Source organism: Chenopodium quinoa, unplaced genomic scaffold (assembly GCF_001683475.1).
Source record: "Chenopodium quinoa cultivar QQ74 unplaced genomic scaffold, ASM168347v1, whole genome shotgun sequence".
NCBI classification, from domain to species: domain Eukaryota; kingdom Viridiplantae; phylum Streptophyta; class Magnoliopsida; order Caryophyllales; family Amaranthaceae; genus Chenopodium; species Chenopodium quinoa.
This window is the reverse complement of record NW_018744813.1, coordinates 2,492,039-2,636,217: the sequence shown is the minus strand read 5'-3', so window position 1 is coordinate 2,636,217 and position 144,179 is coordinate 2,492,039. Positions and strand designations below refer to the sequence as shown.

General features: G+C 35.3%; 5 protein-coding genes across 6 annotated transcripts; 1 reads left to right on the top strand and 4 right to left on the bottom strand.

The window, feature by feature from the left end:
• Positions 1 to 12,361: 12,361 nt before the first annotated feature.
• On the bottom strand, positions 12,362 to 14,444 carry LOC110704053. The gene is made up of 4 exons (XM_021881840.1): positions 13,771 to 14,444; positions 13,216 to 13,653; positions 12,766 to 12,783; positions 12,362 to 12,365 (listed from the first exon to the last, which is right to left on the bottom strand). Exons 1-4 carry the CDS (start codon positions 14,442 to 14,444, stop codon positions 12,362 to 12,364), a joined length of 1,134 nt encoding a protein of 377 aa, XP_021737532.1.
• An 8,642-nt stretch (positions 14,445 to 23,086) lies between these two features.
• On the top strand, positions 23,087 to 25,337 carry LOC110704025. Of its 2 annotated transcripts, none has more exons than XR_002507849.1 (4): positions 23,087 to 23,715; positions 24,710 to 24,779; positions 24,867 to 24,965; positions 25,069 to 25,337. XR_002507849.1 is itself a non-coding variant. In XM_021881818.1 (4 exons), the coding sequence occupies exons 1-4, from the start codon at positions 24,555 to 24,557 to the stop codon at positions 25,159 to 25,161; spliced, it is 339 nt and encodes a 112-aa protein (XP_021737510.1). In that variant the 5' UTR covers positions 24,502 to 24,554; the 3' UTR covers positions 25,162 to 25,337. The 2 variants fall into 2 exon arrangements, 1 of the variants encoding a protein (XP_021737510.1); XM_021881818.1 differs by lacking the exon at positions 23,087 to 23,715 and adding an exon at positions 24,502 to 24,631.
• Positions 25,338 to 39,459: 14,122 nt separating this feature from the next.
• LOC110704052 (DExH-box ATP-dependent RNA helicase DExH7, chloroplastic-like) lies at positions 39,460 to 80,165 on the bottom strand. The gene is given in 34 exon segments (XM_021881839.1): positions 39,460 to 40,082; positions 40,861 to 40,954; positions 42,437 to 42,559; positions 43,692 to 43,784; positions 44,332 to 44,544; positions 48,889 to 48,975; positions 49,593 to 49,662; positions 51,981 to 52,051; positions 52,485 to 52,625; positions 52,720 to 52,818; positions 53,902 to 53,948; positions 53,951 to 53,984; positions 55,077 to 55,133; positions 55,313 to 55,402; positions 55,504 to 55,644; positions 55,758 to 55,862; positions 56,678 to 56,824; positions 56,944 to 57,045; positions 57,136 to 57,288; positions 61,214 to 61,259; positions 61,261 to 61,383; positions 61,475 to 61,557; positions 63,230 to 63,295; positions 64,415 to 64,472; positions 69,113 to 69,213; positions 70,040 to 70,126; positions 70,272 to 70,394; positions 70,549 to 70,628; positions 71,403 to 71,579; positions 71,657 to 71,753; positions 79,141 to 79,304; positions 79,399 to 79,409; positions 79,723 to 79,751; positions 79,854 to 80,165. Coding segments are annotated over 33 exon segments (3,405 nt in total). The 3' UTR covers positions 39,460 to 40,082; positions 40,861 to 40,879.
• Positions 80,166 to 102,088: 21,923 nt separating this feature from the next.
• LOC110704051 (B3 domain-containing protein At1g16640-like) lies at positions 102,089 to 102,615 on the bottom strand. The gene is made up of 2 exons (XM_021881838.1): positions 102,553 to 102,615; positions 102,089 to 102,454 (listed from the first exon to the last, which is right to left on the bottom strand). The coding sequence occupies exons 1-2, from the start codon at positions 102,613 to 102,615 to the stop codon at positions 102,089 to 102,091; spliced, it is 429 nt and encodes a 142-aa protein (XP_021737530.1).
• Positions 102,616 to 130,624: 28,009 nt separating this feature from the next.
• LOC110704050 lies at positions 130,625 to 131,451 on the bottom strand. Its single transcript, XM_021881837.1, has 2 exons — positions 131,111 to 131,451; positions 130,625 to 130,988 (listed from the first exon to the last, which is right to left on the bottom strand). Exons 1-2 carry the CDS (start codon positions 131,449 to 131,451, stop codon positions 130,625 to 130,627), a joined length of 705 nt encoding a protein of 234 aa, XP_021737529.1.
• Positions 131,452 to 144,179: the final 12,728 nt, after the last annotated feature.

Below are 144,179 nucleotides of genomic sequence, written 5' to 3'. Positions count from 1 at the left end.
AGGGTCGAATCCACAAAGAAACGGATCTTTCTATTCCTAATTAACTAAAATAATCTAGATTATGAAGTAACTAATATTTATATTTGAATAAGAAACTAAACTACTAAGATTGAGAATAGGGAGAAAACAATATATAAAAGGATCTAGGGCATAGGTTCACCAATAAATAATACTCCAGGGTAAAACATAATAATCAATCATTGACATTGCATAAATAACATGATTTAACAGGCTCTCGCAATTTAATAGGCTCTCGCAATTTATTAACCAACATAGATTTAACAGGCTCTCGCAATTTACTAGATCTAAGTTCCTATTGAAAATAGCCTTTAATATCAAATTAACATCTTCTCGATTCATTAATTCAATATTGCTATACTTTTACAAGCCGCAATTGTAAAGCGTTAAAACAATTCAATAAGAAATTATCATGCAATACCAATAATCAATAATAGTCAATCATTAATGCATCAATTAACCAGATTGTAAAGGGCTTTCGCTACGTATTGCAATCACAGAATTAATCTACCAGTATTATATCTCACCTCTCGAATCTTGACTTAACCATTTATAAATTAACCTACCTATTAAAACTATACCTAAACATCAACTCTCATCTCTCGAATCTCGAATCAATGTTGTCAAACTCATGCATAAAAGATAGGCCTAATCTAGTCACAGAGCATTAAATCAATCAATAGGAAATTAATCTAGCATTAATAAAGAACAACAATAAATTACCTCTTCATATTATTTATGGATCCCCTTAAACCCTAGAATTAAAACTACTCACACATATTAAAAACTAAAATAATCAAAACAATAAAGTAAATCATGATTAAAGGAATAAAATAAACAACTAAGATTAAGAGAAGAGAAATCGTTACCAAAATAAAGCTGGAATTAAGAGTAGAATTAAGAACAAAGGTTTAAGAGAAAGAAATCTAAGAGAACAATTAGGAGAGTAAAGAAAGAGTAAAAGAAAAAGAGAAGGAAAGAGATAGATCCTAAAATCGTATTATGGAGGAGTATTTATACTCCGTACAAATCCTAAACTAAAACAAACTAAAACGACGCTAATCTTCAACTAATAAATAAACGCGCCCGATCGGGCGAGGCACTGCCCGATCGGGCTCGCCTTTTTTTCTCATAATAATAATCTCGCGCCCGGCCGGGCGTGTCACCGGGCGCCAGCCTAAGCTTCCCCCGCCTGGCCGGGCGCGCCTCTGGGCGCCAGCCTCTTTGGCCGGGCAGCTCATTTAGGCCACTATTTGGTCTACGATTGGGCTCCAATTCTTCGGGCCAATCTGGGTTTCCTCTTCCGGTCTTAAATACTCGGTCCAAATGCCCCGGTATCACCTATACCGAGCCCTTAATCACCGGTTCGATAGCTCTAACCGGCCCTGGGCTATAGAATCTGGTCGTGCTTCTCCAATGTTCGTGATTGCTCCAAAATATCTCGAGAAAATACTCCAAAAGTGTAAATCCCTGCAAAAGTCAACCAAATCTACGAAAACACTAGAAAACACCAATTAGTAATAAAAGTTGCTCTAAAGAGCAAAAAACACTACTAATTATGACCAAGGGACGGGGGTAAAATACTATATAAAATAGACACATCAAGACTCTGGTTGACTGGAGCTCCGCCTCCGACGATAAAGTTAGTTACTTGAATAGGAGTAAAAAGGTGCGGAAATTTAGGTGGGTATCTGCTCAGATTCCAAGCTTGAGATGTCTGTATCAAAGAGTAATTATGTAATAAATGGTAAAACGTGCCTCCAAAATGAGGAAATATCCCTATTTATAGGGTCCTAGAGAATTATGCCCCTAATTAGGTCATCGAGCCCTAATCATTGGTGGGTTGCGCCGCATTATGGCTTTCTCGAGATTTGGGCCATGAAGGCCTCCTTTTTCCATTTCTTTGGAATGCCACGTGTCAAACAGGGGTTGGTCCATTTTGGACTAACCCTAGGCTGACACGTGTAACTTTCTTATTGGACCACGTGGCAGGGTAAAATTACCCCAAACAGAAACGGTGTGCACGGTTTGAGACTATCCTTGGTTGATTCTAGGATAGAGTATGCTAAGGTAGTCATTTAGAACTTTTGAGAACTTGAAATCGAACCCTATTGTTTTTGAAAATTTGCAATGGCTCCCCTTTAATGAATTTGAAGCTAATAGTGAGTTTTTTCTACAACCATGTGAGGTTTCATTGTTTTCAAGCCTTCTACAATTACTTGCATGAGCGGCATGAATCCTTTACTATTGCGGACCTAATCTTGAATCTTGACTCATAATTCTCAAACACGAGACCAAACCATCGAGGGAAGACAAAGGCATCTTTTCGGGGTGATAATTTTTCTTTTCTAGGATAATCTTCTCTCTTTTTAGTTCTTGGGTTTACATTTGCCTACTTGCTAATAATTTAAGCCTTTTCCCTTCATTTCAAGCCACATCTTTAGAACTTTGAGCCTTTTGTTTCATTTTTGTTCCATTTTTTGTTTTTGTGAAGCAAATGATCATGCTATTAGAGATTGTGGTATATGAGTTTGGATATTGGTTCTTATTTGTAAGCAAGCTTGTGTTTTGTATATCTTGTGAATAATGGCAAGTGAATAATTGAAAAGGTCGTCCATAGTTATAAAAGGCAAGGAAATTCAAATGCAAAGTTGAAACAGTCGTCCATAGTTAAATGAGGAAAGGACAATGAATATAGTAAAAATGAAAAAATTAAAAAAATGCGAAAAAGCAAAGCAAATTCAAAAAGCTTTGGCAAAAAATTGAAGTAGTGAAAAATGAAAAAGTTCAAAAACATTTTGATGTAAGTGACTTTCTCCCTATTTTAAGCATTAAGGACAATGCATTGTTCAAGCCTGGGGGGAAGCGTTTTTACGCTTTTTGTACATATGTTTGTTATTCTTAGCTTTGAATAAGCTTGGGGGTGATGTGTTTTTGTTTGGTGTTTATTTGGTTTTGGTTTTGAGATTTTGCTAATTTTTGCTTCACGATTTAGGTATACCACAAAATTCTAAATTTTAAACCTGCCCTCACCCTTTTGCCCTTACGTTACAACCTTTGGGAAAGCCCTTTTGACCTTGAGTTGAGTCACATATCGGGGGAGGGCATTATGAGTTAAAGTCTCAAATCTATTTGTTTTTTTCCAGTTCCTTCGAGGAACTATACAAACGCTCACTAAAAAGTAGATTTGAATCTAATTAGGAGAATGTGCTAAAATGTTTTGAGATAAAAGTGAATCGCGTTTCATTAGGTCTCTATGCTTAGCATATCCTATGTTTTAATCAACATTAGATATCTTAGAACGTGCACTCCCTTACTTGTTTAGTAAAACTTGCATTCATTTGTGCTTGTACATTTGCAAAAACAATCCACTCATGAACATTTGTTTTGTTTCCTTTTCTATTTGTTTCTTTTTCATGCTTTCCCTTGTTTGTTTGGTTAGTGAGAGTTATAGGTCAATCTCTTAGGAAACCCTAACAAGAGCATTACTCGTCCTCTAGGGCGATCTAGGGGTTTAAATGGTTTATCAATTGTTGCTAAAATTGACCATGATTCCTACAAAAGTGAGCTAGTGTATATTCTTGTCTCTTCTATTTTTCTTCTCTTTGTTTGAATAAGCTCATCATTTCTCCCTTGGTTTTGTTTTGCTAGAGGACGAGTAAAATATAAGCTTGGGGGTATTTGATGGGTGTCATAAATGGCACCTATTTGATGAGCATTAAGGTTGTTTTTACCTTCTTTCGCTTTCCTTCTTAATAAAAGTTCAATGCCAATGACATTCCTAATTTCAAGCCAATTGACAATCCTTACTTTAACCTAAGGGCTTTTTAAACAATCATGGACATTAAGGGAACTGATAGGAGAGTCTTTTGATGAATAAAAGTTATACTGCATGTGCACGATGTCTGTTATTAAAATAGACTTAGAAAATACAAGTCGAATCCCACAGGGAGACAGGTTCTATTAGTTTTGCCCAATTATTATAAAATATTTCAATAAACGAAGAGTGGTTTGATGATTAATTAACTAAATTATGACAATAATAAAAATTAGGTTGCTCTTAGATAAATTAAAGTCTAGGGCATACGTTCAGTCCACCATGCTTATACCAATCCAAGAAATGCAAATAATCCATTAATAAACAAACTAGGTAGAATAATTAAAGCACTTGTTAATCCTTCGGTCGGGAAACACATACGAATTAACATATGTAGTTTGATCGCTAACATAATCAAATTCGCCAACTGTAATTAAACCTCTAAAAATATGATCTTTCAATTCTAATTTTTATTAGCTAAATAATCAACTCATGATATTGGCCAATTACATGAATCAAACAATAAAGCACATATCAATTGGAATTATTCAAGCCCTAATCCCTAAATTTATAAATAATTAAGCACAATTAATCAAGGTATAAACATGGCTTCCCTCATTTAGCCCTAGAAAACGACTACTTACTCATAATTGAAATAAACAATAAAAAGGAGATAAATAAACTAAAATTCATAATTAAAAAATAAAGAACGAAAGATTGAATAAAATACCTCAATGATTGAATTAATTGAGAATAATAAACTAGGGTTCAAGAATGGAGTGAAAACTAGGAAACGTTTAATCTAGAAAATAAAGCATAAGAGGAAAAATAAAATCCTCTCCACTATTTATATTTTTGCCTCAACCTAAATAAAATAAATAAATAAATACATAAGCTATAATTCTATTGGATGATAATTGATGACGTGGCACGATACTCGACTTGATGACGTCAAACGACCAAGAAACGCTGGAGCAGCAACGAGCTATAGCTCGTTCATCGAGTGAGCTCTCGCTCACTAATGTCATGAAAGATAGCAAGGTCAAGCTATAGCTCTCTAATGAGCGAGCTATCGCTCCCTCGTCGAATGTAGCTACTGCCTTGGCGAGCTACAGCTTGCATAGGAGTTTGCATATGGCAGTGATGAGCTAATATGCGAGCTAGCTGGCGAGCGATAGCTCGCAGCTTCCTTGTTTTGCGGCCTTACTAAGCTAGTACTTGAGCAAGGCTCGAGCTTAGCTCGATACAAGAATGCTTAGCAACTCGAATTGTCGATGCACCAAAGGCCTAAAACGATCTCGAACTTGCAATAGGGACTGCGAAACAACTCCGATTTGCTTCAAGGAATCTACATACATGTATAAGCACAAATTTAATGATGAGTGTCATTTATGGCACTCATTTGGCTACTTTTAGGATGAATTTCATGCTATTTTATAGCTATTTTCTTTAGTTTTCCTTAGTTTTGTTCTTTATTTCTTTAGTTTGTGCTTTCCTTAGTTAGTTTTCTTTCTTTGTGCATTTCTTTGTTTATTTGGTCTTTTTCCCTTTTATTTGCTTGTTTTCATGTATTTTCAAGTTATGATTGTGTTCCAAGGATTCTCGAGCTTTCCTCTCATATTTCTCATCATTTTGGATGCCTCTTGCTTGTCATTTGGAGCTCAAGTTTGAAGGAATGCAAAGAGCAAGTTCATGAGATCGTTGCATGCATGCGGTGGGGGCATCATCTTTTGCATGAACCCACCACAAGAGCCATTTCAAGACGGATGCACCACCCTATGGTGCGGGCGCACCACCCCTTGGTGCGGGCGCACCACCTTGTGCCCCTATTTTTGTACCCATTTTCTCACAACCGCGCCCTTCTGGGGTTCTTTTGGACGATCTAACTAACTCTTCCTTTGTAATTCTTCCTTTATATAGTTTTTCCTTCTATTTTTAGAAGGAAGAGGATGATTAGAACAGAATTAGAATTAGTTTTAGATCAAATTAGAGAGATATTTAGAGAGAGAAACTCTAGGTTTTAGTGAGAAAATTTCATGGTGGATTGTTGATGATTGAAGATTTCTCCATTTCCTTTGAGCTTTGATCAAGTTTGTAAGGATTCCTTTTCTTTAATTCAATCATTAGTTTGATCTTTAGTTTGATTTCAATTGTTTTGTTGAATGTTCAAGTTTGATTGAAGTTTGATTGATTTGTGATTTGGTTTTAGTTTGTTTAATTTGATCATGATGAATTTGTTGTTTAGCTTTGTTTTGATCTTGATTTCTATGGAATGTGAGTAGTTTGATTTCTAGGGTAATGGTGAAGCATATATGAGTAATGGATTGATGTTAATTTGGGGAAATTGATGGAGTTGATGATGAAATTAAATTGGTTAATTGATTATGTGCATGTGTGTGTTTGATTTAGGCTTGATCACCCTAGTTATTCACACTAGATTGCATTGTAGGTTAACATTGATACAGACCATTGATTTGAGGCTTGCATTTAACAATTGAGGTGTCTTGTGACGTTCCTAGCTAGAGTTTATCGTAGTTGACGCTAGTTAGACCTCTAGAAAAATAGCTTGATATGCTCTTTTGGTTGCATGATTGGTTTTCCCTCGCATCACTCGACTTAGTCAACTCTTTCCCAATTAGCGGAATCCGTTACAAGTATATGTGGATCCCGAGCCCTAGTTTTTATTACATTTGTCCCAACCTAGCTTGTTTAGTTGTTTAGCATTCACATCCTTACCACACCTTTCCGGAATAGCTTGACTTGACAATATAAGATCGCCCTCCATTCCTTAGTGGTTCGACCCTCGACTTACCATTATACTTGTATAAGGGTGTGTCCAGAGATTACAAATTTTGTTTGGCCTAGGGTAGGGTTAGTTTCAACGACCTAGTCCGACCCATGTCAGTTAATGAATCATCGGCCTCAAATCAACATCCCTCCATCTAACGACTATTCGACAAATGTTGAATTCTTTATAGAGCGTCCAAATAGCTATGAGAACTACCTAAAACATTAAGAAAACACAAACGGAGCATAATATAGCACGATAGTGATAACCTATGCATAATTGACTCTAAACTAACGACTATGAGACTAAGAAGTAACTAAAAAAAAATGAAAAATGCCCAACTATCCTATACAAATATGATTTATCAAATTCCCCCAAGCTAAATCGTTGCTTGTCCCTAAGCAACACTAGAATCAAGATGGAGAAACAAGATAAAAAGACTTCCAGAGAACCAGAATAAGACTGACTCGACTTCTCGAACAAACAGTCAAACCAAAGTTAGCGAAACTGAAATCTGGCTCGGATACATAGAGAACCAAGTAGCATTCATAGTCCTGCAATTAACTCTCCAATCTAGAGGCCACAAACAGTCTCTTTCCAAGTTAGTCTCCGCCGATTTCCTATAGATATGTTGAAGTTGAGCACAAGAGGTGCTCTACCAGCTTAGGTCATAACAAATACTCAATCTGTACCATGTCGACTTGAAATGCAACAAATACTCTTTAACTTTAACACAAAACTCAGTTCACTCAATCATAACTTATGCACGAAGATCAAAATATCTTTATGAGGGTTGTAATGGGGCTAGGGTGAGAGGTAGGATAAACATTTTGGGAAATGTGAGAGTTGAGCTAGCTGGGAAAGTGGTAATAATAGTATATGATAACAACACAGCCAAATGCATGTCAAAGATAACCTTGCTTAGCATCTAACCTCTCCATACACCATAAAAACCAAAACAAAAATCACTATACACCAAAGTAATTTGATTTCCTCTTCTTTCCTTCTTTCTTTATAGATTTTTTTTTCTTTTTCATTCCTTCATTCTCTCTTTTTTTTTTCTTTTTCTTTTATTTCTTTTTTTTATACCCCATTTATCCTACTTTTTCTCTTCCTTTTTTTTCATTTTCATATTTTTTTTTAGCAACCTTGAGCTTCCATTCAAAATCTCCTTTATTTCACCACAAAGCATATATTTAGCCAAATAAAAACCACAAATCACAACATAGACCACTTCCCCAAGCTAAGATTGGAAATAGTAACCAATTGAGGCCAAAGGCTTGTAATATGGCTAATTCAATGAAGGGTAAAGCTCAACATGGGTAACAATTAAGGAGCAAATGTACAAAAGTAACATCTGGAGGCTCAAATAAGAAAAAGAAGACCTTTATCATTTCAATCACGCACTCATCACAACCAAATTACTACGAGTCTCAAGGCAAAATCAAGATCAAAATTGCACCAGGAACTATCACACACACAAAAAATATAGACTGTTATAAATGTGTCTGTCAATCAATCAGGTTCAAAAAAACTCACATTGGCTTGGGGTCTACAAAAATATCGACTAGCTAGACTCAAAAAGAGCAAAACATCTTTCCACAAACCAATTAGTCGCAGGCTACATTGCTACGTTGTTATCAATGTATAAAGAAGACCGACCGAATTTCAAAATCATAACTATGATGAGAAGAAGCTCAAGAGAGTCAAATCTAATCCGCACACGATTCGAAGTCAAACAAATGAAAAATAGGCACAAGAATGTATTATTCAAAAACAGAACTAAACTAAGAAAGCAATACATTTTTTTTCGTTGCCCGTAAACACCCACTCCTAATGAATGGTACAAACCGTACAACAATCCTAGTAAAGAAAATAAAACTACACTATGAAAGCAATTAAAGATAGACATCCCTCCCCCAAGCTAAATGAAACACAATGTCCTCTCTTTGAAAAATGCATAAAGACAAAAGGAAAGGGAAGAAAATTGCTCACTGATCAGGAGCTGGACCGGGAGCAGCATCACCGGTATTAGGAAGAGGTTCCTCTTGTGCAGTAGTGGTGGCAACTTTAGCAGGTTTGTCTCCTCTAACTGAGCAACGCAGGCTCTTGACCTCCTTACGAAGATTGACTACATGACCCTTGATGATGTTGAATTTCTTAGATGTCTCTTCTCGAAAGGAGGTGAAAGAATTCAAAATATCTTATAATTCCTCCTCTATAGTCAATGAAACATCAGTAGTGTCTTGAGAGGAAGATCATGTCTCTCTAGGCTCGACATTAGTAACATGTGGTGGTGCTTGGGTTCCGGTCATCTGTGGTAGAGGTTAGGAACCTGACTGACTAGCATCTGCATGGTTTGGAGCAAATAACCATGAATCATCACAATTTAAATGAGCCTCGACACGTGGGAGGTAAAAGTAGCGCGTTTTCCGTTGTCCTTTCAAATCCCCCTTTAAGCACCAAACATAACGAGTGCCACTCCCCCTTCTCTCCAACTCAATCCATTCAAAACGTTTCATTGCATCAATATCTAATGACTTATGTTTTGAAACTGGAGTCTTACCCCTAGTAGATAGTCCCAAGAACTTGGAATTACAAGTAATAAACCCCCCACAGTGGATTTCACTAGACTCATCACGAACATTGATAAAAGAGCAAATCAAGAAAATCCCATAATCTATATGACCGTGTTGTTCCAGATCATCACTCATTAAGAACCATAGGTGCCGGAGGTCACTAGTGCATACTTGAGTCATGCCTATCTTAGGATAGAAGGCACCCTTAATCAACCAGTGAAGCATTCTCATGGTTGGATTAATAATTGACGATGACTTGCAATGACTACCTCGCCAATCTCCCGTATCAGTAATTTCAGACCAAATTCATCAGCATAAAATAGATCCTCCTCCTTGATGAGACCATCAAGAAAAGTGTCGAAATTGTCCGGATGAATCACTCTTTTTTGTTTCCAACCAAAGACCTCGTTTAACCTATCAACTGACATTTGGTGTTTCTCTCCATCAAGCTGAAATATTATATGCAATTTATGTTGGGGTTTGGTGAGTCCCACTCACCGCGGAAAAAAAAAACCCGAGCCAAGGATCTCGCTCGCAATAAATAATATCACAAATGCATAAATAAACATAAAAGGGAAAAATAGGAAATTTACCTTTGGCGAATGCTTCGCCCCACAAAATGGGCTCTTACTTGAGAAACTTAGCCCCAAAATTACGAGAGCCTCTAATGGAGATCCACCCGCAAAAACAACTACCAACTTTTAGGTCCGTTACGTCAAGGTTAGCGAGGTCCGACCAAAACCCGAGTATTATGTGAGTTTAAGAGTTTTTGCTAATGCAATTCTCTATTGAACTCCTACTCAAGCACTCTTCCCAAAAACCTAAGATGGGTATTTATAGGAAAGAGGGAGAGTGGGAATATTTATCCCATCAATGTGGGAGGATGAAATTCCACAATTTATTCTAAAGCTAAATTAAAATAAATAAGCAAACTAATAATAAATCTACAAGTGTCACTATTACATGAAAAGGGGAAGTGATGACCACTTGGAGAGTAGGGGACCATACTTGCTCCCAAATCCATATTCTCCTTGTGCCACTTGTCCCTCACCCACTTGCTTATGATTTTAGGCCCTAATACCCGTGCCTTAGGCCCAGCTGTAGCCCTACCGAAGCCCAACCCAACACTTGGAGTTGCGGGCTGCTGCTATGGCTAGCAAGCCATGCACTCCAAGTGCGGGCTGCTGCTAGCAGCTGCTGGCTTGGTGTGCTTGCGGCTGCTAGCACGTACCAGCCAGCCACCCTTGGCTCGGCATGGTACGGTGCGCATGCTAGCCACCTGTGCTAGCATATTATGCCCCTAGCATTTGGATGCTCGGGGAATTCCGATGCTAGGGGTATTTTGGGAATATTATCGATTTATTATTATTTTGCGCGTCTCGTCATTTACTATTTTTTACTCAACTTCCGACGCTCGGTCTCGACGCTCTAAGCTTGAATTTTCGACGTCTAAATATTTAATACTCAGGCGACTCATTAATTTCTTCCGAATTAATTCGTCGAGTTGGTTTATTAATTGCTTGGGTATGACCCGAAGGGTTCAGTCTAGATTAAGTTGTAATATTAATTATACATTAATATTACTGATTGGAAGCGGCCTCCACCTAGGCATTCCGATCACTTGACCTTACTGAATATATTAGCTTCCTAATAATTCTGAACCCACTATCAGAATAATACATTTGTTCGAAGGACACCATTCCTTTCAATTTAGGACAAGTTTTCAAACACCCATGGACTTAAAGAGAAGCCAAAAATTCATATGTCTAGACTTTATAGGTGTACTCCTCAAAGTTTTGGAATTTCTCCCATGAACAAGAGGATAAGGCCCATATAATGCTCCCATATAAACCTAACTTTCCAGCACCTTTCTTTGAATAAATTAGTGTAGGGTTTACGAGACGGGTAAGGATATTGTTAAATAGGCACTTATGTGCGGGGTCAGGGAAAGAGGGTTGGCTTTCATATTGAGGTCAGAGAATAGGAGGGGGAATTATAGTTGGGGAGGCTGATGGTTAAGGGGCTTTGGACAGGGGTTTGTTCTTGGAGATTGGCTTGCTTTGTGGTATTGTTTTAGTGGCGTTTCGTTTGGGATTAGTCCTCCTAGCTGCAGTCATGACTAAATAATAATCACATGAACTACTGCACAGCCTTCAACAATTCACCAATTAGAAACACAAACCAGAAAATCACAGATTAATATTCAAATCAAGTTTAACAATGTGCAACAAGAATCGTCCAAAAATCAATCAATAATCAATAATCAATAATCCAGAGTAACAACCCAAGCTAAGGTATGTGTCCAAACAAATCACAATTCACAAATAAGTTCAAAGATAGAGAAGAAAATTGATCACAAAACCATTATGAACTTGTCGATTAGGCCCAAATCTGATGTCATCCCCTATATAAATGCTAAATAAAAAGTCCAAGACTCCAATTTGCTCCAATGTGAATGAAATCAAAAACCCCTATTTCAATTGAAAAAGTTAGGGTTTGCACAAGAGGTGTGATTTGGGGAAAATAGGTGAATTGGTGGTATTAGGGTGGTTATAGGGTGGCTAAAAGTGGTCGTCGGCGGCCAGAGGTGACTCGCCGGCGGTGGTTGTGAGGTTCGGAGGTGTGGGCTGCTAGGATAATGATGGAGCGGTAGGAAAGAGTCGTGGGTTTTGAGAAGTAGGGGAGTGAAATTGTGATAGACTTAGAACATGTGTGCTGTTAATGGGTTGTAAAAGAGGAGCTATAGCTCACTCGTCAAGGAGCTCTCGCTCGGGCATCCCGTGGGGTGTAGTAGCAACGAGCTATAGCTCGTTCATTGAGCGAGCTATCGCTCAGAATGCCGATTGCTCTCGATCAATGCGAGCTAATTCGCGAGCTATCGCTGCTTCGCGCTACAGGTACAACGTCAACTTCATAGGGTTGTAACTTCTGATTTGTAAGTCATATATAAGCGTGAGACCTACCATTGGAAAACTCTTCAAGTCTAGTTTTCAACCCAACTTGAATCATATCAATCCGACCTTTATAACTTAATTTATGGCTGAAAGAGTGGATGAAGGTCTATTTTAACAATTTATTTATTTGCATGCTGGGTTGTTTTTGCACGAAAAATCAGCTTCTGACCTTTGTCACTAAACCTTTGTACTTAACATCCTTAAATCACCTGAAATCATTCAATAAAATTTTGAACACCACTCTAAAAATCATTAGCATCGTTAGTTCAAGATATCAGTGGAATTATTAAAAATCGAATTCAAGTGAATTCAAAAATAGAAAAAAAGAACTACGAAAACAACTAAACTAAGCAAAATATCGGGTTGCCTCTCGATAAGCGCTCATTTAGAGTCATGAGCTCGACTTCTTACCTCAAATTCAAGCATCATTATGTGGGTCAGAGAGATAAATCGTCTCCAATCCACCAATGAAAGCACGTTCGGTATAGAGTTTCAAACGTTGTCTTTTCACCTTAAATTTGGAACCATTTTCACTAGCAGCTTCGATAGCTCCATGATCTTTAACCTCAATAATGGTGAAAGGTCCGGATCACCTAGACTTAAGCTTACCTGGGAAGAGTCGAAGTCCTGAATTGTAAAGCAGAACTTTATCAATAACATTTAACTCACGTTTTTGAATCATCTTGTCATGAAACTTTTTCTTTTGCTTCTTATACAACCTGTGGTTCTCATAAGCTTCCAGTCGAAGCTCATCTAACTCATTCAATTGAAGAAGTCTTGCTTCACCGGCCTTTTCTAAGTCTAAATTGATCTCCTTGACAGCCCATTGTTAAAGGTATTCCATTTCGACCGGTAAATGACATGTCTTGCCATACACCAACCAATACGGAGTTGTCCCTAACGGAGTCTTGTAGGCCGTTGCAATGCCCACAATGTATCGTCCAACTTCAATGACCAATCTTTGCGGGACTTGTTGACAACCTTTTCAAGGATTCTCTTGATTTGTCGATTGGATAACTCAACTTGGCCACTCGTTTGAGGATGATTGGCCAAACCAACCTTGTGGGAAACCCCATGTTTCTTGAGAAGAGCCTTAAAAGTTCGTTGATGGAAAGAGAACCACCATCACTAATAACAACTCTTGGGAATCTGAAACGCGGGAAGATGATCTTCTTAAATAACTTCATAACGACCTTTGAATCGTTATTTGGTGACGCAATAGCTTCGACCAACTTAGTGACATAATCGACGGCAACCAAAATGTACCAATTCCCACCAGAGGAAGAGAATGGTACCATAAAATCAAGTCCCCATACATCAAAAGGCTCAACCTCAAAAATTCCATTTTGTGGCATCTCTTGCCTCTTCGATATATTCCCTGTTCTATGACACTCATCACATGCATTGCAAAATATACGAGTGTCCTTGCAAAATGATGGCCAACAGAAACCACATTGAAGTACTCGATAAGCAGTCGCAGTAGAACCAAGATGTCCACTGGAAGGTAGATTATGGAAATGATAAAGGATACCATGAGTATTTCAATCTGCTACACATCTTTGAAACATCCCATCAGCACACTTATGATAGAAAAATGGATCATCCCAAAAATACCGCGTAGTATCATGGTAAAACTTCTTGCGTTGTTGGTAAGTCAAATCAGTGGGATGTGAGCCACCTACACAAAAATTAGCATAGTTAGAATACCATGGAGATATAGAAGAAACGGAGAATAAATGATCATCAGGGAAAGAGTCATTTATAGAGATATTTGAAGTAGACTGCAATCTTAATCGAGAGAGGTGGTCTGCACCAACGTTCTCTACGCCCTTTTTATCTCGAATCTCTGAATCGAACTCTTGGAGGAGCAAGATCCATCGAATTATCCTCGATTTAGCCTCTTTCTTTGCGAAGAGATACTTCAGAGCGGCATGGTTAGTGTGGATGATCACCTTCGAACCAATGAGGTAAGTTCGAAACTTGTCAAGAGCATACACAATAGCTAGGAACTCTTTCTTTGTGGTGGCATAATTCATCTGAGCCTCATCCAAGATTTTACTAGCATAGTAAATGGCATGCAAAACCTTATTCTTTCGTTGTCCAAGCACAGCTCCCACATCATAGTCACTCACATCACACATGATCTCGAATGGAAAATCCCAATCTAGAGGTTGTATGATTGGAGAAGTTATCAATGCCTCCTTAATCTTGTTTAAAGACTCCATACAAGCATCAGTAAACTCAAATGTGGCATCCTTAAGAAATAATTGAGTGAGGGGTTTCGCCATTTTCGAAAAATCTTTTATAAATAGGCGATAAACCGTGCATGACTAAGAAAACTTCTCACTCCCTTGACATTTACGGGAGGCGGATGTTTCTCAATCACCTCAATTTTTGCTTTGTCAACTTGGATGCCACGATCAGAAATAAGATGACCAAGTACCACTCCTTCATTGGCCATGAAGTGGCACTTTTCCCAATTCAAGACCAAATTGACGTCAGTACAACGTTTAAGAACCTTAGAAAGATATGCAAGCACATATCAAAGTTAGAACCATAAACACTGAATTTAAGATGGGGTAGATGATGCCCGCGTCAAGAAGTTTCATTACCTCTTTCTTCACCACCTCTTGCATATTAGGATTCAATCGACGGTGTGGTTAGATGCAAGGGCGATGATTCTCTCCCAAATTGATTCTATGCATACAAAAATTAGGACTTATCCCTATAAGATCATCGTGAAAGGAATGGTGTCCTTCGAACAAGTGTATTATTCTGATAGCGGGTTCAGAATTATTAGAAAGCTAATATATTCAGTAAGGTCAAGTGATCGGAATGCCTAGGTGGAGGCCGCTTCCGATCAGTAATATTAATATAATTAATATTACAGCTTAATCTTGACTTAACCCTTCGGGTCACACCCAAGCAAAATATACGAACCGACTCAACGAATTAATTCGGAAGAAATTAATTCGTCGCCCGAGTGTTAAATATTTAGACGTCGGTAATTCGAGCTTGAAGCGTCGAAACCGATCGTCGGAAGTCGAGTCAGAAATAATAAAAAGACGAGACGCGCAAAATAATAATAAATCGACCATAGTCCCAAAATACCCCTAGTATCGGAAAGCCCCGAGCATCCGAATGCTAGGGGCAAAAATGTCCAAGCATAGGTGGCTAGAAAGCGCACCAAGTCGAGCCTGGCATGGTTGGCTAGGTGTGTGCTAGCGCACCGTGCTAGTAGCCACGCACAGCAGCAGCTAGCAGCCGCGTGCATGTGGTGCGTGCAGCAGCTAGCTGCCACAAGCTAGGCGTGCTAATAGCGCACGCACTAGCAGCCACGCACAGCAGCAGCCCGCATCTTGGTGCGGGGCTGGGCTTGGGTTGGGCTCGTGGCTGGGCCATAGGGTCGGTCACTATGGGGAAGATTGAGGAATATGGGAGCAAGTGGGTAAGGACATGTGGCACAAGGAGAGTATTGAGTGGGGAGCAAGTATGGTCCCCTACTCTCCATGTGGTCCTCACCAACCCATTTCACATGGTAATGCCACTTTTAGATTTATTATTAGTTTGCAATTTTAATTTAATTTAGCTTTAAATTAATTTGTGGAATTACATGATCCCACATTGATGGGATAGAAATTCCCGCTCATACTTTCCTATATAAATACCAACCTTGGGATTTGGAGTAAAGTGCTTGAGTGGGAGTTAGAAAGAGCATTCCATATTTTGGAAAAACTCTTAAACTCCATTAACACTTGGGTTCTGGTCGGACCTTGCTAACTCCGAGGTAGCGGACCTAAAAAGTCGTGTTCGTCCTTTGTGGGTGGATACCGTTGGAGGCACGGCATTTGCGGTGCTCAAAGCTTTCAAGTAAGAGCCCGTTTTGAGAGGGCGAAGCTCGCTTCAAGGGTATGATTTGTTCTTCCTTTTCTTTTGTTTATTTATTTATGCTTTATGGTTTTATTAATTACGAGTGGTTCCTTGGGTCGGGGTTGTTTCCGCGGTGAGTCGGACTCACCAAACCCCAACAGCGGTATCGGAGCCCCGCTCGTTTATTTTTATAATCATATATTTCAAGGTTTATTTTGGCTTATTTTTCTGGTTTAAGTTGCTAATTAGATTAGTAGCTCGGTTTTATTTATTTAAATCCCGTTTTTAATGTCGAATTTTGCCCAGAACCAAGATGTTCGCCCTAAAATAGTGAATTTTGGGTGGAAAAGGTATTTTGGAAAGGTTTTAACCATTTGGGGCTGTGATTTTAGCCAAATTCTGACCAGAAATGCCTTTTTCGAGGGATTTTTCGTTTTTAACGAAAAAATTTAAGTCTTTTCTAACCTTGAAATTAATGGCATAACTTGTTGATTATGTGGTTGATTATTTGCATTATTTTCTACATTTTTAAGTCCCCTTAAAGCACACTTACTTGGTAGTACTTGATACTTAAAGGTTGATTTATTTTCACATAATTGCAAACTAATTGCTTTTTAGTGTCAAAATTTTTGTTTTGAGGCTTCCTAAGTGTTACAGATTCAATCTTTATTTGTGATAAGTGATTGAAACTTTAAAAACCACTAAATTCCATGTTATTTTGTGTTAAACTTTGTTGTTTTAATTATTTAGAGTTGATTAGAAACATAAAGTTTCAATTTTTGTGATAGAAATTTGGTTATCTTCATGTTGGAAGATATAATTTTCAAGAATTCACAAAATTTAGATGTTGGAATTTTCATTTGAACATTAAAGTTCATATTTTTTCAACTTCCCCTTACTTTGTCAAATTCTCAACTTAAATTTAAATTGATTAAATTAAAAGTGAGAAATTTCCTCAACTTTGTTATTGCACCAAGCTAAACCAATTTAATTAAGAATGGTTCTTGGAATTATTTTGGTTATTTGCACTTTGAAATTTTATTAAGTTAGACTTGTTTAAAATTTTTATTTTTTGCTCATTAAGTTAGTTCTAAAATTAATTTATAATTAATTAATTATGTCTCGCGAAATGGGATCAAATCCCGAGGCCATGGCACGCAAAACGAGGCAAAGAACCACCCTAGGCTAGCCGGGCTGCATAGCAGCCCGCATGTGGCTGCCAAGGTGGCTACCCCGCCTTGCGTGCAGCCACACGGGCGGCAGCAGCACACGGCCGCAGCAACCACGCACCAGCAGCCATGGTTGTGCGTGCGTGCGTGCAGCAGTGGCAGCAGCCCATGGCTGCTTGCCGCGAGCCGTGTGCGGAGTTTTTTGTGTGTGCATATGCTTGGTGCGGTGAGGTGAATATCCGTAGTATGCTTGGTTTGCATGAGCCGCGATTATTCTAGTTTCCTTGGCAAAACACTTAAAGCGAAAGCCACTTGAAATGCGGTTGGCTTAATATTGCTTATTTTTCCGTTTTATTTATTTTAATTAATTTTGTTTATTTTAATTAAAATTTTGGGAGGCTAGGCTTCGGTTTTGAGCGGCATTGGCAAAATTTTATTTTGACAAGTTTGGGTGCTACCGACTTAATTAATTAGATTAATTAAGGGAAATGCGGAATTTAGTGGGAGCTTCAATTATTAATGACGTCAATTACATAATCGATTAAACAACTTTGACTAGTTTTAATTAGGCGTGTTAATCGGATTAACCACCTAGATTAGTTACTAGTGCGCGCGTTGTTTAAATGCATTTTACTTGTTTGATATTGTAAATTGCATGGGCTATTCACAAATAGTGAATAGATGAATGGCATATATATTCTCTCTCACAGGTTTTATGAAATGACAACTAGTGGGACCCGATTAGGATAGAAAATACGGACTATGTGCCGTTATGTATTTTTGTAAATCTAAATACGGTCTACGCACCGTTAAGTATTTTTGTACCTTAATATTAAGATTATTCCTAGTCGTAGACACTAGTATTTGCATAGTTTGGTTAAATCTTGAAGACGGCGTATCTTGTAAGACAAAGCCTTGAATTGCAAATGAAGACCTTTTGAAGATTTGAAGAATTCAAGGGGTCATGCTAGTTGCCAATATGCATCTATAAATTCGCTTTATATTTTATGCTTATATACATGTGAATTATTCGTTAGATGCATATTTAGGTTTTCTTTATGTTGCGATGATTAGTTAAGTTCACTTAAATCAACCAACATAGAAATCCTAGGTCCCTAATAATATTGAGTCAAACTTGCCTTTCCAAAACAACACTTACCAACCGAACGAGGGTGATGGTAGGCTATGCCAAAGCGAGGTGCCATCACCTCTCCAAGGCTCATAAGGCACACCGGGTGTGCACGTTGGTTTTGGTTTAACTCATTGGTATGAGTGAGGAGTCCTCACATACCGTGGCAAAAGAGATACATCGTCAAAGATGCATTATATGTGACGATTGTCTAACCAAGAGTGGCTTAGAGCCATTAGCAAGGCAATGCTTACCCTAGAAGATTGAGTGTTAAGACAAGCCAAAGCATTCTTAACCACTCTTTGTTTCTTCGGATCTTGGAATCGCCTTATTTTCACAAAATAGGGACAATTTTACGTGTAAATAAGACGTTAAATAAGTATTGAAAATTTGCGTGAAAAAAATCAATCTTATTTAAGTAATTTTGAATGGTTTTTCATTAAAATTCTTTCAATTGTAGAATCATGTCTTCAACCTCAAACAACCAGTTTTCATTACGCTCAATTCTCGATAAGGAGAAGTTGAGTGGTACAAATTTCCTTGATTGGCAAAGGAATTTGTGCATCGTTCTTATGCAAGAACACAAAAAGAGTATGTCCTTGATGAGGAAATGCCCGAGGCTCCCAATGAGGAGGTAACTCAAGCAGCCCTTAACCGATGGCAAGTAGCCGATCGGGATGTCAAGTGAGTAATGCTAGCCACTATGTCTCCTGAACTTCAGAAAACCTTCTTCGAGAAGGAATCGACCTATGAGATTATTTCTGAGTTAAATAATATGTTTCAAGAACAGGCTCGAACTGAAAGGTTTGAAACCCACAGGCAGATCCTTGAGACTAAGCTCAAGAAAGGAGAGCCAGTCAGCCCACATGTGCTCAAAATGATCGGATTATTTGAGAACATGGGAAGGTTTGATGCGGGGTATTCAACTGAAATGGCTATTGACATCATTCTCCATTCCCTTCACAAAGTCTATGACCAGTTCAAGATGAACTACAACAAGCATAGCATGGAGAAAACCCTCACCGAGCTTCATGGGATGTTGAAGCAAGCTGAGTAGACGCTCAAGGATGAGGGAAGGCATGATATGCTAATGATTAAGAAGGGCAAGCCATTCAAAAGGGCGGGCAAAAAGAAGAAGGGCTTCAAGGGGAAAGGAAAGAAGAACTTTCCGCCTAAGCCGAAAGCTACCAAAGACAACAAGGAGAAAAAGGTAGCATCTTCTAAGTCTGATTCTGAATGCTTCTATTGTAAGAAGAAGGGACATTGGAAGAGAGACTGCCTCAAATTCAAGGAAGATAAGAAGAACGGAACCGTTGCTTCTACATCAGGTATTTACGTTATAGACTTTAACTTCACTAGCTCGGCTTCATGGGTATTAGATACCGGCTGTGGCTCACACCTTTGTTCCGATTCACAAGCACTAAGAAACACTAGGAGGCTAGCGAAGGGAGAGATCGAGCTTCGGGTAGGAAATGAAGCAAGGATTGGTGCTATATCCGTAGGATCTCTTAGTTTGTCTTTGCCCACGGGGCTAGTTTTGGAACTTGACAATGTTTATTGTGTTCCCAACATTACCAAAAACATCATTTCAATTTCGGCATTAGACGTCAAAGGTTTTGAATTTCGAGTTAAGGACCAATCATGTTCATTTTATCTCGATAATGTTTTATATGGTACGGCACATTCAGAAAATGGTCTTTATGTGTTATCTCTAGACAAAGAATTTATAACGTTAATAATCCTGCAAAGAAAGCTAAGACTACACCGTCTAGTCAAACTTACTTGTGGCGTTGTCGTCTTGGCCACATTAACATCAAACGCATCAAGAAGCTTCTTCAAGAAGGTATTTTGACTCATTTGATTTAGAATCCTTTGAGAATTGCGAAGGATGTTTATTAGGCAAGATGATAAAGCAACCATTCTCCAAGTTGGGAGAAAGGGTCGGTGACTTGTTGGGAGTAATACACACCGATGTATGTGGGCCAATGAGTACACCCGCAAGGAGTGGTTATCGGTATTTCATAACCTTCACGGATGACTATAGTAGATATGGTTATGTCTATCTAATGTCGCACAAATCTGAATCGTTGGATAAATTCAAGGAATTTTAGAGCGAAGTTGAAAACCAACTCGGCAAGAAAATCAAAGCGCTTCGATCGGATCGAGGTGGCGAATATTTGAGCCAAGAATTCGATGACCATATGAAAGAACATGGAATACTTTCAGAGTTGACACCTCCGGGAACTCCTCAATGGAATGGAGTATCTGAAAGGAGGAGTCGAACCCTGTTAGACATGGTCCGATCGACTATGGGTCTTAGTGAATTCCAATCTCTTTCTGGGGACATGCACTTTTACCTGCGGCACTTACACTGAATCGTGCTCCGTCAAAGGCAGTGGAAAAGACTCCATATGAATTATGGACAAATAAACCTCCAAGGTTGTCTTTTCTCAAGATTTAGGGATGCGAAGCATATGTCAAGAAACTCATTTCTGACAAACTTTATCCGAAATCTGACAAGGTTTACTTTGTGGGTTATCCAAAAGAAACCAAAGGGTATTACTTCTACAACAAATCCGAGAACAAAGTGTTTGTTGCTCGTGATGGTGTCTTTTTGGAGAAGGAGCATCTCTCCAAAATGACAAGTGGGAGGAAAATCGAACTCGCCGAAGTTCGAGAGGACGAGCAACAAGGACAAGTTGACAATCAAAGTGCTCACGAAGCATCTGTTGACATTGGTCAAAGTCAAAATATGCAAAGTCAAACCGACAATGCAAATGCTCAGTCCATCACCCTACGTAGGTCAACTCGGCCAAGATCTCAACCTGAGAGATATCTCGGTGTTGTATTAACCGAAGAACAAGACATCCTAGTAGTGGATGGAGATGAGCCGGCAACCTACAAGCAAGCTATGACGAGCCTCGACTCTACAAAATGGAAAGAGGCCATGAAATCCGAAATGGACTCCATATTTGAAAATCAAGTATGGGACTTGGTTGATTTACCCGTAGGTTACACACCTATCGGATGTAAATGGATTTTTAAGATGAAAACCGACAAAGATGGAAATGTATTCATTTACAAAGAATGGCTGGTATCAAAAGGTTACAGGCAAATTCACGGCATTGATTATGATGAAACCTTTTCTCCAGTAGCTATGCTTAAGTCCGTTCGAATTCTTCTAGCGATTGCTGCATATTACAATTATGAAATATGGCAGATGGACGTCAAAACCGCCTTCCTCAATGGAATTTTGGAAGAAACTGTGTACATGACACAGCCTAAAGGTTTTGTCGACCAGAACAATCCTAAGAAGGTATGCAAGCTTAAGAAGTCCAGTTATGGATTAAAGCAAGCAAGCAGAATTTGGAATCTGCGATTTGATGAAGCCATCAGTAAGTTTGGTTTTATCAAGAATCCAGATGAGTCTTGTGTTTACAAGAAGGTCAGTGGGAGTGACATCGCCTTCCTAGTCTTATATGTCGATGACACTTTTCTCATTGGAAATAGCATTCCGTTGTTAGAGTCTGTAAAGGCTTGGCTCGGGAAATGTTTTTCAATGAAAGACTTGGGAGAGGCTCAGTACATACTAGGCATCAAGATCTATAGGGATAGATCAAAGAGGATGATAGGAATGAGTCAAAGTACTTACATCGATAAGGTACTAGCTCGATTCCAAATGAAAGGAGCCAAGAGAGGGCACCTACCCATGTCACATGGCATAACCTTAAGCAAGAAGCAGTGTCCAAAGACACCTGATGAGCGAGAAAGGATGAGTCGTATTCCATATGCTTTGTTTATTGGATTGATCATGTTTGCCATGATATGTACTAGGCCGGACGTATCGTATGCCTTGAGTGCTAGGAGCCGATACCAATCAGACCCAGGAGAGGCGCATTGGACTGCGGCCGAGAATATTCTGAAGTACCTGAAAAGGAACAAGGATAAATTCCTGGTCTATGGCGGTAAAGATGAATTGGTTGTTGACGGATATACCGACGCAAGCTTCCAGACAAACAGAGACGACTCCAAGTCACAATCCGGATACATATTCTATCTCAATGGAGGAGCGTTTAGTTGGAAGAGTGCAAAGCAAAGCACAACCGCTGATTCTACAACTGAAGCCGAGTACTTGGCAGCGTATGAGGCAGCCAATGAGGCAGTTTGGATTCGCAAGTTCATTGATGAACTTGGTGTTGTACCCTCCATCAAGGGTCCAATAGACCTCCATTGTGACAACAATGGAGCTATTGCTCAGGCTAGAGAGCCACGAGAACATCAGAAGGTCAAACATGTCAAGAGGCGATTTCACATGATTCGAGAATGGAAGACAGAGGGTGAAATCAGAATTTGCAAAGTGGAAAAGATGACAATGTAGCTGATCCACTTACTAATACTAGTAGAAAAAGGCTCATTTGCGTCGCCATATTTGCGTCACTCATTCTAAAGAACGAAGCAAATGTGTATTTTTACCATCCTTTAAAGTTATTTGCGTCTCTTGTTATTAAAGAAGCGACGCAAAAGTCAAGTGTATGTTAGCTTTCTATCATTTGCGTCGCTTTTATTTATAGAAGCGACGCATATAATAAACATATTTGCGTCACTCATTTATTGTTAAGTGACGCAAATAAGGTTGTGAATAAATTGCGTCACTCTTTTAATAAATGAGCGACGCAAATAACAAATTTTCAGCATTTCAGATTTTGCTATTTGCGTCGCATTTTTATTATAAAGTGACGCAAATAACTCTGATGCATTTTAGGTTGTTCATTCTGCGCTTTTTTACCTTAGCTTTTCACGCCTACCTTTCACTAATTCACTAAACAAAAAGAAAAAACACCCATAATCGCAAATTCGCAATCAAGTTCAACACCCACAATCGCAATCAAATTCGCCCAAAAAACACCCAGCAAATTCGCCCAAAAAACACCCACAAATTCGCCTAAAAAACTGCAATTCCTCAGCAAATTCAACATCCAAAATCGCAATCAAGTTCAACACCCATAATCGGCAGCAAATCCGAGCAATTTCGAGCGAAAATTTAGACCAAAAACCCTAATTAATTCGAACCCTTAAACCCCAGAAAAATTGATTATTTTCGACCAAAAATCCCCCATTTCGAGCAAAAAATGTATTCAATTCCATACGAATTCGAACCCTAGAAACCCCAAAAAATTCAATTAAAAATCTTGCTGAAAAAATTCGAGCAATATCTGAAATTTTCGAGTGGAAAAATCGCTTAATTTTGCCCCCAAAAACCCGAGGAAGTTCAAGCAAATTACAACAATGTTGAATTTTTGAATTTTCGAGTGGAAAAATCGCTTAATTTTCGCCCCCAAAAATCGATTTCGGCTCGACATTGTTGAATTTTTGAAGTCAATTTCACCTATGGTAAGATTGCCTCTATTTATGTTCAATCTTTTAATGGTAGATACAATGTAGCATTTAACTTGAACAATGACTTAGTTTAATTTCAGGTTTAGTGTTAGTTCACTAATTAGAAATTATATGGCAGATTTAATTGAATTTTTACAATTTCAGTCATTGAATTTTCATTGAGGCTCATCTCAATTCTACTGGTTTAATATATTCACCTGCATGTTTTCAGCTAGTACATTTAGTTTGTAGATTTTTACAGTTGCTGTTTTGCAATATACTACTGGTTGCTTGTTTGCATCTTTGAACAGTCTGTAGAATAGCATAGTACTAATATAGTAATATTCCTCCTTGTGGAAGCTGAATCACTACAAGATGCATCCGCAATTGTACTGTCACAGCATGCCTGCAGAGACATGAATGCTACAGAATGGAAATTCTAATGTTCTTGACAGTGTCCTTAGGACGCTGCAACTTGTTATGATAAAATGTAAGGGAGTTCTAACACACACCACTTTTGATTTCCCAATCACAATTGCAAATATCACCGACAGTAGTTAATGTGTATAAAAAGTAGTGCTTTTCATGTGCTGATAGTTAAGCTCTAAGTTTCATAAATCACAGTAATAATAGTATATTAATAGTATGTGCTTGTTGTTAGTACTATGATGCTCATTGTTTTTCCGTTGCAATTGATTTTATCTATGCCTTTCTATATTCTTGGGTTTTAATTACATAAATTATTATGTACCCCAAGTGTGTTCAAGAATAAAAGAAATGTATGTTAAATCGCAAGTTTAGCAATACATAAAAATGCTTTGTGGGAAAAAAGAAGGGTTCTTTTGGTCTTATGCATGGCTAAGCGTGAAGTCATCATCTTTGATTCTTTGAGGTGGAAGCGAAATTTAGCAATTAAGTTTGCAATGACAAAGTAAGTCTAGTTTGTTATTAATGTCATGATTTTATGTGTGTAAGGGTAATATATATATTATTTATTTCAAATGTGTAGTGCTTTTCGAAGTTTTAAGGCATTAAGTGGACAATCTAGGGGAAGTAAATTGACATGGCATTTGGGACAGGTTACCTTAATTTCTTACCCTAACTTTTAGTTTCCTAATAATTGAAGTATAGCAATTTAATTCAACTTACAAATATATTACATGTAGTGTCCTCAACAATTGGGTGGACGTGAGTGTGGCTACTACGTCATGCGTTATATGTACGAAATACTTGAACATCACCATAGCAGTGAAGATCTTATTCAGGTATGAGTTGTCAAATATTTCATTTTTGTTTGATAAATACAATTTGATGTTAGATACAATCTTGAATTAAAACTTTCCTCTTGTATATTTGTTGTGTTGATAGGATTTTTCAAGAACTACACCGTACACCGAGGAGGAGATAAATGAGATCCGAGATATTTGGGCAGAGTATTTTATATGTAATGTTGAACTTTAGATTTACCACTTAGCGCATGTTTGACTCTTGTTTTGGATTATAGGCTTGAAAAGTAATTAGGTTAGTTGGTGTTGGGATGATGAGTATAATGTCTATGATATTGAGATGTAAATTAATGGACAGGTTGTTAATATAATGCCGTCATTCCCAATTTTATGGGTAGGCCATATTACAAAGGAGACTCTGCCGAAATTTACATTTGCATTTCAATAATATTGCATTTTAATTTCAGTTATATTAGCGTTAGCATATTACTTTATACCACTACTAAGGAAAACAGGTACTACAAACATATACAAGGCAATTATTATATTATAATTAAAAAAAAAAAATTCACCTCATTTGCGTCACTCATTAAACAAACAAGTGACGCAAATACAACAGTTTTGTATTATCTACTCAGTCATTTGCGTCACTCCTATATAAAAAAGTGACGCAAATAACAAAAAATAAGTTTATCAGAAGAGTCATTTACGTCGCTCTTTTATAAAGGAGTGACGCAAAGAACAAAAAAGAAGTTTATCAGAAAAGTTATTTGCGTCACTCTTTTATAAAGAAGTGACGCAAATAACAAAAAATAAGTTTATCTGAAAAAGTTATTTGCGTCGCTCCTTTATAAAGGAGTGACGCAAATAATAAAAAATAAGTTTATCAGAACAGTCATTTGCGTCGCTTGTTTATAAAGGAGCGACGCAAATGACAAAAAATAAGTTTATCAGAAAAGTTATTTGTGTCGCTTGTTTATAAAGGAGCGACGCAAATGACAAAAAATAAGTTTATCAGAAAAGTCATTTGTGTCGCTTGTTGATAAAGAAGCGACGCAAATGACTCTTATTTGCGTCGCGCCTAGAAGCGACGGAAATGACTTAAAAGTCATTTGCGTCGCGAGCAGTTGCATCGCTCATAGAAGCGACGCAAATACACTATAAATGAGCGACACAAATGAGCCTTTTTCTACTAGTGTAAACCCTTGTCTCAAGTGAAGCACAACAAACACATTGAGGCAATGGGAATCAAGCATGTCGCGAACTGGCTTTGATTTCCATATTATAGTGTTTTAATTAAATTTTGGACAATGTTAATGTAAAGCACTATGATGAACCATTCAGTTTTTGGAGTAATTAAAATTTTTCATGCAATTTAATTCACTCCGTCTCTATTTAATTGTGGTTTAGAATTAAATAATGAGTCCTTCGATTTTAATAAATATTCAAAATAGAGTATCAAGTCAATGGCTTGGATAAAGAAACACCTATTAAGTGAACATTGAATATTTTAATCAAAAATTATCCCTAATCAAGGTCATATTTTTTGTGGACGATTAATGATCATTAGAGATTAGTGTGTAGTATGATTTAAAGCACCGTTTCTTGTGCTATGAGGATATAAATCATTTGCACAGGTATTGGTTTAGAACCATACTGGATCAACCTATGAGAATACTTTAAGAGATTTAAAATCGTCATAAGTATTTATCTTATTATTACTATCGGAACTCTTTTCCTAGACCATGAGTAGTGGGAGGTCTCTTGTTTGAGTACTAGTCCGCTTTGGTATCCGCCAAACGTCTTCCGTAACCGGGGATTATAACGACAGATATCGGGCGGCTAGGTCCTCTTAGTAAGAGAAGCTACATTACAAGACTAGAAATGTCTCCCTACTAACAATAGGGAACATTTCTTGTTGTTTACAAGGCATCTCGAAGACCGAGACTATGAAAATGCATGGTCGTGCTCAGATGGATTTTAGAAATCACCTACTTATTGACAGTCAAACTCGGATTTCGAGAAACACTTCTGGACGTAACAGAGATGACGAGCAATCTTACTTTGTAGTTCATGAAGAGACATGAAGAGACATAGGAAAGGGGTTATACACTAAATGCACACTTGTCAGGAAGGACAAGTGGGATATTGAAAGGAATGGTGTCTTTCGAACAAGTGTATTATTCTGATAGCGGGTTCAGAATTATTAGAAAGCTAATATATTCAGTAAGGTCAAGTGATCGGAATGCCTGGGTGGAAGCCGCTTCCGATCAGTAATATTAATATAATTAATATTACAGCTTAATCTTGACTGAACCCTTCGGGTCACACCCAAGCAAAATATACGAACCGACTCGACGAATTAATTAGGAAGACGAGTGTTAAATATTTAGACGTCGGTAATTCGAGCTTGGAGCGTCGAAACCGATCGTCGGAAGTCGAGTCGAAAATAATAAAAAGACGAGACGCGCAAAATAATAATAAATCGACCATATTCCCAAAATACCCCTAGCATCGGAATGCCCCAAGCATCCGAATGCTAGGGGCAAAAATGTCCAAGCATAGGTGGCTAGCAAGCGCACCAAGCCAATCCTAGCATGGTTGGCTAAGTGTGTGCTAGCGCACCGTGCTAGCAGCCACGCACAGCAGCAGCTAGCAATCGCGTGCACGTGGTGCGTGCAGCAGCTAGCTGCCACAAGCTAGGCGTGCTAGCAGTGCACGCACTAGTAGCCATGCACAGGAGCAAGCCCGCACCAAGTGCGTGGCTTGCGCGCACAGCAGCTGCCCGCATCTTGATGCGGGGCTGGGCTCGTGGCTGGGCCATAGGGCCGGTCACTATGGGGAAGCTTGAGGAATATGGGAGCAAGTGGGTAAGGACATGTGGCACAAGGAGAGTATTGAGTGGGGAGCAAGTATGGTCCCCTACTCTCCATGTGGTCCTTACCAACCCATTTCACATGGTAATGCCACTTGTAGATTTATTATTAGTTTGCAATTTTAATTTAATTTAGCTTTAATTTAATTTGTGGAATTACATGATCCCACATTGATGGGATAGAAATTCCCACTCATACTTTCCTCTATAAATACCAACCTTGGGATTTGGAGTAAAGTGCTTGAGTGAGAGTTAGAAAGAGCATTCCATATTTTGGAAAAACTCTTAAACTCCATTAACACTTGGGTTTTGGTCGGACCTTGCTAACTCCAAGGTAGCGGACCTAAAAAGTCGTGTTCGTCCTTTGTGGGTGGATACCGTTAAAGGCACGACATTTGCGGTGCTCAAGGCTTTCAAGTAAGAGCCCGTTTTGAGAGGGCGAAGCTCGCTTCAATGGTAAGATTCGTTCTTCCTTTTCTTGTGTTTATTTATTTATGCTTTATGGTTTTATTAATTACGAGTGGTTCCTTGGGTCGGGGTTGTTTCCGCGGTGATTCGGACTCACCAAACCCCAACACATCGATGCTTTACCCTATTTCCTTTTTATGCATGCGAAGCACAGTCAAAAGCTTAGAAACTTTAATATCATCGAGTCTAGCACTAACAATTACAGGGAATTCCTCATTATCATCAAGAAATGCATATTTAAGATGAGAAGGCAAAGGTTTTAACTCTACATTCTTTACTTGTGACTCAGAAGTAGAACAAATAGTTTCCATTACCTCAAACCCCTCAGTGTTAGGGGCATCAAAGTCACGAATCAAGGAGTCAATCTCTGCATCTCCTTCTCCTTTAGAAACCTCCAGGGTACGAACAGCTTCGAATATATCATTAGCTAACTCACGAGGTGTATCATCTCTCACAAGCTCATCAAGCATATCAATCCTGCAACAAGTATTCTCAAGCATAGGCGACTTCATCACATTGGTTGGATTAAAAGTCATTGTATCATCACCAACAGAAAAAGTAACAGACCTAGACTTGACATCAATAACAGTACGTTCAGTACACAAGAAAGGTCTGCCTAAAATGATCGGGATATTTCTATCCTCCTCCATATCCAGAACTACAAAGTTAACAGGAATGAAAAATTTCCCAACCCAAACGGGGACATCCTCCAAAACACCTAAAGGGTATTTTATAGAACGATCCGCCATTTGCAAGGTGATTTGTGTGCATTTTAAAGCTCCCATATTCAACCTGTTACAAACAGAGAGAGGCATAACAGACACACTAGCACCTAAGTCACATAAACCTTTATCAATGAATTATGCACCTACATGACATGGGATGGAAAAACTACCAGGGTCCTTAAGCTTAGGTGGGGATTTATTTTGCAATATAGCACTACACTCTACAGTTAGAGTAACTGTTTCTACACCACCGAAGTCTTTCTTCTTAGTAATAATTTCCTTTAAAAACTTTGCATACATCGGTACTTGAGATACTAAATAAGTAAAAGGAACGATTACCTCAAGGTTCTTGACCAAATTCAAGAACTTACCAAATTGTTGATCTATCTTGGTCTTTTGCATTCGATGTGGGAATGGCAGCTTTGGTTCGATGGATGGAGGCTCGGAACCTTTCTTTTTCTCTTTCTCAGCATCACTTGTTTTAGCCTTCCCATCCTTCGAGGTGGGAACATCATCCAAGGCCTTCTCTACAACCTCACTCTTCTCCTCTCAAGATTGGCATCGTTAATAGGAATTTGGGGCCCTTCATAGCTAACACCACTACGAGTAGTGACAGCATTGGCGGTCTCCTTGGGGACAGGTTGTCCCGGTAAGTGGCCAGTTTGCCTTTGGATATTGGTACCTGCGACTTGTGCAAGTGTTTTGTTTCATGGATGTCATCATTCTCATAAGGTCAGACATAGTCAGCTCTTGAGTGCTAGCATTTCCATGAGTAGGTTGTTGAGGTGGTCTATTGAAACCCGGAGCAACATGATGACAGGCTCCTTGTTGATTGAGTGGAGGCCTTGCAACATATTATTAAGGCTGAGGACACTATTGCTGAGGTGGAGGATTTTGAACATTATTACTTTTATATGAAAAGTAAGGATGATTCCTCCAACCTGGATTAAATGTGTAAGAATATGGGTCATTTGGTTGCCTTTGTTGAAAGGCATTCACCTGCTCCATCAGATTGGTATCTTGAGAATTCTGAGCACATTGATATCCAAAGTGACCCTGTATACCGCACAATTCACAAAAAAAAATTTAGTTTGTAGAGGTTGAGAAGACATAGCATTAACAGATACAAGAGAGGAGTACTAAGTAGCCTGTAACGCATCAATCTTTGCAGTTAATTGAGCCATCATAGAAGTCAAGATTGAATAGGCTTCAACTTCCATCTTCCCTTTCTTTGCTCGCGTTCTTGGAGAAGAGAAATGATTGGCTGCAAGATTTGCAAGAAAATCATACCCTTCCTGTATCGTCTTGTCAAGGGAACACACCACATGCGGCAGAGTCAACAATACATTTAGTCTCGGGTTCTAGTCCGTTATAGAAAATATGTACAACATTCCACTTCTCAAAATTGTGATGCGGGCATGATCGTTGAAGATCTAAGAATCTATCCCATGCTTCACTAAGAGATTCCCCCGACTCTTAAGAAAATGATGATATTTGATGTCGAATCTTTTCAGTTTTTTCAGGAGGGAAATACTCTTTGAGGAATGCTTGAGAAATTTTTCTCCACTCCGTCTCCTTGACGGTATTCAACCATTTTTGAGCTCTATCTCGAAGGGAAAATATGAACAACATCACTCTAAATTAATCTTGAGTGACCCCTTTGTGATGAACAGTGGAGCACAATTGTTGAAATCGTTGCAAGTGATTAATTGGCTCGTCATTAAGATGGCCGCTAAACTGATTTTGTTGGACCATACTGAGCAATGCGGGTTTAATTTCAAAGTTCTCTGCAGTGATTTCTGGCATTTTAAGACCCGTTGGAATGCCATCTTGGGATGGTACCCCGTAAGAATTAAGAGACCTATTATCAGTCATCTCTTTGTGTGTGTCAGATTGTGTTGTAGAGCTCTACTGCGTAGTCATCTCTTTGTTTTTTTGATTTTCCTAAGAGTCTTGTCCAAGTCCAAATTTGTAGGGATCAAATCACCTGTTTGTTTTGATCTGGCAATAAACAAAAAGAAAAGAAAGCAACGAGAATGTCCTAATTGAAACTAGAAGTTCCAATGCGACATTGGAAACATTTCAAACAATCAAACTAAAACTAATAGAATCTAGCCGTCTCCCCGGCAACGGTTCCAAAAACTTGATGAATAAAAGTTATACCGCAAGGGCACGGTGTCTGTTGTTAGCATAGACTTAGCAAATACGGGTCGAATCCCACAGGGAGGCAGGTTCTATTAGTTTTTGCCCAATTATTATAAACTATTTCAATAAACGAAGAGTGGTTTGATAATTAATTAACTATTTTATGACAATAATAAAAATAAGGTTGCTCTCAGATAAATTATAGTCTAGGGCATACGTTCAGTCTACCATGCTTATACCAATCCAAGAAATGCAAATAATCCATTAATAAACAAACTAGGTCAAATAATTAAAGCACTTGTTAATACTACGGTCAGGAATTAACGCTTACAAATTAACATATGTAGTTCGGTCGCTAACGTAATCAAATTCGCCAATTGTAATTAAACCTCTAAAAATATGATCTTTCAATTCTAATTTTTATTAGCTAAATAATCAACTCATGATATTAGCCAATTACATGAATCAAACAATAAAGCACAAATCAATTAGAATTATTCAAGCTCTAATCCATAAATTTATAAATAATTAAGCACAATTAATCAAGGTAAAAATTTATAAATATTCAAGCCCTAGAAAACGACTACTCACTCATAATTGAAATAAACAATAAAAAGGAGATAAATAAACTAGAATTCATAATTTACAAAATAAAGAACGAAAGATTGAATAAAATACCTCAATGATTAAATTAATGGAGAATAATAAAATAGGGTTCAACAATGGAGAGAAAACTAGAAACGTTTAATCTAGAAAATAAAGCATAAGAGGCAAAATAAAATCCTCTCCAGTATTTATATTTTTGCCTCAACCTAAATAAAATAAATAAATAAATACATAAGCTATAATTTTATTGGATGATAATTGATGACGTGGCACGATACTCAACTTGATGACGTCAAACAACCAAGAAACGCTGGAGCAGCAACGAGCTATAGCTCGTTCATCGAGTGAGCTCTCGCTCACTAATGTCGTGAAAGATAGCAGGGCCGAGCTATAGCTCTCTAACGAGCGAGCTATTGTTTCCTCGTCGAATGTAGCTACTGCCTTGGCGAGTTAGCTCGCGAGCTATAGCTCGCATAGGACTTTGCATATGGCAGCGATGAGCTAATATTCGAGCTAGCTGGCGAGCGATCCATCTTCCTTGGCTTGCGGCCATACTGAGCTAGTACTCGAGCTATAGCTCGAGCTTAGCTCGATATAAGAATGCTTAGCAACTCGAATTGTCAATGCACCAAAGGCCTAAAACGATCTCGAACATGTAATGGGGACTACAAAACAACTCCGATTTCCTTCAAGGAATCTACATACATATATAAGCACAAGGTTAATGAATCATCGACCTCAAATCAACATCCCTCCATCCAACGACTATTCGACAAATGCTGAATTCTCCCGATAGTGTCCAAATAGCTAAGAGAACTACCTGAAACATTAAGAAAACACAAACGGAGCATAATACAGCACGATAGTGATAACCTATGCATAATTGACTCTTAACTAACGACTAAGAGACTAAGAAGTAACTAAAAAAACAATGAAAAATGTCCAACAATCCTATACAAATATGATTTATCATCTTCCCTATACTCTTCTCGCTTTCGCTTGATACAGTATGTCAACAATGGTTTTTCTCTTTAGATAAAGAAAAAATCGCTAGTTGGGATGCTATAACACATGCTTTCATTAATAGATACAAATGCAATACTCTTGTAAAAACTTATCATAGGAAACTTGAAATTCTCAATAGAAAGAAAACGAAGGATTTACTGCCTTCTTCAATAAATAGAAGGAAACTTCCGCTAGGATGGTTGAGGTTCCAAATGAGAAAGAGTCTATGAGGATGTTCATCAAAAACCTCTAAGAAAAGTATACAAAGCACTTAAAATACCAAAACAACTCGAATACTTTCAAGGTCGTCTATAACATAGCTATTGACATTAAAGATGACCTTGCAAAACAGAAAGCTACTAATCATAGTAACAATAGCGGCCGAAAAGGAAAGAAGAACGATAGTCCTTCTTCTTCCGAAAACACCTACTCTAGTAACAATGTTAGTACCTTTAATCTTAATGATGTCTTAGCCATAGATAATCAAAGACCTAAAAAGAAACTAAGGAAAGAGTTAACCCCTATTGGGATGAACTATGATACTTCTTTCGATTGACTCCATGCCGAGGGACTTATCTCTCCTATTGGATCTCTTCAAGATCCAGCACCAAAAGTAGATCACCTAACTAGGATTCCAACGCTCATTGAAAGTACCATCAAGGTAGGGATCATACTACCGAGAGTTGTTGGAAGCTAAAAGAGGTCATCCAATATTTGATCGATAATAACAAACTTCTCATTCTTCCAACTAGCAAGAAGATTAGAAGACCAAGTGATAAAAGCACAAAGCACGAGGCGAGCTTCGGTGAAAAGATTTTTTCTTTGAAGTAGAGAATGTAAAACTTAGCAAAAACTACAAGATTATAGCGGCACAAGGCGGGCTTCGACGAAAAGTTTTTTCTTTGAAGTAGAGAACGTAAAACTTAGCAAAAGCTACAAGATTATAGCCAGGTAACAAAGAAACACTTGGGGCATGCTTGGATTGAGAGTACGTATTACATTGCTAAGGTAATATAAATTAAATCAACCAAATGAAAATATATGTAAGGGATGAAGAGATAATGATGGTTTGTAATTATAATGAGGTTTATATTATGTAGTGATGGCACGGTGATTAGGGGTGAAAGTTCGGTTTGTGGTGTGATTTATAGCCCAAATCAAAATCAAACCATATTATTTCGATTTGGGATTCTTCAAACTACAGCGCACCATGTTACTACTAGGTCCAAACCAAACCGCATCGTTTTTAACCTGGTTTAAAAAAAAATAAAAAAAAAATAAATAAAAAAAAAACCGCTGTTTTTTAGCCTAGCGTTTTAGGCTTTGATTTGTAACTTTTTTGGGGCTTGATTCTCAAGCATGAAGTATTAGGCATGAAATTAATACACATATTTTGAAATTTAAGGGTATTAGACCTGCACAACTAAGGGGTAAAGAAAGTGCCAAAATATATAAGTGAACTAATCCACTTTCATGTTAAGGGGCTTTGAGTACAAATTTTTACCTACACCCCCTGGCCTGCACCCCCCTCGCCTTCACGCATGCCCCGCCCTTGCCTCTTTTCATCTTGTAAATTTTTATAACATGTTCATTTCCGTATTGGTAACTGTTCATTTTTGTAGAATTAAATGTTCATTTTAATAACAAGGTGTTTTTGTTCAAATTAATATATTTTCTGAATTGAATTTTAAGAATTTTCTATAAATTAAATATGAGAAAAAATTTATTTATAAGTAGTAATCGTTTTTATTGTAAAAAGTATTGCATCATCCAATGTTCAGTTTTTATTTATTCGTGTTTCAATATATGTTCATTTTTATATTAACAAATGTTCATTTAAAGAGCTACGTGTAAGTTTCATAGTAAGACGTAGGTAAATATATATGTCTTAGATTTCTGCTTATTTAAATAAAACGATGCTTAAAAATAATTTCCAATACAAAATAAATTTAGTTTAATAACAATAATAACAAATTTAATTATTTCATAAACATGAAAGTGAACCAAATATACATATGTGTCTTGTTAAATGAACATTATTTATTACATTTGGTATAATAAAATGTGTTTATATGTATCCTCCTTGTTCGTGTTCACCTCTAATAATATATTTGTGTGTTTTCCATGAAAAATATAATATGAGCACCATATATATGTCGCCTTCAACTTCCTTACTTGTTCATTCTGTACAATAAGATATCGATCAAGTTTTTTCAAAAAAAAAATAATAATAATAAAAACAACACATTCCAAACAAAAGTACGTGAAATCTAAGGATTCAAAATTGAACATTTATGCATGAATACCAAAAATAATAATAACAACAATACATTCCAAACAAAAGTACGTGAAATCTAAGGATTCAAAATTGAACATTTACGCATAAATACTAATTACATATTCAAAAATGGACACACTATAAACATATATAAATCTTTTGATTTGAGAATGAAAATGTATAAAACCTAAATGAACATGTATTAAATTTTAAATGATCATTTATTGATATGAAAAAGAACATATAAATTTAAGTATTTAGGGTAAAAATACCCTCAATATGTGGACCAATGCCACAACGACACGTGTCCGCCAGCTCAGCGCTCAATGAGCCAATTAGAGCATGACACGTGTCATTCTATGATAGAAGGGTAAAAATGGGCTCCAGGCCCATAACTCTAGAAACCGTAAAACGGTGGGAAGCCAATCTATTTAGGTTAAATAACCTAAAAGGCACATGTCCCAATGCTCTATAAATACTGATCATTATTAGGGCTGAGCAAAACTACCCAAAAAACCGAAACCCTGAAAAACCAATCCGTAACCGTTCAAAAAATTAGGATACCCGATCTGATACCCATAACGGTTCGGGTACCCGTTCCAATAATTTGTTATCGAGTATGGTTATGGGTATCATTTTAAAATTAACGGTTACCCGATCCGATCCGATAAGCATTTTTTTGCTTTCTTCCCTACTTTAATCTATTAATATAAATCTAAATTTTTACTTTACTTCATAATCACTTTATAATATCAATGATTAGTAATATTATTAATTTGGTCAAGATTATATGGTATTGTTTTTAATTAGTTGTAAATTATATCAGAATAACTACATAATTAAGTTTAATTATCATTATTGGATATCATATTGGGTACCCGATAACCGATCCAAAAATCCGGGTACTGGAACTTATTGGTTCCGGTTATGGGTATCACTTTTAGTGATTTTGGTTATCGAGTACCCGAACCGTTAGAACTAACGATACGGATACCCGTCCCATGCTCACCCCTAATCATTACATCAGTTTCAGGGGATCCAATTCTCTCTCCAAGGGCAATGCCCCCCCCCCCAATTACTCTCTCTTCTTTCTACTTTCTCTCTCTAAAATACATTATTTCGGTCACTAACTTGATTGTCAGAGGCGGACCACCGCCCCCCCGGCGGTCCATTGTTTTGCAGGTGACCAAGCCCTTCAAGTGTTGCATTATGGATTTGTCTCCCGCGGGACGTACACGCCCTCCACTCGGGTACGTACAAAAAACCCCAAAACACCAAGTAAATATTTATTATTAATATGTAAATGACCATTGATAATAATTCAATATGTCAAAATACAACTTAGCATGCATTGAGATAACACGTGGATGAAATACCATAAGATTATATTATATTTTAAAATAGAATTATCAAAGGTCTGTCATGAATGAACAACAATATGTGAATTTTTTTTGAACATTTTTTTAACATGTGAATGAACAAGAATTAATATATGCATGAATATACTTATATCCAAATTAACATCTATGTATCAAATTGGAATAAACATCTATCAATATTAGGGTTAAAATATATGTAATATAATACTTAAATGACGCTTATGAGCATATACAAGTATATATCAAGTTAATATGAAATTAAACCTGTATTATTTTTATTTATGTGGATATCTTCAATATAAGAATGAACATGTATGTATTTAAATTCAAATGATGAACATTTGTTTAAATCTTAGTAAACAATCATTAATACGTGAATTATATAAACAAAACTAGGGTAATTTTCTCTCAATTAAGACTGAACATTAATAGACGAAAGGTAAGAATGTAAATGATCATATACTAATATCATAATGAACATTTATCAAAATGAAAAATGAACATTTACTGAAAAGTCAGTTTTAATATAAACTAATTTAAATCTCAGTAAATTTACGAAAAATCACTAATTTAGAAAATTAGCGCAATTATACTCTATACTTAATTTTCAAAGTTAGATAATTTTATAGTTCTTATATATGTAACAGGTTCAACTTCTAGGGTCTACCTTTCAACACTGTAATATTTACAAAGCAGACAGGAAGTGTGTTCACAGGGCACACCAAATTGTAGGAGAGGCTACCACCCATTTCATTTGCTTTAATAGTAATATGTATGAGTTTCCTTTCCTTTATCCTTTGTCAAAAAAATAAAAAATAAAAACACAAAATTTGCAAATTCCTTGATAAAGTTAACTACAAATTGAAAAATAGACAAAATATAGTAGATTTTAATCATTTTTGCATAAAAATAAGTGTAATCATAGCATATTATTTTTCATAACTTATAATCTCATATTTAAATTGAAAAACTAGGGTTTGTACACAAAAATGAACAAATTACTTACTTTTTCTTGAAATAATGTTGTGATTTTTCAAAAAAATAAAGAAATAATGTTGTGATTGAAGAATTTCTTTAGACATTTATTGTATTTTAAAGTAATTTGGAGTAATTTTGGAGTGATATTGTTTGGATTTTTTTTGTTTTGATGAGAGAGAAAGTCTAGAGATATTGATGAAGAAGAACACTATAGAGAGTGAAAATGATTTGAAATGTTTTTTTTTTTTTTTGGTAATGTATTTATATGTGGGGTATGAGTGGTCCATTAAAGATACCATGATTAGTGGACAACTAATGTGTGGTTAGTTAGAAGGGGTTTTAGTTTGACTTATAGTAAGGAAATAAGGGATATATGGTAATTTAGTGGAGGGGTATAAGTAATTTTGCCTAAAAGAGGGTGTAGGCAACTAGGCATTAAGAATTAGGCTTTGAGGATTTGGGTTGTATTAGATATTGGGCCTAAATTTTGGTTTACAATTTAGTTTTCAGTTTTTCTAAATCCAAATCTGAAACCAAACCACATAAAGTACTTTTATATTTATCCAAATCAAACCGCATCGTATTGAAAAAACACCAAACCATATTACTTTTTCGATTTGGTTTGGTTTTAAACCGAATTACTTTCACCCCCTACTGGTGATAAGTGAAGAAAGGTGAACTATTACCCTACTTTTGAGGGTAATATTTACACTAGGGGAAGGGGTGGCCGAGTGGGTAACTTTTACCTTCATTATAAGGGTAATAATTCCTTCACAAGTTCACCTGTCTCCTTTCCTCATGTCACTATTACATTATTTTATTTATACACTTTATATCCCTCCAACACCACCTCTAATCACTTATATTTTTTCTTGTTTGGCTTTCATTACCACCTTAATTTATTAGTAAATTTTTTTCAAAAAAAACCTTTTAAAGCGAACATTATGTTTGGAAAAACCTTTTAATTTTTTTTTTTTGCTAGGAGAAACTAGTTTTAATTTTTATTTTGTTCAAGACAACCAAGTGAGACATTCCGGCATTGACTCTTATTTTTTTGGCGTTGACCATCGTTTTTCCCACATGTGCGTGTCACGTGATTACTAATTTTCTAATCACACCCTCTTTTTCCTAACTCCACTCTCTTTTCCCTCCAATTAAACCTCCGATTAAACTCTCTCTCTCTCTCTCTCTCTCTCTCTCTCTCCCCTTCTCTCTCTCCTCTTTCTCCTATTTATCTGCTTTGTGTTCACACGCCATTGTTGGACTTTAGTTAATTTGAAGCAATTGAATGCTTTCCCAACAAGTTTCGACTAGAGGTAAGTGTTTAATTTGTCCATCTCTTAGTTTTTTGAAACTATGATTAGAAATTAGTGTCCTCCCCCCCTTTAAGCTTTCTCAATTATGCAGTAATTATGGTTCAAGGAGGTGTTTTGAGGTGTGAGTGTGGCTTTCCGCTCCCTTGATGATGACGCAGTGCGCTTCGCTTTGTCCTTAGCTATGATATAGTAGAAGAGTAAAGTATCAATGATATGTTTCCCGTAACAAAAGAAAAAATCGATTTTAAAATAAAATTTACTATTTTTGGTTGTTGTAAAATGAATGCAGCTTCAGTTCTTCATTGATGATGTTCAAAGAGAGGAGAGAGAGAGGGCAGGAGAGAGTGTGTGTAATTGGAGGGAAAAGGGGAATTAGGAAAGGGGGGTGTGATTAGTGATTTAAGTGCCACGTGAGTCGCACCTGAGGGGAAAAGGGTGATCAACACCGAAAAAGTGTGAGTGAACACCAGCAAGTCTCACTTGTCTGTCTTTAACCACACAAAAAAAATATATAAATAAAAAAAAAAATTTAAAACAGGTTTCTCTTGGCCAAAAAAAATTTAAAAGGTTTTTTTGAACACTTTAAAAGGTTTTTCTAAGCAAAATTTCCACTTTATTATCCCTGGCCCAAGAATGACCTCATAAGAAGTGAAAGGTGGAGGAAAGAAAGAGAAAATTTTAGTATTAGAGTATTAGATGATATTAAAAGCTACCCACAATTATTTCAAATGGGATTCATCGTAGTCCATGACAAATCATCATGAAGAACAATAAGGTGGAGTTGAGAATACAGAGCAATACAATTACAGAATGCATCGTATATATTTGGAAAATTTACAAATTACAGTCACTTAAAATTTGTATTTTGTAAATTGCAGTCATTTAAAAAATAAATTGCAATCCAAAAGTTCTTAGGTCACTTTAGCTCTTGAGGGTCAGAATTTAGCTTGAAATTGACAAAAAAAAAATAACATAAGTGTCTTGTTTTTACAACAAAAAAAATAGTTGCCCACAAACTCATACATTTTTGTTACACAAAACAAGTTTTTTTTTTTTTTTCGAGCTCAATTCGGACCCTTAAGTGCTAAAATGGCCCATAAAAACCTTAATCAAATGTTATTCGACACATGAACCAATAAAAAAAGTTGAATCGAATTGCAATAAATTTATAAGAATGTTTTGGGGTGCAATTTGTAATTTATTTTTTAAATGGCTGCAATTTACAAAATAAAAATTTTAAATGACTGCAATTGACAAATTTTTCTATATGTATAGAAGGCGTTCCTAAAGAAGTTTAGGTGTCACGCGACGCTCTTCTCATTTAATCCAATTTTCAATCCATGATTAAAAAAATGGCTCTTACAAGATTTGATCCTGCAAACTGAAGTTTAAATGCCAATGTGTTAACCACTAAGCTAATACCATATTACATGTCATTCAATAAAATTTAAATACTACCTCCGTTTCATACTATTTGCAAATAATATGAAACGGATGTAGTATTAATAAAGATTAGTATCATGGAAATAATGTGGTAACACAAGACGTCGTCTGGGCCTAAAACTAGTTAATATATGATATATTGTCTTCCCATAAAGCAATTTTAGTTTGAATTCGTATGTTAACACCTTGACAAATATAGTAAATAACACCTTCATCTATCCCACAATCATGTGTCAAGGATAACACCAAGTGTAAGGAATCTTATGTCACATGGGATCAGTCCCCACCTAGGGATTTCCCATACCCCACCCCCTAAAATTCCCAAAAGGCCTTGCATGCTTACTCGGGCTGGGTTGACTTGAGAGAGGCTCCACTCCGATAAGGTGCCTTCTCTATAATAAGATGCATCCAGGTGATTGCTCTAGAAAATAAGAGAAAAACAACAAGAAGGATTCCTATCACATAGTGAATTAGTGACCATATGGTGGCTTTCTATCGGTAGGAATTATAAACTTTTTGCCAATGTAAGATCCCATTTATTTTATTTATCTTTAGGCATGTTTACATAAAGGTCACTATTTTCAGGGGTAGTTCACTCACAAATTAAAAAAACCTAACGCTTTATAAAAAATATTGCTTATCACAAGAGGGGGGGTGGGGGGTGGGGGGTTGTTTTCCATATATACGCCAAAGACACAGTATCATAATGTGCTAACCTGTATTGCTGATTATATGTTAAGCCTGAGGTTTGGTTCCCGCCACCAAGAAGTGAACAATAGATTGCAGAACTTCATTCTCAACTGTTGCTCTCTGCAAATTTATAAAACAAAAACAAATAAAAGAAAAAGAAGTTTGAGAAATTAAATTCTAGTTTATTGAGGAAAATAAAATAAACAATAAATCAGGACTATTGCCTGAATTACGATGAGAGAATGTTTAATCCTTTAATATAGTCACAAAAGTGGATAACCAATTAATTTACTCCGCATCAAACATTACACTATGTTCCTCTTTATCCACATCTAATTTTAAGTTTTTTCAAGATCTTTCAACATCTGGTATAAGATTGGAATGGAAGAAATGCAATTATCACCCTTTCCCCCCCCCCCCCAGAATAAATAAATAAAATAGTGGTGAGCTTATCTATGAGCTGACTTTTTCAATTACATTTTGGGTGCATGATTTATCATTTATCAATGTACATCTGTACTTGATGTCTAATACAATAAGTAATTTAATTAAGAAATTACAAAACCAAAAGAGAAAAGCCCTTTGAGCATTTGTCTTTGCCAGATGACTGAACAACACAAGCATGAATGAGGACGAGACTAGCTTTTACATAAATTTCATATCCTCCACAACAAATCCAATAGCAATAAGCCAACAAATTATGTAAAAATCATCCACAAATACTCCATCCAAATTAGAAAAAGGAAGGCTTTATAGAAGATGATGTAAGATTAACCTAAAACCCAAACCACAAGGCAAGGAAAAATAACTTTGGAAAAGTTATGTAAGTTCTGAGTCTTCTGGCAAATTAATAATTTCTTACAAATCAAAGGGTTTTTTTTTTCTTTTTTCAGACAAAATTAATTCTAAATTTTTCTAAAAAGTTTCATGCACATATAAGGCAATTGAAACAACATAAGTTAAGATATATTCAGATTCAGATAAGTTTCTTTAAAAAAAATAAAATAATATTCAGATAACACAATATAAGATAAATGTAGATACTACCTCCGTTTCTTATTTTGTGCAACAAAGGGCAACAAAAGGGTATTATTTGTGAGACATAAAATATTCCTTTGTTGCACATAATAAGAAACAGAGCTATTAAGTTGAGCCTAAAACTGAGAGTGATATTTCCATACAAAGTAACATGACTATTATTGTGGACATACATTAAAACTGTACAAGTTTATTTGTGGACGAAGGCATTATTAATCTTTTTCATGCTTCCATTGGTCACTGATAACAGAAACTTCTAATACATCCTCCGGACCAATTTGCCAAAAGATATTAGCTTATCTTGCTTTGAACCTCTTCAAACATTATATGTCTCACATGACTAGTAACAGCCAAATGCTTCAATTTATATTCTTCTATTTGGCTTCTTTTTTTTTTTTCCAGAGATATGGCTGTCCATACCACTATGAGTTTATGTCCTCTGTTCTCAACCATGCTTAAGTAATCACAACAACAAAAAAAAAATGTCTGTTCAAGAACATCTATTTCATTTGCTATTTTTTTTGTAATAAAGTGACAACCTGGTGACATGATCAAGGGGATAACCTGTGGATTACGGATCAATCCGTCGAGAACAGACTGTAGAGTTGATCGAAGTTCCTTGAATAGCACAGCGGTTTGTGCTGGTGCAGTTACCTTTAACCAACCATCTACCGTTACAAGTCCCAACTGCAATTAAAAACCAATATTTTACAATTGTACTTCTCAAAGAGAATTTTCTAGTTAATCTTAGTAGGGATTATGGGAGAAAAAGGGGCAACATAAACATGAATCAATTAACAATTTTGTCATAGATCATTCCACTTCATGAGAATAAGAAGACCACCGGCCATGGTGGTCAACACTCCCTACCAAGAGAGATGCATGAAAGTGAGCCGAAGAACATGCCATTATTGGAAAATATACTTCTTCCGTTCTTTTTTAATTGCAACGTTGTAAAATGTTACACTATCCATAAATACTGCTTTGACATTTTGTGACACGCGTTATAAAAAATACAGTCATGTGGGGTCTTCTTAAATTTGCCTCAATATATACTTTCAACATTTTAACTTTTACGAGTGTATAATTAGGGATATTGATAGCAAAAAATGTGCATGGGCAAGTGTGAAAAACCTAACCTAGCAACTAAAATAAGAAAGCAGGACTTTTCTAAGAATTGGTGAATGTCTTAAAATTTATTTTCTAGAAGGTTGAAACATCAAATCACCAGTTGAAAAGAGCGCAGGGGAGAGGGGGGGGGGGGTGAGGATGCCAAACCATGCAGCTTTGCCCAATATCAGACCATGTCCTTCCCTATACTCAACTCTATATGCAACTTAGCTCTCTCCCTGATGATGGAAAAGGTTCTACATGTATGAAGCAAGCAACAAATATCTTTTTTTTTTCTTTTTTTTTTTTTTTTCTTTTTGACACAGCAACAAATATCTTTAACATAGTCAAGGTGCACAAAGGGTATGAGAATAATATATATACTTCAAGAGATTAAGTGAATACGGAGTACTAAATAGTATAGCAAGAACTTCAAACATGGAAATTACATTGGTATTCAAATCAAATCATCCAAACTTAATGCACAGTTTGGGAAGATTGCACCATGCTGCAATTAGAATATCACCTAGAGGAATAAGGTTAATTCCAAATAAAACAATTTCATACTAGACCCTATCGATAACACAAGTTTTAAAGCAAATTAAACACATATATGTCCAAAAACGGCCAAATAATTACAAGTAAAAAAGGATCGTCATTTATCAAAGTTGATATTTATTTATAATCGGTATCTGGCAAAGTAACTCACCTGATGATGAACTTGCATGGAACCACCAAAAAGTAGAAGAGAATATGGAGAGATGATTGTAGTGTCTCGTAGAAAAACCTTGTGGGTTTCAACCTAGACAGGAGGAGTATAGAACTAGTCATCACTCTCATAGATTGAATTTTAAACAATCTAGAATTAAATCTCATATGGGATTCATATTGAAAGGAACAAAAGCTTAGGGCACCATGTCAAGGTGCTTGTATTGGTCGAAGGTCATTACACCTTTCATTTCCATGATATGCATCAATGAATATTGACAGACCAGCAGTGAGTACTGCCCATGCTGCATTATATAACCTCTTTCAGACATATCTGGGATATATGACTAGTAATCATATCACCAGATTTAATGAGCTTGATCTGATGAAATGATTCAGATATATGCTCACACAGACAAGAATGCAATATGATCAGATAGAGTGTACATAATTTGAAGTTTACTGGATTAACCGGAAAAAAAAAAAAAAAAAAAAAAAAAAAAAAAAAAAAAAATCAAATTCAACAGATCCAACCACTTTGTCACATGCATACAGAAATATTTCCCACCAATTATTGCAAAATGACAATGACAAAACAAGAATTGACTATATGGAGGAAACAAAATCTCAATCATACTGACCTTTTCAAGGAACACAAGGAAGGGATGTTGGAAGATCTTTGAATCACCATTGATAGAAGAAGGGTGTATATGAACTTCTCTTTTTCCATCATACCAGGCAGGTCTGCCCTTAGATATAGATTTAAGTGATTGCCTTAGATTTCCAAGAGCTGGAGCATGAATACCCTCCACTGTTGCAGCCACATTGGGATAGAGACCTGCACATAATATTGCCTGCAAACAAATATTTGCCTTAGTTGCCAATAACTATAAGATCTTGATAAAGCAATTAATTTAATTAGGAGGATAAGATACTTTTGAATCAATTTAATGACACATCTTGGTGAAAATGAAATCATTAATTGAATTACAAGACCCATTTACTAGAATGATTTACATGTTTACTGGAATATATATACGGGAAACACCCAAACCCCAATGAGAACCCCTCGTTTATGTGATAACTCTTTCCTTGTGAGAACATTCTCTATATTCTAAATTTTTACTTATATGTTCTAAATATTAAATAAGGCGTTCTAAATTTTTACTCACATGTTTAAAATCTTAATTGAGTTAAATAAGATTATTTAAATTAGTCACATGTTGAAAATCTTAAATTAATTGTTCTAAATTTTAGCTTATATGTTCTACATTTTAAATTGTGTATTCAAAGATTTTTAACCATATGTTTTAGATTGTAAATCATATGTTCTAAGTTATTACTTGTATGTTCCAAACGTTTACTACGTGTTCTAAATTATAAATTAGGATATCTTCTTTCCTCAAAAAATAAAAAATAAAATAAAATAGGATTTTTTAATTTTACTCGCATGTTCTAAATCTCAAATCAAATGCTCGAAATTTTAGTCACATGTTCTATATTTCAAATAGGGTTTTAAAAATTCACTCACGCATTCTAAATTTAAAATTAGATGTTCTAAATTTAGAACATGCCAATAAAAATTAAGGAGACCTAACTTAAAATTGGAAAATTTGTAAAAAGAAACCTTTTAAAAGATTTATTGTAAAAGAAAACCCGAAGTTAGCCCCCGACAACTCAGTTCCACTGCCGACCGAGACCTCCATTTCCAAAAAATCAGAGACCTTAAATACAATCAACAATGGCGTCACTTCCATCAATATTTTCTCTCTCCTCTTTTGCCTCTCTTTCTCTCTCCTCATTCCTCAACTCACCTCCACCGACGAAAACATTAACAATGCCGGCAAAATCCTCTCAAACTCAGCTTCAATTCCATGTTTCTCACCCTCCTTTTCGTCTCTGAACCCCTCATCTCCTCCAATTCCATTTTTTCCCTCGCTTCTACATAACTGTTTCATCTCCTTCACCCAAACATAAACAGAGGTCAGGCAGCAGGAACAAAACCGCTGTTTTAATATAAGGTCTGTGATAAGAACATTAGTTTCATATATAGCTTAATTCGTCATCTTCAGCTTGCCATTTAACAATAGCCAAACTATGTCGACCACCACAAGCTATAAGGTTAGCTCACCAACAGGTTTCAGCTTTCTCTACTCTCCTCGCTAACAATTCTTTCTTCATTAATTCCTTCAATTTGGATGACAACGTCACCATTAATGGCGTCAAGCTCAACAACTCCCCTGTTTTTAATAATTTGAAAGGGAGGTGGGTCGCCGGGGGTACGTGGTTTAAAACTACTGCTCGGTTGGGGATAGCGCCGACTGCCATGGGAGAAAGAAAGGGAGGGGGTGGCTGCCTGGTTTGTGTTTTTTGTTTTTATTTATAAATTGATTTAATTATTAAATGGTTAAATTAGAGTTAGAAGTTAATTAAAAGAAATTAGAGATAATCAAGATAGTTAGAGGTATTAGGTTGTCTTGAACAAAAAAAATTTACTAACGGGTTTTCTTTTGCCAAAATACTAAAAATCGGGTTTTCTTTTGCCAAAAAGCTTTTAAAAGGGTTTTTTTTCGCAAAATGGTGCATTTAAAAGATTTTCTTTGACAAATTGTCCTTTAAAATATAGAATGTATGAGTAAAAATTAGAACATATGAGTAAGAGTTTGGAACATATGAGAAATAATCTTTAAAAAAATATGATTTAAAGTTGAAAACATATGATTAAAAATTTAGAACATGTGAGTAAAAGTTTGGATCATACAAGTAAAAAATTTGAAAATACGATGTAAAACATATGATTAAAAATCTTAAAACATACGATTTAAAATTTAGAACTTATAAGTAAATGTAGAACAAATAATTTAAAATTTAGAACATGTGAGTAATAATTTAAAACATCTTATTTAACACATTCAATATTTAGACCATGTGAGCAAAAATTTAGAACGCCTGATCCAATATTTAAAACATAGTAGTAAAAATTTAGAACACAAAGAGTGTTTTCACATATGAAAGAGTTCTCACATATATATAAGTTATAATAGGTGCAATCTAAAAATGATATTTTAACACCAAGAATGGGCATGGTAACTATTAGCTTGTTATCTGATATACATGAGAGGGTATAGTGCCGTGCATTTGAAAAAAAAATGGAGCATACTCTGTAATGTCATATATTTTCAAATTTTTCATCAAATGATTTATGTTTGGATTCTAATATCAAAATTGCATTTCCTTATTAATATCTTTCACAACTACTAAGTATTTTCATTTATATGCGTTCAGAAGTTTTTCATTATAGTAATTATTAAATTCAGCAGATTTCACTTTTGGGAGGCCAGGATTGTTCTTTTCAGGCAACTTCACCGCAGTGCTAAAATTTCCTTTTTTTTCTTGTCAGGCGGTTCACTTAAACATGTAGAATAAGCTCTAACTCGCCATGGAGTTTCTGTAGAGTTTGTTATTTTCCTTTGGTCATGTGACTTTGGATTGAGTGTGATTGAAAAGAGTCGGCAATAAGGTCTTATTCACTTCACTTGCATTTTCCTGGATTGAAATTATATACTGATTGAAGTGAAACTCATTTTTACTTATTGAAACTGATTTTAACTAATTTACTACTGTTTTTTGTCGCATAAGTGCTACAAGTTTCACTAATCAAAACTTCTTTTTACAGTAAAACTTAAATTTACTGAATCAAACCAATTTTTACACTTTAAAACTATTTTTACTGTTTCAGACCCACTTTATATATACCTTTTTAAGTTGGAAAAAAAGGTCCTAGTGGTAGTTGAAATGAGAGGAAAGAAATCAGTAAAGGAAAAGAAATTAATCAGAACACTCCCATTGCCAATTCTGTTTGGTTGGGTCATTAATACAGGTCTTGATTTTCCTAAAAAAATACCTTAATTAACTTTCAATAATTTTCTCTCCATCCTCCCAGAAACCTTAATATATTTCAAACACCACGCCCCGCCACCAACACTCTTTCCTTTGCAGTTGCCACCACCAACGTTCTTTGTTTCCTAATTTAGTTGAACAGTTTTCATCATTTACATGTCTCAAATTAGTCCTTTGGTAGTTAAATCAGTCCATAAAATAAGGATCTCAGCCACAAAGCTGAAGAACTAGGCTGGCCATTGTGGGAAACAAAGTGCGGCTTTGAACAAATGAGCTTCAGGTGAACAAATGGCCATTTTCTCCCCTTTCTGATGGCAAGCGTTGATGCAGATAAGATAATGGTGGAGATATAAGTGATCACAGATGAAGAGGGAGGAGAGGAGAGAATGATGTAGTTGTGTGGCAAACAAAGGCTATGGATTTTAGACTTGAGCAGTTGTGAAATTGTGCTCAGGGTAGACGCGGAATACTTGTTGTTGAAGGAGTGTTGGGTGACAAAGGGGGTAAGTTGAGGTAGTACCGGTAGATGGAAGAGGTGATGAATGGTATTAAATGATGCATGAGACTAGGTAGTGCAAATGGCAATGGGGGATTTACAAAATCAAAATCTGAGGAGGTGAAAACAACACTAACCCCTTACATGATGATTTTACACAAAAGAAATGGGTAGAGAGAATTTTAAATAAAAAAAAAATAAAAAATTGAACCAAACGCAACAAAGGGAAAAAGCAAGAAAATGGATACCTTTCCTTTTCTATAAATCCCACACAACACACCCTATTAATAATAGCTAAGACTTAGAAGATGAGGCAACATCATCAATTCATTTTCTGATGTGTGATTTTTTCATATTGTAAGCTAGCTAGAGTAGACCATTTCAGATTGGCAATTGAATAATTTTCTTGTCTACTAGGTCTGCTGGATCAACAAGTTAATTATGTAAGAGTTGTGAGAGAGAGTGTAGAATTGCTTTTTTGAAAAGAAAAAAAATAAAATAAAATCCTCATATTTGATTGTTATTTGAGTTTTTGGTGATGGAGGGATGAGCCGGATGACAGGATCTTCCAGAACAGAAATCTTGATCATGAGCCTTGACATTAAATAATAAATATTTACCACCACTTTTTTCTTTAAGAGGCTCCTTGCAAATTTTCTGCTTGTCATTCTTAACCAATAAAATTTTTCTTCAAAAAGTTCTTTTAAAACGATTTCAAAGAGAAGATGCAGGAATCAACAGCATTAATACTAGTGAATTTCACTTCAAAAAATAATTCAGCACAAAAAGGACATATAATTACCTTCACCACTGCACAATGATTAGCATGCTTGTTAAAAGGTTGTGATGCATTAGAAAACCAGCCATCCAGATTTCCTTTTCTCTTACCCTGAATCCAATCCAACACACAAGAAGCAAGAAAACAAATAATCACGAGGAAAGAGAAGTCAATTATTGATAAAGATGGAAATATACACCGATCTAGCAAGCTTAGCTAAAGAGAGATACAAACTAGATTAGGTTAGACCAAAATTGTGATTGCCAAAAAGGTTTACTTTGCAAAAAAAGAAATTTCTATTGTTCCTAAACTGCTTTATTGGATCAGAGAGCTCAGCATGGTATACATAAGTTATCAATCAGAAAGTTTTCAATTTGTGGCAAGAAAACTCCTAAGAATTACATTACCCACATTGTTATCAAACAGCTAACTGAATTTCAATTTTATATGAAATAAAAGATACTCATTTTTCTTATGTCAATCAAATGACATCTATACAAATCCTAATTTAATTCATTCATGACTGTAATCAAGCTTCAACTTCCATTGTCTCACGCCTAAACACCTCATTTGGTATATTGGTCTTCAAATGAACAAAGTATCGCCTTTATTCATGATGATATGATAGAAATTGTAAAGTTGATCTTTTTTTTTTTTTTTTTTTTTTTGCGATTGTAAATAATGCACAAGCACTGACAAAAATGCAAATTATTTGTGGAAAAGGCAACCTGATAATCGTCAGGGAGATGGATGAGACCAATATCTGCCAATAGTGTTCCAAGTTGCACTCTCATATCTCTACACACACAAAAAAAAAAAAAAAAAAATAAATAAATAAAAATAAAACAACCTTGCAATGTCAGCACAGTGAAAGCTATTTTGGTGGGGTTGGCTTCGGTGGGTGGGGGAAAGGGAAGGGGGGTTGGCTTCATGGATGGGGGAAAGGGAGGGGGGTTGGCTTTGTGGGTGGGGAAAAGGGAGGGGGTGGGGTCGACGTCGCCGATCGAAGCTTTGGGCGTTGTCCGCCTGCAGGGGGGAGGGGGAGGGGTGGCTGGATTTTTTTTTTTTTAATAAACTTAACGTCCCGTTAAGTGGTAGTAATTTCTAACAAACTCTGATTTAGGTAGTAGCAAAGTAAAAAAAAAAAATTAATTAATTAATTAATTAAAACGGTATCAAATGTGAATCGAGGTATTTTTCCTTGTAACAAATATCAAAATTTCCATTTTTTTAATAGTTAAGTCCGATCACAATAGAGATAATTTTATATTCATGCTTCTAGTTTGATTTCAAACTTTAAAGTCTATATTACATTTTTTATGAATGCTCATTCAATATAAACTAAAAAGGCATTCAACAACAAGAATCTTCCACAAAAGACCTCACCAGTTTTTTATACATATAATCCCTCCATCCCTTTTTGATGAGCCTATTTCTTAAAAAAAACACGGTAATCAAGGAGAATGGATGGAATAAAGGAATAATGTATAGGAAAGATAAAAAATATGTAATGATTTTTTGGGCATGTGTGCATTTTGTATGAGAAAGATAAAAAAAAAAAAAAAGTGATTACATGCTTTCCTTTTCTATATTCTATTTTAATTGAGACTAGATGTAATTTTTAAATATTTCATTTTGTATATTTTTTTTGTAATTTCTTAATTTTTTTTTTTTTTCTATTCTATTATTTTAACATTAATTTAAGGTAAAATATTTTGTTAAGTTTTAAATTATTTTTATTCAAATTTTACGTATATAGAACTTGAATTTATAAATTGGAATAAATATTACTCATTCATCGGATAGTTAGATAAAATCATTAAATCAAAATATATTTTTTAATTTCTAATTATTTGTTAAAATAATATAAATCCTAATGTAAAAGATAATATAAAAGATATTTTTTTTATTCATAATTTAAATCTTAAATTACTATTTTTTCTTAAAAGATATTAAAAGATATTTCAATTCTCAAATTTCATTTGTTAATTTTTTCTTAAATGGCGGCTGAAAATTAAAATTCTAAATTAACATATAAATCTAATTTTTCATTGGTCGAAACATTACTTTTGCTTATACGGCGTGCGATGCACGAATTTTTATATACATTTTGTATATAAATATTTTTTTGGTGATCTCTTAATTTTTTTCTTGCATTATAAGTTTTAAAATTTTGTATGAAAGTATCATATCATCAGATATTTACATAAAACCATTAACATCAAACGATAATTTATATTTTTTAAATATCAAAATATAATTTTTAGTTTTTTAAATAACATAAATCCTAATATCTAAAGATAATTTTTAGTTTTGTAACAAATAAAAATGACAAAATTTAGTGTTCTTAAATAATTAAAATCCTAATAAATTACTATTCATCGTTTTTACCTACGTGGTAAAAATTTAAAATTTCATTCGTCACTTTTGTTTAGGTGGCGAGTGATTTTTTAAATTCTAAAATAAAATAGAAATCTAATTTTTAATTGGTCGGAAATATGCCTTTTCTTATGTGGCGCTCCCAATACTCTCCAAAAATGCCTACTTTATTTATATATATTAGATTCATGTATAACTGATTTAGTTCTCCAAAGGCTCTCTACCATTCACTGGAAACACACTACACTCCAAAAACGGTTCACTCACATTAGCTCTAATCTATTCACTCTGTTCCTAAATAAATCACTTGCCTTATTTAGCTGTTACAAATTTAATGCATCACATCTATCTGTAATAATTTTCCACCTATATTATTTCTCTCGCTTCCCATAATTCCCATTCAAAATATTTTATTTTATTATATCTCTCTTACACAATTCCCACTTAAATAATTAAAAAAAAACATACTCCCTCTCTCATTCTCTCTCTTTCATGATCCCCATATATTTTTTTTATAATCACTCACTTACCCTGCTTGCAATACAAATAAACTCTCATAAAACTCATGGCAAACCCAAGTGATGGATTCATATAGCAACAGAGGGAGCATTTAATACCATCTATTCTCACCAAAATAACTAATTTACATGCCACAACATACTCAACAGTTTGACAAAAAAATGCACGAATTGAACAATAAATATCAAGCAGGAGAAAAGCTGAAGATGAATAAGTACCGTATTGTGTGCATAACTGAGCTGCTGAGAGAGTGTTTTTTACAATAATTTTGAGCAGCCTTAACCCCTTTCTGGGAATTAAAAAAGTGAAATCAAGAAAGATATAATTCAGATCCCAAGATAACATGCTAAACTCATGAATGTGACATGCATTCTAAGATTTAATTAAAATCTAAGAGCATTATTGATGTGGAAGACTGCAATTGCTTATAATTTCACATTATAAACACAAACTGTTTCAAGAATACAAGTTTAGGAGAAAAAGTAGGGGGGCATATGAAGGGTATTGTAAGGAAATTACATGAATTTAGGCAAGTTGAAAAAGGTTCCTTTGTGAAAATTAAGGGTATATAGGCCAGTCTAGATAAAAAAACAAAATTGTACTTAATAAGAAAATGTTGCAACTATTATGACATTTTCATTTTAGGGAGATGGTGAACGAAGAAGAAACAGAAGAAGTATTAGATTGAAAGACATGTATTGTTGTAAAAATGCCAATCTTACGTCACTGAGAATCTTCTCCCATTTCTCATAGGCAATCATCATTATGATGTGATCAGATTGACTAGCATTATAGTATGAATTGCTAGATCCATCAGTCTTATCTGACAAAATTGCCAGTTTTGATCGTTCAACAATTTCTCTCTGAAAGACAAACAGAAAGAAACTCATCACTGAACTAGGTTTTTTAAATCATAAAGGTTATGCTTGAGTATCAAGTATTACAAATACAAGAAACCTCATCTTTCAGGTGAACAAATGGTGATTTGTAACTCAAAAATGCAGCTATTGACAGGATAGGCGATAAACATCCGAATATTGCACCATATAGCATCATCTGCAAAAGGAAAAAAAAATACAATGGTATTCAAAAGCAACTTCATGCGGCTACTGGCACTATTTCAGCCCTCATGATCATTGGATTAGCATAGAACGATCAAGATTTGCTGAACCTAAATTATTTAAATGGAAATGAAATGATTTTACTTACCGAGTTAAACTTGTACAGATTTATTATATTTGTTCAATACAGTTACTAAAATAAATAAAACTTATTTTTCCTGAAATTAATTTACTTTTACTAACTTAGCTTATTCTTCCTATACTTTACTAAATATTATTGATTTTAGGTGATGACAACGGAGCCTTAGAAGGAATTTTTATAAGGAAAGAGCACAAATATCCTTAAGGTAATAATATTGGACTTCTAAAACACACACATGCACACACACACACACACAAATGAATCACCAAGTATATGATTTGAGTTGTTGAAATTTAATATAAATTAATTAACATAAAGCTTGAATGCTTCAACGGAGTCTAAATGAGAAGAGAAAATGAGTATTTTTATCAATAGACCCATTGAATTCTCACCTATTGGACTCACTCTTAACAGTTTGAGAATCAATTAGCTTTAAGGATATAATTAGGGAAAAGGAGCAAAAAACTAAGAATGGAGGATTGTAAGAGTTAAATGCCATAACTCACCAAATTGCTCTAAGTGGTTTAATGAATCAAGATCTGCGTACCACATGTGTTCTCACTCCACACACACACACACACACACACACCAAATATTACCCCAAAAGAGATGTACGCATCACAATGCACATTATTAACCTTATGTCTAAGAGAAAGTACATGAAAGGATCATATTAACAAAGTCCTTACATGACTATATTCACGATACATAAGAAATCAAAATATGTGGTTAAAGAGAAGTGTGTGAATAGCGTCAAAATTGCAAATGGTGATATATACGATGTGTGTGTATGTGTGTGTGTGTGTGTGTGTGTTTGTGTGTGCGTGTGTTAGTGCGCACGCACTAGCAAGGTACTTTTCATAACACAGTTGACATTCAATTATGATTTCTAGAGGGGGAAATGGCAACAAAAAAAAAAAGGTATGGTGTTTATACCTTGCCAAGCAGCAAATCAACTGGCAGTTTGGCCAAATGATGCCCAAGGGAGTTAGCTCTTCATTTTCATCGACAGCACCAACCTGAAGAATAGAAAACATATTACCATCAGAATATGAACCACTGAAATTAAAAGGGAGAGAAAGAGAGAGCAGGAACAGTTGCATTTAAAGCAGGATTTTAGGATGCTGAAAATAAGGTTATTAACAATAATGGGTGTCAGCATTTACAAGTCTATCATCTTTAAGAGAAATAGACAATTAGATGGTTGTTTGTAAATTCAGCTGGCTTGGAGATTCTTAGGATGGTTATAAAGAAATGACATGGGACATCGAAGTATTACCACTGACAGTATCTGAAATAGAGTTTCAGTCTAGCTTCCTTTACCGGAAACTGCCTCTTAGGTGATGAGATAGATAATGCTGAGAAACTTAAATTGATTATTTCAGTGCCTTTATGACAGAACTATGGGAACTTGGGAAGCATGACTGGCAAGCTATGCCCTTACTATCGCTTCCTAGAAGACTTGTCCTCAATTGTGTTGCAACTAATTCCTTTTTTATGATGCATTCTTTTTACTCAAAGTTAAAAATGTATGCTCTGGGCCTATCTTAAATAGTGAGCCTCAGCAATGGCCACTGTGTCTAAGAGTAAAAAAAATAACACCTCCTAAATTATTGTGGATACACAGCTTATTCATACTAACAAGACATTTCATACATAAATTATTGACTGTATGACACATCTAACAATTTCATGGCAGAAGAATGAATAGAGATAATTTTTCTAAAAAAGTACTGAAATTTTTGCTCAATTGCAAGGTAAGTAGGACAAAATTCAGTAGAATTTAAAAGCTCAAAGCACAAGAAGCATAGGCTTGCAGCTTGCGGCCTTGGCAGTTATTTCAGGTATTCTGTTACAGGCGAATGGCAAGAATTTCACGTTCAAGCTACAATCTTGTAATCTTAGAAGCATGATAATTTTTTCTGCTGCCGCCTTGGTCTTCAGAACGAGGATGCTAAGAGGGAAACTCTTAAGATAATCTAGTAGAAATGGAGGATGCCATAAATTTGATTCTCATACACAGATTTATGTTCTACAATATCGAAGGGCTCTTTCAAAATCAGAGCAGAAAATACTACAAAACCTGAATATTGGAAGCCAAGCAACACTACCTCTTTTAATGATGAGACTGCTGAATCTATAGCTTCATTCTTCGGCATTTCAATAGCCTGATAACAAAATCAAAATCTTAAAATCATATAACCATACCCAAAATAAACGCTACCCTACATCTCAATGGTCAAGTGTCCCAGAGTGCAGTCTATTGGTCACATATATAGTAAAAAAACAACTACAGTACATAAGTATCATGCCTAGAATTTTATTCTGATAATCTTCGAGGTCATACCTTGGACAAAAAGAGTTTTATGTCACCAAGGGAAAGCAGCTTAATCTGCAGACACAATTCTACCAGTGGCATTCTAAGCATCTCAGGAACCTTCAGAATCAAGCAAGTTAGGGACATATTAGATGAATTATCAGAGTAGGGCATACGAATGGACATGGACTACAAATATTAGTTCTGGCACTATGGTATACCTGGAAGGATCGCATCATTTTTTCAAATCTATGGCGCGTATACGAGCAAAAGCAAGTACCAGGTTTTACTCGTCCAGCTCTTCCTCGTCGTTGTTTTGCATTTGCTTGGGATATCCAATCTTCAACCATCATTGAGAGTTTCTAGAAGTAACCATGAGCAACTTAGACAATAATACCATTGACAAGTAACAATAACTTAATCAATACATCAAACAGCCTTCACATTTCATAAAGCTAAGAAGATTGATAGAAACCTTTCGTGGGTCATAGCGGTACTCCTTGTGTTTACCAGAATCAACCACATACACCACGTCATCTATTGTCAAGCTTGTCTCTGCAATATTGGTTGCCATTATAATCTGCAAGAATCACAACATAGTGCAGATGATATCAATTTAATCCATATCCAAGAATAATCAAATAGTTCATCTTCTAAAAGGCTGGGGTGAAGGACTGAGGAGGGGGGGGGGGGGGGGGGGTTGCTGTTTCTCAACTTGGATGTTATCAAGCAGTAACTGAAGTCTACACTAATGAGTCAGTTTCATTATATTCTTGCAATGTATATAAAAGATCTTGGCTTCCTAAAGCGAGAGGGATTCTGCTGCGCCTAGGTGCACCACTTTCAACTTTGGCACACTGTATAAACATTTAAAAAATTTTGAGTCTTCAAAAGCGTCTTTTAGAATGTGCCTTGCCTAGAGCAAAAGGCACTCTATACTAACTTCCTAGTGCCTCAATGCCTTAGGTGAAATTTTTAAAGCACATTAACGAAGCATAACAAGTCTTGCAAAGAAGGAAAAGGAAAGCAGCTATACTTAATTAATATGATATGACCTCTGCACATCACTTTTAAAATACAATGGCTCAAGAGATAAAATTACATCCGATTTCTCAATGAGATCTTCTCATAATTTTCATGTTAACCATAAAGACCATGCCATAATTTTCATATTAATGAGGGATGTCACATCCATATCTATTAAGAAGTTACCCTTCCTTACATACACATCTCAAAACATAATTATTCATCTGCAGTGGTAGAATTCTATAAACAAACGCTTAAATTCTTTGTTGTTCCTGTTATACAGCCATGGACCTTATACACCAAAAGGAAAAACGTACAAAGCTGACATCTGATCCTAAAAAGAAATCATCGTTTAAAATGCTAGCATACCTTACGCATGTTATTGGGTGGCTTCCGAAACACCTTTTTTTGGTCTGCTGCAGCAACAGATGAATGCAAAGGCAAAAGCCATTCCCCTCCACCAAAGCGGTAAGAAGCAGCCAGCTTATGACGTAACCTGTAAATTTCTGAAATTCCCTACAATAACTCCAACCAAACTTTCTATCAGTAACAACTAACTAACATAATACACAATAATCTTTGGATGCCTGAAAAGAAGGAAAAAAAAAGAGAGAGAGAGAAAGAAAAAACCTTACAGGCAAGAAAACAAGAATTGCTCCATCACCACAGTTTTCATCAATATGACACACCAAATCTTCAAGAAGATCATAATCAATTACACCTTCATTCAATTTTTTCTGCACAGAAACATAGTTGATTGAAATAAGAACAAAGAAGCATGACAAGCATGTAATTGACACCCCTGACAACAGGATCAAATATTATACCAGATTCATTCTTGTTTGCTCACTGTATGACTGATATGCACTGGGGTCATAGTGTGGGTTCTTGCATTCTTCTAATAGAAGAGTTTCGTCGCCCATCGATGATAAGACAAGACTTTTCATCCCTCTACGGTTGTCAATAGAACCTCCAACAATCTAAAGAAGCAAACAAAAATTATGTTATGACTTACACTTCTAAAAGATTCAGTATTTGGAATTGTTAACATTTTTTTTTTTTTTCAGTTCAGCACCTTATCACATAAAACGGAAAAAAAACATCCAGACTAACTCAGGTAAATTTTCAAATGTGTAAAGTTGACAATTAAATTTTAAGTCAAAAAAAAGTCATTAAAACAAATTCCTGTTCTAACAAAAAGAATAAATGTTCATATATCACAAATAGACATTGAATCTAGTATACAATAAAAGAATGTGGGAGACCTCCATGAAAATTATTAGATAGAATAATTGGGCATCATGCTATGCATAACTAAGAAGCAACTTCGAAAATATCCCCATAGGGTGCATTAAAAATGGACACAAGTTACACAGCTCTATCCACATATCCACCTGACACACTAACTGTATTCTGGAAATAAAAAAGTTGTCATTCTTTTTAGCTGCAACACTTAAAATGACTAAAACCAATCCCTAATAGTACAACATCTCTTTAACTCACCCAAACTCACATTACATGACTCAAGATGTTAAAAAATAGACCTAATTATGTTTTTTTTCTTATACATCAATGGGAATTCATGGTCAAAGTTGATAAGCTCTAACTTCAAAAATGGTTGAGTGGACAACTAGGGATGAAGGGATGACCAATGTCCTAATCCTAAAACGGCACTATCTACAATATAATAATACAACTCGGACTATGGTGCTTTTCTCAATACAATAAACAGCCATTATAAATAGGAGTTTGTAACTTATTAGCAAACATAAGATTATTTGACCACATCCCACTCCACCAGCCAAATAATTTTTCTATCTATCAAGCTACAAACAAATCTTTGCTTCTTTAAGTTGAACCAAAATCCATAGATGCAATGGCCCCACAGAATTTTGAAGGTTTAAACTAGAACAAAACGAAACACATTTAAAGACCTTTATTTAGTTTCCCTAATTGCTCAAAACCTTATAAGAGTTCAGGATATGACATCGATTTTCTTTCCATTTGTTGGTATCTTATTATATTTCATTGTGATTTTGTTTCACTAACAGAGATCTGCTACAATTTAGACCAATTGTACAGCTCTATAAGCTCCAGCGGTCCACCACCACTAAGGCACTAATTTCCAGCAAATTGACAGAAAGGCCTAAACTGAACCTACTGTTGTCAAATTCGACCTGATGTTTCAGTTCTGAAACTTCAAAGACAAAAATTCAACCACTAAGCTAGATCTAAATTCAACCACCTACTTCAAAGCGGTTGAATTATTCTTAGTTAATTCTGTCTCCTCTTATTGGTGTTAATAGTGGACTCTTGATTTTTATTTAATTTTTTTTCTCCTCTCATTTTTGGATTTATGCTCCTGTCTAGCTAGATCAGTGCAACGGTTGTAAAGAAGGAAAGGATTTTTTTTTTTAGTTAATTTGAAGCTGATGGTGGAGGCAATGGTGGATGTGGCCATGGCTTTGGATTCTATATTAGTGGAGGATATGGTTTTGGAAGTTGATGGGGTGGATTTATTAATTAACAGGGATGAGTTTATGGGGAGTGGCTGGGTGATTAGAAAAATTAATCAATGAGTTAGTCATGTGGGGACTAGTTAACAGTGTTTTTCATAATTTTGTGATAAAGTTTGTGTTGCACCTAAATAATAACAGGGTATACATTATGTAGATAGATAGATAAAAAAAAAAAAAAAAAAAAAAAAAAAAAAAAAAAAAAAAAAAACTGGCATATACGAGTAAGATTCAACATTCAAGTGCACAAGACTATAGACTAAATGAATTTCTAATTGTATTGGCTACAATCAATTAGAAAGAAAAACAAGACAAAGATTCCAATAAGGCAAGCCAGCTAAATCCATCAAACATAAACATGAAGGAAGCTTTCCTGTCATGTAACCAGCACATAAACTCATCAATTTCAGGTTTACCCCAAATCAATGAATCTCCGTCCTGCTGAATAGGTAGTCCACAAAAAAAGTGATAATAAATGTATAATGTATCACATGCACTTATTTTTCTCAATAATATATATATTGGAAATTTTAGAAAATAACACCATAAATTTCTCAAATTTTTATTATAATACCCCAAAAGACCCAAAAATTTAGATTATACCAACACTTAACAGATTTTTTGATGGAATCCGTTAGTGAGGCTTACTCTGGACACGGATCAATAAGCAATTTGTTTAAAAAAAATGACAAATAAAAATAAAAACAAAAAATAAATAAAAAAGGAAAAAAAAACCCTCCCTAACCCAACCACCAGCCAACATCGGTGGTCGTGACCCCCACCGCCGAGAAACCAACCACGGCCATCGGATCCCCCATCGTCGAAACCAGCCGAACCACCGCCCTTACAAACGGCGACTCCACCCTTCCCAGTTCCACTCCCCGAAAACCAGCCAACCCCTTCACACAACCGCAAAAAACCACTTATGCGCTTATCCTCCTCTCCGAAAACACCCTGGCCTTACCCTTCACTCTCAAAATGGCTGAAATCAACCTTTGAAGCCCCCAGAATGTTCGATTTCACGGTTTCGATGTTGAAGGAGGGGGTTTCGGTGGCTGGAGTTGGGTTGTCGGCGGTGGGGTCACAGCAGTAGGTGGTGGGGGCGGGGGCTGGTTGTTGGATTAGTGTTTAGGGTTTTTTTCTTTTTTTTTCTGATTTTTGTTTTTATTTTTATTTATCTTATTTTTAAACCAATATTTTATTAACATGCGTTCAGAGTGGGGCCCACAAACGGATTTCATCCAAAAATCCATTAAATGGTGGCAAAATCAAACTTTTGGATTTTTTTGTGGTATTATGATAAAAATTTGAGATTTTGTGGTGTTATAATCCAATTTTTGAGAAATTTGTGGTGTTATTTTCTAAAATTTCCTATATATATTTGACATTTGAGCTTTGCACTTTCTCAAAGATGATTCTTTACTTAGCATATTAGCCTAAGAAAATAAAAAATAAAATAGCTAAGTTTTTGCGGAAACGGTCGCGTTGTCGTGGAAACGGCTTGTAATGGTTAAATAAAACGGATCGCAGGTTTCGCGGCGTGAATTTTTAAAAAAAAAATTCACAAAAGCAGAATTTTTAGTTTGTAGACCCATATTCTTTGTTTTTATACCATATTATAGCCAAAACTATACTCCATAATAAATACTAAAGACATTATAATGTAGACCATGTAGTAGTGCAGTACTATCTACAGTAATATTCTAATCTAAAGATGTACTGCTTAGTTAAAAACTTAAAATACTTGTACGTGTACTTTTAAAATTATTAAATCATTTTATTATAAAAAAGGGATAATGGAGGGTGGGTCCAAAAATATTAAAAATAGAAAGAAAAGGAAGTTAATTGAAATTGGGGTCCAACTGTCTAATCTTTTAGCCACTCATTTTTAATTTCTCTCTCCTCTCTCCTCTCTTCTCTCTCCTCTATAATATTTTCTGTTGTTGTCTGTTGAATAGTCTGAATGTTTGACCTTGACCCATCTTCAACCTCCTTCTTCGCCATTTATGAAACTCCAGAAGCTTGAAGCCGTGAAATCGCAAAAGCATAAAAAGGATAGTAGGAATTTCTGAAATTTAGCGGCCATTAAATGCCTATAACGGTTCCAGAACGGTGAAAAACGGTTCCAGAACGCCGTTTCACCGTTATGGAACAGGAGATGCGCTGCGTTAGGTGCGATTTTTGACTCGTCGTTATATAACGGGGTTTTCGGTTCGGTCTCTCTGAAACCCGTTACAAAGCGCCCGTTCCATAACGGAACGACCGAGTTTTGTTTCCATGGTTACAAGAACAACAAAAGGAAAAACGAATAATATAATTTAAGTAAAAGATCAACCAGCTTAAATATTGGCAGGAACCCGAAACAGATATATTTATAAATAAAATTTACCTCATGGCCAGATGTCTTAAAACCTAAACAGGCTGGGGAATCCGAAGTCGGTTTTTTCATATACGTCTTCGAGAAAAAAAGTTGACACAGGATAAGTTCGACCTTCAGCAGTAATCACTGGGCAGTCCCCAAAATATCTTGAAAACAAACTTGAATCAACTGTTGCAGACCTGAATGTTGTGCACTTGTAAATTAGACAAAAAAAGTAATAGAAAAGGAAGAGTCCATGAGTCCAAAACATGTTCAGAATGATCCCCTTACATGAGTATAACTTTGAATGTTTGGGTGCCACATGCAGCTTGCTTTTCCAGTAAGTTTTTCAAGACAATAATTAGGAAATCACCCTGTTTATGTCACAAGTCACAATGATAAATGATCAGCATGACCAAATATCACTTCAATTATTGCAGAGTGCAGACAGCCAAAAGCTAAAAAGTATGTAGAGATACAAATCAAAAAAATTCATCAACCTTTGAAAATGCAGTATTATTTAAATGACTTGGGGGACCTAAGGGAGACAGAGAGCTACTTGTGACGATTCATGTTAGCTGAACCCAAATCATTTTGGGACTAAGACTTTGTTGTTGTTGAGGGACCTAAGGAAGACATGGTGGTTTCAAAAAGTTCGTTTCACAGGTGCTACCTATTGAGGTTTAAGGTAGGAGATGGCCCAAGAATTCCTTTTCTGCGAGGATTTTTGAAAAGTGGAGCAGTCTTTCTGTGCCAATTCTCTTGATCAGGTGATCAATGTCCATGATCACTTGTTCTAAATGTGCTAACGTTTGGGATTTACAGTTTTAAAAATCACCACTGCCACCATGTGACAGGCAATTGTAAAGGAGCTCACTTCTTTACTAGAGGTACTGAAGTTTTAGTTGCTTCAGGATCGGTTTCTTGTAAATCTATGTAAGTTTCTTGATTTAACCCCCTCAGTTTCTAGTAGCAAATATCATTTGGATAGGGTTCCTCTCAAGGTGAGGACATTTGTGTGGACTTTGGCATTGGGGATGATCAATACTAATGAAATGCTCCAAATGCATGGGCTAGGTTTAATTTCTCAATGGATAACTACTTGCTTTGCTATGCTAATAGGAAGCATTGTTTACAAGTTTTTCACTCTGAAGTGGCAAGAAGCCTATGGAGGAGGTTGTTGAACAAGCACGAGGAATCTTGGGTTTTTCGTTTAAAGGTTATTGATTGGTTGCAAATTTATAATAGGGGGTTTGGTAAAGTAAGGAGAAAAGGTGATGGAGCAGTGCTTTCATGGTGATTTTATGTGGTGTGTGGTTGGAGGCTTGGAGCAAAACTCCCGGGTCTTCTTTCATGTTTTATATTCTTCTGATTTGTTCCAGGACAATGTCACTTATTTTGTGACTGCATTCTGAAATTATCACGATGATGCTCCTAATTCATGATATAACTGCTTGTGTTCTAGTTTTTAGAAAATTGGAGAATTTGCCTATACGAAGGGGTCATTTCGTTAAACAAACAGGTAGAAAATAGATTAGGAGCCCATACCGGTGGTATGGATTGGGAAACCCATAACTTGCTAAATTAGTTTGGTCTGAAACTGGAATGGGTTAGCACTTTGTCAGGGTTTGAATATAAGTTTGAATGGGTTAAGAATCTTGAGGGGGAGATTTGTATGATATTGTAGAGAGTTGGAAATCGGAATGGATTTAGATACCGCTGGTCTGAGGTTCCAAAGAAAAAAAATACCAGCTGAACGTTGCAATGCATTCTACTCCATTGCAATACCTTCCAAAAGGTCCAACCAAAACTCTCAAGTTGATTGTGACAATCTTTAAAATATTTTTAATGATGTGTGAAAGGAATAGGTTTTGCAACATACAGCAGAAATACATAGAACTCTTGTATTAGGAAGCTAATAAAACGCAGGTAGGGTAAATAAAAATATTCCGTATAAATAATAGAAAATAAACAATATCATGGAAACTGCTTTGTTAACTGAACCAAACTCTCCATGAATCATAATTATCAAAATTGATGACTCACCAATAATGAGCGCTCATGCACCTCATCAACTATAACATGAGTAACACCATGAAAGCTCTTGTTCCCCTATAAAAGAAATAAACATGTATATATTATATAATAATAGAACAATTAAGCAATCATATCCACAAGCTTGTACAGATAAATGTCTAAAACATTCAAGAAGCAATGCCAAGTATCAGCTACACAGTACAGAAACTTCCAATTTTGAACTGAGTATCAGTTTGACACTTCATAGAAGTTGAAGAGATGAAAAAGGAAAGATAAAAACAAATATACAACAAATAATACATGGATTTACATGAATATGATATGACACTCAAGATATCAAAATATATTAAAGAGAGAGCAAGCTTTGTCATTGAATGATAATGCAGTTCCATTTAAGACAAGAAACCAAACCCCAAGGCAATTAATATGTAGTGTGGAATAACTGCAAGAACACATTCACTCAAAACAACCTTTTTGATTTTCAAGCAAAGATTTTTAACCAAGGATCATGGTTATCAACTCTTTTTTGGCTGAATAACTGCAAGAACGCATTTACTCATAACAGCCTAATTGGCTTTGAAGCAAAGACTTTCAACCAAGGATCATGGTAACCTTTGGCATAACTATTGCTTGTAATGGCGATTTATTTTAAACAGCTTCAGAGGTTCAGTTGCAAAACTTTTTGGCTGCTTCAACTCTAAGGTGCTGCTGCGAAATGTGCAAAGTTTCTAGGTAGCTTACCCTGATATTAGGCAAGTAGAAAAGACCACATGACAATGATAAATAATAGACAGTTTGCCTATACTACTGCTTACTCCTACATAAATCACTTGTGGAGGAAGAAGACTGTTTGCATTTCCAGCACACATGAAGACTTGCTCAGCAGATTGAGCCATTATATTAGACATTTTGACCATAATGCTAAATCAGGCATACAAAAAGGTGTTTATCTCACTTGTTTGCCATGCCATAGGCAGTTTGACTCACCCTGGATATGTGAGGAAGTGTTGGAAATAATTTTGCCTTGGTGCTAATGGTACATTCTCAAAAGCACTTAATACCCAGTCATAATATGAAATAGAGGAATCAACTAAAAATGTGAGACAAACAAAAATATTTTTAAATTCACCATAAGGTCATGCTATAAAATTATAAGTTTTATGCAGATAACATGTCTATTAGTAACCCCCATACCGCAATTTGCCGTAAAAGAATACCAATTGTACAGAAAAGGAGTTTGGTATGATCATTCCTGCAGGAAATGAACAATAAAATAAAATAAAAAAATAGGATTGACAATATATGGAATTAAAAAATAAATAAATAAATAAAAATAAAAATTTAAACAATTATAACCAATAAATTACTCTATAACACAAATTACTGCAAATGTGTTGTCCAGTAAAAGCAGGGGATGATAGATACATCCATTCTAAAAAATTGTAGTGTTGACCTTTTTAAGAATTTTCAAATACATTGCAACATACCATTTTGAAGAAATTTCATGCAGTAAATACCTAATATACACTTACTAATATTCCCAAGTTTTAATCTCGCTTGGGTTTTCTATGTAATTCATGTGATTAATGTGGTCCTCTCTTTCACCCTCATCTCACTTTGTTAATTATTGTGCATCCCTCCACACCTCTCCTTTCTCTCAATGTTGCAATATTTTGAACATGGGAAATTTATATATATAAACATGAAAATGAAAGTTGGAGGACTCAAGAAGATAGAATAGACCTATGCAAATTTTTTATATCTACTGGGAACAGAAGAGCAGCTGCACAAACTAGTATATTGTTACATCTTTACATGACGAACATACTAACTCTTAAGTGAATGACATTACTAAAATTTGATCCCTAAAAAGAAACTTTTGAACAACATTCAGATCAATAGAACTGCCGCCTTATGACAATTATTTTCTTTTAAATCTGTACTTAGCAAATAAGAAAGGAAAGGAAGGGGAGGGAAAGAGGAGGAAGGGAAGGGAAAAGAAAGGGAGGGGGAGGTGAACTCCATCGTCCCTCCCTCCCTCCAATTATGGAGGGATTATGCTTATTAAAGAAAGAGGGAAAATGGATCCCTCCACTTCTTCCCCTTACTTCCCCCAATCCTTTACCCAAACAAGATAGTTTGTCCCCCTCAGCCCCTCCCTTTATTTTACCTTCTTTTCCTTCCATCTTCTTTTATCCAAACAAAGTATTCTAAGTTCAACTCTATTTTACAACACAAAAGACCATTTCTGTGAAAGAAAACCCTCATCAAACTTTCATACATCCTCTACATGTGACCTTAAGAACCAGTGTAAGATCCTCATCACTTTAATGTAAGTAGGAATAATTGACCGATAATTTTAAACTATAAACCCAGAATTTTTGAAACACTTTCAGACTTTTAAAAGAGTTGAGGTGCAAAAGAAATCAATGATTTCTGAATTTCTAACATACTCCTATTGGAAAAAAAGGGTGCACATCATATGGACAAAGTTGTCTGAATACAAATAAAAAATTAAAAAAAAAAGGGTTAAGAACAGGTTAAAAAAAGTTTTCTAATGACTGCAAAGTCAAGTGACTCCTACAAATCCACCTACCCTAGTCATAAGAGGATTAAACATACTCTGAAGTGGACTGCAAAGAGCTTACTAATCTGGTTCTAATTAAATCCGCCACATAATTTCTATAAAAGCCTTGTGCCACAAACTAATACTAGGCCCCATCACAGCAGCTTCAAAACAATGAAGGGCCAATTGGCCAATCAAAAGTTCTATTACATAAGCAATGAACTTTGTCCAATAGTTATTACCCAACGCAAGATCATACAAAGTACATATCACAGAAAAATCTTGCCTGACATGGTCCACAATAATATTATTGTGAACCCGAGGTTTATACGCACGCAACTAACATTATATGGAACATAGTGACTCTAATTTTAACATAGTAACCTTATTTTTAACATAGTAACCTTATTTTTAACATAGTAACCTTTATTAAAACTTGTGTGACATTTTATTCCTGGTAAGCATATAGGAGACAATATTCTCTTAGCTACTGAGCTTATTAAGGGATATGGTCAAAAGTTTATCACTCCTAGGTGCATGTTGAAAATTGATTTGAAAAAGGCATATGATTCTATGGAACTTCCTTCGGAAGGTGATGGCTGAACTTGGTTTCCCTTCTCAGTTTATTGTCTGGTTCCTGCAAAGAAAGGGCTTAGACAGGGAGATCCTATGTCTCCCTTCCTTTTTGCAATTGGAATGGAGTATCTATCAAGGTGTCTTTATGAGTTGAAGCTGAATCCTGATTTCAATTACCATCCAAGATGTGAAAAGCTTCTCTTGACTCACCTTATGTTTGCCGATGATCTTTTGATGTTTTCTAGAGCTGATGTTATTTCTGCTTTTTCAAGCTTTCACTAAGTTCTCACTGGCTTCTGGTTTGTCTGCTAATTTGGACAAGAGTGAAGTTTTCTTTGGTGGCATTGATTAGGTGTTGCTCAAGGCTCTATTCCTTTTAGATACCTTGGTGTGCCTTTATCCTCTAAGAAGCTAACTATTGCTCAATGTAGGCCCCTTACTGAAAGGATCACAGACAATCAATGGATGGGCGGCTAAACTGTTGTCTTATGCTTCCAGTTAATTAAAAGTGTTCTGTTTGGAATTCAAACTTATTGGGCTCAAATCTTTGTTTTTCCCAAGAAGATTCTAAAAGAAATAGAGGTTAAATTCAGAGCTTTCTTATGGACATGGAAAGCTAATCCTTCAAAGAAGTCTCTTGTTGCTTGGTCCCATGTTTGTCTTGCTAAAGTCAGTGGTGGTTGGGATCTTATCTCTTTGCCTTAGTGGAATAAGGCTGTTGTCACGGCTCCCGGGTTTTAAAGAAAATTCTGGATTGCAGGGAGATCATTGACTCTATTGGAAGCTGGGATGCTTTTCCGCATAATGGGAATTTTAAAATCAAGAAAGCTTACCATCAGCTTATGGTTTCCGTGCCTAAGGTTGATAGGAGAAGAGTTATTTGTAATAACTTGGCTTCTCCTAAGAGCCTTTTTATTTTGTTGCTTACAATAAGAAACAAGAAACAGGCTGATCACTAACGATAGATTTGCAAACTTGGGGTATAACTTGTGACCCCACCTGTTCTCTTTGTTCTCAGAATATAAAACCTACTCAGCATCTATTGACTGTTAGTTCTCTAAGGATGTTTGGAGCAGAATTTTGTCTCTTTTGGGCTGTAACATGACTATTCTTCCATTTGTTGATGAGATGAAATGGGTTAATAGCATTGGCAAGGCCTAAAAATAGACTCCTTGGCATGTGTTTTGCACTATCACATTTGGATCCATAGGAACTCTTTGATCTTTACCGGGATTTTTAGAGATGTAACCTTTTGTGTAGCTTGTAGATGTAATCTTTTGGGCTATAGCTCATTTTGTAATCTGTTGTATCTTGGCTGCTTTCGGATTGTTGTGTTTTGGATCTTCTTCTGAACCCTGTCTGGGTATGTCTGCTGGTTTTTAGCAAGTTCCACTTCTGGCTGTTCTGTTGTAGGTTGATGCAGGTTGCAGGTTTGTCTGCCGTGCTGCTTTGTACTTTTGGTGTCTGTCTGGTCCTGTTTCCAGAACCCTTCCTAGAAGGTGGCTGAGTCCGTCTTTGTTCCTGGTTCTTTCTAGAAACCTTCCTAGAAGGTGGCTAGGTTAGAATCTGGAACTGTTTGTGGCTGTGTGGCTTGTTTTCAGGTCTTGTGGTGTTTTGTGTTGGTTATAGCTTATCTTTTGTAAGTTGTAACTCCTCTTTGGTAATAAAATTCCTTATTTACCAAAAAAAAAAAAAAAAAACTTGTGTGACATTTAATATTATTGTGAACCTGAAGTAGGACTTTATGTTAAACATACTTGTCCTAATTTTAACATAGTAACCATTATTATTAATATTGATTAATATATAAAAAAAATTCAAAATAAAATAAAATAAAATAAAAAATAAAATAAATAAATAAAAATAAATAAACACCTTCTTATAGCCTTTATAATGTCACAATACTTTTATTTTAACATAATAACCTTTATTTTAATATAGTGGCCTTTTTTTTTAAATAAATAAAATAACCATAATGTCTCTAATATTAGTTGTCCACAATACATTAGTGCAGACCAAGTGCATTTTAGAGTTTGTACATATAGCAAGATTAGATGAGGATAATGGGAAAAGATTACTCTGCTGTCCATACAACCTCCAAGCATTATCCTTAGATGGCAACTAATAACATGAATTCAACCTTCATTGTATATAATTAGATACTTCAATTTGAACATAGTCATTATTCATAAGCTTAGTTCACAGCCATATAGTTCACCTCATAAGTTATAAGATGGCTCTACATTATTTGTACACTTCATAGCACTTCTACCAGGTCAAACAGTCAAACATCGGTTTAGGATCTCAACAATTTATTTTGTACCAAATATACTCAATTAATCAGAAATTAGTAGAACACTTGGACTAGTATCTTCATTTTCCTATGTTAAAACATGCAAGGTAGAAGAATAATTATAAATTACTCCCTCATGATGTTTCTGTTTGAAATATTTGACTTTTAAAAATAAGAGGAAATCTTCTAAATTTCTCTCAATCTATAAGAACAAATATAGTCATGTGGGATCTAGTTTGATTCGTCTCAATGAGTAAATTATTAATATCTAACTTTTATAACGTTTGTTAATGTGAGATTAAACATATTTGCGGTCATAGATGGGTAAAAACTTGCATCGATTTACGTAAATAGGAACATCATTCTGAAACTTGCATCGATTACTTTGAAAAATCGAAAGAAACATTTATAGGTATTAGCCCTGAGAAACCTATGCGAAAGAAAGGGAAACGGGAACCTTGCACTATCTAGCCGAACTTGGTAACCAACTAATGATCCATTTACACCAGGTGCAGGTTCACATCTCTCATCGGCCACCCTTTCAGCAACATAAATAGCCTGAAAGAAAACACAAACAACAAATTTTATAAACAGCAATGATGCATCATACGTTACTCCACACTAGTTACAAAAGGTTATAATAAAGTAATAAATCTAATCCTAAACAAACTTTAGTATCCCAATCAAAATCAAGATTTTTGAGTTAAACAAGGCTAGAGAAAATCTGTGCTCTCGATAGGGCTGTTTGGTTGGAAGTAATTCAGAAAGGTAAATTAACCATTAATTCTATAAGTGTGTGTTTGGTCAGTGTTTTTCCATTTTCCGTTACACTCATTTTAATCTTTGGAGTTCCCACAACTATAAAACTCTTCATTCCCACCTCCCCTCCGGAATTTGAACACCAACCACCACTCCTAACAGCCGAGTGCCACTAGTCATCATGAAACACCACCTTATCCATCAAAATTCCCATAAACACCTACAAGAGAAGTCTCCCAACAACTAACACCACTATATATCAACCCAACCACAAATTTAGGCCCTACTTACATTCCATAACATTATAAGTTTCGTTTATACGTTAAAAGTTACCAGTTATCCGCAACGGATTATACATTATAAGAAGGGTGACCGAAATTAAAATTTTATTCAAAAGTCTAATGTTGTTTGGTCAGATTGTCTGACCCAAGAATTTTTTTTCTTAGGGAACACAGATTTTATTAAAGGAGGCACTTGGGGTGCTATAAAAACACACACAATTGTTTCCCATCATGGTAAAGAACTTCCCAAGAAAAGGGTACCAACCAAAAATGCAAGAAAATATGGCTTAGATTCTCCTCAGCACCACAATACAAGACACTCATCATAGGAGACAGGCACTTACGGCTATTCTCCGTAGCTGTGTACATACAATGTTGCAATGCCCACCACGACCAGCCACAATCATGTCATCCAGTATATATTGTGGAACCTACAATTATACCAGATAGGTTAAAATTATCATGCTGATAAGACATAAAATAACCAGCAGATTCATACATCAAGATGTGACAGCTTATGAGAGAAGGATATGAGGATTCACTGAAATTCTTAAACAATACGCCAGCTTCAGTTACCTGAGTTGTCTTCCCAGATCCTGTTTCCCCACAAACAACGACGACATTGTTTTGCTTCAACGATCGCAATATCTCACCTTTTGTTTTAGCTATAGGAAGTGCTGTTCTGGCTTCCAACATGCTCTGCAAGAAAAGAACAAAGAGCTTATCATGCTAAATATCCTGAGGACGCAATATAATTACAAGCTCATATAGCACATAATTAAATTAGTCATAAGTATATATATATATATATATATATATATATATATATATATATATATATTTAGACACAAACCTTGTATCTTGGTGACTTCTGTTTGTTTTCTAGTTCTTGTCTTAAGAAGTAACTTTCCTTTTCTTTCAAAGGGTTATTGCCTGCAAAATGCATTAACCAACCCAATAACTGTAAATAGAAATCATTGCAGACTGCTTAAGATACAAAATGAGGTAATATTGACCTTCACAAATAAATGAAATATAAAAGAATTTTCTGAGGAAGGGGAATACATATTCAATCCATTATTTGGGGTTAGAGTGTTAGACTGTTTATAGTCCTTAGAGATGTACACATGTTAAATCTCAAAAAGTACTTTTGGATATAGTTATGATGGAATTCAATTTTTTAGTTTACTACACAACAGTCTGACATCCAGCTAGTTCAAATATGAATTTGACATAAACAGAAGTCGGATCTTCCCTGCTGGTTGAAAATCACATTATAATGTTATGTTTCAGTTTCACAATGTTACCTTAAGACTGCTATCAACCACACAAGCAGATAAGTGGAATTCAGTCCAAGAACCTTTACCCAATATGAGTTAAATTTGGATTTAGTTGTTTATGCTTTTTCAAAGCACCTTTTAAACATAAATTCTTGTATTTCATTAACTCAAGATGATTTGTAAAATTGACTTTTACCATGGGATATACAAGATGCTGCTTCTAGTAGACTCCCTACAGCTTCTACAGACTTACACTATACATTTTCATTCTCATGGCTTGCGTTTGTAGAGTTTTGAGAATGCCTTGGGTTCTGCTGCTTAAATTTTTAAATACATCATCTGAAGCTATTTTTAATCTTGTAATGAGCATCAACAATAATGCAAATTAATCAGAGTGGCTACCAATTAAACATAAAAGTTCACATACTCTGAAGACTTGCAGCAGCAAATTGTTCATCAAACATATCAGAAACCTTGTTCTGATTGGAATTATCACAAACATCGGCTGAACTAATTCCTACTGAAGAATCCGCATTTAACAATGATTCCACAAAACCAGCCCTTCGATCTTCCATAGAGTCTTCAATCACGTCTGACAAATCCCCTGATAGCACAAGCTTTTGAGAAATATAATGACGCATAGAACTATCATCAGTGCATTCCAAAGTTCACAACACTTACCTTCCTCCCATTTTACAACCAGCGAAGCATATGGCTCTGTAATCAGAAACCGAACAGGTATATCAGGAAACAAGCGGCAAAGGGAAAAGCAGCTACTCTATTCTGCGCTTCTTGGAACAATAAAACAATAAAAGAGACACTGCTCAAGTCATACACTAGTTGAGTTCTCTGATGATTGAATCCGAATCTTGTTTACTACTTTACTACAAAGATTAGGCATAAAACACAATAAATCTAATGTCAAGAATGCAAGTACATATAGGAGACTTTTTCAAAAAGCTCAAGGTGTGCCATGTAAAGTATCTAGTCCAAAACTATAAACCCTTTATGATGAAATATTGCTTTACAGGTAATAACGATTAATATACATACTATGTACTTTTAATAAGATTATTGTCATCCAAATCTTTAGCAAATTACTTGTAGATGAACATATCTTCACTCTTCACAAAACACTTATGATAAATGTAAAACCCCCACGGCCCCACCCCCCCTGGCACGATAAATTTGAACCCCTCCTGGCCTTATTGTTTGGTTGCTTATTACTTATATAGGTTTGTTTGATCAACTCACTATACTTATAGATCCATTGAAGACTGATTCATATTTAAACAGACCAAGCAGTAGTAACACAAAGTCATGTCGTTAAGAAAATTCAAGGGCGAGTTGTATCTTATCGTCAGCTTGACATTTCCAACATTTGTCCTTTCAGTAAATCCCATGTTTAAGCACAATAGCACTTGTTTCTCAGTTTCCCTTCTACTCTGATCTCTGGAACTCTACTTATGCTACTGATTGGGTAGGTTTCAATAACCTCCACCACTCTTTAACTGAGTTTTTTTGCACTTTGAAAATTAGTTCAGTTTGCAATATTTCTAATACAGTACTCTTTTTATGGAGTACATGGAAAACTAGAATTAATATCATATTTAAAAATAGTAACATCAATTTAATTAATAGACGCATCAGAAGTTTTTCTGCATGTAAGAAATGGCAACCTATGTCGGTATGTCCCTTCTCAATTCTATGGATTCTAGATCTACTTTGACTCCTATTTTCCCCACACAAACTCTTAAAAAATTGGGTGTAAATATTGTACACCAAAGGTACAATTACCCTAATATGCTCAACAGTAACCATGATATAAGATAAAAGTTAGCTATGTCTTACATATAATATTACTCTCTTTGCAAGAAATTTGCACAGTAAAATTTATTTCTAATGCATCAAAATAACCATATTACCTATTATAAATTTTATCCTTAATAAAAAACCTTCCAAGTAAAAGATTATAACATATTATAGTTATCCTAAACCAGGTTTAAAGTTATCCCAAACTGGTTAAAAGTTACCCTCAACTGACTGATGTAAAGTACAATTAATGTAACCTGGTGTACCCTACAGTTCTTGCCCCCCCCCCCTCCTCTCCCCCCAAGGCTATACATTCAGGTTTTGTCAGCTAGTCTCCCCCTCCTACTGGTTATTGTAAACTTAATTTTGACAAATTTTTTGTTCATAATGCTGCAAGAATAGTTATTAGGGATCATTTGGGGAACCATATAGCCAATGGAGCTTATATCTATTTACTGAAAAGATCATCACACTTCGTCATGGTCTTCTGTTAGCCCATTCTCGTATTATTCCAATTTTTTTTTAGAAAAAATTGAAAAGACTAAAACTAATCCCACCTTTAGCAATTTTGCTCAAAACAATCCCACCTTTAGCAATTTTGCTCAAAACAATCCCACGTTTACCCCTATCTACTTTGCAATGTGTCACATTCTAATTGGTCTTTTTTACAATTGAAAAACAATAAAAATAAATAATTAACATTCCCCTTCCTCGATCTTGGGGTGGTGATGTGATGGTCATCAAGGTTGTTATTAAGGAGAGGTGTGTTGCCATGGAAGAGGGTGCTGAGGTGGGACGAGAGAAATTAAAGGAAAAAAATTGAGAAATGGGTGTGTAGACACCCAAATGTGTCTCCCCAAAACCAAACCCAGTGATGCATACCTTTCATGTCATTTGATTATCGAACGAGGTGAAAGTGTGAAAAGTCTAGTGTTGCGGTTGGTTTTTACTAAAAATCTCTCTTTTTGTTTTCGAAAATCTACTCTATTTTATGAAAATAATCAATCCAGTTGAATTTGGTCCATAAAAAGGGTCCAATAATAGTGTAGTTGGATTGGGCTCGAAAAGAGCTTTCCAACGATATATTATAAGCCCAATTCCGATGAATAATGTGGAAGTTATGGCCAAATTACTAAATTGGGTCCGGTTTGACCTTTATATGCGGCCCAATGATCTAGAGGAGGGCCTATTATGAATTATCATTCCTAATGCAATTAGGATTGATTATAGTCTTCTAGAATCTTCTACAAGGTTCTTTTGAATCCTAATGGGATTAGGATTGATAATTAAGTTTTTTGAGTTTTATTTGGAATAAAAAAAGTGTTTTATGTAAAATTACGATTTTATCCCTCGTACGGACTTTTATGACTTAATTTTATCAAAAAATAGAAAACGTGTGGAAAAATGTAGCTGTTGTTGGCGACAGAGGCGTGTTTTATTCCTTTTCAAACTTTGATTCTTTTTGTCAAATTCGGACTATTTTATTATAAATAGCGTCCTTAGACTTCCGTTTTTAATCACCAACTCTCATCAAGAATTTCTTGATTCTCTCTCTCTCTTTCTAAACTAGCTTTTTACAAACAACATTCCGCATTCACAAGATCTAGACACACACCTAGACAAATTCGATGTTGTCTTCGCCCTAGACGTGAAAGGTTTGATATATCTGAGGGTTTGGTCCTAAATCTCTATTTCAATTATTTAAGGGGTTTGTTTGGCATTGTTGCGGTTTTCAGTTTTTTGGTTTTTTGTATTTTAAAAGTGTATGATATATGTCATATAATGAATAAAAAATTAGTCAAACTTGTTAAAATCATGCTAATTTTGAAAACTGACAACAGAAAAGTGAAAATACATTTTTCTTGTTTCTTGTTTTTGGTTTTTTGTTTTCAAAAAAACTGAAAACTGAAAACAAAAAACAATGCCAAACAAGCCCTAATTTAATTGTTTGATTTTATATTTTCCTTGAAATTACTAACGGGTGTATTTTGTAATTAGAAAGAGATACGAGGCATCCAAGTAAGTGCTTTAATTGTTTTATTGATATTATGATATAGAAATCATGTTTAGGTTGTTATTTTGATTCCTAGTACCATGTTCGGATGTTTTTCCTCGTATCATGTTAGGATGCTTTTCTTAGTATGATGTTTAGGGTAAAGAATAAGTTCCTTATATCAATTGTGATTTCTGTGATGCTTCCTATTTTTTTTTCCTAATAGCATGTTAGTGTCATGTTAGGGCTAAAGCTTTGATTTTTATTGTTTAGTGACATGCTAGGTTTTGTTATTAATCTTGTTAGTATCATGCCTAGGATCTTTGTTGGACTTAATGATTTTAATGATGACAAAACCTCACTTACTTACAAACTAATAAGTGCTTGATTGTTTAAGTGTGTACTTAGATATAAAGACCAGGAGAATTAAGTGTCTTGTAAAAATACCATGAGGAACAAGAAGGCAAGAAGCAGAGCTAGCCATATAGAAGAGTTCCCTCACACGAACTGGCGCTTCAAAAATGAAGACCGGAGAAGAGAAGGTTCCCTCAGGGAACAGAAGCTTCAGAGAAGAAGCCTAGTCAGAGAAGAGAAATTCCTCCCAAGGAACAGGAGCCTCGGAGTAGAAGTTTCATCAGAGAACATGAAGACTAAATATATTTTTATATTTTAGGATTTATGTAAGTATAAGATATTAATTTGCACTCGAAAAATCTGTGTGGAATTGGTCTAAAAGATAAAATATGTGCATGCTAGTTTTTAGGAAAGTGGTTAAGTTTTTAAAGCTTATCTTTTTTAACCAAAAAGATTTTATTTTATTTCTGATTTTCGAAAATATCTTTAGAAAATAAAATCTCCCACGTTTTTCTAAAAACGTGCGGCCTACTCCTCCATGATCTTCTTTAAGTCATGCTCTTGCACATTGAGGAGTTCATGTTTTCTTAATTTTAGGAACATGATCTTCTTAGTTGGTTGGAGTAGTGGCGTTGTGGATTTGCTGCACAAAGAAGTTTTTCCTAAACCAATTTTGGTCTATAAATAGTTGTTGATTTCTGTTGGAAAAACTCACCCTTGCTCACATAAGTTTTCAAGCTTCAAATCGAGTCAAGTGTCAATTCCACACAAGTTCATTAGAGTGTTCTTAATGTTCTTATATTAGAGTTTGTTTTTCTTTCGAGTTGTAATTGGGAATGGGGAAGTTCGAGTGAAAGTTTGTGTATGAGAAAGAGATGAGAGAGAGAGAAGAGAAAGAGAAGAGAAAGAGAAGAGAGAACAGTGAGAAGAGAGAAAGAGAAGAGTAACAAGTTGGGTGACTTGTTCCTCAGGGTCTCAAGTTCGTAGAGGAACTTGAGTTTGAGTCTTTAGCTTGTAATAGGATCATTTTCCCTATTATAGTGAAGATTCTTTTCCCAAAATACCAAGTGGTCGTGGTTTTTCTCCTTGTTAGGGCCAAGGAGTTTTCTACGTAAAATCTCTCTTGCATTCTTTAGTTCCTTTAGTTAATCTCTCAGTTCCTTTAGCTAACTTAATTTTAATTCCGCAAAAAGTTTGGCTAAATTCTCATACTACAATTCAACCCCCCCTTCTTGTAGTATTCATTAAAACAACAATCTTGCTATTATTACGCTTTATTTTTAACATGATTGTTATTATCATTTTGATGATTATTATTATGATTATTATTTTTATGATTATTATGTTGCTTGAGTTTATTTATTGTTATTGCTTGATCACACCTTTTATGCATGTTTAAAGGGAATTTGTACTTGTAATCACGCTTAATAAGATAATTAATAATCTTGTTTAGGGCTAATATGATTATAATTCAAGTGATCACCAATAATAGATTTGTTTGTGCGCTAATATTTAACCAACATAGATAAACAGGTTTAGGGTAAACCTAATGATTGCATGTTAGTCAGAAAGCGCACATAGATACGAGAAGATTAAAGTAGAGGCCTATTTATTATGGCGGGTTCTTTCTCTTTTAGATTAGATTTGTATATTCATCCCCGAACTTCCAGTCTTGGTTCCAAACCTATTTGAGTTAACAATCTCCTTGATCGTTAAGGGGTGTAACTTACACTCTGTGAACAGTTTACAAGTTCCTAAAACTTGTTGGCGACTCTTTTGCTCTAGCTTCCTTCCCTTAAAACGCCACCATTCTTAAGTGTATGATCAGAATGGGGTTTAAGTTTGGGGTAATGCTTGAAATATTCCCTACAGGATGTAAAGGATGTGATTATTTTGAGCTGAACTATCAAAGGTGAGACATATTGGTATAAAAGTTAGTGAGTGGCGACATTTAACCCTTTACACTATCTATCCGGAATAAGCGCATATTGTACACATCATTATTCTTAAATGTTTTTATTTACTCTTCTTTAAATATTTATTGAATATTTCTTGGACTCTATTGAAAAAACAAAGAATAATAGAGGAAAATTCAAGATCATGCATACGAATTATAAGTTTGGAATTACATCGAGCTAACAGTTTATAAATAAAATTGCTTCCATTTTCTTAAAAAATTAGAAAATACACGTCATTTTCAACATGATTTGAGACATTAAATCCAAGGAATTTCTCTTTCCTACCAATTTTGAGATTTTAAAACGTTTACTCTTATAATTTTTTTTGTTATTATATTTCGATAATCTTAGGTGTATGGACATGGACAAATGAAGTATTTCACATCAAATAAGTATTAACAAAAACAACAAATACACAATATTGAAAAGTTTAAACTAAAATTAAATTAAAGTGATGCGTTAAGAAAAAAATGGTTTAAAAGTTAACTTTTAAGAAAAATTGTCACCATTAATCCCAACTTTGCCTCATCCGCCAATATAAATCCCAACTTCAGTTTAATCCCTATCACTCTCAACTTTATACCCTATTAATTTTTATCACCTCTAACCGGTCATCCAACCTAATATTACAGTTTACAAGACACATGTCAGCGTATGATTGGCTTAAAAAATAAAAATAAAAATTAAAATAAATAAATAAAGTTAAAAAATAAATTAAATTAAATTAATAAAATAAAAAAAATAAAAAAACCTTTTCTCTCCTCCCTCCTCCCCCTTCCCTCTCTGCCCTCTATGGTTCCCACCACGGCCACCTGCAACCAACCAGTAATCCATGACGCCGGCAGCACTACCTCCCCTTCTCCCACCTCCGTATTGCCGCGTCCCTGCCACCTCCTCTTCCCTGCGCACTTCGCATACTCAATAGATCGGCTGCAATTCTATCAACAACACCCGTTGCCACCACGACCAGCCCAACCCCTTCCCCCCCGAGCGCCGATGCCGGTGCTTCCGACCACTTCCTATTTCCTCTTCGATTACTACGTAAACCAGCCAAAATCCACCAAATCCTAACCCCTAAATTCCAAACCATAACCCTAACATTCGAAACCATTGGCAAACCGCAACGAAATCGGCCGGTTTAGGGTTGAAATCAACCATTCAGCCCCAAAACCTGCTGATTTAAGCCGTTTGTGGCCAATTTAGTGGTCGTTTTTGAGGGAAGCGGTTGTTTTGGGTGGGAAAACTACCGTTTAAGGCTGGGTAAGTTTTGCAAATAGTCATACGTACGTGGGCGGTGGCCGGGGCAGCAACGACACATGGCCAAGCAGTGCGGTGGCCGGCGCTCCGAAGGATGTTGGCTAGGCGTGATTTTTTTTTTTTTTTACTTTTTAACCAATCAGGTTGCGACATGTGTGCAAGTAATCCTAAGTCAGCGAGGATTAAGTCTTCAACTGGTTTCAAGTCAATTGGGGTGATAAAATTAATAGGGTATAAAGTTGGGAGTGATAGGGAATAAATTGAAGTTGGGATTAATATTGGCAAATGAGGTAAATTTGGGATTAATGGTGACAATTTTTCGTAACTTTTATACCAACAACTTGATAACCTTTTTACCAATTTATGGTCGGTAATAATTTTTATATCAATGTGTCGCTAACATGCTAACTTTTATACCAATGTGGTCAATTTACCCAAAAGAGTCAACAAGCCACTTTTAAGAGTCTTCCTCCCCTTTATTTCCTATGGCCAACATAAATCAATCTAGAGGTACACCAATATGGAAGAAAACACCCAAAACTACTTTTCTTTAAGGATAAGAAAAATGCAAAGTCCAAAACATCCTACTTTATCAAATTCTCAATGCCAAAGTAGGTAGCAAGTATATGATCCTAACAAGAAGGTCCACACTCAAAAGTGCATTGAAGAAAAATGAATAAAGATGATGGTCTATAAAACACATATCATACAATAATAAGGAGCTTGCTCTTCATTGTGATCGTCAAATATATTATGCAGTCACAGACTTGAAAAGGGACTAAAGTCAGTACCTCAGCAGATTCAAAAGTTTCATTTTGTCCAGGGAGCTGCAGTGTGATCAAACCACCAGCTTTTCGGCTCTTACCCCTCCCAGTAGATTTACGCAAAACACTAACACTATAATTAAAACCACTTCCTTTTTTACCCAATTTGTCAAATTTTGGAGGGTCCCAACCTGATCTTTGGCACAATTGATGAAGAACAGCTTAAGGAATCCTAGGTGGACCCCCCTGTAATATGTAGATTATATAGTCATATAACAATCATACAGGTGATACAGCTGTAATGAAAAACACAAGATTTAGAGGACGCACTGAAATATAACGAAGATAAATATTTTATTATGCATTGAAATTTATAAGTGAATCAAAGATTAACACTACAAGTAAATGTTTCCTACTCTTTCTTTCTCCTATATCTTGCTGTACAATGTACTTAGCAGAAAAATCAACACTGTATTAATCTGTACTTTACTTAATTTTCCTTTTCACTTTCTTAAGTCAGGAAGTAGATTAAATTAATACTGTGATAACCTCTGTTACATTATTAATGTTAGACAAAAGAACATTTACTATCAGAAGAAAGGCAGATACAAATGGAATTGCAGTCCAGCAAAGTCATACTTGAAGAAGAAAAAAAGCATTACATCAAAAGTAACAAACCAGGAAATAACCATGAGCATGATGTGCTGAAGCCTAAAGAACAATATATGTTGTCAAAGTACCTTTTTCCAGATGCCCTCCAATTTTTCCAAGTCTTTACTAGTTGGTAATCCTCTTGTTCTTGCTTTGTTTTGTTTCATCACGACTTCAGGAGTTAAGGCCGCATTACTTGAGTCACCTTCCATGAAAATGTTGCAAAGATCAATATCTTCTGATTCCTCTTGTAGAGGTACCACCTCGTCAAAAGGAACGTTTTGTACCGTTGCCTCATCCTTGGAGCAATGCTCCATCCCCACTTTATCAATTAATGAATCAGCCATTGCTTCTATATTAGAATTGCCCTCCATGTTGTATACAGAACAAGGTGCCTCCATTTTAGCAATATTAGACATAAACATATTCAATTCCCCTGGTTCAAAAATACAAGTCTTCTTAGATTGAATCATACTTGTCTAAAAACCCTGACAGGAATTTCATATAATCAAGATCAACCTAAATCAGAAATCTCCTGCTTCAACAGGCGGATTTTATTGCTAGCTGCTTCTTGGCTTTTTTTGTCCTTTTTCTCCTTAGCAACAAAAGCTTCCAAATGTGCGGATTGGTACTCCTCAATAATTGTACCATATGACCTAGGTTCCTGTAACAGACATTGTTGTCATCATTTTTGAAAGCATTAGTAAGTACAACGTTATTGCCATCATTTTACAAAGCATTAGTAAGTTAGTAACTACTGCTAATGCTAGTCAGAAATAAATTTTAATCATATTCAAATGCATCACACTTCACAAGTAGATATCTAAACAAAAAGAGTTATAATTCTTTTCCATTGCATGGGATGTTTAATTTCTGTATTTAAAATAAAAATAATAAAAAAAATAATAACAAGAATGACATAACAACAATCCTAGACATTTCCTCGGTTCTTATAATATTGCAACATTTACCCCTATAGGAAGTTTCACAAAATTGCAACATACATTTAGGAGAACGAGTATCTATTTTTGCACTGCAAACACCCAGGTCACCCTTGCTAGTTGTTACTTTAATTAATGCTTGCAATCACATAAACAAGTTTGTAATTTGCCTTTATCTTTCTTCCTTTTTTCCCACTACCTAAAATCTTATGCCCTTCCACTATGTTACGATACTAGAGGAACAAAGGCCGTATAAAAGATAATGAAGCTCTCCTTATCAGCCTTAACTACTAAAGTATAGAACTTTAGATGATGGCAAAACAATGTTAATACCTTTTTGCAAGAATCTTCATCTGACAGCATATCTTCACAATTCTCGGTTTCTATCTGCAAAAGCAATTAAAAACATTCAGATGCAAGAAAAAAAAATGGATAACTATTGATCCTTAACTCATTACTAATATATTAAAAAAAATTTGCCCAGCTAAACCAGCAACGTGAGGCCATTTACGTTTTACTGGCCCATCTTCTACATAGATTACCACATGATATTCATAAAATTACCTTACATTCATCGACAAATAACAAGGGGTGCCTACCAAAGCTTGAATCCTCCAAATATTTAGGCATCTACCAATAGCCCAACTACAAAAGGGAATTAAAAAGGAAGTGTTTTCCTGATTTTTATTAGGAAATGGTAAAACCAAAATAGTTTGTGCTCCCAACACCACCAACATCTTCCCATCTTCCTTGAAATCCACTCTCTTAGTACTCTCTAAGCACTCCCTAATCTGTCATCTTTATCACCATTTCTCATCTTGTCAACAATTATTCCCTCCAACTTTGAACCCCAAACAATATAATGCTCATAAACGTCCACATACAATATATATATATATATATATATATATATATATATATATATATATATATATATATATATATATATATATATATAAGAAAGATGAAGCAAGCAATAGACCAGAAGTTGACCAAAATTAAAGAAAATAAAGGGACGGAACTAAATATGTCAAAGATTGACCCAACCCAAAAAGCCGAACCATTTTTTGGAATTTGAACACATCTTATTAACCTGAAACCCATTTTAACCTGAACACATTTAACCTGCACAAAAGCAAATCAAAACGAGTTGGGGCTAGGTTACTCGTTGGGTTACAAGGCTTTTTTTTTAATATAAAGTAAGCAGTAACTTAAACAGGAAAATGCAAATCCTATTTTATACTATTGAAGTTAATCGCCTCCCATTTCTTTCAGTCTTACTCATCTCTAACTGGACTTCCTCGGTTGCCAGAAATGACTCCAAAATGAAGAGTTGCACAACCGGCGTTAATCCAAGAAAAGTTGCTTAAAAGTTGGAAATTGACAGCCTTTGTTGCTTAACAATTGAAATAATAAGGTGCAAACAATGTTTGAAATGTCTAAATTTTATAATATTAGGCGAAAAAATTAAATAATATGAACCCAATGGATTAACTCGAACCAAAACTTTGGGTTAGGGTCTTTTATGTTTCAACGCATAACCCGGCCCAAAATAACCCGTAACCCGAGATAACTTTACCCTAACTCAACTGACCAACCAATTGACAGGCCAGACACAACACTTAATACTCCATTAGCATGAAAGAAAGCTAAATACACCACTCGCTTTGACAAAGTAGCTGAAGAAAATTCTCAACCATGAACATTCTTACCATTTGTCTTCAACGGAAACCTTTCACCTTTCTAACCGATATATATTGTAAATGACCTCAAATATAGGAGGGTTCATGAAATGTATACCAACCAAACCAAATAAACTATATCAAAACAAACAAATATTTTGATACGAAAAATGTTATACTTTAACTACAAATAAACTAACCACAAAGTACAAGAGGACAAAGAGTCCCCACCAAGAGACAAATAAATAGAATTACAAAGTAATTTGGGAATAGTGTTATTTGGAAAGCCCTTGGTGCCTGTTCCCCAAACTAGTAACTAAGACAAAAGCTTTTACCCACTTCAGAACCTTAGTCTAGCAAATAAATGTTTTAAGAGAGCAAAAACGGGAAGGGAATTAAAAAAATACAGAAAAATCAAACTAAAATTGCTCTTTTAGTAAAGAAACTTCAATTTGTGGAGAAGAAAAAGTAAGGCATTGCAAAATCAGGTTGCATACACCAAGGGAAATTAGGAGATCATTACAGTTGTGATTATTTGAAAAATATACAAGTACAATTGGTTCAGAGAGAGAGAGAATGTTAACAATTGTATAAACTCCAAAGAATTCACACGCACATTAATAATTTTTAAAACAAAAACATATAAAAATTTCCGGTTTTTTATGCTATTTTAGAAAACCTATTATGTTTCAAGCCAAGTGGAGCTTATCATATTAAAATAAAGAGTTGAATTAGGGGCATCGTGGTCTTTTCACTACATTTCTTTATACTCCCAGATTTTAAAATGACAAATATACAAAAAGGATGGCAACAATATACCTCTTCCTCTTTTTCCATGTATTGACGAATCCAATCAGCTTAAGATGGCTCATATAAAGCTAAGGAGTCATCATTGTGACGACCTCTAGTTATGACAGAAAATCTATGCACTTCATCATCAGACCTTGTTGTTGTATCAGCTGGGGGATTCCAATTTTCTTGTGCAGTAGACACCACACCTATCGACCCTCCTAAAACAAGGTAGACAAAGACATTATATATATTTCAAATTCGAAGAAATTTTATCAAGAACTACCAATTAAAGCGCGTGTTTTGAAAACAACTACCTATTAAAAATTTCTTTTAAAAGAACTACCACAAAATTGTAAAAAGTTAAAGTAGCACTACCACTCTAATAATTTCATTTAGAATATTTGGCATGTAGGTTCCACTTTTTACCTTTACCTCGTAAAATCACCATCTAAATTGACTAAATTACCCTTCATAAAGATAAAACGTGATAAAAAGTGAGACTCAAATGCGGAAAATTTTAGCCAAAATTGTTAGAGTAGTAGTGCAACGTAAACTTTTTACAACTTTGTGGTAATTCTTTTAAAAAAATTTAATAGGTAGTTGTTTTCAAAACACATGCTTTAATTGGTAGTTGTTGACAAAATTTCCCAAATTCGAACACTAATTCAGGGTTTCCACACTATAAACATGTAATACGGTATTTAGAACAGTATTTTGTAAACATCATGATGTGAATGTTGTTTAAGTTAGCCACCTGCATGCATGGATAATCCATCACGGAATTTAACAGGTAGTTCAGTCCGGGATAAATTTAAGCATAACCAGTCCAACGCAACTTCAAAAGTTGCACCATCCTACAAAGGTCAAAATCAAAGCAGAAAAAACTTAATTAGCAACTTTAAAAGGAACACTTTTTAATACAGCATTTGAAAGGGAAGTATAAGCAAAGTTAGCACTAGCAAGTGCATGCATTAAACAACTACATCAAACATACTATAGTGCCTCCTATACATTCTTCATATTGTCCACACGTAGTTCACAATTATTTGCAATGGATAAGGTCATATTCATCATATTCCACGCCTATGACGTACATGTAGCAAAGGGTAATATTAACAGAGAAAGCAAGGCAACATAAAACTCATTGGTAACATTGTGGTCTAAAGACTTCAAATTTATTAACAGCAAGGTCACAGATTTGGTCTTGCCTCACAGAGGAAAAAAAAAATGATTGTAGTAATTGTGTGATTCTCCAAGCTATAAAAAAATTATAATCATGTTAAATACTGAAAAAAACGGCTTTTAGCCAAATGAAGTTCACTAGGCTTCGTTTGCTTGAAGGGAAATTTTTTTCAGAAAAATGATACATATCCTTCATATTTAGCTCAGTTTCTCCACCTCACAATGAATTTTTTTCAAACAATATCATACAAATATTAATCATTAAAACACGAATCCAAATAATAATAATAATAATAAGTAATCTTCCATGAAGTTATAATAATAATAATAATAATAATAATAATAATAATAATAATAACAATAATAATAATAATAAATTAATTAATTAATTGCCTCAAAAAAAATAAAATAAAAATAAAAAAATAAAATAAAATAAAATAAAAAACCCTTTAATTCGAGTATGCTCGACAAATTATTTACTTCAAAGTAGTTCTTAAATAAAGCATTGTAAGTTGTTTCCTTCATCACTATGATAAATTAACAATCAATAACAATGTAATATGTACTCCATCTCAGCCTCTCAAGATCAAACAATCAAATACAATTTACATCAAAATCCAATTCATCATAGATACAAAATGTTATGGGGTAATTTTGTACAATGGTTGACCGATAATGATAGTCAACGATCGACTCTACCAGACCGGGTCAAGATAGTTACGAGTGCTTCCTAGAATCAAGGAGGGACAATGGGTCAACAAGAATCAATCTTCAAGATTGTTACTATGTATCTACACCCTAGAACAAGTCCAAGTTCATTAAAAGACCAAGTAAAGGAATCAACCACTACTCCACCAATTAAGAAAGCGAGTGAGAGAATCAAGGAACCACTATGCAACAACCACCCAAGTATCTCTCCAACCTACTCTTGGAAGTTCTATAAATAGAAGAGTCTTCCTCCCATGAAATAAGGTCACAACCTACGGATACTAGCCTCCCATGCAACTAAATACTAGCCTAAGTTCTCCCCACTACCTACATACTACTCCTGCCAAATATATCCATACATGAGCTTAGTCCACATATGAATTCCACTAAAACCCACATTACCTTAGTATCATTTGCAGCCTCATTTTCCGTATGCCCTCGTAGCTATTCTTATTATTTCCTAAACCACTTGTATAATTCACTTACCATCTACTATATTTTATACCCTTCATAATCTCCATACAAACATCTTTTTACCCACAAACGTGTCACATACCTCCTAGCCATATTACGAGATTGATACACTCCATTTACTTTGTATTTATCTACATTGTATTTTATATGCACCAAACACGCATTGTACTTGTAATTATTGGTTTTATGCCCGTATTATAGTGGATTGGTGGACTCATTGCCACCCGCGGTTTTTACCCACCTTCATTGGGGTTTTCCGCGTCACCATATTGTGTCTCCTCCCTCTCCCTTTATTTTTCCATCATTTACTTTCCACATTCCATACTCCCTATTTTTATTTAGTTGATCCGTAGCCCGTATCCCACATCAAATCCTACTTGACGAAATTTAGCATGAACAATTTGGCGCCGTCTGTGGGGATGCAGCTAGATTAAAATCCTAACCCTACAAAAGTTTCTTTTCAAACACATTCCCATCATCAAGATATATCCAATCTTATAAAGTGACTTCATAAAAATTACTGTTCGTGGTCTGACGATGAGAAGTGGTGATCGACGCCAACCTAACTCAAAGGGAGATTATCTTTGACGATCTCAACAAGTTTGGTAATATTCTTTTTTGTGGTTTAATTAAGTTAACTAACTATTTTGTATTTCCTTTAGTCTATGACAGACTATATCGTCATAATCAAAGTAGTCAAATGACACTGACCATCAATGTGGAGGCCAATAAAGCCATGGAGGTCATCAGTCAACAAATCAATATCATTTGTCACCAACTTGCTTCGACGTCGACGACAATAGTTAGTTTTAACGATGATGCAAGTAAGATTTAATCTGATATAAAATTTAGATATTTTACTTGACACTTCTCCATTCTACAAATATTTTCATGAAATTTTTACCAATCATATATAATGACATTGGCTATTAATGCTTATATATATTTTTCATGATGACTAACCTATGTACCAACCGTGATTTTAGATAAAATAAGATTACAGGTGAATATCCATAACATCAATTAATTGTGACATCGAGGTATTGTCATCGACAATAGCAACAAACTAATGGTAACATTATATTATGTGGGTAACTTCATTTTATATTATTTGCATTTTTCATGAAGTTGCCACAAGGGGACAAGATAATATACTTTCAATATTAATCTAATGCCTCAAATATTTTTTGCTACTGTTCTCTTGCTAATTCTCAACGCTTTAATCTTTAGGATTGTATTATTATGTTTTGAATTTTAATGCTCTAGTTTCTAACACTTTGATCACTAGACTTTGATTAATTGTTAATGCTTTGACTCGTTTTTAATGCAAGTACATATATCAAATGCTACTTTGTATATGTTGTTATGTGCTAGTGTGGTTTTATGCGTAATTAACAATAAGTTTAAAAAAGAGATTATAGATTTGATGTTAACCTAAAGCATGACGCTGGGGGCTCGACACCCAAGGTCGAGGATTATAACACAGCCATGGTAGGAAGACTCGAATGACAAATTCTCAAGTAAACGATTAGACTTAAACGTTGACACTTTTCCCAATGTAAGTTTTCTACTATATTATCTGAATTATATGTCACTATTATCAAGCATGCTACGAAACCTAATCGACGCTACCAAGGTACGTCATATTGTTGACATAATTGTGACCCTTGTCATAAAGGTTTAATTACATTTATTTGTACTGACGAGTTATTACCATCTGTTCCTAATTTTCATTATTTACATGACCGCTGTTACTTTGAAGCTCCATTTCTAATTTAATGTTTTACATTTTGTTTTTATCAATTTTTTAGAGCTTTAAAAGCATTATCTTTTAACTTAATTGCTATTATTTCATCGTCATTTAATAAACAAAAGCACTCATGCAAATGTTGTTCGCTTACTTAGCTTATTTATTTTTTCTTTGCCAATTAACTTTGACTCTTATGCACTAACCGACTATATCTTAATGCTTACCTTCATAGACTAACATTGTTTCTAGGCTATGCTATCGTTGAAACAGATAAGTAATCAAGTGATGTCACCATCAAGGTTGGAGCTAATAAGATTATCAGCAATTTACTATCGCCAACAATAACTCAGACGTCATCCATCCGTCAACAGCTAGTTTCAGCAACGTCGATCTTCCATTTCAGCAACGATAGTTAGTTTCGGCGATGTCAGTCAGTAGTGATGATGTCAGAATATTATCGTTAGCAAAACAACAACAAGTTGGCGGTAGCATTATATTTTGTGGCTAACTTCATTCCATATTGTTTACATTTTTTCATGAAGTTGCCACAAGGGGGCAAGATAATATGATCTGATTATCAATCTAATGCTTTGATTAAATTTTGTTATTTGATCCCTGATGCTTCGATACATCACGCTTTGGTTATTATGATTATTTTTCCTTAGTTTTTGACGCTTTGATCATTATATTTTGATTAATTGTCGATGCTTTTATTATGATTCATTCTTAACATACTTATGAATGCTTAACGCTTTTCTGAATACGTATGGTGGAGAATGTTATTTGTTATTATTTCATGGTTATTTAACAACGAGTCGATATATGAGAATTCTCTTGTAGATAATTTACCAATATCGAATAAAACATCGGGGCTAAACCTGACTTAATCTTCCCGAGTGATCCAACATTGAGGGCTCGATTTAAATGACATCAATTCTTATCAAGGTAACTTTCTATTAATTAAAATGTATGTCGACTTCCATCAATCTTGTCACAAACCGTGGTAGTCACCGACACAATTGACATACACAACATTATCGCTTTTAGTTTCTAAATTTACAATGTCATGATCATGCTCTTTAATTTATTGTCTAGCTTAAATATTTATTTCTTTTTCCATTGATCATCTTCATCAACGTATTATATATCACTTTGATTTGCTAAATTAGCATTGTCATTGACATGATTCTACCGCCTTAAAGTTTTACTTGTTATGGGGTAATTTTGTACAATGGTTGACCGATAATGATAGTCAACGATCGACTCTACAAGACCGGGTCAAGATAGTTACGAGTGCTTCCTAAAATCAAGGAGGGACAATGGGTCAACAAGAATCAATCTTCAAGATTGTTACTATGTATCTACACCCTAGAACAAGTCCAAGTTCATTAAAAGACCAAGTAAAGGAATCAACCACTACTCCACCAATTAAGAAAGCGGGTGAGAGAATCAAGGAACCACTATGCAACAACCACCCAAATATCTCTCCAACCTACTCTTGGAAGTTCTATAAATAGAAGAGTCTTCCTCCCATGAAATAAGGTCACAACCTACGGATACTAGCCTCCCATGCAACTAAATACTAGCCTAAGTTCTCCCCACTACCTACATACTACTCCTGCGAAATATATCCATACATGAGCTTAGTCCACATATGAATTCCACTAAAACCCACATTACCTTAGTATCATTTGCAGCCTCATTTTCCGTATGCCCTCGTAGCTATTCTTATTATTTCCTAAACCACTTGTATAATCCACTTACCATCTACTATATTTTATACCCTTCATAATCTCCATACAAACATCTTTTTACCCACAAGCGTGTCACATACCTCCTAGCCATATTACGAGATTGATACACTCCATTTACTTTGTATTTATCTACGTTGTATTTTATATGCACCAAACACGCATTGTACTTGTAATTATTGGTTTTATGCCCGTATTATAGTGGATTGGTGGACTCATTGCCACCCACGGTTTTTACCCACCTTCATTGGGGTTTTCCGCGTCACCATATTGTGTCTCCTCCCTCTCCCTTTATTTTTCCGTCATTTACTTTCCACATTCCATACTCCCTATTTTAATTTAGTTGATCCGTAGCCCGTATCCCACGTCAAATCCTACTTGACGAAATTTAGCATGAACACAAAACTAATTAAAAACCAAACAATTACACTAATTCGACTTCTAAACAAAAATTGGCATGCTTAATCAAATTGAACAACTAAAATAATAGTGATAAAAAAATAAATAATAAAAAAAAAATTAAATTAACTACCTTAAGAGAAGAGAGAGCACATTCAATCTGATCATCAAAGAATCCTTCGCAAGAGAGATTCTCGTAAATTGATTTGAGCTTCTTGGTTTTCTGTGCTTTGGAGAGAGAAGACGACTGTGATTCTTCGAACGTCGGGCGGACGGTGGCAGCGTCGCTGCTATTGTTGAGCAACAAGCGGCGCAACCTCTGCTCATTCTCCGCCGATAACTGCAGCTTTGGGCCTCCTGCTGATGTTGAAGAATCATTCTTTTGCTGCTGCTGATTTTGTTTCTGCTGCTGTTGTTTCTTCTTTGGAGCCATTTTCTCTTCGCAAGGGAGGGGGCTGGCTGCGTATTTTGTTCAGAACAACTAAAGCTCACATTCCGTCTTTCACATGATTTTTTCCTGTGTTGACCCTACGTCACATCTATCTATTAACTATTAAGATGATGTCATTCTCTTAATAAAAAATTTCCCGCCTAAATGCAATGATGATGTTATTTATATTAGAAGCTTCTATCTTACAACTAAAACCTACGAGTATCAATTTATCGTAGGAAGTTGAAACAATTTTTAATAACACACTAATAAATAATCTCCTACATTTAAATATGAATTAGACGACGTCGAACAGATACTATATCATAGTTTTGATGAAAATAAAAGATTTTAAGTAACAAAATGTACGTAATTCTTATTTATGTTCATATATAATAGCGATTATTATTAAAATGTACAAATTAAAAATAGGTTTTATATAAATCATGCATCACACGGGTTCTAACCTAGTGATATTTATAAATAAATTAATTAATGACATCATATTTTTATATTTATATTATTTTTACCTTAAATTATTACAATAGTTTTTTTAGGGAGCCCCGGTTAGTCAAAGTGATAAACAATTTTCGTAAATCAAATGGCAGCATCGTAAACAGTTTACCTTGAAATGCGCAAACAATTGATTAAAAAAGCCCATGTGCAAATATGCCTTCTGGAGTTAACGTTTTGGCTTGGACGCGGAGTTGACGACCTTTGAAACGGAAAAAAAGGATCGTCAAAATGAGCGTTAACTTTTTACCATGACAGAGAAAGTAAATTGAGTAACTTTTGTCAGAAGAGAGAAGATAGAGAATAATGGATAGAGCTCGAAATTGATCAATGAAGGAGAAAGCAAATGAAAATCAACATTAATAGGTAGATCGATCGAGTAGGCCATTAAAATTCTGGAATCAAATTGAGGTAATTTATCTCGTCGATTCGTGCAATGGGTGTTCTTCATTGTTGGTACTTGTTATGTTGCTGTTTAAAATTAGTTTATTATAGTAATGTTTTAGACCTTAGGGTTTGTGGGATTTAATTTTGACGATTTAGCTTTACTCGGACTAGTGAACTTCCGGGTGTGAGGGAAGTCAAGCTAAATTATTCTGTGTATTGGCTTAACTGTGCGAAAATGAGGTGGATAATGTTAATTTAAATGGTTTAATTCTGTGATTTGTTGTGGACATATTAGCTTCAATTGAGGGTAGTGATGTTCAATAGTGCGAAATCCATCTATTGTTTAAATGTTTAAAAATAGCTTTTGTAAGATCATGCCTTAGGCCGATTTCATTTAAGAATAGATCAATTTAAGTTAGCATATTGCAGTTAATGTGATTTCAATAATAGTTGGAAAATGGATTACTATTTATATTCTGTAAATGTAATGTAATTTTAAAAGCATTGGTTTACTAGGTATATTCAGCAGTATTAATTAATGTATAATATTAATGTTGTGCTACATGTAATGTTATAACTAGGTATTAACTGGTGACCATTTTTTATATTATGGATGGCGATTGTGATGCTATGGTTTCTGACTGTGATAACGTGGGTGGTGAGGGGTGTTGGTCTGACATGGATGGTATTGATCTTTTGCCTCCAATGTCCCCAATCCGCGAAGAACAATATGCTAAAGTTGTTGAATACCGTTCTCCCATTCATACAATGCAGACTATAGAGACAGTAGTATCAACTAATAAGAGTAGTCTAGGCCCTGTAGTTGAATACCCTAAAGTTGGCATGGTCTTCAGAACATGGGAGGATATAGAGAGTGCAAGGAGGGTGCAAGGGACGAAATCTAAAGTTACCAATGAGCGTAAGTGCATAACATGGAGGTGTGAGTGTTGGGGTGCCCCTAACATGAGGGCTCAAAGGGAAGCGAAAAAGAGGGCAAAGGCGATAGATGTTGATGGGTGTGGAGGAAATGTTAATGGAGTCATAGGAGTGCAAGAGCATGCCCAAGGCAAGAGGAAGTCAAAGAAATGTTACTGCCCCGTTATGATATATGTCGGGGTGAATGAAGATGGGGAGTGGGAGTTAAGGAAGGTTTTTAATGAGCACAATCATGATCAAAAGCCCAGTAATGCAGTGTTAGTTAAAGAATATTGGATGAAGAACTACACCTCAAATGTGAGAAAGACTTTGATAAATTTTTATGAAGAGGGTGTACCTGTTTCCAAAGTTCGTAATGGTCTGTCACATACGAAGAAGGTCTTGCCTTCACTGAAGGAAATCTAGGAGACTTAAAATGGAGGGGGGGTGATGCGACAGCCATGAAGGCTTATTTTTAGCAGATGCAAGCAGACAATCAGAATTTTTACCATTGTCACCACTTAGACCAATATGGTAGGTTGAAGGATGTTTTATGGGTGGATGCCAAGAGTCGGGCTGCATATGAGTACTTTGGGGATGTAGTCTGCTTTGACGCTACCTATTTAACAAATCGATACGAACTTCCATTTGTGAATTTCGTAGGTGTGAATCATCACAGGCAATCCATCATGTTGGGTTGTGCACTAGTTTTGCGAGAAGATGCGGAGACATACGCATAGGTTTTCCGACAGTGGCTTGCTTCCATGGGCAACAGACCTCCACTCGCTATTCTGACTGATCAAGCATCCTCCATGAGAAAGGCCTTGGTAGAAACAATGCCCAGCTCCAGGTATCGTTGGTGTATATGGCATATTGTCAAGAAGTTTGGTGACAAACTAGGAAAGTGCGACAAGTAAGTGCCCCGGTTAATACTTTAATGTCATTGTTTGTGGTTGTTTTGAGTTTTGATTTACTTTATTCTTGTATATGTTTCCGATGATGCATGTAACTCTGTGTGTGGTTGTGAGTCTTGTATTCATTTTGTATTTGAAGTGCTTTACATATGTATATGTTGCAATTACCACACTGTCAAATTTTTTTATTGAAAACTTCATGTTTGAGTGTATTATGTCACAATAGGTACAAAGAGTTCAAGAGCCCCTTGAAGGCCATAATATATGAGAGTTTTACTTTTGAGGAGTTTGAAAGAAGGTGGCACGAGTGCATTAAAAAATACAAGTTGGAGAAGAATGAGTGGTTGGATGGCTTGTTTAAGGAGAGACATATGTGGATTCCGGCCTTTATGCGAGAGTATTTCTGGGCGGGGATAAAAACCACGCAACGAGTGGAGAGCATAAACAATTTCTTTGATGGGTTTGTTAATCGGAAAACTAGGTTGTGTGAATTCCCTCTACGTTACACAAGGGCAATGAAGAAGAGGGTTACAGATGAGAATGAAGCAAATGCGAAGGCTACAAATTCATCAGACGCCTTGTGAGGGGTTTCAAACATGAAAAATTATTTCAGAAGTTATACACCGATGCTAAGTTTTACGAAATTCAAAGAGAACTTACCCGAATGATGTAATGTTATGATGGAGAGGTTAGTGTCATTGATGATAATATGATTCATTATGTAATTGATGATAGGGCTTGGATTGTACCAGAAGGTGAAAGCGAGGAAGTGATCATTTTTAAGGCCTGCATTGGAGGACTCTCCCATGGTGGTTTTTCCTTCAGATTCATCTTCATTGCAGCTGGAGGAGTTACTGTCGGAGGATTCATTATTCCCCTTGCCAAAAAACGTCCTCAGATGAGCCAGCACCTTTCTTTCCACACAAGGATTCATCTCCTGTTTTCGATAGTAAGGATGCACCCCAGCAGACATGCTTAAAGAAGCACTCTTCGACTCCAACTTTCTTTTCTTTCGAGCTGACCTTCTCACCTTTTTGGCTGGCATTACCCCCTTTCCTTTCTTATCGTTGCAGATCCCTTCTTCAACCTTTCCCTTGCCCTTATCTCCTTTAAAGGCAAGCGACTTGCGTTTTCCCTTACTAACAACTAGGGGTAAGGCATCAAAAGGGGGGAGGGCAACCGCCTTTCCCTTATCTGCACTCTCAGTTAACCCTTTTTTCATTTTGCCCTTATCTTCCTGACTGGGAGAAAGACCATCTGTCTTCTCCTTTGGTTTGGTCGGAGATGCAGCGTCGTCACTCATGTTCTCACTATCACCTTGGGAAATGACATCAGCTTTCGAGGAGGAAGGCATTTTGTTACTAGTTTGTTTAGATGGCTGGTGGTGAGGGAGCCTGTACAGCACTCCTTTATATAGGAGCATTGATTGAGGGATAAAAGTTACGCTTAATTATAGGCCCACTAGGTTTGTGAGAAAGCCATTTATAGAACTAGGTTAAACATTTGGTGACATTGTTAACATTAATATATATATATATATATATATATATATATATATATATATATATATATATATGTGTGTGTATATATATTTATATATATATGTATATATAAAACAATTAAATATCATAACATCATTGTTAGAGAGATAATGGATAAAATTTGGAAATGAATACTAATGATGAAAAATTTGAGCATGCAACCAAATTTGTGCATTTCCCTAATTGCGTTGATCGATAAACTGACATTGTTTCATATAAACTTATAATTATAAAACTAATACCCAATTTTAGTCGTCCTGAGTATTTTAAAACCAAATTTCTCATAACTGTGTGGAATAAAACCAGATAATATTATATGCGTTGTCACTAATTATGGAATTAAAAAACCTATTATTTAAGAACCGAAATTGGTATTCAAATTTATATAAATTTACTGGTTTTGAACTGCAAGTGATCTGATTTATCCCGCTTTGTAACCAAACTAACCTTAACCACTACGGAGTACTGAATCAATTTAACCAAAATGGTTTTAATCAAACTTATATTATCAAAATGTTGTTGACCCTGAACTTTTTTTTTTTTTTTTTGTAAGATTTGACTGTTTCCCCCATCATAAATTAACCCTATTGTAACTCTACTTTTACAATAACATTTCATGGTCTTAATTCAATTTAAAATTTTGCCAAACATGGATATGAAGTGTATTGGAAATGGCCAGTTAGTTAATGTTAGTTAATGAAATAGCGTATTGTTCGTCTCTAATTATGTTAGTTAATGTTAGTTAATGACTTAGCGTATACTTCGTGTTTACCTTGTTAATCCTTGACCGACTTGAAGTACATCTTACCCCCACATTTCAAAGTGCCAAATAAACAAAATAGTCGTACTTTAATTACACTAATCACATTCGCTGGTGTTCAATTTTATTTCAACACAATTCTATGATTCTATCATTAAGTTATTTTTAATACAGAGTAGTAATAAACTAGACGCCTGGTAACTTGTAGGGTCATTGCAACTTCTGTTTCACTTTCAGGTCGAGTACGACTTCACATGGGCATGTTACAGTTTAGTAGATGTGGTTTCCTTTTTCATGCCATCCGTCGTTTTTTACTGTACTCCAATTGTTCTTACACAACTACTACGGAGTATTTTAAAAGATCTTCTACTTTGTTCCAAAATATTTATTGGTTTTCACGCAAATTATGGAGTACAACTTTTGCCTTTTTAGTTTTTATACTATATCCCTAGTATTTTATGACAAGACATGAAATAACCCTATTAGCTTTGAGTTGTCTTGTCAACCATCACACTCCCCCATTTTACTCTCTCCGTTTGGTCTAATTTCATATTTTTACTATACTCTATCTTTTTTTGCTGTACTCCCACCCCCCATATATATCTTTTTGGTATTTTTTGTATAATAAAGCCAAATGAGTACGGATATCACTTCTAATCCCCTATTAACCTTTCTTAACCCTAAACCGCAACGATTGCATACCCTTGTAACCCTTCTTAACCCTAAACCGCAACGATTACATACCCTTGTAACCCTTCCTAACCCTTCTAAACCCTAAACCGCAACGATTCCAAATGAGTACGTGTAGGGAATATTTCAAGCATTACCCCTAGCTTGAACCCCACTATGATTATACACTAAAGTATGGTGGTGTCCAAAGGGAAAGAAGATAGAGCAAAAGAGTCGCCAACAAGTTTTAGGAACTTGTAAACCGTTCACGAGGTGAAGGTTACACCCCTTAACGATCCAGGAGATCGTCATCTCCAATAGGTCTGGAACCATGACTAGTAGTTCGGGGATGAAGGTACAAATCCAACCTAAAAGAGATTGAACCTGCCCTAATAACAGGCCTCTACTTTATTCTGATCGTATTCATGTGCGCTTTCTGACTAACATGCAATCAATAGGATTAACCCTAAACCTGTTTATCTATGTTGGTTGAATATTAATGCACAAAAAAAACTATTATTGGTGATCACTTGAATTATAATCAAATTAACCCTAAACAAGATTATTAATTATCTTATTAAGCGTGATTACAAGTACCAATTCCCTTTAAACATGCATAAAAGGCGTGATCAAGCAATTACAATAAAAATAATCAAGCAACATAATAATAATAATAATAATAATAATAATAATAATAATAATAATAATAATAATAATAATAATAATAATAATAATAATCATGTTAAAGCATAATAATAGCAAGATCCTAGGCATGATACTAACAAGATTAATAACAAACCCTAGCATGTTACTAAACATCAAAGATCAAATATATAGTCCTAACATGATACTAACATGAATATTAGGAAAGAACATAGGAAGCATCGCAGGAATCATAATAAGCATATTTGATATTAGAAATTATAGTTGTTACCCTAAACATGATACTAGGAAGATCAAAACACCCTAACATGACACTAGGAATCATAATAACAACCTAAACGTGAATTCTATATCATAATATCAATAAAATCAATTAAGCACTTACTTGGATGCCTCGTATCTCTTTCTAATAACAAAATACACACGTTAGTAACTTCAAGGAAAATAATAATCAAACAATTAAATTAAATAATTGAAATAGAGATTTGGGACCAAACCCTCAGAAATTAAAACCTTTCACGTCTAGGGTGAAGGAAACTTTGAATTTGGCTAGGTGTGTCTTGGTCTTGTGAATGCGGAATTTATATGCAAAAGGGTTGGTTTAGAAAAGAGAGAGAACAAGTTTTAGCTTAGAGAGAGACGAGAATTGAAAAATAGAGAGTTGATGATTGTTGATGATAAAAAACGGAGGTTTTAGGAGGCTATTTATAGAGAAAATCAGCCAAACGGATAGAAAAACAAATCAGAGTTTCGACGAAGATAAAATAGGTTAGCGCCAGACGCTAAACATTAACGCGAGGCGCTAAGGCTAGCGCCAGGCGCTAATCCCTGTCGTCAGGCGCTAGAAATTATTTTCACGCGTTTTCTTAATCTGATAAAATTTAGCTGTACAAAAGGGTAAAATCGTATTTTCCTTAAAAACACTCTTTTATTCTGATTAAAACTCTAAAAAGTCAACCAAAGTCAATTTATCAATGCTAATTGAATTTGGAATGAAAAGAACCTTCTAGAAGAATCTAGAAGACTAAAATCAATTCTAATTGCATTAGGAATGATAAATCCATATTAGGCCCTCCTCTAGATCATTGGGTCGCATATAAGTATCAAACCGGGCCCAGTTTAGTAATTTGGTCATAACTTCCTCATTATTCATTGGAATTGGGCTTATAATATATCGTTGGAAAGCTCTTTTCAAGCCCCATCCAACTATACCATTATTGAACCCTTGCTATGGACCAAACCAAACTGGATTGGCTGTTTTCTTAAAATAGGTTTTCAAAAACAGAGAGAAGGGAAAAGAAATTAAAACTATCTGCAACACTAGACTTTCCACACTTTCACTTCATTCGATTATGATTCAACGTGAAAGGTACTCATCACTGGGTTTGGTTTTGGGGAGACACAAATGGGTGTCTACAGTACGGATATTATGTTTTCATTGTGTTCATTATTTTGAAATTCCATTTCGTTGTGTACTAAAATAGCAAATAGATGTGAAGGAATATTGTTGCTAATCCGATATTAAGCAGATCTAAGAAACCTGAAACCGAGAACAACCCGAATCGAGTACATTTGAAGAACCGAGTAATTTAGAACCCGATAGCCACCGTTTAAACACGAAAAATAAAATCGACCCATTGTTAACCGAAACCATTTAAACATGACAAAACCCCGATAAACCAATATTGTTTACAACCTGTAACAAGTTAGGATTGAACCGTACCCATAATAAGTTATGATCGAACTGTTTACAATCTGTAACCAGTTATAACCGAAATGTTTATAATCCGTAAGTACGTACCCCCTTATTACAGATGAATTTTATTTATGTATTTATTTTTAATTTTTTTTGTTTTATCAATAGTAAAACGTTAGGGTTTAATTTGAATAATAAACTATTTTTCTTTTGTCCTCTAACGAGTAATGGCTTTTGGAACACTATATTGTATTATAAAAATTAAAAAACGTAAATCAAAAGTTAACTCTAGATTTTTTATTATTTTTTATTATTATTATTAAAAAATGCACATAAAGTGAAACCACTAATTAATACTGTTTATGATCTACTGGGGTAATTATTAAAGAATATTGAGGTTATACTATACGATATACGTTAACGAAACCCATTTAAAACTAGGATACACTATACGATATACGTCAAACCGATTGTAGTTGAACTTGAACTGATTACAACCGGAACCGATTATGACTCGAACCTATTATAACCCGATCCGATTAGAAGCCAAAAACAAAAAGAAATTGTAATAACATGAAACTAAACTCACCTGTTATTTAGAACCGAACCGAAATGACGCGTTCATAAATCTAGCCCGTTACAAACTGACTCGTTTCAAACCGAAAACCTATAAAATGAATCCAAAACTGAACCTAAAACCCGATAGACACCCCTATGTACGGCATAAAACTCTTTTTCAGTAACAATAATTAATACATTAATTTAATTTAAGTGATGATTTTTTTTTAATTTAATTAATTAACAAAGGAAATTAATCGCCCGAAATTTACTAGTAAGGATTTCAATAACCGTGAATATACATGGTCGGATTGACTCACACGTGTATGACCAAAAACCAGCTGTGTTATTTTATAATGAGTTTTAATCTCACTGTTACAACTATTCACCTTCATCTTCCAAGTCAAAAATCAAAAACCTTCAACTATGCCTCCCCCTTATCCTTCGAAATTCGCCGGAATCCCATAATTTATTTTTTCAAACCTCCTGGTGGAGGTGAAGGTGACGTTGATTTTGAGTTGGATATAAACCAAACTACATACCTCCACACCGGGGTCTCAGGTAATAGCCGGCAGCAGACTGTGTCCAAAGAAACTATTTCCAATTTTATCCTTACACCCCAAAATTTATCATACTCGCTGCGAAACTTGAAGATGATAACATCCGGTGCGGATACTGTGGTCCAACCTGCCCACCTCCCAAGCATCCGTGATTGCCACCCCCTTCCGACAAGTTTCCAAAATGCAATCAAGTCGTACCTCCAGAATTATCACGCCCTTCCTTCCCACCTTCTAAAACTCCTTGACCCAAAACCCCAACCAAATTTTGGCACACCAAAGTTTAAGCTTATGTTTGAAAAGCTTTACCTACGTATGACAACCTATTTTGATGCTCTGCAGGTTGTTGATGCACCACTTCATTTCTCTGTCATAGGCTTGAAGGTTTCACACCACGGTAATAATTTCCCTTATTATAGAGCACCTTTCCACACTGTCATCATGGATCCTCTTGTTTGTCCACCATTTCAGTTGGGTTATACCCCCCCTCAAATACTCGTATAGCTTGTTGGAATGTTTGAGGAATTACGAGACCTTCCTTCGTAGCGAATTTCAACTACCTATGCAAGGTTCACAACCCAACAGTAATTGTCTTATTGGAGATCAAGCACGCGGAGGAGAATGTGGTTGCTATGATCAATCAAGTCAGGGGGAGGTATCATCACTTGGCGACGCCGGTCAATTCTTTCAACGGAGGTGTTTCTATGGGTTCCCGGTGCAATAATGATTGAGCATCGTCCAACCATTTTCCCAGATTCAGTGGTTAATGTTTTCATGAAGGGTAACTATAATTTTAATCGCCTTTACTCTAATTCGTATCAACAGTTAATATGTTTTAATTTTATACGGAGTATTTTTGGACTAACAAATGTAGTCTTATTTTATTTGCTAAATATTTCGTAACAACTTGTGTACTTTGATAAATATGACTTTGAAATGGCAGGGCTTACAAGCACTGGAGGCACAGGTCGTCCCAATTAATCAGTCTCAATGCACTAGGTTACTTTTTTCAAGTTGATATTGAAGATTTGGTCAATGTTTGGACTGTATTTTGTTCTATGACAATTAGCTTTTGATGTTGATGTTAATTTGCCTTTATTGTGAACTAAAGATCATGTGTTGTAGTATTTTATGTTTCTGTGTTGACTTAGGCTCTTTGTTGCATCTCATATTTTAGAAATCAAATTATTGTTTATATTCAACAATTAGAAGGAAAAAAATTACTGTATATCCGATCAAGTCGGGGTCCAATTTCGTTTCAAGTCGATGGGGGTTTTCCCATTTATTAAGAGAGTTGAGGTTACATTAAGGACCAAAGTTTTTGATTTTTTTACCCTTAATGACCTCATAATAAGAGAGTTGTGCATAAGGACCTAAGGTAAGCATTTCGAGTGTTATGCATACAAGATGGACCTAATCACCGTAATTGTTAACAAAATTTTGTATTAATTTTTTCTTTATATGTTTTTCAAAAAATTCTAACCCTCCTTTTGCCAGGAATCATTAACATTATTAGCAAAAATTATAATCATCGGCTAAGTTGATTGAAGGAAAAATAAAGGAAGATCGATGAAATGTGAATAAGAAGTAGTTGCATGAGAAGATTAAGTTGCTTAAGATTGATCAACCAAATCAATTAATTTAAAGTTATATGTCAAAATATAATTATAAATTAAATTAAATTTTAAACTAAAAAAATTAAGCTTCTTTTTATGTACCTAACATATGTTAATTGAAGATTAAGCCAGTTTTGTAGTTGTTCTCAATACCAATATGATTACATTTTTTAGCTAGATATTTTGCGTCATTCTTATGATTAAATTTATTTTTCTCCAAAAATAAAAATATAAGTGAATTAAACTGGTTTGCACCGGTAAAGTATCAATAGGTCCTTAACGGTGAAAATAAAAATAACATGTCCTTAACGGTAAAGTGTCAATAGGTCCTCAACGCTGAAAAATAACATGTCCTAACCTCTTAATTAAGATATCTATAACTTACAAGTCAATTGAGTGTACTACTTCCTTTAACTGGATTGTGACAATTAGAACATTTGACATACCAACATAATTGAAGCAAAATTAAAATAAAAAAAAAGACATAATCACCTAATAGATAAGGCTTTCTTAAATCAAAATAGGTCCAAAATATATTAAAAAAATAATGGTATTTTAACTAGTGTGCATATTAGTTTTTGAATTTGTTGTAATTTGTTTTACAAGGAATAATTTCATTAGTTTTTGACTTTGTTGTAATTTGTTTTACAAAAAATAGTTCTTGTAAATATCCATTTCTCATAACTCATATAGGAAACCTAATTTATATATATGTTATGTATAAATTAAATGGGGAACCAACAAATATGTAAAATAATACAACTACCCTAAGAAATTATCAGAAAGCAATATACTTCACAAACGAGATCAGAAACAAGCACAAGTATGATACACAGAATAAAGTCATTGTGTAGCACATGGTAATTTTTTAATCAAACCTAAAATATTACCTTCATATTCAGAGCACCTAATTAGCATACAAATCAGACAAAATGGGGACAGAACTGTTCTTCACAAACATTACCACAAGAAATTTAAACTATCCTTAAAAGAGATGTGTTGGTAATGTACTACTCAATTGAGACCTTGAAGGCGAGGGGATTCTTTCGAAGAAACTGGACAATTACCTTCTTCCCAACCCTAATCTTTTCACCACGCATCTCCTTAACCCCTTATCTAATGTTGCACAACACAATTTTCCCATCCGAGTCTCGTTTCACAAAAAGTTTTGCTTCCCACTTTTTACTATTTTGTCCCAAATTTCAGCACAATTCTCATATCCAAATAAACTGAAGTGGAGCCTTGCAAATTTAAGAGGCACATTCTGCAAAATTAGCACACAAACATAAGCTTATTTATATTGTTAAACAAACAATGTATTATGATTGTCATTATATACTCAATTCAACCACAACATACCATCCTACCAACTGCACTGTATGGATTTGTGTATCTGACTTCAAAGTTTGCTATCTAGCTACACCTGTTATCTGGAATGACGAGTGTAGTTGAGTTCTGCCTTCTCTCTTTCAGCATCATTGTCCTTTGGCTCAGTCTCTACCGAAGAATCAGAAGATATCTCAATAAATTCACTAGTGATATCTTTTCCATCACGCCAAATAAGTACCTTGAATGCCCCATCACCCATATACAATAAGTCCAGTATATCACCAGCCTCTATACTGTTGTCCTTCACGAAATCATACCATCCCTCCTTAAAATATATCTCTATGCCAGATTTATCTCTAATCTTGTTCCACTTAAACTGGTAAATCCGTGTACTATCTCCTCTATATACTCTAACATCTTCTCTACTCCTTCGAAAGAGTTTACTAATTCGTTCTGGAACAAACTGGTATAAGATTTTAAAGTATATGTTAAAATTTAAGTTTTACAACAGGACTTGTTATGATTATACTTTAGTTGTGTTAATTTAATGACATTGCTTACCAATTCATACTGCTTCTCATAGTTAATCATGACAGTGAACCATGTTTGACCTTCCTCCGGCATTATCTATAAATTTATTAAAGATTGTATTTTGTAAAATAGTTAATTAGTCATCAGTCATTCTAACACGTGCAAGATTCTATAAATTCTAGATAAAAAGGAAAGGGACTCAACATTTACATCATACACAACAATTTATACAAATTATATCCCTTTATAGTAACTAGGACTCAATTTTTGTAAATATTCGTATACAAAATTATATAAGCGGCTAAAATTTAGAGGGTTACTTATTTAATAAAAACAAATGTATTTAGAACATGAGCAAATTTAATGATTAAAAAATAATAATTTGGAAACATTGGGCAGATCTAAAGACATAAGACAATAATACGGAGTTTCAAAAAAACAACACAATAATTTATTTTTTCAAAAATCACCGATTCACAACAACGAATGTTTAATTAAGCAGATCTAAAGACATAACATAAGTAGTTGGAATCTCGAGTACATGCAACACCACATCTGAATGCTTTTTCAAACAAAGAACACTCTAAATATTCAAAAAACACTCAAGTTCTATAATTAAAAACATCATTACAGGTAGATATATCTACTTAAAAGGCGTATAAGGAAATTACGTTGTGGGTGAGAGTTATCGTATTCCGATAGTAATCAGCGCAACCAAATTCTTCTACAGTGGTGTTGGAAATAATCAATTTTTTTGATTGATTTACCCTTTGGTGGTGATATTGCCGGAGTTGAGAAAATGGATTTTAGATGAATGTTAGGGTTTGATCTTTATCACCGGAGTACTTTAAACAAAAGGATAGTTACTCTTTTTAATGTTTCCTCTTAAAAAATATAATATGGGTGGGGTTGAGAAGTCAGAGGGACAAAGAATTAGCAAGCGAAAAACACAATTTTTAAATTTTAAAAAAGATTTTCTTGATCGTTTGCTTTTAAACAAATTATGGATAATTAATGTTTCCCTCTTAATTTAATTCAATTTTTATTATTTAAAATATATTTGTAACGTTAATTTACTAATACAATCTAGACCCAAAAATTTCAGTTAATTAAACGTCTTATAAATATTTAAAAAAAACTAAGAGAGTGAGGGATAGCTTTGGTGGTTAGATCTCCCCTCCCGGTTGCAAGAGATCTTGGAATCGATTCTCATCACCCGCCCTTGTGGTTCTTTAAGAAAAAAAAAATTATTAAAAAAATTAAAATGCATTACAAAGTTACGAATAAAAGATTTCATTACTACCATTATTGAAACACCAAATGTAATAGTCTATGGGCCATCTGCAGGATGATTTACAAAAATATAGGTTTTATGAAACTTATGAATCATTGGTTTACCGCGCATCACTTTCACGGTCTCTGCTGGTTGATTAAGTAATGGACTCCACTCTACTACATTCAAGGAAACAATCCCAACTACTAAAGGCATTGTTGTCCCATAATTAAAGGCAATTAACACACCATGGTGCGGTTTAAAAGCGGGTTAAATTAGATAATGTAAAGGAATATTATATGAACAAGATAAGAAGAGAATTTTGTAAGGAAAATTTATAAAGTAAGTAATAATTATAAGAGTTAAGCCAATCAAATGGACCTTAACTTTGGCATTTTTCACCTTTAAGGACCTTATGTCTATTTTCCCACCTTTAAGGAACCGACCTAGGTTTTTTGGTCACCTAACTCACCTATAACCATGAGTTTACTTTTCAAATGTTAATGTATAGAAATATTTTTTATATTTTTTTAGGGAAAAAAAATACACACATTAAATTCAAAAGTAAACATTGCACCGAACTATAATTGTAGGTCCTAAACGGTGAAAAACCAAAAACTTCTAGTCATTCATGTATGCTATACTCTAATTTTTTAGGGTGTGTGTGTATCTATCTATACCGTATATTAAAAGACATTACTAAAACAGTCTACGTGTCACGAGGATTCCTCCATTGCACCACAACATCCAATTAACGTCTTATTATGCCATGTCATCACCTACTCAGTGCCATGAGGATCTCCGTTGTATATGTTTCTCAATTAATGTCATGCACTTATAACTTGCAACCTCTTATTCTATAGTTAAGCATCTTACCACCAAGTCGTGTGATATACATAATGTATGCTAAATTTTTACCTAATATTTATTATGTGTAGCAAAGTTAAATTCAAGATAATAATTTCATTCAACATGTTTAATATGTGTAACAAAGTTACGTATAAGAAAGTATCCAAAAAATTGCGACACCTTTTTCTTGGTTCCTATTTTTGGTTATCGCTTTTTAAAAAATCTTAAAGCTTAAAAAAAAAGGAACGATGCCAAACATCATCTTAAATTTTGTTTTTATTTTTAATTTTTTTATAAAAAGTTCCACCACAATTAGTGGGAGACAAAAAAAAAAATATTGGTAAAAAAATGAGGTTATGGGGTAGGGTTTATGAGAAATCGAACTCATGATGTGCGGGTAGCTAGACAGTATGTGTGTGTAGTGTATGGACCATTGGGACGGTACCTCGACCGTAGTATTTACTGTAATAAGAAATTATTTAAGGTACTTTTTTGTTGTTGGGCGCATAGTAAACACTAGTGTTATAAAACCTTTATTTATTTATTTTTTTCTTTTTAAATTTTTTTTCCCATTCCATTATTATTATCCTAATACATTTCCAATTAAGGTTATTTTCAACCTGTATTTATTTTTATAAAATTTTATTATTTGTTTTTCCGAGGAATTTTTAAGTTAAGCGCAATTCATAGGAAACATAATTAGAAAAAAAAATGTTAGGGGTTGGGAGGGGGGTTGTAAGGAATCGAACTCATGATGCGCGAGTAGGTAGATAGTATGTGTGTGTAGTACTTGAACCATTGGGACGGTACCACGACCGTGTTACATATTGTTAAAAACATTTATTTATACGTACTGTCTTGGTAATGGGGAAGTACTGTATGCAAGTACTCCGTAGTGCACCACTATTTATTTAATTTAATTTGTTTATAAATTTTTTTTTCGAAGCTTCATTCATTATTATGATATATTTATATTTTTCATCCTCTAGTTACTTTTTCCCCCTTTTTATTTTAAATGGGAAACGTTCAGTTTTATTTTTTTTATTTTTTTTATTGGCTATAGAGTATTAATAACCATAAAATTGGGAAACAATCAAGTCAATTACTATATCTTTTATGGATCATCTTATCATAATAAACCAAATCAACTCAATTCAAGATTAATTATATTCGACTGAACATTGGGTCAATCTATGGTTAGGTACAAACTGAGTTCAAAAACAGTTTGTTTTCAGGTAAACCTTTGGAGTCGGATAATAAGTTATTCCGACACAGCGACACATAAGTGTTAATAAGTATTTGACGTAATAATTAAGTTTAATATTTAACATGAATTCACATTTTGGTTTTAAATTAAATTGATTACTACATCACGGTAGATAAATTTAAAAATTACTCCGTACAAATTTGGGACTCATCCTATTAGTCCTTAATTCCTTAAGTGTAACATGTAACCGAAATATTTCCTCGTACTAGGTGAATTGTACTTATGAAACAGTACAACTAGCACTGTCAAAACGGTTTGACAGTTCGGTTTCGGTTCGGTTTGAAATCGGTTCGGTTTGAAATCGGGTCGGTTTGAAATCGGTTCAAATGTCTTACGGGTCGGTTTCGGTTCGGTTTAAATAATTATCGGTTCGGTTCGGTTTCGGTTTATTCTTGAACGGTTTAAATTCGGTTCGGGTTATAAACGGTTCGGTTAGTAAACGATTCGGTGCAAACGGGCTGCGGTTTGTTAACGGTTCGGTGTAAACGGTTTTTAACCCGGTTTAAATTCGGTTCGGGTTGTAAACGGTCCGGGTAGTAAACGGTTCGGTGCAAACGGGTTGCGGTTTGTTAACGGTTCGGTGTAAACGGTTTTTAACCCGGTTTAAATTTGGTTCGGGTTGTAAACGGTTCGGTGTAGACGGGTTGCAGTTTGTTAACGGTTCGGTGTAAATGGTTTTTAACCCGGTTTAAATTCGGTTCGGTTTGTAAACGGTGCGGGTTGTAAAAATTCCAGGTAGTAAACGGTTCGGTGCAGACGGGTTGCGGTTTGTTAACGGTTCGGTGTAAATGGTTATTATCCCGGTTCAAACAGTTTCAGGTTGGAAACGGTTCGGTTGTTTTTTGGTTTAGTTTTATTTTAGTTCGGTTATAACTGGTTCGGTTCGTTCACGGGTTTGGTTCTTCTACGATTTAACATTATTTAGATCGGTTTTATTTCAGATTTACTAAATTACGGTTCGAGTCTGTTTTTGATTTCAAAAAATTTTGTACTACTTTCTAACTTTTTGCTAGTTAACAAGTTTTATATCAAGCCGAGACTTCATCACTTCATATTGAGGCATCATATTATATGCAAATTCTCATTAATTTTATAAATACATATCATGTTATGATTTAAGTTTAGCTATACTGGTCTTACTAGTTTATTATGAAGTAGATTATAAAAGTTTAGTGCATTAATGTATTATTGTTAAACTATCAGATTATTATCTGCTTCTGATTTGATCATTTAGTTAATAGTGTCATAATCATGATTTGATGAGTTGTTGTGACATCGAAATTTGCAATTTGGTATTCGATACTTAATTAGTCAACAAGACTGATAATTAAGACTCGTTTATCATTATATATTTGCATAAAGTTATACATGAAGATATTACAGAGTAGTTTGATTTGTATAATGAAAGAAAACATTAATGAAGAAGAAGGTAATGTTGATTCCTTCAATCGATTATACAGATACATAACATATAACCATCTCATATTCTCATAGTTAGATATTATTAGTATAAAGGGATGAGAAACATAAGATTATTATATTTTTGTATATCTTTTATTGGTTTACCCTTAAGGCTTAAGTCACTAATTAGTAATTAGTAATTACTTAATTAGACTAACAAGTTAATTAGAAAGAGTAACTTTTAACTTGAGTCTAGTAGATCAAATACTGAAATGGTATTAGTATATTACCGAGTATGATAGTCTAGTACGCTGCTAATCTGTTATGCAGCTATGCTAAATTGACAATTGCTCATATAGTCATATTAGTCAATCACTCATGTAGACATAACTCATATCTAATTAAGTAATTTGTATTTATGTACTAATCTACTAGTCAACTATATCATTTATAAGTTTACACGATTACAAGTGTATTGCTTATAGGTACAGCTAAACTGATATAAATATAACCATATAACAAATCCGTAGTACTTCTAACTCTCTAAGATATGACATCATTATTTATTGAACAATTTTCGATTTTTTATTAATCGCAACGCCTAGAAATTACACGCTAACCGATTCACATTTTATAATTTAAAGAACTTAATATTTTAATGTGTGTGTTAAAAAAAATTATAAAAGCTGATATTATGAAGGTGAATATCGTTTTATCGGGATCCGAGAAATGTAATTAGTTTTTTTTAAGTCATGTAATTAATTAATTGTATAAAAGTTTGTTTAATGTTATTAAAATAAAATTAAAAATTTTGATTTTTGCAAAGTGGAAAATTAATTTCATTTTTTTGGTTGACAATTTCAACAAAATATGGTGGGAAATTTCCCTCCAAAAACCAAAAGGAAAAACACATTTTAGATTTAGAATTTAGATATTTTGATTCTTTAATAATTAAATAAACATGTGGTTCATATATTATGCAAAAGAGAAAAAAAAAAAAAAAAAAAAAAAAAAAGTGAAACGTGAAACTGTGAAAGACTGAAAGGCAATTAGGTTCTTCATTCATCCTCTTCATTCATCCTCTTCATTCCACAGCATTCACCGTTCTTCTTCTTCATCCTCAAATCGAAGCGTTGAATCCTCACTCACTCTCAAGTTCTCAACTCTCAAGCTCTGAACTCTTAGCCTTCAATAGCTCAAAGGTAAATTTTAGTTAATTGTTTTTGTTTTCGTTTTGTTTTTTTCGATTTTTTTTTCGATCTCTCCATTCTCGTTTTTTTTTTTCATTCTCCAGTTCTCCATCTTCAAATCTTCCTCTCCTTCAAGCCGTCACTGCTCAAAGGTAATTTTATGTTAATTTTTTTGTTTTCATTTCGGTTTTATGTTGCTGATTCGTTGTTTGCAGGATTTGCATGTCTTTATTTTTTGATTTTTACTTCTGATTTGTTCATATAATTTCATATAATTTCTGATTTGTTCATATAATTTCTGATTTTTTGATGTTGTTCATGTAATTTTTAATTTTATTGTTCTTGTTGTTCATTTAATTTCTGATTTTTTAATTTTATTGTTCTTGTTGTTCATTTTTTGTTATATCTATTTGTGAGGTGTTCTGGCCTTACCAGCTTTGGCTATGCTCAGTTCTGATAAGGGTTGTGGTTGTAGTACCATGAGCAACAATTGAGTTGATTTGGTTACCTTATTCATGCTCGTGGTTTCTTTTCGTGTTATTAATTGTGCTTGGTTTTTTTCAGGCTGCTGTGTTGTTGCTGGTCTGCCTTTGTGACTGTTTGTTGTTTGTTGAGCATTTAAAATGTATGGCTTTGTCTATAATGCTCTATTAGTCTTCAAATATACTGAATGCTATCCTTTGTTCTATCAGCTGCATTGTTCTCTCATTAGTGTTTCTGTTTATGTGGGTTAATGCTGAATGCTAGCAGGATTTTTTGATTTAAGTTTGGGTTTTGTTTTGTTGCAAAAGTGCAAGTGCATTCAGATAGGAGTTGTCTAATAGTGTTTAGTATATTTTAGGACTGAATTGTAGATGGACTACCTCAGCTTAGAGCATGTAGTACTAGCTAGGGTCTGTCATGTGCTGCTGCTGTTCTAATGTCTGGCCAGATCTGCTAGATGTACAAGGCTAGATTGTAGGATCTGCTGGGTGTTTTTTGCCCTGTTCAGAGCAGAGTCTTTCTGGCCATGGTTTGTGCTGTCCTAGTTGATGTCTCTGCTGCAGGCTGGGTGCTGGGGTTGGTTGCTGCTGGTTTTCTAATGTATTGCAGCTGTGGTTTTGCTGTCGTCTTGTGTTAGCTGGGCTGTGTTGTCTGTCTGTTGCTGGGCTAGGTTGCTGGTGTGCTTTGCTTGAAGCAAGCAGGTCCGGAGCTGCTGTGTTAATTTGCCTATTTTTTTTTATTTGCCCTTAATTTGCCTTTTTTTTTCACTTGATTTATACTGTTGTGTTTTTGTTTTTTCAGCAATGGAGCAAGAGTTTATTGGTTTTGATGAGGATTCTACTGTAAAGAATCAAGATTCTACTGTTCAGAATCAAGATTCTACTCAACGTACCACTAGTGGTAGTAAGCGTGGACGAACATCAGATGTTTGGAGGTATTACACCTTTTTTGATAAGAAGGTTGGTCTTGCTCCGATAAAATATGCTCGATGCAATGTTTGCGGTAATGAATATAAAACTCCAGGTAATGCTGGTACTTCAACTTGTAAAGCTCATACTAAGACATGCATGAATAAAAATCCACACCATCCTGGAAATCATGAAAGTGGTGTTGAGCTCCTGTTTAATCAAACACGTCATTTACAATTGCTTGCTAGAGCTATAATTTTGCATTCCTATCCTTTAAGTATTGTGGAGCATCATGGCCTTAGGGAAGTTTTTACGAATTTGAACCCCAACGTGAATCATGTGTGTAGAAACACTATTTTGAAACATTGTATTGATGAGCATGATAAGTTTAAGTCTTTGTTGTTGCAATCTTTTTCGGGAATTGAAGGTAGAGTTAGCTTCACTTGTGACTTGTGGACAGCATGTACTAATCGAGGTTATCTTACTTTAACGGCACATTATGTTGATAAAAATTGGTGTCTTAGGTCTAAAATTCTGAATTTTAGATATTGTGGTCCTCCTCATACTGGTGTTGAGGTAGAAAAATTTGTGTTAAAACTTATTGGGGAGTGGAACCTTCAGGGTAAAGCTTTTGCAATGACTGTTGATAATGCTCGATCCATGGATGTTATGGTTAACCTTTTGAAGAAAGATTTAATGTTGACTTCTCCTCTTCCTTGTAATGGTAAATTTTTTCATATTCGATGTTCAGCTCATGTCTTGAAAATTCAAATAGTCACTTGGATGATGATATATTCAAGGTAATCAATTTCTGATTATTGTGGTTTACAAAATTAATAATTTTATGTTTTAATTTTATTATTTAATAAAAGCATTTTGTTTGAACTTTTCTAGTATGTTGATAATGATGATGATGAGGAGGATGACACATCAAATCGGCCATCGATGGAGATTGATTCTTATTTGTGTACTCCTCGACAACCAATTTATGAAGGGCAGAAGTACGATGTTCTTAAGTATTGGGAATCTCAAAGTAGTGTGTACCCCATATTAGCTGTTATGGCTAGGGATGTTTTGGCCATTCCTATTACATCGGTAGCCTCAGAGTCTTCTTTTAGCATGGGTGGTCGTATTTTAAACAAGTATAGGAGTGCGCTTTTGCCTAAGAATGTTGAGGCGTTGGTGACCACACAAAATTGGTTACGTGGTTATGATTGTGATATTGAAGAAGACGTCCTTGAAATTGGTAAAGAAGTGATAGATGAAAGTTTTGCATCTAATTAAGAAGACATGGATGTTGTATTGTAGTGAACTAGTGATGCTTAATATATATTGTGTTGCTTCATTGCTAAAATGTTTTAATCTCATAGAACAAGTATTAATAGTTTTAGTCACATTACATATTGATATGTTGTTCCTTTTTTTATCTCGAGTTATTGGTTATTATTAATGTCCCGCTAAATATTCATCTTGACCTGCAACCGACTCACTTCGTAAATGATCTGCATCGACCCACACTGACCCACCCAATAACCACTCCTAGTAGTAAGTAGTTTGTAAACGGTTCGATTTATAAGGATTCGGTTCATAAACAGTTCGGTTTATAAATGGTTCGGTTTATAAACGGTCCGGTTTATAAACGGTTCGGTTTGTAAACGGTTCGGTTTGTAAACGGTTCGGTTTGTAAACGGTTCGGTTTATAACGGTTCGGTTTATAACGGTTTTTATGCCAGTTTAAACGGTTTCGGGTTAGAAACGGTTCGGTTTATTTTCGGTTCGGTTTCCTTTCCAGTTCGGTTTAGATTTGGTTCGGTTCTAAAACGGTTTAACATTACTCGGATCGGTTCGGTTTCGGGTTTACTAAAATGCGGTTCGGGTCGGTTTTCGGTTTCAAAAAATCGGTTTTTAATCGGTTCGGTTCTCATTCGGATCGGTTTGAATCGGTTCGGTTCGGTTTTTGACAGTGCTAAGTACAACTATTCTTATTCTCTACATGTTATGTTAGTAAATCGAAAAGACACGGTCTAAATAAATGAAGGGATGTTTTCCAATAAAATCCACGAAATCGATCTTAATTACACATCCCTCTAAAATTGCTTTGTAGAATTTTGAGTAAATTGAAATGTCTTTCCATATCCTTTTCTGAGTAAATTGAAGTGTCTTTACATATCCTTTTCATCATCTATCCTCTCTCTACAAAATCTTAGCAGCATAAACCATAAACGATCAACTATGGCCGGAAATGATGACAATTCTCCATTCAATGATGAGTGGTATCACAAATTTTTGGAAAAGCAGAAAGACAAACTCCGGGGTCAGGTTCTGGCAACCGCCGAACTCCGTTCACAAGAGGCAAAGAAACTTGAGTCCATCATGGAAGATATGAAAGATGTTGACAATCAGTTAGCAAAGTGGGATGCGGTTGCTAAGTGCAAAGGCAAAGGACAGGAACCCAATCCTGGAAGAACCTTTCATACCCTTATTGAGGTTGCCATTGATGCTGATGAGGAACCGATGAGGATGACAAGATATATAGGCTTACAGGGTGAGTCATCTAAAAGTGGGGGACACTGTAGTAGTGGTAATCAGGTTTTTGGGGTTGGGGTTGAAGGAGGGGAGGCTGATATGGACATCAGCAATGATGAAGGTCAAATGAAATAGGAGATTGATTTAAATGTAACTGTCCAGGATGAACAAGTACAGGAGCAACCTGCAATAGGGGTAGATGATGCCGGGTTGGTGCAGAAAGGGCAGCAACCACAACAATGAAATCAGGGGGGCATCAGAGGAGGAGCAGTTGGGCGAAGAAGAGGAGTCTCGAGGTCAGGACGAATCGAGGGACGATAACTTGGAGGAGGAAGTTGGGTACCCATACCATTACTGTAGGGAATATTTCAAGCGTTACCCCAAACTTGAACCCCACTGTGATCATACACTAAAGTACGGTGGCATCCAAAGGGAAAGAAGATAGAGCAAAAGAGTCGCCAACAAGTTTTAGGAACTTGTAAATCGTTCATAGGGTGAAGGTTACACCCCTTAACGATCCAGGAGATCGCCAACTCCAATAGGTCTGGAACTATGACTGGTTGTTCGGGGATGAAGCTACAAATCCAACCTAAAAGAGATTGAACCTGCCCTAGTAACAGGATTATTAATCAAATTAATCCTAAACAAGATTATAATCAAATTAATTCTAAACAAGATTATTAATTATCTTATTAAGCATGATTACAAGTACAAATTCCCTTTATGCATAAAAGGCGTGATCAAGCAATAACATTAAATATAATCAAGCAACATAAAAATAATCATCATAATAATTAAAATAATCATAATCATCATGTTAAAGCATAATAATAATAGCAAGATCCTAGGCATGATACTAACAAGATTAATAACAAACCCTAGTATGTCACTAAACAATAAAAAAAATCAAAGCTTTAACCCTAACATGATACTAACAATCATAAATATTAGGAAGAACATAAAAGGTATCATACTTTTAATCATACTTGATATTAAAGTTACCCTAGACATGATACTAGGAATTTATTGTTGTCACCCTAAACATCAAATTAATGAAAACATCCTAACATGATACTAGGAATCATAATAACAACCTAAGCATGATTTCTACATAATAACATCATTAAAAACCATTAAAGTACTTACTTGGATGCCTCGTACCCTCTTTCTAATAACAAAATACACACGTTAGTAACTTCAAGAAAAATAATAAACAAAACAATTAAATTAAATAACTGAAAGAGAGATTTGGGACCAAACCCTCGGAAATTAAAACCTTTCACGTCTAGGGCGAAGACAACTTCGAATATGGCTAGGTGTATCTAGGTCTTGTGAGTGCGGAATTTTGTATTTTGAGAAATGGCTAGTTTAGAAAAGAGAGAGAGGGTGTAATAAAGAATTTCTTGATGAGAGTTGGTGAATGAAAATGGAGTTTTTAGAAGGCTATTTATAGAGAAAATCAGCCAAAAAGATAGAAAATCGAAACAGAGTTCTTACGCGCAAAACGAGGTTAGCGCCAGATGCTGACATTAGCGCCAGGCGCTAATGCTGGCGTTTGGCACTAATTAAATATCTGACGCGTTTTCTAAAATCAGATAGAAATTTACCGTACAGGAGGATAAAATCGTATTTTCCTCAAAAAACATTCTTTTATTTTGATTAAACTTTAAAAAGTCAACAAAAGTCAACTTATCAATACTAATTGAATTAGGAATGAAAAGAACCTTCTAGAAGACTAAAACCATTCCTAGTTGCATTAGGAATGATAAATCATCTTTGGCCCTTCTCTAGATCATTGGGCCGCATATAAGGCTCAAACCAAGCCAAGTTTAGTAATTTGGCCATAACTTCCTCAATATTCATCGGAATTGGGCTTATAATATATCGTTGTAAAGCTCTTTTCAAGCCGTATCCAACTACACTATTATTGGACCTATATCACGGACCAACCAAACTGGATTGTCTGTTTTCTTAAAATAGGTTTTCAAAAACAGAGAGAAAAGAAGAGAAATTAAAACTATCCGCAACACTAGACTTTCCACACTTTCACTTCATTCAATTATGATTCGACGTGAAAGGTACTTATCACCTGGTTTGGTTTTAGGGAGACACAAATGGGTGTCTACAGAAGCCCCCACATTGACTAAGTTTGGAGAAACGCAAGTTTCGAAAACAAAAGTCAAAGTATCGATAGGGACGGAGAATGATTTATAACGTTCTGCGATCCTAAATCACTCTTGTAACGCCGATACATGCAAACTAGCGTTAGTTAAACAGATAAAAGAGTTAAGAAACGCATATCTTGCACCGTCGAGCACACGTCTCTGAAAGTAACCGATTTGCTGCCGTATTTCCGTATTTCTGTATTTTTGACGACCTCCTACAAGCTAGAGAATGCCATCCCGCTTGACGACTGCTACGCTTGTAACTGCCTCCAATTTCCGCCTTGATAATCTTCCGCAAGCCAGGGAACACTATCGAAGATTGCTTCGCTTGAAACGATCCTTCATTTATTGCGATAATATTTCCAAAGAAAATTACCGAAGACCTACGCTTGTCGATCTTTAAAAGCTCGCTTGAACTTTGCTTCTGCTATGCTTGTATGTCGGCGCTTCTTCTGCTTTTGAACCAGTATGTCGGTGCCTTTCGCTGAATGAACCAGTATGTCAGTGCCTTTCTGAATGAACCAGTATGTCGGTGCCTTTTACGATGAGCCAATGCTTAGGCGCTTTAAGCTAAGTGAGACGATCTTCATCAGGTCGATCACTTTATGTAAATGTAATCAAGCCAATTACAAAAAATCGTGTCAAATTGCTTAGAGGGGCTAACTGGCGTACCAAGGAACCTATAATATATTGCACAAGGTTGGAACAACCGTACTGAGTGGCTGAACGTTCTGACGCTGCTGAAATAACGCTGGCGCCGCTTATCTGGCTGTAGCGCCGGACGTTGGTACTAGCGCCAGGCGCTAAGCCTTATCGACTGACGCCAAGGTCTGACGCTTAGCGCTAGAGTCGGGTTTTCCTTAAATACCCTTCTCTTCTTCATTTCTGCTGCTGTTGTTCGCGTTTCTTGCTCGAAAATTCTCAAAACTTCAATTCACTCGTTCTTGCTCGTTTCTCAACCAAATTCGCTCAAATTTGTTGCAAATCAAAGATTATTCTATCCATTTTCCCGATCTATGTAAGTTTCCTCCAAACTTGCGCCGATTTCAATGAATTTCGCATGCATTTATCCACAAATTTCTTAAAAATTCGAAATTAGAATTGCTAAATTCTCTTTGTTTATCAAATTTTATGCCATGAAATTGCTTGATTATGTTTATATATTTCCTTGGGAGTAATTTGAGGCTTTTTTGACTCAATTTGATGAAGAAACGAACAAATCACGACTGTTGAATCTCTTAAGGTCGGGAAGACAATGTGGCTTGTTCTTGATGTTTTTGCTAGCAATTCTTGTCCAATTTGTCACAATAATTACCATAGTATTGCAAGAAATTATTTGATTGCTTGAAAATTTCGTGTATGCTCAATTTGAATTTGTGCTCTGTTTTAGTACTATGTACTCTGTTTTTTGTGAACATAGTATCATGCGGCTAGGCGAACCTTGGATACCATAGAACCTTAATTTATAATGATTCTGCAAAATGTAGCATGGCTAGACAGCGAGGCTCTGGTTCACGGTCCCGAGACGTTCAATGGGAGCATGAGCCTATAGAGGACGACGCTGATCCGTCCACTTCGCTCGGCTGACTCCCTGAGTGGGATAAGCGGACCTTGTACTTGTCTCCCACCCATCATATCTCTGAGAGGGTGAGACGGGGCGTCACAGTTGGAAGGACACGTTGCCACGGTTCCGGTTGTGATGGTTTGGGCGACCTGTACAAGATGTACATCACCAAAGACGACGAGACGAGACTTCTATAGGAGTCTTGCGGACTGACTACACTGTTTAAGATCTTAGAGGCCATGATTGCCTCTAGCGGAGGTCACCATGTAGTCCGTGCTCTGGTGGAGTTCTTTTGGGACACCGCCAACACTTTTCACTTCCCTTGGGGTGAGATGATGGTCACTCCGACCTACTTCAGTCTCATTATGGGACTGGAGTTTAGCTATGTGGCGCTGCCGTTCAACAGCGATATTACTGTCTTTTCTCCAGAGGTCGAGGAGCTGTTGGGTTCGATTGCTGTTCGGGCTCGAGCTGAGGTGGAGTCGACTCATTTCAGTGCTAGGGGGATTCGCCGCTCAACTCTAGCAGCGACTTTTGATGATGGTGCGACTACCCGAGAGCAGCGGGTGCGCATCTTTGCACTTATCTTGCTGTTAGGGACGCTTTCCCCTGACAAGGGTAGTAGGGCGCTGCTTTACTAACTTCTTGCTGTCCGTGATCTACACCGGATTGGGACTTACGACTGGGCCAGCTTGGCTTATGTTGATTTCATCCGAGCGTCGCGGGACTCGTGTCGACATCGGTCCTTCGCGGGGAACGTTGCTCTATCCGGCTTTTGGAGGGTCGTAGAGGTATACTTTATTTCCTGTAAAGTTTAGCTCTAAGCTTTAGTTAGCACTCGCTGATAATTTTTGCCTTTTGTAGATCTGGTTCTACGAGTACTTCCCCTCAGCTGCGCCGGCGAGACCGCCGCTGCGCAGGTTTCCAGTTAGTGCTCCCTGGGGAAGCCGCCGTGTGGGGATGTCCACTGTCTATGTCCGAGATTAGATCATCTCGTTATGATTCTTTTCTTATTTGACATTTTGTGATGTCTTAGATAGATTCTTGTCTGACAGATGCTCTTTGTAGGAGCCTGATGTGCTGTACCGACCGTGGGTCGACTTGGCAGTCCCTGGGCTAGCCGCGCAGTATTCTGCTGAGCGTCGCTATTTCTTGGGGACCTATGGAGCGGTCGCATATCTTTGGGAGAGGGTTGCCATTCAACATTCCTCAGATATCTTTGTCGTTCCTGCTCCTCCACTGCGTCACATGTTTAATGCTGCGAGGTTGGTGAGCATGTCAGAGGGAGCTCGCACCCCTTAGCAATCTTACACGATCCCCGGGCGATGCTATGAGGAGGAGCTACTGTCGTTGTTAGCTCAAGTTCCTTTACCTGCTGAGGATGTGGCGGTATGATTTTCAGCTCTTACCTTAAGTTAAGTTGCCCCCAAGTAATGCTTCACTGATTTTGTTTTGCTTTGTCAGGGTGATCCTGCTGAGTTCGTGCCACCCTGTATGTCCATCCACTATCAGGGGACATACGGGCCGATTGAGGAGACGATTCCCCCGGCTCCTGAGGGCGAGCGCTTTGTGGAGCGGTCGATTCCTCATCACCAGACTCGGGTAAGCTTATTTATTTGCAACTTTTTGTCCATATATGATACGCATGTTTACTGACTTATTTCTTTGACTGTTTTCACGCGAGGTGGTTTCGGCGATGGCACGATGCATAGATGCCTTCCGTAGCCAGCTCGTCCGGATGAGGAACGTGTCTACATGTCGTCGAGACGACGCCGTTCAGGAGGTAGCTTTCCTTCTTATGTTTTTGCATTACCGCTTCTACTTTGCATGTTTCTGATCTTAGATTCTTTTGCAGGGTCAGCCCATTCCTTCTCGTACCCGCACGAGACCTGAGGTGCAGAGGGATCCGGCGAGGTCTAGCTCGAGACGTCGCCGCACTGGTTCGGGTGGTCGGGGCGGTTGTTCTGATGAGGCTGCCCGTACCGAGGCGGTAGAGGGCTCAGGCTCTTCATCTGAGGGTGCAAATGCTGCGCCGGTAGGCCAGGGAGAGGCTACCTCGGCTCTTCATCGCATCAGCCTCCGCAGCCTCAGCCTCAGGTTGATCTTGGGTGGACGGGTTCGTGCTGAGTTTTCCTCCTCCTGAGGAGACTGGAGCTGGAGCCGGAGCTGGTGGAGAGGTTACTCCTCGCACGACGCAGTTTTATGAGATGATGGGTGTACGTCCCTCGGCGCCGTAGTTTGCTCCTGTGCTTTATATTATTTTATTTCAACTTTGTATAGAACTTTGCCTTTAATTAGACTCATTATTTAAACATGTTTTGTATATACATACTTTTATGAGTTTATTCATCATTTATCGTGTTTTTTCATTTTTATTATTGTTATGTGCATGTTTTTGTGTGCAAAGAATTTTTGAAAAATAAATTTGCGCAAAAAATTTCGTCATTTTTATTATTGATGGAGGGTATCCGACTTTCTCCCCAAAAAAGAAAAATGAAAAATAAGTCATATAAAAAATATTGGATTTATAAAAACTTGGAAGTCAGTCTAAATAAAATCCGAAAAATATTATAATTAATATAATAGTTATATTAATTAAGAGGAAGGAATAAATGTATTTTTAGAAAAAAAATATAAAAGAAGAATAAGGAAACCGTAAAGTCATTAGCAGACTCGAATCAGGTCAAAAACGTGGTTTTTTGGAAAGCTCGTACGCGAAGATATATTAGTGTCAGCTGGTGCCACGCGTTTTGGTGTAGCGCCAGGCGCTACACTTAGTGTTTTGCGCCAAGCTCTGGCGTTAGGCGCCAATATTTGGCGTCTGGCGCTAATGAGCGCTGACTCTGAATCCTTCCTGGATTAAAACTACGCCGATTTTGTGTATAAATAGCCCCCTGCCCAGCCGATTTTCTTCATAATTTCAGCAATTAAAATTTTTCTTAGCTTTTAGAAAAATAACATCATGTCTCTAGTCTCCAAAAGTTTTACCAACTACACTCATGAATGGTGTCGGTCTCTTAATGCCAAGGAGAGAAAAGAATTAGATGTGTTTCACTTGGGGGGTATTTATGGTGTCAAAGGGGTAGATCTTGATTCAGATTTTATTCATACCGCTCTAGAATATTGGGATGTAGATACTCATTGCTTTAGAATAGGGTATGATGAAATTAGCCCTTTGCTGGAAGAATTCGGTGCTATTTTAGGCTTCCCTGCGCTAGATCTTGTAGTAATCCCTAGAATAAACGAATATTATTGTAAGGATTTTGAATGCTTCTTCAATTTAAAAGATAGAGATCTATAAAAAATAGTATATGGTAGCATAGTTAATTTGAAAGAATTTGCTTGCCATTATTTTGATAGACCTTATTCTGAATCTTTCCATGTTTATAGAAGAAGGGCTTTCCTCTTTTGCATGCTTAATCAATTTTTTCTCACTAGTGGTAAAAATAATGAGGGTCAATCAATTATATCCACTGTTTTAGAACAAATTGAATCTGGGAGAAATCCAATGCCCTTAATAGTTGGAGAGACTATGCTTAGTCTTGTTGAATTAAAGAAAATCCAAAAGCACCTTTTCGGGGCTCTCCAATTTTATTACAGCTAGAAAAATAATATTTTTAATTACAGAAATCAAAAATATATTTTTGTATAGTAATAATAATTTATTTGCATTGCAATTTTTACAGATGTGGCTAATGGAAAGACTGGAATTAATTAGCCCTCCGGACAACATTGAGAAGTATACGCCAAATTGCTTCGTGAGAAGGAAGAAACGCTTCTCTAAGATGGGGCGCCATGAATGAAAGAAGGTCTTCGAGTCTTGTAATTTTTCCATTAAGTGGGTCATCCCTTGGTGAAAAATAGAAAAGATGGTTGGTGTCAACAAACAGCCTCTCTACCGTCTTCCAAGCTTGTCCCGCATGACTTTTTATTATCCTTGCAGGGTAAAAAGACAGTACGGCCTACTTCAGACTATTCCTTTCGGTGATCTTCGTCGTCCCTACGAGTTCCCTGTCTCCCAGGAAGTAGACAAATTTTATGCTTATTGGAGTGCTAGACCTTTATGGGAAGTAATTACCCAAAAGGTTCCTCCTTTGCCCAATGATGTGAAAAAGTGGCTTCTAAAGAAATCCTCAAAGGACGTGAAGAAAAATCAGAGTAAAACTGATTTGAAGAGTCGTCTAGGTGACAAGGTGATTCCTGTTAAGGAACGCTTGGGTGAAAGAATTGAGTTCAAAACACCTATAATGCCTAAGAAGAAGAGAAATGCAAAAGATAAAGGAAAAAGGAAAGCTGACACCACAAAAAAGAAATCTTGGGTAGAAAAGAAGCATAGGGTCCTAGCTAAGGGGGAAACTATTTACTCCAAGATTGAATGTAGGTCCTCTAAAGGATGCCTACTAGCTAAGGTTATGGATGAGGAAGAAGATGCGGACAAGGATTGGAAAAGGGCTAAGAAAGAGAAAAAAGATTAAGAGCATTGCTTAATTTCCAATTATTAGACTTAGTTTTTAAATTTAAAGTTGATTTATTTAAGCTTTATTTAAATTCCATCAATAATGTAATTTATTTTATTAATGAAATTCCAGCTTTTTAATTAAATTATTTACTTTAAATTAACTTTATTAAAGCAATGAAAGCCGAAGAATTAATTTTTCTGAAATTTTTTCGAGTACGGAAGTCGAAAATTTTCCGAAAAACACCGAAATATTCCCAGATATTTTACTGTAAATTGGCGCCACGAATCTGCGACTGACGCCAGCTACGGCAGCCTGGCGTCAGGCGACGGAAGCTGTCGTCTGGCGCTGATGTTCATCGGCTGGCGCCAAAATTTTTTCTGTGACGCCGATGTTTCGTTGATATCTGTTGAATTTCTTATTAAGTCTGGGATGCGAGATTTGAAAAAATAAAGTGGCCGCACCTGTAACGGGTTGCCTACGTATCATTTCTTAAGGAATCAGGCCAAACATAGCTCTCTTGAGTATCCTACTCAAGTAATTATGGGTAGTATTTTTTAAGTTGGTCATGATTTGTCATGTTCGAGAACTCATTGCCATCCATATCAGTTAATTTTGCTGCACCACCTGACAGGATTGTTTTGACAATGTAGGGTCCAGACCAATTAGGTCTTAATTTTCCTCTTGGATCTAAAACGTTTTTCCTTAAGGCTTTTAACACCAAGTCTCCTACTTTGATGTTTCGTGTCTTGACCTTCTTATTAAAATGCCTAGCCATACGAGTTTGGTAACATTGAGTGTGATGTAGAGCTTCTAGTCGTTTTTCATCGAGTAGAATTAGCTCTTCGTATCTTGCCCTAGTCTATTCAACTTCATTGAGTTTGCTTTCTAATGCGATGCGTAGAGATGGAATCTCTAGTTCGACAGGTTGTACGACATCCATTCCATAAACCAAGAAAAATGGCGTATCTCCTGTTGATGTGCGAATTGACGTGCGGTAACCCCACAATGCGAAGTGAAGTTTGTCAGGCCAATACTTGTAATTTTCTGTCATTTTCTCGATGATAGTTTTTAGATTTTTATTTGCTGCTTCGACTGCTCCATTTGCCTGAGGTCTATAAGGGGAAGAATGATGATTTTGAATGCCATATTTTTGTAGCAATTCTTCACATTCGGCTTGAAAGTGAGTTCCATTGTCACTTATCATTTCATGTTGGACTCCGTATCGACAAATAATATTTCTTTCGATAAAGAGTGCTACATGTTTTGCAGTGAGTTTAGCGTATGATTGTACTTCAACCCACTTTGTGAAGTAATCAATTGCCACTAGGATATATTCGTGGCCTCCTGTTCCTGGGGGAGTGATTTTGCCGATGATGTCAATTCCCCATGTAGAGAACGGCCATGGCGACGTGTAGGTGTAGAGCAAGGATGGAGGTACGTGTTGTAAATTGGCATTGATTTGGCACTTAGGGCATCTTTTTACGTATTGATGGCAATCCCTATTCATTGTAGTCCAATAGTATCCTTCTCGCATTATCATTTGGACTAATATTTTGCCATTTACGTGAGTTCCACAAATTCCTTCGTGGACTATCCTCATTGCTCTTTGGGAATCCTTTTTTCCTACACATAAAAGAGCTCGACCCTTAGGTACCCTTTTATGTAGCTCGTTGTCTATGAGTACGTATTGGGAAGCCAAGAGTTTTAATGCTCGTTTTGCTCTTTTGTCAGCATGGGGAGGGTATTCTCCTTTGGTGACATAATTGAGTATATCTGTATACCACGGTTCTTCTTCTTCTTCTTTTTCTTCTTCTTCTTCTTCTTCTTCTTCTTCTTCTTCTTCTTCTTCTTCTTCTTCTTCTTCTTCTTCTTCTTCGTCCTGGATTACTTCATCATCTTCTATAGCTTGAATATATGCTGGTTTGTTCCTTTTTTCTGTAGTTAGAGGCATTTGCTCGATTTCCGTAGGAATCCTAACCATTGAGGCTAGTCTTGCCAAGGCATCAGCAAATTGATTTTCTTCTCTTGGTAGATATGTGTATTCTACCTTCTCTAACGGATTAGTAAGGGTTTCCAGATAGGTTTGGTAAGGGGCCAGACTTTCGCTCCTTACTTTCCACCTCTTGGAAATTTGATTGATGATTAATGAAGAGTCTTCGAATATCCGTAACTTTTTTACTCCCAATGCCAAAGCTGTTTCAAGACCTACCACGCATGCTTCGTATTCAACAACGTTGTTGGTAACGTCGAAATCAAGCTTTATGGAGATTGGAACATGCTCTTCTTTAGGTGATACTAGTAATACTTCAACGCCACATCCCTTTTGGTTTGAGGCTCCATCGAAGTACCAGGTCCAGGTATCATCTTCAGTGACCATTAAGTCTTCATGTGGAAACTCATTGTCGTGTATTGGCGTCCAGTCTTCTATAGGAAAGTCCACTAGAAAATCTAACACCACTGATCCTGTAATCCCCCGTATTTTTTAAATATTTTATAAATTAAAATTTATTTTATTTATAATATTTACTTGTTATTTTTCATAATTTAATTTCAAAAGTTTCAAATTATTAATCTGGGTCGAAAATTATTTGAACAAATCATTTTATGCACCTTTATTCTACAATTTATGTCCAATCAAACAAGCCTAACCCATTAGTTTACTTAATTGACCCATTATTTTTATGAGGCCCAATCTTCCTATTTACCCTACAATTCTCTCCTATAAATACCCCATGAATCCCCAAAAATTTTCCACACAAAAAGGTTAGTCTTATTTTCTTTCTCCTTAGTTTTATTAATTTGTGTAATTATAATTATTGATTTATGGGTTTTGATTTTATTGTTAAAATTAATTTAATTAGTATAAAATTGTATTTTGATGATTAAACTTTATAATTTCTGATTTTATAAGTGTCATAATTTTCAGATTTTGTAAATTTTATAACCTAGGGTTTTTAATTATTGAAAATCATGATTTTAGGGTTTTTATGAACAATTGATTTAGGGCTTTTATAGTAATGATGTTTTGAAATTTTGGTGATTATTACTAATGATTATTTTAACTTAATTCCAGATTATTTTGAACACTTAAATTCGGGTTTTAATTTTTAGATTTCCGTTCGTTAATATTAATCCCGTTTTAATCCCGATCAGATTCTGAACTCATCCGATTTTGACAAAAAGTAGTGTTTTCCATGTGGAAACATCATTTTTGGGCATGGAAAACATATGGCCCAGTTTTTGGAAAACATTGTGAATTTCGGGCATGGAAAACATATGGCCAAATTCAGCCTCTAAATATGATTTTCGGGCAGTTTTTGATTTTAACGAAGTTTTTTTATACTTAAAATATTATCCTTGAGTTTGATTGATAAAATTAATTATGTTGAAAGTTAATTAAGCATAAACATATGTTTTTATTGAAGTTTAAGTGCTGGAAATAGTTTCTAAGTACTACTTTTGATGTTTTATAAAGAGGGTTTAATCACTCATTAAAAAGGGAGATTATTAGGGGTTTTTAAATAATTTTTAGATTTTTATTAAACTCTAAAATTGCTGTAATTTAATGTATAAGAGTGTATTTTAAGGTTTTTATGAAGAAAATTTAAAGAACTATATATAAGCCTTTAATTTTAACTAAGGGAAGGTTTTAAGTGTTGTTTGATTTGGATTTTGAAAGTTTTAAAGTAAGTTAGCCGAATACTTGCAGTATCATCGGCCGCATAGAAGGTGATGCTGACCCTATAAGGAGATGAATTTAGTTAGCAATAGAGCAGACTGCAAGCTGTGATTATCTGAGAGGTTACTTGACCTCTTTTCTGTAGTGCAGGTATCATTGCATTTATCGCAGTAAAATTTAACTGCTTCAACATTGTCACAGTGGTTTCCATAAACATTGCATCCAACATAAGCAATAACATCTTCCTTCCGTGCAGTCGGTATTGTGACATTGAGCTAGTGGCGTTCATGTGCAGTAGTTGTCAGAGGCTGTAAATGAAGAAATAAACATCATAATGGTTTATTGGATGTCATATTTAATTTGTAGCTATAAAAAGGGCTTGTTTCATTATTGTTTTCTTTTTTAGATCTTCAACTGAATTAAGAACATTTGCACCGCTAACTTCCCTGGTCTGCAGTTGATGTGCCACATGATAAGCAAGGTGATCCTCATTTTCCAGTTTCCTGTCCCATGCAAAGCAACAACTATTACTCAAATGTCTAGGGAACAAATTAACTATGAAGATCTAATGAGCTTACCAAGCTTTTAGTGCATTAACTTCAGGCCTAGTTGGCTCAGGATCAATTAATGTGGACATAGAAGATGCCAAGGAGAATCCTATGAAGTAAAATGAAAAATTAAGCATAATATAGTAAAGGTTACATGATTAAAGTATTTTGAGTTTGAATTAACCTCCATGAGTGGCTGCTTTCAAATGCCGGAAACCGACAACCATGAAAGAATCATACCAAGCAGCTAATTTGGCACACTCTTTAGTAGCCAGCTCTCCATACACAGAAATAACAAGAGCATCGGCCATCCTGCTTATATACCAAACACTATTAAAAGAGAACATATAAATAAGTATTATGTGCTTGAATGTATGTGTTAATGTATAAAAACCTTTGCACACTGTCATCCACAACAACAATGTCTCGTACATCAAATTCATAGCCATTGCTCGTCCTTTTCTTGCGTGTATCTTCCAAGTGCACAATGACTCCAAGAATGTCTACACATGAGTCACATAGTAAGGGCTAAGAACTAAGGTGCAATAAAAAGATAAATACAAAAACACACAATATGTATTACCATAGCGATCATCTTCACTGCTTGTAGGTGGGACCTCAGCAATGGAAGTGTATTTTGGCACAATAGGACCTGGATTGGGATTGAGTGATTGAATTGCAGTTGTGCCTCCAAAAGACAGGTAGTAGTCACCTTCTTTGTGACGATACATGGGATTGGTATTCCTGATTGGTGCATCTAATATGATGTACTCTTTCTGGTGTTCCAAAACAGTCTTAAAGTTATCAATGTCATCTTCAAACAGGGTTCCTCTCATTTCATTCCCCTAACAGCATAACACAAAAATGAATTAGAACATGCTAACTTCTTTAGCTAATTACACAACAAATATTCAGAGCATTATATATACCTCATCGTCTTCAAACACAAGTTTTTGGTAAGCCTTCTTGCCTTCTGGATATTTTGCAGGAGACTTCTCCTTCACCTTAACTTTAATCTTGTACTTCTTGTTTTTGGGAGTTAGCTTATCTAGAGGCACATATCGAGGTTTCATCTAATTCATTTGCATACAAGGAAAGGTTATCTTACACAAATTAACAATCTTATAGGCTTTATAGGATCATTTGATTGTGGTCATTAGTGAACCTTGTTCTAAAATGCTTCAAAAGTTTATTCAGAAATCAAGTTGTCTGATATCTAATGTGCAAGTAACATGTTTTTTTAACATTACCTAAATAATTAAAAAATTCTAAAAAAGGGGAAGTGTTTTGATTGGCATATTAAGAGAACTTCTTTCATTTCAGACAACTTGCACATTTCAAACAACATGTTTTTTAGCATTAGTGAAATATGTAACACATATATGGCCAAAACTGAAAAGGACACAGGGTTTTGATTTTCCAGAAAATTTTCTTAGATAGATGAAATACATCCTTAACAACACAAATTTTCTAAATTCAGAGGTAATAATTAAGTTTCACTTTCAAAATGAGCTTAGCAATTTTATCAGACAATAGAAGATAAAACACAGAAGTTGTTGAGAATTCTGTTAGAAACATAGCAATGTGGTTCTTAACAGAAACCATATGAACCATATACTGGTAAACAACCTAGGAATCTTAAATATAGATCTTTTATAGTGAATTAAATTAAAGAAGACTTGCTTTAAGTTGGAAACAGTACAGGCCTAGTAATTCAACCAGTGTGCATTCAGAGGAGCATTTATTGTGACAAAGTATAGAAGCATCATAGTGAACAGAAGTGCAACAAAGATACTAATTGAGTAATAACAATCAACACCATTAATGAAGGCATGCTATTAAATGAAGACAAGTAAGAACTAAATGATGTAAAGACATGAAAACAAAAACATTAATGCACATACCTTAACAGCAGAAAGGTATGAGCAACCAGCTACAAAAATACTATTTTTATCAGAGAAATGAGGCAAACGTTCTGAAATGAACAAGGTTCTCTTAAATAGAACAAGGAAAGCATTTAAATTTACTTTTTTAAAAAAGGGGAAGTGTTCTGATTGGCTGGAAAACCAAAGTGTATATTGTCCACTGGAAACAAACATACCATGATGATACTTGGTTAACCAACATATATTTCAATGCTGAAGTTTTATTGGGACTTATAAATATTGCAAAACTTTTTGATAACATATCTGCTAATCCTTGGAACTCTAAAAATAGTATTTGATTTTAGCTGAAACTCTCTACTTTATTATTTTGTTCAATATAATTTGAAGTAAGTGATTATATAAGCTGCTTTCTGGAAGATCTTTCAAATATATCCTTTTAAAAATAATAATAATAAACTTAGTATGAAATGTATGTACCTTTATATTTCACACTATATGTTAGGTAAATAATGAAAAGAGAGATATTGATGTGGATTTAAACCCCTTAACTTAATAAAGAATCTAAAATCACACAAGTAACACAAGCCCTTCGAATTTCGTTAGAAAATCGAACAACTTAAAGATAACAAACCGGATATGACTTTGAAAACGACCACTCCTGGAACGAATTCAACGCCTCTCAAATTACCTAGACCACTCCTGGAACTAAGTACTTTGATGAACAAAACTTAGACTACTCCTAGAACTAAGAATTGAACGTTCTAATTATCAAAACAACTCCTTGAATTGAAAACTAGCAAAAGAATTTGTAAGCAATTAAGCAAAACAAACAATTAACTTGAATTTTAATGATTTTCGAATGTTTTTCAAAAATCACGAAAATTACATTATTTATAGACTAAAACTAACTATTCCTAAGTCTATTCGAACTAGGAAAAAACCCTAGCCTTGATCCCCAAGTATCCTAGATAGAATAGGAGAACCAATTCTAATGGAACTAGGAAACTAGTAATAAGACTAGTTCTAATTAACCTAAAACTTCTTAAAACAATTCCTAATTGACTTAGAAATTATTTTAAAATAAAATAACAGAAATTAAGAAGATTCCTAATTGCTTAAACCAAGAAAAACCCTTTCAAGTGAAAGGTAAAAACTTGCAAGCAAAAACTCTAGAAAAAACTAAGTTAGGAAAATCTTTCTTTTCGTACTGCCGCCGAACCACCACCTCACGCGCCGCCATCATCGACACGCGCCCCACCGCCGTGTAGCTGGACTCAGGCCGGAGCTAGGGAGCCGGCGCGTGGCACCCATATCGGCGCGTCGCCGCCGCTGCCGTCGTCGGAACCCAACTGGTCCTTGACTTCTTCTTCAATGGCTGCGCATGTTAACCATTCTTGATTCTTTACTCCAAGCTCGAACCCTATTGGCCTTAAAACCAATATGATTGGCTCTTCAAAAGAATTTCCCTCTTGATCCACATCAGATATGTAAATAAAAATATATCAAAATAATTACGCCATATACAAACAGTTGCAAACAATGTGCTGTTGCTGCATAGCAAGGCCAAGGCATCAAAAAAAATAACAACATATGTTCATAATTTTTCCTTTTATAAAAGAGTAGGAGAAAGTATGTTGTTATAAAATAACTACTAAAGGTAGAATTTGTAAAACTTGTCAGACCAATCCGTGTTTTTGCAAAGAAAAACCACTGCAATATGCACGAACTGCACGTACTAAAGCCTATCCTGAAGGAGAAATATGCATTACTAATCTCTGGAACAACTGCAAAACAAAGATATAAACATAAGCCTTCATATAATATGATAGTTGACAACCAAATTGCTGCAGATGTATATATAAAAGAGTGTGTGTCATAAGCCCAACCTTATCTAGAATGAATCTAGTTAGATGATATTGGCTAGCCTCAAAACATCATAAGATACGATATTCTGAATAGTTGTTGATGAAACAGAACCGGACAGCTGAGCTGTATACACTGTCACCTCTTTAGATTTTTTTGCACGTGAGAGAGCAACATACAACTGACCATGTGAGAAGCACGGTTGTGGAAGGTACACTAAAACACGATTGAGAGTCTGCCCTTGAGACTTGTTTATAGTCATAGCAAAGCTGAGTTTGAGAAGGAATTGTTTCCGTTCAAACTGGAAAGTGTACTTAGAAGAAGCTAAAGGCCTTAAGTTTACACGGGGAACAAAATAAAACGTTCCTTTGTAATGTCGACTTGCTATTTCACAAATAATTAAATTAGGAAGGAAGTGCCTACAGATTAGGCGAGTACCATTACACATTCCTTTAGATGGTGCCAGATTTCGTAATAAAACTACAGAGCTGTTAACCGTAAGCACAAGTTGATGTGCACTCATCCCTCCTGGGGAAAGTGTGTTTTAGAATTCTGTTGGATAGAGGCTGCAGCTATCATCAAGGATTGAGTTGTAGCTTAAATAGACAGTAGGTATGCCAGGAAAGCGCTCAATCAAATAGTCATTTATGGCATCAACTCCCTCATTCATTGGTGTGAGGATTCCTCTTTCATTGAATATGCCATTATCAAATGTTGGATTAGAGATTTCTGGGAAAATCGTTGCAGTTAAAACAGAAATTGGATTCTCATATGCATCTATGTTCTGAACTATGTGTTCAGACAGCTGAACATAAGCACTTTAATCTGATTGTAGTTGGCCATTCCCCAAGGCTAGGAGGAAAGCAGAGTAGGGCAAGTCTTCTTTAGCTCTAATGTTCTCTGTTAGCCGAAATTTGACTAAAAGAGGCCAAATGTATGAGCTGACTACACTAACACCAACAACTTCTCTTTTGGAACGACGGGGCAACATAGGCAGAACTTGCCTGAAATCTCCTCTGAAGACAATTACCTTGCCACCAAACGGCTGATTAGGGTGGCAAAGATCGCGCAACAACAAATCCAAATATTCTATGTTCTCTTTGCGAGCCATGGAAGCTTCATCCCAAATTATTAGAGCATTTGCCTTGATCAAAGAAACTAAGCTTCCTTATTTTGGGACATCATAAGCAAGTGACATTTATGAATCTAGTGGAATCTTAAATCTAGAATGAGATGTTCTGCCAGAGGGAATATTAGAAGCAGCGATACCTGATGTCGCTGTTGGCAGCACAATCTTGCCTGCTAAGCATACCTCAGCACACAAAGCATTGTAAAGAAATGTTTTTCCTGTTCCACCTGGACCATCGACAAAGAAACAACCAGGCTTCTCTTCATTAACATGAGCCATAATGCTATTGAATGCATTCGCTTGAGCTTCGTTGAGCTTCTCTCGACAATCAATGCACTCTAGAGGAATAGGTGCTTCAAGTGCATCCTCAATATCCTTTGTAATGCGTATTTCATTGCTTGCTTCTTTAAACAAATGGTCTAAGCCAAAATCTTCTAATGACTTCCCCATGGCTTCTAAGTTTTTCTCAAGATCCCTTACAATTAACTCCATAACTTTATCGGGATAGTTAGGATTTTGATGCTAAAAATCTTCAAGAGTGAAGCATAAAACTTCAGCCAGAGAGCATTTGGGTTGCTTGGTTGGCAGAAGATCAACACAGTTGCAAAAAGCTGCCTCAATGCTGAAGGCATCTGTGCTTCCGATGCTTCTTTAAAACATAAAGTGACTGCATTGTCTTCCAGAAATAACCCAAGTTTGATTGCAGCTTCTTGGAAGGTAGAGTAGAGCACTCCATTTACAGTTTTATGATGATCAAATGAGACAGGGCTAATGACTTTGCTAAGCAATAAACGCAATAAGAAGCGTTCTCCTTCTGCTTGGCTCACAAAAGCCATCCGGCCAACATTTTTTTTGTAGCTTCTTTTAACCCACACTTTCTTGCTCGCTTCCCATCTATAATGTGCAATTATTTATGTATACCGATATCTTGTGCCTCCAGGGATGGTTGCATTTAGTCTTAAGAATTCTGTCAAGGCAGTAGTGCTTCTCTTTTCATCTTGTACAACAACATTTAGTTGCTCATGAGACCTCATATAAATAGTTTGCATATTTGGCAAGTGGACTGGAAGAAGCTGCACAGAAGGAGTCATCTCAAAGAGGTCAAACCCAAAAATTCTCCAAGCTGCCTCACATGGTGAAACCCATCTACCAGACTGGAAATCATTAATCTCATAAACACCTTGATTTTGTTGGCCAACAACATTGAAAGAGACACGGTCATGACCTTGTACACATACTTGTACAGGTATTTGACCGCTTGAATGGTGGAGCAGACTTCAACATTTAAATGGAAGTCGAATAGCATAGATAAGTATGGATTATAAGGTATAACCCAGCGGTTATCAAGATAGGCACCATGAATGCGTACATGTTCACCAGTGTTCCTTCTTCTGTACATTGGAAAACCATCTTCATTTGTCGTGGTCTCTTCTAAATATGGCTTAGGGTAGCTGTACTTACAGATAACTTCACTGCCATGTTCTTTTATCATGCATGTACATTTAGGATTTAAAATGCCGCATGGACCATGCATCATATGGCCAAGAACAATTTTGCGTAACTGAGGACATTCAAGTGAAGGGATTTCTGCAGTAACGAATTTGTCATAATCAGAAGGTCCCTTTAAATTGTATGCATCTTCTAAGATAATCAGGAAGTGAGCATGGGGCAGGCCCCTCTTTTGAAACTCCACAACATATACCATAGCTGCAACTTTGCCAAAGACTATATCTTCCATTATTTTTTTTCAGAGCAATTAACTTTGCTCTGAAAACCCGAGCAACAATATTTGAGCGATCACATGCACCTTCTCCAGGAGCTAGCTCAGCTGCTATCTCAGGTCATTTGGCATTACGCTTCATTGTCACAAACAAATCAGGCTTCCCAAAGCGTTGTACAAGAGCCATGGCATTTAAGTACCTTCGCTTCATGTCCCGTGGACCAATGATGAAGGTGGGAGGCAGTATAACTCGTCGGCCAATGTTGTTGGCTCTTGTCTTTCCATCTTCAACTGTATCCAAAATGCCTTGATACAAATCAACTCTGATTGTCTGCTGATTTTGCCTAAAAAAATCAAGCCTTGTGTTTTCAATTTTAACGTAAATATCCACAATGTATTGTTGAAAACAACGCCCTCCCAAAAGAAGCATGTTTCCTGGCCTTATTTGTATCTTGTAGGAATAGTATTCCCGGGGGGATACATGTCTTCTAGAGCTCCCTGAATTGTCTGATGCACCTGTATTTTTTTAAAAAACTTGCTTATTAATCTGGCTATGTAAGTAAGGAAAAGTATTGAACTATGGAATCAAAATAAGTCATTATGTAGAAATGTCTTGCTTCCTCTGCCAGCAAATCCTCTTCAGTATGAACATCACATGAAGAAACAGGGTCAACCTCCATTAAGGCCTGCTGCTATGCATTTACGAAATCCTTTCTAAGACCCTGTGCCCCAACCACAATCACCAGATGGGAATAGAGGAGGATATTGCAATGGATCATAGCATCCATAATAGTGATATATTCGATGAGACTCGTTGGATTTGCCTGGTACAACTATGTATGGACTATTAGATTGACTGGAAGAAACACTCTCTGGCCATATAGCAGCAACTTCATTAGTGGAAGGTGCATTATACACACGTTGATCTAAAACTGTGCTCTAATTAATGATTATTTGTGTAGTTTCAGTTATAGTGAGCTCTCGTAATGATCTAAAGAAGCGAGCATAAGGATTTGCACTAAACACACGCATAAGAATGTTCACTATATCTTCTCTAAATTCAGGAAAAAAATTTCGTTCTGCGTGCAGCTTCAAACTGTGCATCATAAAAATAAAGTTGCAAGTACTTAGGAACTTCATTTTCAGGTAGCAAATCTGGCAAGTGGTGATAAATCTGACCATGTAGTAAGAAGACGAAGATCCCTTTCTCAGAGCTAGCATTAGTTTTGCCTCCAAGTGAGCAAAATGCAAACAAATTGTTATACATACGAGCATATTTTCTGAAATTCAATGAATCTTCATCTTGAGATGTGAAAAGCCGATGAAGTTCAGGAGGAATATCATTTGTAGCAACTCTAATACTCCCATTGCCACAACAAAAGTGAAGCCACTCGTATTGAAACTTCTTAGCTCCACATTTTAGACAATAATGAGGCGCTTCCAATTGTAAAGGGGCCAATGGCAGTGGTTGGCCAATAGCAGCAGTCGGGTCCTCTAGAAAATAGAACACTAAATATGATATTCTTACTAACATTGGAGAATATAAGGTAAAAACAACTAAAAACTCACTGGTTTTTTCTTTTTTGGCTGGCTTTGTTTTTTTTTTTTTTTTTTACTTGTTTTTTGTTTTTGTTGGTGTTTCTCAGCGCGCCTTGTGCACTGGTTTCGCCAAACTCACTAAATACACAAAGAACAAAGGAAAGGTTAATGCAAACATGCCTACAAGATTAAAATAGACATACTCAAAAAGCAAAGATGTCACAACCTTACTGAGCTATCTATTGAAAGGCTTGATGTTGCATGTAAGGTATCACAAGCAATAGTCTTTGTTTCTATTAAGAATCCCAAATGAAGATTGTTAGCTACAATTTGCAAATTCAAAAACATAAGGAAAGTCTTCTTGCTTACTTTTTTTTTTGGTTTTGTTTTGGAAGATGTTGATTGGGTGCCTGAATTTCGCAGAGCTCCCTGTGCACTGGTTTCGCCTACCTCACTAAATTCACAAATGCAAAAACAAATCCTCAAGTCAAAACTTATCCATAGTATATAATACAGATAACAGATTTTCACACATATTCTAACCTAACTGAAACTGGCTCAGAATGAGCATCAATCACTTGTGAACGCTTGCTAGAACGTTTCCTAACATAATTTGCATATTCTTCCTGCTTATCTGGAAGGCAAAGTGTTCATATATTATTCATAAGAGTAATGGCCGTAATGGTCTTAAGTGCAATTCCAATCCCAATACAAAATCTCCTTAGACTTAAATACCTTTTTTTCACTTCTTAATTTGTTTCCCCACCCCTTGGTTAAAATGTACATACCCATTTAAAAAGCTACTCCTGTCTAAAACTTCTCTTGTAGCAATAGTATATGTGACTGAGGCCTGCAAGTAAAGCATGAATTCATGCTTAGCAAGGCTAGTTAAACATGGTATGAAGCACCAAACAATTGACATTTGTAAATTAAGAATGAGCAATCAAAATTTCCAACCAAATATAACATCGATAATTTCATTCACTTCAAATGAGAACAGTGCATTACATAAAACATAGCTGCTGCAAGTGAAATTCTTACATCCCATAGTCTAGCAAAATAAGGCATAAATAAAGCAAACAAAAGCTACATAGAAACCTTAGTGGTTGTGCCCACAAAATATTTAATCAGCAGCATAAACATAGTTGCGTAGATACCACATGGATAAAAGTAAACTAATTTAAGTCTTCCTGCGCTTAAAAACTAATCCTAAATCAGCTGGGACTGGAACAGATATATCACTTGGAATCGAAGCTGAATGTGCCCGAGGCCTGTTGCCAAAAGAAGAGGAAGCCCTTGGCTTGCGAGGGGCGGCCGGAGGGGGTGTAGGAGTTGGGATCTTGTTGTCACCAGACTTGGGTGTCAAACAGTTAATTTCACCAAGAAAGGGAGCCAAATGCAATTCCCCTTGTTTTCCGAGAGCACGTTCCCTTACAGCCATGTAACTTTCCCTGGCCAATGAACACTTGATGCCAGAATAAACAGCATAGCCGTAGTTCAGGTCAACGATGTCCACATTGAAAAAACTGCGCAGAAACTTCACGCCTCTATTTGCAGCATCTTGCTTTGCACCCTTACAAGTCCCATTGAGGGAGATACAAATGCACTCCATTCCAACACTGGAAGGAGTGTATATTGTCAGCCAGGACACCCACTTATCCGCGGCTAGCTCAGCCACTTCTACGCCAGAAACTCTAGCCTTAGTTCCTACTGCAACGACCCGCAGGACATCAATGTAGTCAATGGTGATGCAGTTGGCACTTTGTTTCTTAACAGATATCGCATGACACTTAGATCGACCATTAGATGTGGGCTTGTTGAGTGACTCCAAGGCAATGTGCTTCATTTCATACAAAAAAGCACACTGATCCAGCTTATAAATATTCTCTGAAGTGATGTCAACAATATGCATCCCATATTGTGCTCTCAGAAAGAGGATAGTTTGCTCAGCAACATGTTCACGAGAGGCATCCAATGTAGCATCCACACCACCTTCAAAGATATAAGGTGACAGGATACAATCAGTGACCAACTCTATGTTGACAGCATTCCCATCATCGCCTGCCATGCTATAGGTCGGAGCCGGTAACCTTAAGAAACCCAACAACCTGGTTGAGTAAGCTCTGGAAAGAAATGGCCACTTTGAGTGGTTCTGACCCCAAAACCTGTGCGAACGATCAATGTATTACATCATAAGGTGGGCTAGAGTAGGATCCAGGTAGAGCAATGATAACCTTACATTGCAGTCCAACATCCCAGCCAAACTTAAAACATGCTATTCACCTAATCTAGAAAGCCTCCTAATGACAACACATACTTTAAAATAAGACCAACAATTTAGGGACACAAGCTCTTACAGCTAACAAACTCAACCAAAACAATTGGTACATATATATTAAGCCTACAACAAATATAGGTTTCTGCATAAACAAAGCATACAAATAACTAAAAACTTGCTTAGACGGTTAACAATTAAAGAGAATAACAACATGAGATTATGTAAATGTATATATATGAAAACAGCAATATATATAAGAATAGAAAATAATCACAACTAAAAAAAAAACACTAAAGCATGACTATATTGACAACAAATAATAGTAAGCAAGCAGCACATGTAAACTTACAGCAGCTTGTGCAGCACAAGGAAATAAAAAAACGCGATTCAAATCACTTACAAACAAAACAGAAACCAGGCATCACAAATCTATAACAAAAATACAGAATTTCTACTTCAATAGTATGTGCTCAAATTTAATCTACATAAAGACAAAAATGAAAACTGTAAAAGATTGTAGAACTAATGGTTCTAAACCAAAGCCTTAGAAATCATGATCCTCAGATGTACCATTGCATGACACCAAGTTTTAAAAAGACTTGAACACAAAAAAAAGGGCACACTTAAACAACTAAAATCATAAGAACTTTAAAAAGCTTTAATTATTTAATTAGGAAAGATTGTATAATTAGCAAGCATCCCCTTTTTTGTAAATAAATGTAAAGAAAAACCACAAACACCAACAATTGTTGCCATCACCGTAACCACAACATATTTTCTTTTCTTAGAAACCTAAACAATATACCCATCTAAACCGCAGAAAACAATTTGAGTGATTATAAGTTATGGCTAGAATTGGCCAGAGCATTTTTGTTGTATAAGCTAAGATAATTAATAGGTCACATTATACATCCAAGTCAATACAAACAGCTGTATACAATGTCCAAAGTGTCAATTCATGTTTAATACAATAGTCATACTCTTTAGTTTAATACAATGTACATGAATTTAACATGATCAAATATTCAGAGCACCAGAAGCATGGAGGCAATTAAACACTACCTCAGCTGATGTTTTTTCTGCTATATTTCTCTCTGTTGTACTGTTCATACCCTTTCCTTTGCTGAGCCAGAAGAACAGAAGCAACTTCCTTTATATAGGAAGTAAAATGTAACTTTTGAAACCTAAAGCCCACTTGGTAAGCATGATTACACAGCTGTAATACAACAACAAATATACCCTCAAACTCATTTTAACATTGGTAATCTAAAGCATGCACATAAGGATATAGCAAAACACAGGTGAAACCAATAGACAATCCTATTACACAGCAGTTAACAAGAAACGGCCACATCAACAAGCAAACAAAACTGTGTGAACATCTAAAACAAATGGAATATCCATACTGGGACTAAACAAATAATATATTGCCTAATTCAAAAATTCAAGCATCCATACAAAAATTCTGAAACAAATCAGATAATTTAGGTGCCTTGTAAAAAGTTTTCTCTCAGAATTAGCAGGAAATTAAATAGAGTTAATAAGCAAACAAGCTAAATTAACACTAAACTAAAGCAAAACAAACTACACTTCCAAAAAACATGAAAAAATGTGAACTACAAAAGCAATTTTTTAAAGATAATCAAATCAGTTGACCAATAGGTAAAAAGATGTACTTCCATCATTAGGCAAATCAAAAATCTGCCAATGCAAAAAGCACAGAGAACATATATCTTGACACAAAATAGATCAAATTTTGCCGTATACTTTAATTCAAATGTTTATACAGCACTAATACCAACAAATTTAAAAAAATTTCTGTAGGTTAATCAAATAACATATTCCCTAATTCTAACATACAAACATCAATGCAAAAATTATGATACAAATCAGACAGATTAAATATAGTGTAAAAATCCCCCTCCCATCATAAGCAAAAAATCAAATATAGTTAATATGCAATCAAGACAAATGAGCATTAAACTAAAGCAAAACAAACTAAATCAATCAAAAGCATGAAAAAATGTGAACAACAAAAGCAAATGTTTAGAGATGAGCAAACCTTTTAACCAGCAATTAAAAAGATGTATTTTCATCATTAGGCTAATCAAAATCTATGAATGCAAAAAGCATATGGAACATATATCTTAACATAAAATAGATCAAATTTTGCCCAAGACTAAAATCCAAATGCATGTAGAGCACTAATACCGACAAATCTAATAGCTTAACAAATTTTTTCAAAAATATCAATTGTGACATAACCTAAGTGGTTATTCCACATAATTAAAGCAAATGGTTATTTCCAAGATTTGTAACAAAAATTCCAAACTTAAAATTGCTCAAATTACCAACACCAACAAACTGATAAATCCAAAGAAAAACAAAAATTAGTGTATAATTTATAAATTTCATTTTTCAAAGCATACAAAATTAGTAAGTAATCAAAAGCAAGAATTAAACAAAATTAACACTGAGAGTGTAATAAATAATGAGTTTAAGTTCTATACAAAGTAATCAAAAATGGAATCAGCCTAAAATTACATCACAGCTAAGCCCATAAGCCTAAAATTAGAGAAAATAATAATACAATGAATTTTTGATGAACAACTACTAATTTACAGTTGCTGCAACTACTTCAACCATTAAAGAATTTTAAAAAACAGGAGGTAGCAATTTCAGCATCCATCCACCATGAAAGAGAAGGCAAGACGATCCACCATGGAAGAGAAGTAAGGTCAACGTGGCTGGCAAAGGAAAAAAGGCGCGCGCACGTGGCAAGCCAAAGATGAGAAGCCTCAGCATGCATGTGGAAGCTATACAAGACACACGTACAATAAGGAGTAAATAGTCTTTCCACTTTGTAAAGGGACTTTTTTAAGGGCAAAAGGGGTAGAGCACTGCTCATAAGAATAGGAATGAAGAGCCCATTTTTTCACCAATTTGGCTTTTAAGAGTTATAGATTAAAAAGCCCCAATTTTTGAAACCCTAGGTTCTTGATTTATGATTTATTGAAGGATTTTAATGTTTTATGGTTTAGATTTATGATTAAAGTGTTTTAAGGCTTAATTACAACAAGTTTTAATTAAAATTTAGTGCTGGAATTTTTAGTAGAGCATTTAAAATAAAGTTTCTTTAAGAAATTTCAATTACCCATTAATTGGGACTAAAGTATGATGTTCTAAATATAAATTCAACATGTTTTAATTAAATTATGAGGGGTTTTATAATAGTATATATTGCAGGAAATTTGTGTAGAGTGGATTTTAATTCTCCTATATGATTTTAAATTGTAGGAGATTTTGAAGTGAGCGATTTTTACTAGTCATGGCGATTTTAAGATCATATTCAAGGTACGTACGAGTACTTGGCATATTTTGGTGATACATATCATGCTAGGCTTGCCCTCAAATTAATATTAAGTAGTATCATGCTAAGGTTTTTTGTTGGAAATTGTGAATTTTTTATGTTGGTTATTGGGTTGTGAAGCATGATTTAATTGTGATGGATTATGGAATGGAAAATTATATTTTTAGCATGGTTGTATGGACTACACTTTTATTTATGGCATATTGGAATGCATATTTAATTAAACTACATGTTTAATTTGGCTTGGAATATTAAAAAGGAATTTTATTATAGTCCATATAATTTTTTATTGATGCTAGAAGCATGAAAAAGGAGCTATATAAGTGTCTAAGTACACGAGGAATAAATTGTATGTTGGTACCTTAGTGGACTTAAGGTGTTTCTAACACCGAGGGATAGGATTTGTGGCGCTTTATGTGTTTAAGGTGTCTTTGACATTGAGGTAGAATTAAAAAGGGTTCAACATTAAATATTATGTGGTCATTAATTATTCAAGAATTAGATTGGTATATTTGGTTGATTGAATAAGTATTGTTGATTAAATGATTATGATTTGAGAGTCATCACCAAGTTTAATAATCGGTAAATAATGTAAAGTGAAAGAGATTACGCACCAAAACTCTTGGAACGTATATACCTTGAGTATGAACATAAGGGGGGAGTCATGGGGTTTTATATTAAACCATAACTTCAACTGGAGTATAGGACGCTGTTGTAGGGAATATTTCAAGCATTACCCCTAGATTGAACCCCACTGTGATCATACACTTAAGCATGGTGGCGTCCAAAGGGAAAGAAAAAAGAGCAAAAGAGTCACCAACAAGTTTTAGGAACTTGTAAACCGTTCACAGGGTAACGGTTACACCCCTTAACGATCCAGGAGATCGTCAGCTCCAATAGGTCTGGAACCATGGCTGGTAGATCATGGATGAAGGTACAAATCCAACCTAAAAGAGATTTAACATGCCCTAATAATAGGCCTCTACTTTATTCTGATCGTATTCATGTGCGCTTTATGACTAACATGCAATCAATAGGATTTACCCTAAATCTGTTTATCTATGTTGGTTGAATATTAATGCACAAATAAAACTATTATTAGCGATCACTTGAATTATAATCAAGTTAACCTTAAACAAGATTATTAATTATCTTGTTAAGCGTGATTACAAGTACAAATTCCCTTTAAACATGCATAAAATGTGTGATCAAGCAATAACGATAAATATCAAGCAACATAATAATAATCAAAATAATAATAATAAAAATTATCATAATAATTATAATAAAAATCATCATCATCATGTTAAAATATAATAATAGCAAGATCCTAGGCATGTACTAACAAGATTAATAATAAACCTTAGCATGTCACCAAATAATAAAGATCATAACTTTAACTTTAACATGATACTATTATGATATTAGGAAAGAAAATAGGAAGCATCGTAGGAATCATAATAAGCATATTTTATATTATAACCTTTTACCTAAACATAATACTAGGAATCGTAATAACAACATACACATGATACTAGGAATCAAAATAATAACCTAGACATGATTTCTAAAATTCATAATATCAATAAATAGATTAAAGCACTTACTTGGATGCCTCGTACCTCTTTCTAATAACAAAATACACGCGTTAGTAACTTCAAGAAAATAATAATATCAAACAATTAAATTAAATAGTTGAAATAAAGATTTGGGACCAAACCCTCATAGATTAAACCTTTAACGTCTAGGGCGAAGGCAACTTCGAACTTGGCTAGGTGTGTCTAGTGCTAATGTATGAGGAATTGTGTTTGTAAAAGGTTAGGCTAGAAAGAGAGAGAGTGAATCATGAAATTCTTGATTAGAGTTGATGATTGAAACAGGGGAGATATGACCTCTATTTATACAGAAAAAAGAGGGTCGAAGACTAAGAAAAGAATCATAATTCGAATCGAAATAAAACTCGATAGACAACAGTTTTTGCAGATTTTGTTTTTATCATATCTTTTGATCCAGAAATCTAAATAAGTCATATGATATGTCGTTAGAAAGATCTTGAAGTCTACTTTCTAACCCACTTAAAATCAGATTAAAATCCTTTGTAAATAAAAAGATATGGCCGAAATAGTGGAATAGTATCAGTTTTGGATAGAGTTTTGTATCTCATTCATATCTTTTTCGTTATAGCTCGAATTTAATATTATAATATATCATTGCAAAGATAATTTCAAGATCTATCCAACCATATAAAATTTGAATAAAGATTATGAGGCACAAAAATAATATCTAGCTGTTTTTGAACATCTTTAAATTCGAATAGAATTAGGATTTAAGAAAAGGAAAGTTTTAAAAAAGGAAAGTTTTTATATAACTCAAATTCTTTAATCGTATCTTTTCAAAAAGGATAATTAAGGTCTTTTAGAAACTTATAAAAACTTCTAATTAATCATAATTAGTTTAGGTAAAGGACTAGACCTTTGGACCCTCCACATGATCAGTGGGTCGTTGGTAAGATCAGATTTTGGCCATAACTTCCTCATTATTCATCGGAATTGGGCTTATAATATATCGTTGGAAAGGTATTTTCAAGGCCCATCCAACTACACCATTACTGGACCCATATAATGGACCAAAATATATTGGCATGCACATTTTTCATAAATTGGGTAAGAATAGAAATATTTTCAAAAACAGAAAGAAGAGATATTATAATAAAAACATCCTCATCACTAGACTTTTCACACTTTCGCTTTGTTCGATAATCAAATGACGTGAAAGGTATTCATCATTGGGTTTGGTTTTGGGGATACATTTGAATTAAAATAGAAATCCTCTCTAGTGAAGTTGCTAAAAACTGTAGGGAATATTTCAAGCATTACCCCTAGCTTGAACCCCCAATGTGATCATACACTTAAGAATGGTGGCATCAATCCAAAGGAAAAGAAGATAGATCAAAAGAGTCTCCAATAAGTTTTAAAAACTTGTAAACCGTTCACAGGGTGAAGGTTACACCCCTTAACGATCCAGGAGATCGTCAACTCCGATAGGTCAGGAACCATGATTGGTAGTTCGGGGATGAAGGTACAAATCCAACCTAAAAGAGATTGAACCTGCCCTAATAATAGGGCTCTACTTTATTCTGATCTTATTCATGTGCGTTTTCTGACTAACATGTAATCAATAGGATTTACCCTAAACCTGTTTATCTATGTTGGTTGAATATTAATGCACGAATAAAACTATTATTGGCGATCACTTGAATTATAATCAAATTAACCTTAAACAAAATTATTAATTATCTTACTAAGCGTGATTACAAGTACAAATTCCCTTTAAACATGCATAAAATGTGTGATCAAGCAATAATGATAAATATCAAGCAACATAATAATAATCAAAATAATAATAATAAAAATAATCATAATAATTATAATAAAAATCATCATCATCATGTTAAAACATAATAATAGCAAGATCCTAGGCATGATACTAACAAGATTAATAACAAACCCTAGCATGTCACTAAATAATAAAGATCAAAGCTTTAACCCTAACATGATACTATTATGATATTAGGAAAGAAAATAGGAAGCATCGTAGAAATTATAAAAAGCATATTTGATATTATAACCTTTTCCCTAAACATAATACTAGGAACCATAATAACGACCTAGACATGATACTAGGAATCAAAATAATAACCTAGACATGATTTCTAAAAATCAGAATATCAATAAATCAATTAAAGCACTTACTTGGATGACTCGTACCTCTTTCTAATAACAAATACACGCGTGAGTAACTTCAAGGAAAATAATAATATCAAACAATTAATTTAAAATAATTGAATTAGAGATTTGGTACCAAACCCTCAGAAATTAAACCTTTCACGTATAGGGCGAAGGCAACTTCGAACTTGGCTAGGTATGTCTAGTGCTAAAGTATGAGGATTTGTGTTTGTAAAAGGCTAGGCTAGAAAGAATGGGAGAATCAAGAAATTCTTGATGAAAGTTGATGATTGAAAAAGGTGAGATATGGCCTCTATTTATAGAGAAAAAAGAGGGTCGAAGACTAAGAAAAGAATCCGAATTTGAATCGAAATAAAACTCGATAGACAGCAGTTTTTGCGGATTATGTTTTTATCATATCTTTTGATCCATAAGTCCAAATAGGTCATATGATATTTAGTTGGAAAGATCTTGATGTATACTTTTAACTCAATAAGAATCAGATTAAAGTATTTTGTAGATAAAAAGATATGGCCGAAATAGTGGAAAGGTGTTAGTTTTGGATAGAGTTTTGTATCTCATTCATATCTTTTTCGTTATAGCTCAGATTTAATATTATAATATACCATTGGAAAGATAATTTCAAGATCTATCCAACCATATAAAATTTAAATAAAGATTATGAGGCACAAAAATAATATCTAACTGTTTTTGAATATCTTTAAATTCGAATAGAATTAGGATTTAAGAAAAGGAAAGTTTTTAAAAAGGAAAGTTTTTATTTAACTCAAATTAATTAATCTTATCTTTTCAAAAAGGATAATTAAGATCTTTTAGAAACTTACAGAAAATTCTAATTAATCTTAGTTAGTTTAGGAATACGATTAGATCTTTGGACCCTCCACATGATCATTGGGCCGTAGGTAAGATCAGATTTGGGCCCAATTTAGTATTTTGGCCATACCTTCCTCATTATTCATCGGAATTGGGCTTATAATATATCATTGGAAAGGTCTTTTCAAGCCCCATCAAAATAAACCATTATTGGACCCATATCATGGACCAAACTAAATTGGAATGCACGTTTTTCATAAATAGGGTAAGAAAAGAAATGTTTTCAAAAACAGAAAGAAGAGATATTTTAATAAAAACATCCTCATCACTAGACTTTTCACACTTTCGCTTTGTTCGATAATCAAATGACGTGAAAGGTATTAATCACTGGGTTTGGTTTTGGGGAGACACTTTTAAATTAAAATAGAAATCCTCCCTAGTGAAGTCGCCAAAAACTGTAGGGAATTTTTCAAGCATTACCCCTAGCTTGAACCCCAATGTGATCATACACTTAAGCATGGTGGCGCCCAAAGGGAAAGAAGATAGATCAAAAGAGTCTCCAATAAGTTTTAAAAACTTGTAAACCGTTCACAGGGTGAAGGTTACACCCCTTAACGATCCAGGAGATCGTCAACTCCGATAGGTCAGGAACCATGATTGGTAGTTCGGGGATGAAGGTACAAATCCAACCTAAAAGAGATTGAACCTGCTTTAATAGTAGACCTCTACTTTATTCTGATCGTATTCATATGCGTTTTCTGACTAACATGTAATCAATAGGATTTATCCTAAACCTGTTATTTATGTTGGTTGAATATTAATGCACAAATAAAACTATTATTGGCGATTACTTGAATTATAATCAAATTAACCTTAAACAAGATTATTAACTATCTTATTAAGCGTGATTACAAGTAAAAATTCACTTTAAACATGCATAAAATGTGTGATCATGCAATAACGATAAATATCAAGCAACATAATAATAATCAAAATAATA

Coding starts and splice junctions, on each gene's coding strand:
- LOC110704053 (XM_021881840.1), bottom strand. CDS start 14,444: ATGGCGAAACCCCTCACTCAATTATTTCTTAAGGATGCCACATTTGAG. Junction 13,654..13,770: donor TTTTACCATGATACTACGCG/GTATTTTTGGGA, acceptor TCTACCTTCCAG/TGGACATCTTGGTTCTACTG.
- LOC110704025 (XM_021881818.1), top strand. CDS start 24,555: ATGGCTAAGCGTGAAGTCATCATCTTTGATTCTTTGAGGTGGAAGCGA. Junction 24,632..24,709: donor ATTAAGTTTGCAATGACAAA/GTAAGTCTAGTT, acceptor TCAAATGTGTAG/TGCTTTTCGAAGTTTTAAGG. Junction 24,966..25,068: donor GCAGTGAAGATCTTATTCAG/GTATGAGTTGTC, acceptor TTGTGTTGATAG/GATTTTTCAAGAACTACACC.
- LOC110704051 (XM_021881838.1), bottom strand. CDS start 102,615: ATGCCGGAGGAAGGTCAAACATGGTTCACTGTCATGATTAACTATGAG. Junction 102,455..102,552: donor ATGAGAAGCAGTATGAATTG/GTAAGCAATGTC, acceptor ATCTTATACCAG/TTTGTTCCAGAACGAATTAG.
- LOC110704050 (XM_021881837.1), bottom strand. CDS start 131,451: ATGGAAGATATAGTCTTTGGCAAAGTTGCAGCTATGGTATATGTTGTG. Junction 130,989..131,110: donor AATGAAGATGGTTTTCCAAT/GTACAGAAGAAG, acceptor TAAATGTTGAAG/TCTGCTCCACCATTCAAGCG.